General features: G+C 43.1%; 4 protein-coding genes across 17 annotated transcripts; 2 read left to right on the top strand and 2 right to left on the bottom strand.

Moving 5' to 3' along the window:
* The first annotated feature begins 35,809 nt into the window (after positions 1–35,809).
* Positions 35,810–48,806, top strand: LOC311106841 (5'-nucleotidase-like). Its single transcript, XM_084149213.1, has 9 exons — positions 35,810–36,167; positions 40,352–40,574; positions 41,090–41,278; positions 42,440–42,637; positions 46,154–46,308; positions 46,400–46,508; positions 46,710–46,859; positions 47,077–47,277; positions 47,759–48,806. Exons 1-9 carry the CDS (start codon positions 35,835–35,837, stop codon positions 47,923–47,925), a joined length of 1,725 nt encoding a protein of 574 aa, XP_084005339.1. The 5' UTR covers positions 35,810–35,834; the 3' UTR covers positions 47,926–48,806.
* Positions 48,807–51,249: 2,443 nt separating this feature from the next.
* Positions 51,250–85,115, bottom strand: LOC311107122 (sorting nexin-14-like). 6 transcript variants are annotated; one of them, XM_084149607.1, is made up of 30 exons: positions 85,033–85,081; positions 80,854–81,003; positions 80,499–80,619; positions 80,253–80,329; positions 78,249–78,327; positions 78,120–78,163; positions 77,910–77,997; positions 77,028–77,112; positions 76,736–76,892; positions 76,416–76,491; positions 70,776–70,820; positions 70,607–70,687; positions 70,243–70,357; positions 68,068–68,223; positions 67,773–67,897; positions 67,537–67,595; positions 67,088–67,114; positions 66,225–66,354; positions 65,743–65,917; positions 62,602–62,685; positions 60,785–60,885; positions 60,461–60,572; positions 60,126–60,166; positions 59,787–59,906; positions 57,942–58,065; positions 54,849–55,013; positions 52,775–52,870; positions 51,884–51,975; positions 51,719–51,775; positions 51,250–51,389 (listed from the first exon to the last, which is right to left on the bottom strand). In XM_084149607.1, exons 2-30 carry the CDS (start codon positions 80,988–80,990, stop codon positions 51,345–51,347), a joined length of 2,814 nt encoding a protein of 937 aa, XP_084005733.1. In that variant the 5' UTR covers positions 80,991–81,003; positions 85,033–85,081; the 3' UTR covers positions 51,250–51,344. The 6 variants fall into 6 exon arrangements, with proteins under 6 accessions (XP_084005733.1, XP_084005737.1, XP_084005734.1 ...); XM_084149611.1 differs by lacking the exon at positions 85,033–85,081 and adding an exon at positions 81,154–81,336; XM_084149608.1 differs by lacking the exon at positions 85,033–85,081 and adding an exon at positions 81,154–81,240 and having other exon boundaries at positions 51,250–51,386.
* Positions 84,414–100,364, bottom strand: LOC311107123 (heterogeneous nuclear ribonucleoprotein Q-like). 9 transcript variants are annotated; one of them, XM_084149614.1, is made up of 12 exons: positions 100,011–100,159; positions 98,231–98,396; positions 97,255–97,373; positions 97,067–97,174; positions 96,657–96,770; positions 96,185–96,361; positions 95,902–96,037; positions 95,560–95,765; positions 90,410–90,559; positions 87,942–88,063; positions 86,537–87,063; positions 84,444–85,122 (listed from the first exon to the last, which is right to left on the bottom strand). In XM_084149614.1, exons 1-12 carry the CDS (start codon positions 100,011–100,013, stop codon positions 85,097–85,099), a joined length of 1,854 nt encoding a protein of 617 aa, XP_084005740.1. In that variant the 5' UTR covers positions 100,014–100,159; the 3' UTR covers positions 84,444–85,096. The 9 variants fall into 9 exon arrangements, with proteins under 9 accessions (XP_084005745.1, XP_084005740.1, XP_084005741.1 ...); XM_084149615.1 differs by having other exon boundaries at positions 84,505–85,122; positions 86,552–87,063; XM_084149617.1 differs by having other exon boundaries at positions 84,505–85,125; positions 86,694–87,063.
* Positions 100,365–115,943: 15,579 nt separating this feature from the next.
* On the top strand, positions 115,944–124,564 carry bub1 (BUB1 mitotic checkpoint serine/threonine kinase). The gene is made up of 23 exons (XM_084149626.1): positions 115,944–116,021; positions 116,348–116,407; positions 116,600–116,938; positions 117,073–117,116; positions 117,219–117,298; positions 117,414–117,460; positions 117,565–117,749; positions 117,979–118,112; positions 118,219–118,787; positions 118,982–119,028; positions 119,128–119,247; positions 119,985–120,095; positions 120,324–120,408; positions 120,516–120,591; positions 120,721–120,898; positions 121,134–121,203; positions 121,372–122,297; positions 122,392–122,492; positions 122,696–122,857; positions 123,160–123,317; positions 123,442–123,619; positions 123,720–123,826; positions 124,032–124,564. Exons 1-23 carry the CDS (start codon positions 115,999–116,001, stop codon positions 124,225–124,227), a joined length of 3,996 nt encoding a protein of 1,331 aa, XP_084005752.1. The 5' UTR covers positions 115,944–115,998; the 3' UTR covers positions 124,228–124,564.
* The last annotated feature ends 19,615 nt before the right edge of the window (positions 124,565–144,179 follow it).

Raw genomic sequence — 144,179 nt, 5'->3', positions numbered from 1 at the left:
TTTTTTGTGAAGAAGAAGGATGGGGGTTTACGCCCGTGTATTGATTACCGTGGTCTCAATCAGATCACAATCAAATACAGCTATCCTCTCCCTCTGATTGCTAGTATGACAGAGTCATTACACGGGGCGTGATTCTTCACAAAATTGGATCTCAGGAGCGCGTATCTCAGAACTTGGTGCGCATTAGGGAGGGAGATGAGTGGAAGACAGCATTCAGTACCACCTCGGGTCACTATGAGTACCTCGTCATGCCATATGGTTTAATGAATGCTCCTTCAGTCTTCCAATCGTTTGTGGACAAGATTTTCCGGGACTTGCATGGACAGGGTGTAGTGGTATATATTGATGACATTCTAATATACTCCGCTACGCGAGCCGAGCATGTGTCCCTGGTTCGACGGGTGCTTGGTAGACTGTTGGAGCATGACCTGTATGTGAAGGCGGAGAAATGTCTGTTCTTCCAGGAGTCCATCTCCTTCCTGGGACACCGGTTGTCCGCGTCAGGGGTGGAGATGGAGATTGACCGCGTTTCTGCCGTGGGTAATTGGCAGACTCCCACCACGGTGAAGGAAGTACAGCGGTTCTTGGGTTTTGCCAATTACTACCGGAGGTTTATCCGGGGCTTTGGACAGGTAGCAGCTCCCATTACCTCCCTGCTAAGTTGAAGTGGATGCGTCCGAGGCTGGGATCGGTGCTGTACTGTCTCAGCGCTCGGGTACGCCACCAAAACTCCGCCCCTGTGCTTTCTTTTCTAAGAAGCTCAGTCCGGCGGAGCGCAATTATGATGTGGGGGACAGGGAGCTGTTAGCTGTGGTTCAAGCCCTGAAGGTGTGGAGGCATTGGCTTGAGGGGGCTAAACACCCTTTTCTCATTTTGACTGACCATCGTAACCTGGAGTACATCCGGGCGGCGAGGAGGCTAAACCCTCGCCAGGCAAGGTGGGCTATGTTTTTTACCCGATTTGTATTTAAGCTCACCTATAGACCAGGGTCACAGAACGCTAAGGCAGACACCCTGTCCCGACTATATGATACAGAGGAGAGGTCCATTGAGCCCACTCCCATACTTCCGGAGTCTTGTCTGGTGGCACCGGTGGTGTGGGAGGTTGATGCGGGCGTTACGTACCGATCCTACTCCCCCACAGTGTCCAGAGGGTCGGAAGTACGTGCCGCTCGAGGTTCGTGATCGATTGATATATTGGGCTCACATGTCACCCTCCTCTGGTCATCCTGGTATTGGTCGGACTGTGCACTGCCTTAGTGGGAAGTACTGGTGGCCCACTTTAGCTAAGGACGTGAGGGTTTATGTTTCCTCCTGCTCAGTGTGCGCCCAGTGTAAGGCTCCTAGACACCTGCCCAGAGGGAAGTTACAACCCCTACCCGTTCCACAACGGCCGTGGTCTCACCTATCGGTGGATTTTGTCACAGACCTTCCCCCCTCCCAGGGGAACACGACGATCTTGGTCATTGTGGATCGGTTTTCGAAGGCCTGCCTTCTCATTCCTATGCCAGGTCTCCCTACAGCCCTACAAACTGCTGACGCCCTGTTTACACACGTCTTCCGGCACTACGGGGTACCTGAGGATATAGTGTCTGATCGGGGTCCCCAGTTCACCTCTAGAGTCTGGAGGGCGTTTATGGAACGTCTGGGGGTCTCGATTAGCCTTACCTCAGGTTTTCACCCCGAGAGTAATGGGCAGGTGGAGAGAGTGAACCAAGATGTGGGTAGGTTTCTGAGGTCCTATTGCCAGGACCGGCAGGGGGAGTGGTCGGGATATATCCCCTGGGCAGAGATAGCCCAAAACTCATTCCGCCACTCCTCCACTAACCTTACGCCTTTTCAGTGTGTGCTAGGTTATCAGCCGGTCCTGGCACCATGGCATCAGAGCCAGATCGAAGCCCCTGTGGTGGACGAGCGCTCAGAAGAAACCTGGAACGCTGCGCATGTCCATCTGCAACGGGCTATCAGGCGGCAAAAGGCGAGCGCCGATCGCCACCGCAGTGAAGCTCCGGTGTATGCACCGGGAGATCGGGTCTGGCTCTCGACCCGAAACCTGCCCCTTCGCCTGCCCTGCCGGAAGCTGGGTCGGCGGTTTGTGGGGCCATTTAAAGTCCTGAGGAGATTGAACGAGGTATGTTATAGGTTACAACTGCCCATTAATTACCACATTAACCCCTCGTTCCATGTGTCTCTCCTCAGGCCGGTAGTAGCTGGTCCACTCCTGGAGAGTGAGGTACGAGAGGTTCCTCCGCCCCCACTAGACATCGAGGGGGCTCCGGCGTACTCAGTCCGTTCCATCTTGGATTCGAGGCGTCGGATGGGGGGCCTGCAGTATTTTGTGGAGTGGGAGGGGTACGGTCCGGAGGAACGGTGCTGGGTCCCTAGGAGGGACGTCCTATAACCCTCCATGTTGAGGGATTTCCACCGGAGTCATCCGACTCGCCCTGCTCCGCGTCCTCCTGGTCCAGCTGGAGCCGCGCGTCAAGGGGGGGGGTACTCAGCCGAGGCTGCTGCTCCTCCTCCTTGCTCGGGCAGGCTTCGGCATTCGTCGTCCCCGGAGTACTAGCTGCTACCGATCTATGTTTCTGTGTTTGTCTTGTTTGGTCTTTATTGTTTACACCTGTTTCCTATTATGTTGCATTGTATTCCCTTTAAATACCCCTGTCTCTCATAGTTTATTGTGTGTGATTGTTTTTCGTGAGGTCGGCAAGCTGTTGTGTGCTTGTATTGTTTCCTCCCTGTTAGGAGGTATTTTGGTTTTGTACTTTCTATACTGTGTTCAGTAAAGTACATCTGCCAGTAGCTCGGTGTCCTGCGCTTGACTTCGTTACCGCTTACACGTCAGCCTGACAGTCAAACTATTTATTTTGTTGCTGAACAATTTCTTTTTGAACGTTATTTTGACATACGCTCATCTTTCATCTTACAGTTAAGTCAACATAAGTTTACTACTTTACTATCCTATATGCATAATAAGAATGCAGGGTGTGTGAATGGTTGTCACTCATCCACTCTAGCCAACATCAAACAGAAGAAGAATGACATCCTTGATTAATCAGTGCAATTGCTGCCGTGGGGAGATCGATGTGTCTTGTGTCGAATTTACTTTGGCTATAGGAGCGCTTCAAAGATGCATGAGGGAGGAAGGGAGACGGGATCAGAGGGGCAATCAAGATGCTGGGGGCCGTCTCTATTGAAACAGACTCTTAGTATTCCAGCAACATACAGCCAGAGGAGAGGAGGCAGCGCCAGCGTCTGCACCCACCCATATGAGGGCAGCAAGCTCCTCAGATGAGCTCAGCCCTCGTCTGAACTCAAATCTGGGCTAAATGTCCTGGCCGCCACACAGGTCAGTCGATGACCAGGGGATTGGATGGCTGCGGTGACAACGAGTGTGAGGGAAATACTTTTTGAAGCCCACCGACCGTGTGCTCTGAAAGAGAAACAATTAGGATGCTGCTTTCAGCAGCTGAGAGGTCAAATGTGACGGTTTGAGACAGCTGGTCTTTGTGTTTCTCCAGAACTACAGTGCCTTCAGAAAGTATTCATACCCTTTGACTTATTCTACATTTTGTTGTGTTAAAGCCTAAATTCAAAATGGATTAAATAAAAAAAAATCTCACCCATCTGCACACAATACCCCATAGTGACAAAGTGAAAATATGTTTTTAGAAATGTTTGCAAATGTATTGAAAATAAAATACAGAAGTAACTCATTTATATAAGTATTCACACCCCTGAGTCAATACTTTGTAGAAGCACCTTTTGCAGTGATTACAGCTGTGAGTTTTTCTGGGTAAGTCTCTAAAAGCTTTCGACACCTGGATTGTGCAACATTTGGCCATTATTATTTTCAAAATTCTTCAAGCTCTGTAAAATTGGTTGTTGATCATTGATAGACAATCATTTTCAGGTCTTGCCATAGATTTTCAAGTAGATTTAAGTCTAACTGTAACTCGGCCACTCAGGAGCATTCACTGTCTTCTTGGTAAGCAACTCCAGTGTAGATGTGGCCTTGTGTTTTAGGTTATTGTCCTGCTGAAAGGTGAATTCATCTGCCAGTGTCTGGTGGAAAGCAGACTGAACCAGGTTTTCCTCTAGGATTTTGCCTGTGCTTAGCTCTATTCCATTAATTTTTTATCCTGAAAAACTCCCCAGTCCTTAATGATTACATGCATTCCCAGAACATGATGCAGCCATCACTATGCTTGACAATATGGAGAGTGGTACTCAGTAATATGTTGTATTGGATTTTTACCAAACATAACACTGTGTATTCAGGACAAAAAGTTAATTGCTTTGCCAGAGTTTTTGCAGTATTACTTTAGTGCCTTGTTGCAAACAGGATGCATGTTTTGGAATATTTTTATTATGTACAGGCTTCCTTCTTTTCACTCTGTCAATTAGGTTCTATCAATGTTGTTGATCCATCCTCAGTTTTCTCCTATCACAGCCATTAAACTCTGTAACTGTTTTAAAGTCACCATTGGCCTCATGGTGAAATCCCTGAGCGGTTTCCTTTCTCTCCGGCAACTGAGTTAGGAACGACGCCTGTATCTTTGTAGTGACTGGGTGTATTGATTCACCATCCATTGTGTAATTAATAACTTCACCATGCTCAAAGGGATATTCAATGTCTGCTTTTTTACCCATCTACCAATGGGTGTCTTTCTTTGTGAGGCATTGGAAAACCTCCCTGGTCTTTGTGGTTGAATCTGTGTTTGGAATTCACTGCTAGACTGAGGGACCTTACAGATAATTGAATGTGTGGGGTACAGAGATGAGGTAGTCATTCATAAATCATGTTAAACACTATTATTGCACACAGAGCATGGCTGGCTTGCTCATTAGGCAGGATTAGGTGGCCACCTATGGCGGCAGATTGATGAGGGCGGCATTTTCTGAGCTAAACTGACCAAGACGCACCTCCAACAACACATAAAACCTCACATAATTCTGCCCAAAAACAATGACAATTTCTCTCAACCAGTGGCACATGGGGCTTTTTAGGTGAGCGCTGATGCCGCCCTGTGATAACCAGTGCCCACTTTGTGAAAGGCAGGGATGCAAAATATTTATCTTGTCCATTCCCAGCACGTGTCTCCAGGGTGCTGCTGGAGAGACACATCGCTGCGGTGCTCCACCAACATTCCGTCGTAAAAATAATCTAACATGAAGCAGATATAGCATACGGTAGAAATAATATGTGGCCTTTTCTGTAGCCTACAGGCTGGAGATAAAATGTATGACAATGTAATAAGACAGAAACGTTTTACATCATGCAGGTTTCTCCAATCAAATAGCCTAACTGTCACGCCCTGGCTCTGGGGACTCTTAAAGGTTGAGCAAGGGTGTGGATTTTTCTATGTTTAGTTTTTCTATGTTTTTGTTCTAGATCGTTTGATCTATGTTGGCCAGGGTGGTTCCCAATCAGAGGCAGCTGTAGCTCGTTGTCTCTGATTGGGGACCATACTTAGGCAGCCTGTTTTGCACTAGTCTTTGTGGGATCTTGTTCCGTTTGGTTTGTTGTGTATAACCTAGGACTTCACGTATCGTTTGTTTGTTGTTTTGTTCGTGTAAGTACAATTAAAGTATGTACGCTTATCACGCTGCGCCTTGGTCCGTGTCTTCAGTCGACGATCATGACACTAACCTAAATGACACCCAATCAAAAAAAAATTTGCTGACCTTTTAACAAACAACATATCCTAAAAACAGGACAGGTCAAAGTAAAATGTACAATATGAAATGGGCAATCAGGCTACTCACAACTGCAGTCCAGGAGTTTCATCCCATAGGCTAAGTTGTCATGATGAGTGGTTTCAAGTTTGTATCCGTACATTTTTTAATAGCTGATCATAGCGAAAAATTAAATACTTCTGCACTTCCCGCTGTGTAAACACATTGCAAATAGACTCAGGATAACTCCTCCTGATAAAGTTGGGTAGCTGACATTCAGAGCTTAAATAGCCAAATTGATTAGTCACAGGAATCAGGACTAATAAAGCCAATGCAATGGCCTGTTTTACAAACGGTGGCCCTACAACATGGATGGGCATTCATAAAATTCCACTGCGGGCCGACATGGTAGACTACACCCCAGTAAGCACGGACCAACGCGGACGGACCAAATCTGAACCAATCATAGACGTCTATGTTTGGTTCAGATTTTGTTCGGTCTGGACCAGCCTTGATTTGGCCCAAACAGAGACGTCTATAAATGATGGCTTTTCAACTTTAATTCAGAACCTAAAATGAACCTGATTTCAACATCCTGAAAATACGTATTTTCAACGTCCGGAAAATACATATTTTCAACGTCCGGAAAATACATATTTTCAATGTTCGGAAAATAAGTCTGTTCAACTTTCATTCAGAACCAAAAATTAACCTGATTTCAACGTCCGGAAAATACATATTTTCACCTTTCATTCAGAATATAAATTGAACCTAACTTCAATGTCTGGAAAATATATTTTAGACGTCTTTTCAACGTCATTTTGCTTCCTGGGACTATTCTAGTAGTGGCGCAATCTTTGGGTCTCCCCTAGGGCGGCAGAATGGCCAGGACTAGCCCTGACACAGTGTCCATGCAACTTATTATGTGATTCTTTAAGCACATTTTTACTCCTGAATTTATTTAGGCTTGACATTGTTTTACATTTTAGTCATTTTAGCAGACGCTCTTATCCAGAGCGACTTACAGTTAGTGAGATAAACACAAAATAAATACAATAACAAGCAGTAAATGGGATTATAAGGAACAAAATTAGCCTATTACCACAGTCGGTGTTGAATACTTATTGACTCAAGACATTTCAGCTTATCATTTTTTATTAATTTGAAAAACATAATTCTACTTTGACATTATGGGATATTGTGTATAGGCCTGTGACAAAAAATCTAAATATAATTCATTTTAAATTCAGGCTGTAACACAACAAAATGTGGAAAAAGTCAAGAGCTGTGAATACTTTCTGAAGGCACTGTATGTCTTCCTTCTGACCTTGACTTTGAGGAGTTCTGTAATGTTCCACTTTTCTTAGGATCGTTCTTTTGTTATGCACAGTGTCATCCTGGAAATCTTTAAAGGGACATTATCATGTAGTTCCAACTGTGGTAATAGGCTAATTTTGTTCCTTATAATCCCATTTACTGTTTGTTATTGTATTTATTTTGTGTTTATCAGTTGCAATTATGTGCTCTTAATGCTTCCTGACAAATGAATAACTTATTATACCTCTGGAGGATGATTGAAGCAGCAGTGTTTGAGAAACATTAAGAAACATTTGCATAAAGACTCTTTGTTTGATGCAGTGTTGATGTACACCCACTTCTCCAGTGAGAAACAACATACAATCCTTCTGCTGTGCATCCCTGTTTATAATTGAATGGGCGACCCATAGCCAACATTAGAGCAAAGGGAAATCTAATAGGCAGTGCCTTGGTGAATTATGCAGTGGTGGTCTGAAAGGAACGGCTATCTGGACAGCTCAGGCCTGGCTGGAACAGAAGGGGAGTGTTTGATTGCCATGCTCTGTCCACAACTGTCCAGATGGACTCAGTCATCTTAATAATCAGCCGGTGAGCACGAGCAGCAGTCAGAGAAGAGGCTCTTCCATCACTCAGGACTGGAGGGAGGGAGGGAGGGGTGGGGGGGGGGGGGGGGGGGGGGGTGATAAGGACATCTTGTTTGTGTGGCTTGTACGGGGTCTGAATACATACCAGGCACCCAAGGAGTTACAATCAAGTGTTGGTGTTTTTCCTCATATTGAGAGTTTTTTAGTCACTGGTTCATGTTTTAAAGCTAAAATCCTTAGTTGCTAAATCTTACACTGTGTACTTACACTGTGTACGAAACATTAGGAACACCTTCCCAATATTGGGTTGCACCCCCTTTTGCCCTCAGAACAGCCTAAATTCCTTGGGGCATGGACTCTACAATGTGTCGAAAGTGTTCCACAGGGATGCTGGCCCATGTTGACTCCAATGCTTCCCACAGTTGTGTCAATTTGGCTGGATGTCCTTTGGGTGGTGGACCATTCTTGATACACACAGGAAACTGTTGAGCATGAAAATCCCAGCAGCGTTGCAGTTCTTGACACACTCAAACCAGTGCGCCTGGCACCTACTACCATACCCCGTTCAAAGGCACGTAAATATTTTGTCTTGCCCATGGCACACACACACACACACACACACACACACACACACACACACACACACACACACACACACACACACACACACACACACACACACACACACACACACACACTCACACACAATCCATGTCTCAATTGTCTCAAGGCTTAAAAATCCTTCTTTAACCTTTCTCCTCCCCTTCATCTACACTGATTGAAGTGGATTTAACAGGTGACATCAATAAGGGATCATAGCTTTCACCTGGATTCACCTGGTCATTCTATGTCATGGAAAGAGCAGATGTTCCTAATGTTTTGTACACTGAGTGTAGATTTGTGTTGACTGTGATTAGGGCACAGGAATATAAGATGATCTGCTAAGCTAAATTAACAAACTAGGCATGCATAGCTCACCGCATCATCCTCAAACCAAAGACTGGCCAAACTCGTGTTTCTAAAAGTAAATTCCCTAACCTAAATGACTGTATATAATCAGGTACATCATTGTTTTTTCAAAATCTTAAGCTAACAAGGGTTAGTCCTATGCTTTTAGCAATTTTTTCTTAACAAAAGCCACGATACCCTCACATACCCCCTCAATTCGAGCCCTGGTTTTAACTTAACACATGCACCAAACCCTTCACTGACACCAATATATTTAAGGAGTGCATGGAGACTGAAGGAATTGGCTGACAAAATCTATGGATAGTAGCCTAGACTATAATTTTGTCTGTCAAACCTCTTATTTCTTGAATAGGAAGAAATAGGCTCCAACATAAAGCCCTCTTGTTGTTAGTAGCCTAAAGCCAAATTAAAATAAAGACTGTTTAAATGAATTAGGTCTTCTCGAATTAGTCTACTTTCAGCACCCATACACTGTCCATCTCCGCGGCTGCCACTTCATAGTAATGTAAGTTATATCAATTACTCGAATATAGCTTATTGTGAGGTCAATAACTCTGATAAATACAGTGCCTTCAGAAAGTAGTCACACTTATTCTAAAATGGATTAACTTGTTTTTTTCCCTCATCAATTTACATACAATACCCCATAATGACAAAGCAAAAACAGGTTTTTAGAAATGTTTGCACACAAAAAATATATATATATATACTGAAATATTACATTTACATAAGTATTCAGACCCTTTACTCAGTACTTTGTTGAAGCACCTTTGGCAGCGATTACAGCCTCGGGTCTTCTTGGGTATGACGCTACAAGCTTGGCACACCTGTATTTGGGGAGTTTTTCCCATTCTTCGCTGCAGATCCTCTCAAGTTCTGTCAGGTTGGATGGGGAGCATCGCTGCACAGCTATTTTCAGGGCTCTCCAGAGATGTTCGATTAGGTTCAAGTCCGGGCTCTGGCTGGGCCACTCAGGGACATTCAGAGACTTGTCCCGAAGCCACTCCTGCGTTGTCTCGCTCAGGGTCATTGTCCTGTTGGAAGGTGAACCTTCGCCACAGTCTGAGGTCCTGAGCGTTCTGGAGCAAGTTTTCATGAAGGATCTCGCTGTACTTTGCACCGTTCATTTTTCCCTCGATCCTGACTAGTCTCCCAGTCCCTGCCGCTGAAAAACATCCCCCACAGCATGATGCTGCTACCACCATGCTTCACCGTAGGGATGGTGCCTGGTTTCCTTCAGACGTGACACTTGGCATTCAAGCCAAAGAGTTCAATCTTGGTTTCATCAGACCAGAGAATCTTGTTTCTCAAGGTCTGAAAGTCCTTTATGTGCCTTTTGGCAAACTCTAAGCGGACTGTTATATGCCTTTTACTGAGGAGTGGCTTCCGTCTGGCCACTCTACCATAAAGGCCTGATTGGTGGAGTGCTGTAGAGATGGTTGTCCTTCTGGAAGGTTCTCGCATCTCCACAGAGGAACTCTGGAGCTCTGTCAGGGTGACCATCGGGTTCTTGGTCACCTCCCTGACCAAGGCCTTTCTCCCCCGATTGCTCAGTTTGGTCAGGTGGCCAGCTCTAGAAAGAGTCTTGGTGGTTCCAAAATTCTTCCATTTAAGAATGATGGAGGCCAATGTGTTATTGGGGACCTTCAATGATGGCCAAAATGTTTGGTACCCTTCCCCAGATCTGTGCCTCGACACAATCCTGTCTCGGAGCTCTACGGACAATTCCTTCGACCTCATGGCTTGGTTTTTGCACTGAAATGCACTGTCGACGGTGGGATGTTATATAGACAGGTGTCTGCATTTACAAATCATGTCCAATCAATTGAATTTACCACAGGTGGACTCCAATCAAGTTGTAAAACAGGATGTACCTGAGCTCAATTTCGAGTCTCATAGCAAAGCGTCTGAATACTTATGTAAATAAGGTATTTCTGTTTTTTAGTTTGAGTACATTTGCAAACATTTCTAAAAACCTGTTTTTGCTTTGTTATTATGGGGTAATGTGTGTAGATTGATGAGGGAAAAAATACATTTAATACATTTTAGAATAAGGCTGTAAAGTAACAAAATTTGGAAAAAGTCAAGGCGTCTGAATACTTTCCGAATACACTGTATTGTTTTTATTAAAATCAATTATAGCAGTAGTAAGCTTACCTCCGGTCCTCCTTCTCATCTTCGCGCTCTCCCTCTCAAACCGAACAGAGCATCAGTAGGCCTAGTCAGTGCGCACAGATATTGCTTTTTTTTGTTACAAATATTTTTGTAAGAAGCCTTTGACTCGGCTCCTGAAGTGCCACCGTACACAGAACAGCCATTGGTTAGGCAGCACTAAAGGGTTTACATCAGCAAGAGTAGGGCAGGGCTCATGATTGGGATAGCCTATCCATTGCAGTGTGTAATGCTCTGTAGCCTAGTTTTATATACACCATCCCAGCAGCGGAAGGAATTACATTTTCTTAGAAATAGAACTTTGCCCTGTGCTTCTCCGAGCATGCTCTTCGTATAATATAGGCTATGGATCATTTGATTGAGACCACTTGATATTGCGCACCCAGTAGAGAATCAGGGATGAGGGGCAGTATCGAGCACACATCGGGATATAATAAGCAACTAATTCTCAAACACTGAGCAATGTGACATTTAATCGATTACAAATTACATGGCCCTCCCCTGGACTACATTAAAAAAGACTAAACCCTCCCCCCTAACTGAAATTGAAAAGCATGACCCACATTTTCCTCCATGTAACAATTGTTTACATTTCGACCTCTCCCTTACTGCTCCCAATTCAAATATATAAATATTTGGGCTTTCTGTAGTTTCATCGGCCACATCGTCTTCAGTGAAGAAGCACTGTCACAGTGCATTTCCACATAACACGATAATTTGGATATCCACGCTAATTTCGCCCTTATGTGGGTGCTAGCAAGTTAGCAAGCAGGCTAGGTAGTGCTGGGTATCAACAGCCAATCCAGTAGGTGCTGGACGCTATAGTGAGCTTTAGTGGTGCGCGGGTCAGCTGTTTGTTCACCCGCACCCGCCTGCAATTGCTAATAACCCATCCGCAACCGCCCGACTATATGCGATAAAGTGAAAATCTGAGGCACCCGCGCCCAACCCTAACCCGCAAATATAGAAAATGGCTATTGGCTACAGTCAAAGACTGCAGAACGATTTTTTGACAGGGGGTGCAGGATTTTTTGTTGTTGCCTGATTTAGATAGGTTTCTGCTTATAATTTCTGACATTTTGGTTGGCTATTTGTTTGTCAACTTGTCTATAATTAGATACATGCAACTTCTCTTTTGTCATTATATGTTGCCCTAGAAGACTAAATAAACACTTACTCAACAGAATAATGTAATAGATCGATTGAATGAATGCTTCAATCTAGTTGACATCGGTGAAGTTTTCTCTGTCATCTTCGTGGAGCAAAGACGTTTAGGGACTGGGGAGAAAATACAATAAAGCAACAAAAATCTGTTTTACCGTTTGTAAGGAAAAAGAAAGCTGTGAAAACGACCCAATGTGTTTCTGATAAGATTTCAGTTCGGCTTCGATGCGTATTTTATGTGGTTGAAATACTACTAGCTTTTATAATAATAATATATAATATAATATATATAATATATAATATAATATATATGACGCTTTTATGATGCTTTTATGATGAAGACAGCACCTAAACAGATGGTATCTAACTGAGCATTGCATTCTCTCAAGATGCAGAAATAAATCAATCATTTTTCTCGTGGTTCTTCAGTGTACAGATTGAATCGAGCCCTTAAGAGTGACATAGGGGTCAGGAGAAACATTTTTGAGTGACATCACCATGGTGAAATGGTGGATAGAAACACAGAACTGGAATGAATATAACATAGAACTCCCAACCCAGATAATGAGATGCATAGAGCAAGAGAGAAATGATCTTTCAGGAAATAAGGTAAGGCTATATATCTGATACTATTTCAGCCAGCATGAGATTAAATAATACCCTCCGACTTCAAATTAACTTTTGTGATTTGGTTCTAGAGGGTAAAAGATACCAATATCTTACTCTATTTATGGAGGTCAGAGGAGGTCAGAGACCTGGCAGTGTGGTGCCAGGACAACAACCTCTCCCTCAATGTGAGCAAGACAAAGGAGCTGATCGTCAACTACAGGAAAAGGAGGGCCGAACAGGCCCCCATTAACATCGACGGGGCTGTAGTGGAGCGGGTCGAGAGTTTCAAGTTCCTTGGTGTCCACATCACCAACAAACTATCATGGTCCAAACACACAAAGACAGTTGTGAAGAGGGCACAACAACACCTTTCCCCCTCAGGAGACTGAAAAGATTTGGCATGGGTCCCCAGATCCTCAAAAACGTATACAGCTGCACCATCGAGAGCATCCTGACCGGTTGCATCACCGCCTGGTATGGCAACTGCTCGGCATCCGACCGTAAGGCGCTACAGAGGGTAGTGCGTATGGCCCAGTACATCACTGGGGCCAAGCTTCCTGCCATCCAGGACCTATATACTAGGCGGTGTCAGAGGAAGGCCCAAAAAATTGTCAAAGACTCCAGTCACCCAAGTCATAGACTGTTCTCTCTGCTACCGCACAGCAAGCGGTACCGGACCGCCAAGTCTAGGTCCAAAAGGCTCCTTAACAGCTTCTACCCCCAATCCATAAAACTGCTGAACAATTAATCAAATGGCCACCCAGACTATTTACATTGACACCTCCCACATTGGTTGTGGGAACGAAGCCATACATTTCCTAACCGGTAACAGAATAAAGCATTTTGACTGTTCTGGGAACTTTTATTTTTAGGTTGCAGGGAGGTTCTGAGAACATTTTACTCTGGTTTATTTACATATTCCCTCTGAGTTTTGGTGCTGGTCCGGCCCAAAAGCAAGAGAGATTTTTCAATATGGCTGTTTTTGCACTGTATTCCATCTGAACAATCACTTCGTCTGATTTGACTGTGGTTTATATTTTCATAATCAACTGTCAGAGAACGTCCTGCACAGCACACTTTGCACCGGACTACATTGTAAATCAGGCTAGGTACACGTCAATTTCCCAGCAGCTCCATCAAGTATTGCATGGATATTGAAATCGGCAGCAGCAGCAACCATTCATGAATAGCAGTTGGCTTGGCTATACATAGGAGCTAGCTACAGTTGAAGTCTGAAGTTTACATACACCTTAGCCAAATACATTTCAACTCAGTTTTTCACAATTCCTGACATTTAATCCTAGTAAAAATTCCCTTTCTTAGGTCAGTTAGGATCAACACTTTATTTTAAGAATGTGAAATGTCAGAATACAGTGGGGGAAAAAAGTATTTAGTCAGCCACCAATTGTGCAAGTTCTCCCACTTAAAAAGATGAGAGAGGCCTGTAATTTTCATCATAGGTACACGTCAACTATGACAGACAAAATGAGAAAAAAAAATCCAGAAAATCACATTGTAGGATTTTTTATGAATTTATTTGCAAATTATGGTGGAAAATAAGTATTTGGTCAATAACAAAAGTTTTGTCAATACTTTGTTATATACCCTTTGTTGGCAATGACACGGGTCAAACGTTTTCTGTAAGTCTTCACAAGGTTTTCACACACTGTTGCTGGTATTTTGGCCCATTCCTCCATTCAGATCTCATCTAGAGCAGTGATGTTTTGGGGCTGTCGCTGGGCAACACGGACTTTCAACTCCCTCCAAAGATTTTCTATGGGGTTGAGATCTGGAGACTGGCTAGGCCACTCCAGGACCTTGAAATGCTTCTTACGAAGCCACTCCATCGTTGCCCGGGCGGTGTGTTTGGGATCATTGTCATGCTGAAAGACCCAGCCACGTTTCATCTTCAATGCCCTAGCTGATGGAAGGAGGTTTTCACTCAAAATCTCACGATACATGGCCCCATTCATTCTTTCCTTTACACGGATCAGTCGTCCTGGTCCCTTTGCAGAAAAACAGCCCCAAGGCATGATGTTTCCACCCCCATGCTTCACAGTAGGTATGGTGTTCTTTGGATGCAACTCAGCATTCTTTGTCCTCCAAACACGACGAGTTGAGTTTTTACCAAAAAGTTATATTTTGGTTTCATCTGACCATATGACATTCTCCCAATCCTCTTCTGGATCATCCAAATGCACTCTAGCAAACTTCAGACAGGCCTGGACATGTACTGGCTTAAGCAGGGGGACACGTCTGGCACTGCAGGATTTGAGTCCCTGGCGGCGTAGTGTGTAACTGAAGGTAGGCTTTGTTACTTTGGTCCCAGCTCTCTGCAGGTCATTCACTAGGTCCCCCCGTGTGGTTCTGGGATTTTTGCTCACCGTTCTTGTGATCATTTTGACCCCACGGGGTGAGATCTTGCGTGGAGCCCCAGATCGAGGGAGATTATCAGTGGTCTTGTATGTCTTCCATTTCCTAATAATTGCTCCCACAGTTGATTTCTTCAAACCAAGCTGCTTACCTACTGCAGATTCAGTCTTCCCAGCCTGGTGCAGATCTACAATTTTGTTTCTGGTGTCCTTTGACAGCTCTTTGGTCTTGGCCATAGTGGAGTTTGGAGTGTGACTGTTTGAGGTTGTGGACAGGTGTCTTTTATACTGATAACAAGTTCAAACTGGTGCCATTAATACAGGTAACGAGTGGAGGACAGAGGAGCCTCTTAAAGAAGAAGTTACAGGTCTGTGAGAGCCAGAAATCTTGCTTGTTTGTAGGTGACTAAATACTTATTTTCCACCATAATTTGCAATCAAATTCAATTAAAAATCCTACAATGTGATTTTCTGGATTTTTTTTTCTCAATTTGTCTGTCATAGTTGACGTGTACCTATGATGAAAATTACAGGCCTCTCTCATCTTTTTAAGTGGGAGAACTTGCACAATTGGTGGCTGACTAAATACTTTTTTTCCCCACTGTAATAGTAGAGAGAATGATTTATTTCAGCTTTTACTTTTTTCATCACATTCCCAGTGGGTCAGAAGTTTACATACACTCAATTAGTATTTGGTAGCATTGCCTTTCAATTGTTTCACTTGGATCAAACGTTTCGGGTAGCCTTCCACAAGCTTCCCACAATAAGTTGGGTGAATTTTGGCCCATTCCTCCAGACAGAGCTGGTGTAACTGAATCAGGTTGTAGGCCTCCTTGCTCGCACACGCTTTTTCAGTTCTGCCCACACATTTTCTATAGGATTGAGGTCAGGGCTTTGTTGTCCTTAAGCCATTTTGCCACAAAGTATGCTTGGGGTCATTGTCCATTTGGAAGACCCATTTGCGACCAAGCTTTAACTTCCTGACTGATGTCTTGAGATGTTGCTTCAATATATCCACATAATTTTCCTTCCTCATGATGCCGTCTATTTTGTGAAGTGCACCAGTCCCTCCTGCAGCAAAGCACCCTCACAGCATGATGCTGCCACCACCGTGCTTCACGGTTGGGATGGTGTTCTTTGGCTTGCAAGACCCCCTTTTTCCTCCAAACATAACAATGGTAATTATGGCCAAACAGTTCTATTTTTATTTCATCAGACCAGAGGATATTTCTCCAAAATGTACGATCTTTGTCCCCATGTGCAGTTGCAAACCATAGTCTGGCTTTGTTATGGCGGTTTTGGAGCAGTACCTTCTTCCTTGCTGAGCGGCCTTTCAGGTTATGTCGATATAGGACTCGTTTTACTGTGGATATAGATACTTTTGTACCTGTTTCGTCCAGCATCTTCACAAGGTCCTTTGCTGTTGTTCTGGGATTGATTTGCACTTTTCGCACCAAGGTACGTTCATCTCTAGGAGACAGAACGCGTCTCCTTCCTGAGCGGTATGATGGCTGCGTGGTCCCATGGTGTTTATACTTGCGTACTATTGTTTATACAGATGAACGTGGTACCTTCAGGCATTTTGGAAATTGCTCCCAAGGATGAACCAGACTTGTGGAGGTCTAAAAAAAAAAATTCTGAGGTCTTGGCTGATTTCTTTTGATTTTCCAATGATGTCAAGCAAAGAGGCACTGAGTTTGAAGGTAGGCCTTGAAATACATCCACAGGTACACCTCCGATTGACTCAAATGATGTAAATTAGCCATTCAGAGGCTTCTAAAGCCATGACATCATTTTCTGGAATTTTCCAAGCTGTTTAAAGGCCCAGTCAACTTACTGTACGTAAACTTCTGACCCACTGGAATTGTGATACCGTGAATTATAAGTGAAATAATCTGTCTGTAAACAATATTTGGAAAATTTACTTTTGTCATGCACAAAGTAGATTTTGTGGAGTGGTTGAAAAACGAGTTTTAATGACTCCAACTTAAGTGTATGTAAACTTCCGACTTCAACTGTATATAGCACAAGCAGATCGAAGACCAAACTAACATTTGGCTGATTGTCAGAACAGAAAGAGTGAAACTTCAATGTACTTGAGGACTACTCTAGAAATAGTTGGCTTTGTTACAGGAAAGATAGAAAGGAGAATATGACGTGATTTGCTTGTGTGGCGCCTGAATGCGAGGGCAAGCGGTTGTGTATGATGTTATGGTTATAATAGTGATGTAACTTGCACTTTGTTTCAGGTTTAATGAGACAATGTATTCCCCTAACCTTATTCTTTCAATAAAGTTATTGTTTTATTAATATTATATATTACTTTCTTGTGTATGTTTTTCCTTATCATATGTAATACTCAATGCTTTCTGTAATTTATTTTGGTGCTGATATGTGTTTAATTTACTATCCGGATAAGAAAGTGTCTGATCACGGAAAATCCCATAGAATTTAATAAAAGTACCATCAGTCACTAAAACAGGTGTTCCTTATTTTGTAAGGATTAGAATAGAAACACATTTTACTGTGAACTAGTTATACTGTACCTTCCAGAGCTTGAGCTGTAAAACAATAACTTGAAAAGATACTTACATGCCATCATTATAACCTTGTTTACGATCTGGGATAGATAGATATGTTTTATTTACACAAATACATGTGCCACAATGGAGGATATTGGCAGTTTACAATAAATAACTGAATTGCAGTGCATCTGTTTATTATGTTATGTAAATAACTGACAAGAGAATCTATAAAGTCTGGTTTGCAGTCTGGTTCCTTTATTTACTTTCAACAGAATTCAAGTGTTTACTCTTTAGAAAAAAAAAAAGTTTAAATCTCCAGTATCATCACAAAGTCTATTTCGCTAAATGATTAAATGCACTTTGTGATGATACTGAAGATTATACCATGTATACTTAGTATTGCTTACTGTGTTTGGCCTCAAACGCAGAGGTCTATAGTCTGCCCTGTAGATAATCATGGCATTCGGCTATGAATAGACGGCAGACAGGGTATAAGCCAGGTTGGTCCACCATGCAAACAGACTGTTCTGTTCCTGCATCTTCTGCATCTTCTGGTGACCTATTGAAAACAGTACAACAATGATATAGCAAATTAAGACGCATCATGTATGCCTTTTGTTTTGATGACAAAACAAAGTAGCCTACACATACAAAAAAAAAGTATTTAGTCAGCCACCAATTGTGCAAGTTCTCCCACTTAAAAAGATGAGAGAGGCCTGTAATTTTCATCATAGGTACACGTCAACTATGACAGACAAAATGAGGAAATAAAATCCTGAAAATCACATTGTAGGATTTTTTATGAATTTATTTGCAAATTATGGTGGAAAATAAGTATTTGGTCAATAACAAAAGTTTCTCAATACTTTGTTATATACCCTTTGTTGGCAATGACACAGGTCAAACGTTTTCTGTAAGTCTTCACAAGGTTTTCACACACTGTTGCTGGTATTTTGGCCCATTCCTCCATGCAGATCTCCTCTATAGCAGTGATGTTTTGGGGCTGTCGCTGGGCAACACGGACTTTCAACTCCCTCCAAAGATTTTCTATGGGGTTGAGATCTGGAGACTGGCTAGGCCACTCCAGGACCTTCAAATGCTTCTTACGAAGCCACTCCTTCGTTGCCCAGGCGGTGTGTTTGGGATCATTGTCATGCTGAAAGACCCAGCCACGTTTCATCTTCAATGCCCTTGCTGATGGAAGGAGGTTTTCACTCAAAATCTCACGATACATGGCCCCATTCATTCTTTCCTTTACACGGATCAGTCGTCCTGGTCCCTTTGCAGAAAAACAGCCCCAAAGCATGATGTTTCCACCCCCATGCTTCACAGTAGGTATGGTGTTCTTTGGATGCAACTCAATATTCTTTGTCCTCCAAACGCGACGTGTTGAGTTTTTACCAAAAAGTTATATTTTGGTTTCATCTGACCATATGACATTCTCCCAATCCTCTTCTGGATCATCCAAATGCACTCTAGCAAACTTCAGACGGGCCTGGACATGTACTGGCTTAAGCAGGGGGACACGTCTGGCACTGCAGGATTTGAGTCCCTGGCGGCGTAGTGTGTTACTGATGGTAGGCTTTGTTACTTTGGTCCCAGCTCTCTGCAGGTCATTCACTAGGTCCCCCCGTGTGGTTCTGGGATTTTTGCTCACCGTTCTTGTGATCATTTTGACCCCACGGGGTGAGATCTTGCGTGGAGCCCCAGATCGAGGGAGATTATCAGTGGTCTTGTATGTCTTCCATTTCCTAATAATTGCTCCCACAGTTGATTTCTTCAAACCAAGCTGCTTACCTATTGCAGATTCAGTCTTCCCAGCCTGGTGCAGGTCTACAATTTTGTTTCTGGTGTCCTTTGACAGCTCTTTGGTCTTGGCCATAGTGGAGTTTGGAGTGTGACTGTTTGAGGTTGTGGACAGGTGTCTTTTATACTGATAACAAGTTCAAACAGGTGCCATTAATACAGGTAAAGAGTGGAGGACAGAGGAGCCTCTTAAAGAATAAGTTACAGGTCTGTGAGAGCCAGAAATCTTGCTTGTTTGTACGTGACCAAATACTTATTTTCCACCATAATTTGCAAATAAATTCATTAAAAATCCTACAATGTGATTTTCTGGAAAAGAAATTCTCAATTTGTCTGTCATAGTTGACGTGTACCTATGATGAAAATTACAGGCCTCTCTCATCTTTTTAAGTGGGAGAACTTGCACAATTGGTGGCTGACTAAATCCTTTTTTCCCCACTGTATGTGGAAGTTCTTCGCTTTCAGGGTCCAACTCCAGCTCCAACTGACAGATTGAATACCATGTGTCGTTGTTGTTTTTTGAAGGGTGAAGGGGTGGGCTTTAGACCATTCTATCAGCCAATCAGGCTGTGTATGTAAATATCTAATTTCATATTCAATTTTGTTTCCTAATGCCCACACAATCAGACTGAGCATTTCAGTGGCCCAAGGAGGCTCAGGGAAATAAATTATTAAACATATGTTTTGGAGTTATATTTTAAAAGTAAACACACAGTTATTTATTAGACATAAAGTGATGATTTAAAAATCTAATTAAAAGACTGCATGGGGGCTTTAACGTTCTCTGAACTATTTGAGAACATTCGCAATGTCAAACCAGTTGGAGAACGTTCCTAGAACATTACCAAAATGTAAATGAAATGTAATGTTTTTAGGAAACATTCTGTTAAAGTATTGAAATACCAAGAAAATAACGTTTTTGGCAAGCTTCTTAAATGTGCTGACAATGTTCCAAAGCCAAGCAACTATCCTGCACCATTCCCAGAAAGTTGTGGGATGGTTGAATGCAAAATAACCATAGGACAACCACGCTCTCACCAAGCTCTAAGAAACATATCCCACTGGGCAAAAAATTGTTGAATCAGCGTTGTTTCCACATCATTTCAACCCCAAAAATAATTGTGATGACGTTGAATCAACGTGGAAAACTAATTGAATTACCAAAAATTCATCAATGTAAGGGCATCTCGTCTTTTATTTTTTACCCAACTTTTAACCTAAATCCAATGACATGGTGAAATTATTTGTTGATTTCACGTTGAATTCATATTAGTTGACCACACAAATGTAAATCAAACCTAGATGTTGAACTGACATCTGTGCCCAGTGGGATGGTTCTCATAAAATAATGTACTAGCTTGGATCTGTGTATCAGAGTCTCACTGATCCATGCTGCTACCCACAAGGGTGCATGTGGCTTAATACTTGGAAGGAGGATCGGGCAAGGCAAGAGGGCTAGTTTCCCACACCACCACCACCATCCCCACGTTCTGTTGTTGTGATGATGCCAAAGTCACTGCTTACTTTCTCAACCTTCAGTGAAACACTAAAAGTCTCAACTCAGTAATGATTTGAGAGGTCCAAAATCATGCAACGCTTATGGATTTGCTAATACTGTATACAATTATACGACCCATACTGTTGTGACCATTTCAAATTAGAACAGTAACTGTTATCACTTAACTTCTCCACATTGCAACAAAAAAAAGTCTACCTACTTGTTGTGTTCATTAAATCACAAGGAATCAAACAAAACATAAGTTATTCAAATGGAAAGCTGTGATGAAGTGTCATGAAGTAACAGCTGGCATGTTGAAAACACATTTTCAAATGCCTTCCTTGAAGAATAGGGAACTAAATTCACTCCATTTCAATCCATCTTGAGAAGAAAATCATAGTCTTTAGAAAAGGTTGCCATCTGGCATGTTTACACTTAATTGAGAGGTACTATTTTGACAAACATAATATTTTGATAAAGCTATTGTGTCAAAGGTTTGCATAAAGAATTTATGTCTTTATGCAAAAAAAAATACAAAAAGGAAACACAAATGACTTCTCTCTTGGAATTATGAGTGTGCCTCTCAGAACAAATTGTAAAATAATAGCTTTGTGTTTTCCCTTTGACGGCATCATGTTCCTTTTCAACTCCTGTCTCAATCTCACACCCCTGTCCCCTCCAGCTATCATTTCTGACAGTCTCAGAACCTCATAATTCTATCAATTCCTCCAACCCCCTTGACTTTTTAAAGTTTAATATTTCATCCTCCCTTTCTGCCCACCCTGGTCTGGATGGAGGACAAGAACACGCAGCACAGGCACAGCAGGTCATTTTATCACTCTATTTCGACCCACAGTTCCCTAGGAGCCCAGCAAAAATGTAATTTCCCACCCAGTGCTCCTCATCCTTTGGCCTCATCAATCCACATTCATTTCGAGCAGGTCCACTTCCTCACCTATGCAGAACAAGGTGTTCTTCAGATAGCATCTGTGATTGAGCCTCTTCATGTCAATGGGTCCATTGTCTGCAATCCAACTGGCACCCTATTCCCTATATAGTGCACTTCATCTCAACAGAGCCCTATGGGCCCTGGTCAAAAGTAGTACTCTATATTGGGAATAGGGTGCCATTTGGGATGTGCCCCATGTCAGCTACATGGGTCTCATCCGTGACTGAGGACATGCGACGGGCATGTGAGGATGAGAAGCCTGCTCTTGACTGATAAGCCCAGTCATGAGTGGCTACAGGGCCTTGTAGGAAAGGCCATGATCAGTCATGTCTGTCAGATTGGACCCTTCAGACCCTTATCACCCACACTATCATCATAGGTAGTCTTTTAAGCCTGGTGTATGAGAGGGTTGGCCAATGGCCATCAGATATGAAATAGAAGAGAGTTGCTTCTAATGGAAGGCCTCCCTCTCCACATGTAGTGCCGCCACTTCAGCCTAAAATGAAACTCACTCGTGCAGGTCTATGATATGTTGTGGACATTTGTCATTTGTGTTGAACGTGAAGTGGAAAGGTGAAAGAGATTGTCAGTGTGCTTTCCCCAGTTCAAGCCCACACACACAGAGCTCCTCATTCATTTAGTGAGCAGCTGTCATATAAAAACAGAGCACTTCTCTTGAGAAGCTCTCAGACGTTCTGTGAAGAAGTGTTTCATTTATTTCATTTTTCATCCAACATCAGGCCTGGCTTTTATTTCAAATATTCAGTGAAGTAGTAGTTTATATTATTTGAACTGTTACCATGTCTTATGGTTGGCGAGGTGCTGATGATACAACACACGTATTACTAGAACTGAGTATTATATTATTACACATCAAAATACTGCCACATACAGCTTGCCTACCTCCTCTCTGGGTATGGCTACATATCGCCAATATTTAATGTCTACTGCCATCTTGTGCACCTAAGGTGTCCCTGCAGCATGTCTAACTAATGAGAACTTATCACTCCAATTTTTTAAAGCATTAAAACATACCAAATAAAGGTTTAGTAAATGTGCAATGAACAGCCAAGGAAGAGGTAGAAATACATGTATCACTGCTCAGAGTTGATGGGAATTCAGTGGACATTGTGGAAGGATAATGGGACCAAAATAATCTTTAAACACAGGATTGTTATGGAAGCAATAATGTGCATTGACAGTTAATTCGTGGGAAATTCTCCTTCATATTAAATGATTATGAGTACAATGTTTAATTTGTTCAGCGTTTCATAACCACACACTTTAATGGGCCCTAGGGGCCAGATCCTCGGACAGAGATTAAGCTTAGTCCTAGACTAATCAGAATGTCCAATGGAGAATCTCCATTGAAAGTGTCATGGAAACTGGCCATAAATGTCTACCAGATGGGCCCTGAGGACAAATCTTGGTTGAAAAAATAGCCTTTCCACTGAAACTACTAAATGTATTGCTGTTCTCAGTTGTTCTGGAAAACTTGTACGGTACCTAGAAAATAATGGATGAAAGAATGGACAACACCCACTACATATAACTTTTAATGTGAAGCTACAAATACCCAAACATATACTGTATAAGCATACTGTAGCCAGCTATGCTGTTATCACCTCAAGCCCATTACTGGAAGTTCTGGTCTCTGTACAGTGTACACCCTAAACGCCTCTTCTCTGCCAGCAGACATAAGAGTTAAAATATGTTTGTGAGCCATAATTGTAGTCTTTATCTCTTACGTCGTGGAACAGGCTTACGGCAGAATATACAGTGCATTCGGAAAGTAATCAGACCTCTTCCCTTTTTCCACATTTTGTTATGTTACAGCCTTATTCTAAATTGGATTAAATAATTGTTTTCCTCATCAATCTACACACAATACCCCATAATGACAAAGCGAAAACAGGTTTTTAGAAATGTTTGCAAATGTATTAAAAATAAAAAATAAACTGAAATACATTATTTACATAAGTATTCAGACCCTTTGCTATGAGACTCGAAATTGAGCTCAGTTGCATCCTGTTTCCATTGATCATCCTTGAGATGTTTCTACAACTTGATTGGAGTCCACCTGTGGTAAATTCAATTGATTGGACATGATTTGGAAAGGCTCACACACCTGTCTATATAAGGTCTCATAGTTGACAGTGCTTGTCAGAGCAATAACCAAGCTATGAGGTCGAAGGGACTGTCCGTAGAGCTCCGAGACAAGATTGTGTCGAGGCACAGATCTGGGGAAGGGTACCAAAAAATGTCTGCAGCGTTGACGGTCCCCAAGAACACAGTGGCCTCCATTATTCTTAAATGCAAGATGTTTGGAACAACCAGGACTTTTCCTAGAGCTGGCCTCCCGGCCAAACTGAGCAATCGGGGGAGAAGGGCCTTGGTCAGGGAGGTGACCAAGGACCCGATGGTTACTCTGACAGAGCTCCAGAGTTCCTCTGTGGAGATGGGATAACCTTCCAGAAGGACAACCATCCCTGCAGCCCTCCACTAATCAGGCCTTTATGGTAGTGGCCAGACGGAAGCCACTCCTCAGTAAAAGGCACATGACAGCCCGCTTGGAGTTTGCCAAAAGGCACCTAAAGGACTCTCAGACTATGAGAAACAAGATTCTCTGGTCTGATGAAACCAAGATTGAACTCTTTGGCCTGAATGCCAAGCGTCATGTCTGGAGGAAACATGCTGTGGGGTTGTGTTTTAGCGGTAGGGACTGGGAGACTAGTCAGGATTGAGGGAAAGATGAGAGTACAGAGAGATCCTTGATGAAAACCTGCTCCAGAGCGCTCAGGACCCCAGACTGGGGCGAGGGTTCACCTTCTAACAGGACAATGACCCTAAGCACACAGCCAAGACAATGCAGGAGTGGCTTCTAGAAAAGTCTCTGAATGTCCTGGAGTGGCCCAGCCAGAGCCCGGAATTGAACCTGATCTAACATCTCTGGAAAGACCTGAAAATAGCTGTGCAGTGATGCTCCTCATCCAACCTGACAGAGCTTGAGAGGATTTGCAGAGAAGAATGGGAGAAACTTCCTAAATACCGGTGTGCCAAGCTTAAGGAACTTGACAAAAAATATATATTTTCTTAGTATTTCATTACTTTAACAAAACGTTTCCTAAAAGTTCAAACAATTTTGGTAACGTTTTAGGAACGTTCTCCAACTGGTTTGACATTGGGAATGTTCTCAAATAGTTCAGAGAACATTAAGAAACAACGTTTTTCTGTGGGAATTTCAGTACTTCAGCAAAACCTTTCCTACAGGTTTCGTCATGGTTCTATTTAAAGTCATGTTCTCAAAAAGTTCCAAGAATGTTAAGAAAACTTTCCCTAAAAAACACAAGAAAACTTTTGTAACGTTCAGAGAACATTCTAAGAATGTTATTTAAAAACATATACATTCCGTTCTCAGCATCAACAAAACTATCTCTATCCTCTATCTTGTTAAGTGTGTTCAGGTGTGTTGGCCGTGCACACTAATTGGCCACACCTGATCTTAATGAGTGCTTGTTTACTGTGAAATGGGGTCTGTTTGAATAGACTAAAATGAACAGCGTAAAAAAACATGGCATGCTAGCTCCATCCTGGTGGCGCAGTGGACTAATTCCATGGATAGAAAACGTGTTTGCATGATTAAAGTGTAACTTTCATAAAACATTTTTGTTTTGTTTTTTGAAAACCAGATGTTTTAAGCTTAGTTATAATGGAACACGTCAATTCTGGTCTTCATTATGACAGTTTGTTGCAAAAGTGAATAGTAAATCTAGCTCTTTTTGCCCGTAACGGTTCAACTCTACCATTGAAATCGTGATGTAGTCTCTACGTCATCTCAAGGGAATACACTCCCTTCTAGATGTGCTGGGTGGTACCACCTCAAGGCGTACTATAAAATCAGGTGACAGTGCACCTTATTTGGCAATGGTCTTGGTAAGTGGAGTGTGCCAATATATTTTGCATGATGCTTCCTTGACTAGACAACACAAAATTCAACGGTTCTGCTTATCATTTCATACACATCTACAGTGCATTCGGAAAGTATTCAGACCCCTTGACATTTTGTTACTGTTGTGGAAATTCTACACCATGTTGTAGAAATTACCACTAGGGACACTCAAAGTCAATCTTAAATGAATCATTGTTTATTGTCAGCGCGCTGAAGAGGTTCCAACAAACTTAATGCACCATAGTGAACGTCTGTCAGAAGCTCTGCTGGGGTAGTCCCAGCAGTTGTCTTATATACGGCTATACACAGACAAGTTATAATTTAGCATAATTAATTCATCATTACCGTTTTGTTTCATTCATGTGACCGACCAATACTGGTTCATAACATGTGACTGACCAATACCTCACGAGTCTTCTTCTCTCTAAGCCGAGACCATGAAACTGAGATATCTACCCCATAATGACAAAGTGAAAACAGGCTTATAGAAATGTTTGCTAATTTATTAAAACCTAACATAACAAGGTCTGGGCGTACTTGTCACGTCCTGACTCAGGGGACTCTTATTTGTTGAGTCAGGGTGTGATTTTCTATGTGGTGTATATCTATGTTTATGTTCTAGTATGTTTAGATCTAAGTTGGCCGCTGTGGTTCCCAATCAGAGGCAGCTGTCACTCGTTGTCTCTGATTGGGGATCATACTTAGGCAGCCTATTGGCACTCGTTAAGTTGTGGGATCTAGTTCCGTGTGAGGTTTGTTGTGTGTTACCTTTGGACGTCACGTTTCGTTGGTTTATTGTTTTGTCGTTGTTTATTAAGTTTAAAATAAACATGTATGCATATCACGCTGCGCCTTGGTCTGACCCGCCTATGAACGAACGTGACAGAAGATCCCACCAAACGAGAACCAAGCAGCGTGTCCAGGAGCAGACAGCCTGGACATGGGAGGAGATCCTGGAAGTAAAGGGATCCTGGACATGGGAGGAGATTCAGGCCGGGATGGATCGCCGTCCTTGGGAGGAGACAGTGGAGGCCCGGTATAGAGCGGAGCAGCGGCAACGCAGAAGGTGCCGGCCGAGGAAGAAGCCCGAGAGACAGCCCCAATAATTTTTTTTGGGGGGGCTAAAAGGGTGGTTGGCGGAGCCTAGTGTTAGAGCAGAGCCAACTCCCCGTACTCACGCAGGCTCCGTGTTATGCGGAGCTACGTACTGTGTCGCCAGTGTGCCGGCAGAGTCCTGTACGTCCTGTGCTAGCACCACGCACGTGCCGTGCGAAGATGGGCATCCAGCCAGGACGGGGTGTGCCGGCTCAACGCTCCTGGTCTCCAGTACGCCTCCTCGGTCCCGCATATCCTGCGCCGGTTCTACGTACTGTATCTCCAGTGCGCGTGCACAGCCCTGTGCGTCCTGTGCTAATGCCTCACACATACTGTGCGGAAGTAGGCATCCAGCCAGGACGGGTTGTGCCAGCTCTCCGCTTCAGACCTCCAGTCCGCCTCCACAGTCCGGTACGGCCCGTGCCTGCTCCCCGCACCAAACCAGTGGTGCGTGTTCCCAGCCCGGCCCGGCCTGTTCCTGCTCCCCGCACCAAACCAGTGGTGCGTGTTCCCAGCCCGGCCCGGCCTGTTCCTGCTCCTCGCACCAAGACAGTGGTGCGCGTCGCCAGCCCGGCCCGGCCTGTTCCTAATCCTCGCACCAAACCAGTGGTGCGTGTTCCCAGCCCGGCCCGGCCTGTTCCTGCTCCTCGCACCAAGCCAGTGGTGCGCGTCGCCAGTCCGGCCCGGCCTGTTCCTGCTCCTCGCATCAACCTAGTGGTGCGCGTCGCCAGTCCGGCCCGGCCTGTTCCTGCTCCTCGCACCAGACCAGTGGGGCATGTTCCTTGTCCGGTTCGGCCCGTGCCTGCTCCTCGCACCAGACCAGTGGGGCATGGCCCGTGCCCGTTCCACCGGTGCCTGGTCCGGCACCAGTCAGCAGCTCCAGTCCGGAGCCAGAGCAGTCCGCTCCACCGGTGCCTGATCCAGCTCCGGTCAGCTGCTCCACTCCGGAGCCAGAGCAGTCCACTCCACCGGGGTCCAGTCAAGCTCCGGTCAGCGGCTCCACTCCGGAGCCAGAGCAGTCCGCTCCACCGGTGCCTGATCCAGCTCCGGTCAGCTGCTCCACTCCGGAGCCAGAGCAGTCCACTCCACCGGGGTCCAGTCCAGCTCCGGTCAGCGGCTCCACTCCGGAGCCAGAGCAGTCCGCTCCACCGGTGCCTGATCCAGCTCCGGTCAGCGGCTCCATTCCGGAGCCAGAGCAGTCCGCTCCAACGGGGTCAAGTCCAGCTCCGGTCAGCGGCTCCACTCCGGAGCCAGAGCAGTCCGCTCCACCGGTGCCTGATCCAGCTCCGGTCAGCGGCTCCATTCCGGAGCCAGAGCAGTCCGCTCCACCGGGGTCCAGTCCAGACCCGGTCAGCTGCTCCACTCCGGAGCCAGAGTAGTCCGCTCCACCGGTGCCCAGTCCGGCTCTGGTCAGCGGCTCCACTCCGGAGCCAGAGCAGTCCGCTCCACCGGTGCCTAGTCCAGCTCCGGTCAGTGGCTCCAGTCTGGAGCCTGAGCAGTCCGCTCCACCGTTGCCCGGTCCAGCTCCGGTCAGCAGCTCCAGTCCGGAGCCAGAGCAGTCCGCTCCACCGGTGCCTGATCCAGCTCCGGTCAGCTGCTCCACTCCGGAGCCAGAGCAGTCCACTCCACCGGGGTCCAGTCCAGCTCCGGTCAGCGGCTCCACTCCGGAGCCAGAGCAGTCCGCTCCACCGGTGCCTGATCCAGCTCCGGTCAGCGGCTCCACTCCGGAGCCAGAGCAGTCCGCTCCACCGGGGTCCAGTCCAGACCCGGTCAGCTGCTCCACTCCGGAGCCAGAGCAGTCCGTTCCACCGGTGCCCAGTCCGGCTCTGGTCAGCGGCTCCACTCCGGAGCCAGAGCAGTCCGCTCCACCGGTGCCTAGTCCAGCTCCGGTCAGCGGCTCCAATCTGGAGCCTGAGCAATCCGCTCCACCGGTGCCCGGTCCAGCTCCGGTCAGCGGCTCCAGTCCAGAGCCAGAGCAATCTGCTCCACTGGTGCCTGATCCAGCTCCGGTCAGCGGCTCCAGTCCAGACCCAGACGTCAGCCCCTCTCCAGGTTCGGGGTCTCCCACACCAGGGTCCAGACAGGGCTTGGAGTGTAGTGGGAGGAAGGAGAGGGGAAGCAGCGCGCCGAGGTCCAGACCAGACCAGGGGCGCAACAGGGAGGCGGAGAATAGGTGGTTGTTACGCCCGGAGCCGGATCCGCCTCCGAGGCGGAATGACCACCCGGCCCCTACCCTGTTAAGTAAAGGTTGTGCGGTCGGAGTCCGCACCTTTGGGGGGAGGGGGGGGGGGGGGGGGGGGGGGGGTACTGTCATGCCCTGACTCAGGGGACTCTTATTTGTTGAGTCAGGGTGTGATTTTCTATGTGGTGTATATCTATGTTTATGTTCTAGTATGTGTAGTTCTATGTTGGCCGGTGTGGTTCCCAATCAGAGGCAGCTGTCACTCGTTGTCTCTGATTGGGGATCATACTTAGGCAGCCTATTGGCACTCGTTAAGTTGTGGGATCTTGTTCCGTGTGAGGTTTGTTGTGTGTTACCTTTGGACGTCACGTTTCGTTGGTTTATTGTTTTGTCGTTGTTTATTAAGTTTAAAATAAACATGTATGCATATCACGCTGCGCCTTGGTCTGACCCGTCTATGAACGAACGTGACAGTACTGCCAAATTGCAGATACTGATAGTGAGAATTCGATCAGTCAGTAACTTGCATGAACACAGAAATTGGTTTATAGAATAGCACGAACATAGAACATCAACATTTGTAAATAGAAAAGCACAAGTATAAAATGTCCATTAAGTAGAAAATACCCAATTAAGTTCTTGCCTAGCAACAGAGAATTCTAACTACAGTATCTCACAAAAGTGAGTACACCCCTCACATTTTTGTAAATATTTGAGTATATCTTTTCATGTGACAACACTGAAGAAATGACACTTTGCTACAATGTAAAGTAGTGTGTACAGCTTGTATAACAGTGTAAATTTGCTGTCCCCTCAAAATAACTCAACACACAGCCATTAATGTCTAAACCGCTGGCAACAAAAGTGAGTACACCCCTAAGTGAAAATGTCCAAATTGGGCCCAATTAGCCATTTTCCCTCCCCGGTGTCATGTGACTCGTTAGTGTTACAAGGTCTCAGGTGTGAATGGGGAGCAGGTGTTAAATTTGGGGGTCAGCCTGTCAGTGCTCAGACCATATGCCGCACACTGTATCAAATTGGTCTGCATGGCTGTCATCCCAGAAGGAAGCCTCTTCTAAAGATGATGCACAAGAAAGCCCGCAAACAGTTTGCTGAAGACAAGCAGACTAAGGACATGGATTACTGGAACCATGTCCTGTGGTCTGATGAGACCAATATAAACGTATTTGGTTCAGATGGTTTCAAGCGTGTGTGGCGGCAACCAGGTGAGGAGTACAAAGACAAGTGTGTCTTGCCTACAGTCAAGCATGGTGGTGGGAGTGTAATGGTCTGTGGCTGCATGAGTGCTGCCGGCACTGGGGAGCTACAGTTCATTGAGGGAACCATGAAAGCCACAGACCATGAAAGCCAACATGTACTGTGACATACTGAAGCAGAGCATGATCCCCTCTCTTCGGAGACTGGGCCGCAGGGCAGTATTCCAACATGATAACGACCCCAAACACACCTCCAAGACGACCACTGCCTTGCTAAAGAAGCTGAGGGTAAAGGTGATGGACTGGCCAAACATGTCTCCAGACCTAAACCCTATTGAGCATCTGTGGGGCATCCTCAAACAGAAGGTGGAGGAGTGCAAGGTCTCTAACATCCACCAGCTCTGTGATGTCGTCATGGACGAGTGGAAGAGGACTCCAGTGGCAACCCGTGAAGCTCTGGTGAACTCCATGCCCAAGAGGGTTAAGGCAGTGCTGGAAAATGATGGTGGCCACACATAATATTGACACTTTGGGCCCAATTTGGACATTTTCACTTAGGGGTGTACTCACTTTTGTTGCCAGCTGTTTAGACATTAATGGCTGTGTATTGTGTTATTTTGAGGGGACAGCAAATTTACACTGTTATACAAGCTGTACACTCACTACTTTACATTGTAGCAACGTGTCATTTCTTCAGTGTTGTCACATGAAAAGATAAACTCAAATATTTACAAAAATGTGAGGGGTGTACTCACTTTTGTGAGATACTGTATATGTTTGTGATTAACTCAGTTTTATCTCATAGTCCACTAAAACATCTCCCTCACTTGTCTAGCTTGCTAGCTAAGATTTTGAAAGTATGACTTTGACATGATTCGTCCAAACAAAGCTACGGTAGATACAGTGGCTTGCGAAAGTATTCACCCCACCCCCACCCCTTGGCATTTTTCCTATTTTGTTGCCTTACAACCTGGAATTAAATTAGATTTTTTGGGGGTTTGTATAATTTGATTTACACAACATGCACTTTGAAGATATGTTTTATTGTGAAACAAAAAAGAAATGACAAAAAAACAGAACTTGAGCGTGCATAACTATTCACTCAATTTTAGTCTCATCTGACCAGAGTACCTTCTTCCATATGTTTGGGGAGTGTCCCACATGCCTTTTTGCGAACACCAAACGTGTTTGCTTATTTTTTTCTTTAAGCAATGGCTTTTTTTCTGGCCACTCTTCCATAAAGCCCAGCTCTGTGGAGCGTACGGCTTATAATAATAATAATAATAATATGCCACTTAGCAGACGCTTTTATCCAAAGCGACTTACAGTCATGCGTGCATACATTTTTTGTGTATGGGTGGTCCCGGGGATCGAACCCACTACCCTGGCGTTACAAGCGCCGTGCTCTACCAGCTGAGCTACAGAGGCTTAAAGTGATCCTATGGACAGATACTCCAATCTCCGCTGTGGAGCTTTGCAGCTCCTTCAGGGTTATCTTTGGTCTCCTTGTTGCCTCTATGATTAATGCCCTCCTTGCCTGGGCCGTGAGTTTTGGTTGGCGGCCCTCTCTTGGCAGGTTTGTTGTGGTGCCATATTCTTTCCATTTTTTTTATAATGGATTTAATGGTGCTCCGTGGGATGTTCAAAGTTTCGGATATTTCTTTATAACCCAACCCTGATCTGTACTTCTCCACAACTTTGTCCCTGACCTGTTTGGAGAGCTCCTTGGTCTTCATGGTGCCGCTTGCTTGGTGGTGCCCCTTGCTTAGTGGTGTTGCAGACTCTGGGGCCTTTCAGAACAGGTGTATATATACTGTGATCATGTGACAGATCATGTGACAGTTAATTGCACACAGGTGGACTTATTTAACTAATTATGGTTGCACCAGATCTTTATTAGGGGCTTCATAGCAAAGGGGGTGAATACATATGCACGCACCACTTTTCCGTTATTTATTTTTTTCGAATTTGTTTAAACAAGTAATTTTTTTTATTTCACTTCACCAATTTGGACTATTTTATGTATGTCCATTACAGGTTGTAATGCAACAAAATAGAAAAAACGCCAAGGGGGATGAATACTTTTGCAAGGCACTGTATAACATGATTTGACTTTATTTTATCTGTGGCCAATGACCTTGAGCCTTCTTGGATGGGCTCTGCCCAACCTACCCTGAATGACGGGTTGCCACTGGCCACCATCAACAGGAAAAGGTTGTGTGAGGTATAAAGTAAATAACAATGTTGATATCATTAGTTCATTGATTTGTCAGGCCCATGCCATACCAATTACTCTGAACATTGAACCATCACATGTGATATTGTAACCCTGGGACCTGTGATAGAGACATTGTCTAAAGCTTACACAGTCATTCTTGTCCTAAGAAAATCACTGGTGTTCAAGAAACAGGTTATATATAATTTACATAAGTAATGTGCAACTAGGTTTCCTTGAATATGGTTTCCAAAATAAGATTGCCAGAACTTTACTGAAGAGCAAGTGCATTACTGTATTGTAATTATTTTTACAGAATACATTATTCACCTATGACTAGTGGCTGCAAACAAAGTAGCACTGTTATGACTGAACATTTGTAGCAGTATAGCAACAACTTCAGTACAGTTATCGTTGTTTAATTGGTTCAGGGTAGTACTGCCCCCATGGTGCATCGGTGAGAATGCAATGAAGTCAAAAGTATAGGGTTCCAGTATTGGATATTAATTACACAGATAAAACAGAAACACAGGGGCACATGAGGGGTTTGAATGGAGGGGTTGGAGTGGAGGCTTAGTAGTTGGAGTTTCAAGTGCTGTAGGATGGTTGTGGTAGGTAGGAAGGTTTGCGGTTTCTGGAAGGGACATAAAAGCGTATATTAGGATACATATAATATAAAAAGTACATGAATGATAAAGTAGTGTTGAATATAGTGACTAATATGTAGGGAGAGTGTCAGAACTGAGCAGAACTGTAAAATAGTGGACCCAAAGTGGTCAATGTGGGAATGAAGAGGATCCTAACTTGTAGGGGAAAAAAGCCCTCTGGACTACCAACGACATTGAGCCTAATGTTCAATGAAAAGAGCATTGTATTGTATTTGCAGAGAGTCTGAACTATTTCTATTCTAGGTTTGATAGTCTGGACTTTAGAACTGAGAAGGATGAGCTGCTGTCTGAACTCATCATTAGCACAATAGGAAAATTGATTTGATAATAGAGGAGATGTTGTTGCATTAGAGGGGCAATAAGCAGTTGCTACATCCATTTGACTTGTCCATTTATTCTTTTTTTATTTAACCTATATTTTAACAGGGAAGACACACTGAGACCTAGGTCTCTTTCCCAAATGCGCCCTGTATATACAACATAAATATACACACTATACCCAAATTATCTATCTATCTATCTACAGTGCATTCGGAAAGTATTCAGACCCCTTCACTTTTTCCACATTTGGTTACGTTACAGCCTTATTCTAAAATTGATTAAATAGTTTTTTTCCCCTCATGAATCTACACACAATACCCTGTAATGACAAAGCAACATTTTCTTTGAATGTTTTGCAAATGTATAAAAAATAAAGTACTGAAATATCACATTTACGTAAGTATTCAGACCCTTTACTCAGTACTTTGTTGAAGCACCTTTGGCAGCGATTACAGCCTCGGGTCTTCTTGGGTATGACGCTAAAAGCTTGGCACACCTGTATTTGGGGAGTTTCTCCCATTCTTCTCTGCAGATCCTCTCAAGCTCTGTCAGGTTGGATGGGGAGCGTCGCTGCACAGCTATTTTCAGGTCTCTCCAGAGATGTTCGATCGGGTTCAAGTCCGGGCACTAGCTGGGCCACTCCAGGACATTCAGAGACTTGTCCCGAAGCCACTCCTGCGTTGTCTTGGCTGTGTGCTTAGGGTCGTTGTCCTGTTGGAATGTGAACCTTCGCCCCAGCCTGAGGTCCTGAGCGATCTGGAGCAGATTTTCATCAAGGATCTCTCTGTACTTTGCTCCGTTCATCTTTCCCTCGATCCTGACTAGTCTCCCAGTCCCTGCCACTGAAAAACATCCCCACAGCATGATGCTGCCACCACCATGCTTACCCGTAGGGATGGTGCCAGGTTTCCTCCAGACGTGACACTTGGCAATCGGGCCAAACTGTTCAATCTTAGTTTCATCAGACCAGATAAACTTGTTTCTCATGGTCTGAGAGGTGCCTTTTGGCAAACTCCAAGCGGGCTGTCATGTGCCTTTTACTGAGGAGTGGCTTCTGTCTGGCCACTCTAGCATAAAGATCTGATTGGTGGAGTGCTGCAGGGATGGTTGTCCTTCTGGAAGGTTCTCCCATCTCCACAGAGGAAGTCTGGAGCTCTGTCAGAGTGACCATCCTCCCTGACCAAGGCCCTTCTCCCCTGATTGCTCAGTTTGGCTGGGCGGCCAGCTCTAGGAAGAGTTATAGTGGTTCCAAACTTCTTCCATTTAAGAATGATGGAGGCCACTGTGTTGTTAGAAATTGCGTAATTCAAATCTGGTATTGGAATAAGAATCAAGAGATCTTCAATCCAAGCTTAATTTATTATATGCAAAATGTATGTATGATAAGTATGAAGGTTCGTATATACGGGTCCGCTGAGATACCACGCAGGGCACTCAGAGAACTAAACCATTGTTTACAGGTTATTTCTCAAATACTCTGACAGAGAGTTCCCACCTCTTCTGTTGGCCAATCAGAGTAAAGGACTGAGTGTGGTTTAGACTTTACTCAGCCAATCCGTTGGCGCACGGGTTGGTCCCAACCCCTCGGCTCTCCACCCCTTGGCGCTCCACCGTTCCCAGGCATAAGTTGCTATCATAATAACCTGTAGAGTCAGCACCCAAAAGACTGTACATTCCTACATCCAGGGACGGTTTCACAGACAACAAAGAGACAGTGTTCGTATCTGTAAGAAATACAAGTCTTATCTGTCCTTCCCCTAATGTTCCACACATGAATCACAGCCTGTTATGTGAAACAATTTATATCAGTATAGTACAAACCTATGCTCCTCATTAATGCATTCCTTCTAAGCTATTCATCACTTCAATCCAATTATTAGAAAACAAATCCCAACAGTGTCCTTGGGGACCTTCAATGCTGCAGAAATTTTTTGGTACCCTTCCCCAGATCTGTGCCTTGACACAATCCTGTCTCTGAGCTCTACAGACAATTCCTTCAACCTCATGGCTTGGTTTTTGCTCTGACATGCACTGTCAACTGTGGGACCTTATATAGAAAGGTGTGTGCCTTTTCAAATCATGTCCAATCATTTGAATTTACCACAGGTTGACTCCAATCAAGTTGTAGAAACATCTCAAAGATGATCAATGGAAACAGGATGCACCTGAGCTAAATTGCTCATAGCAAAGGGTCTGAATACTTATGTAAATAAGACATTTCTGTTTTTAATTTATAATAGGTTTGCAAAATTTTCTAAAAACCTGTTTTTCACTTTGTCATTATGGGGTATTGTGTGTAGATTGATGAGGGGGAAAAAATATTTTATCAATTTTAGAATAAGGCTGTAAATTAACAAAATGTGGAAAGAGTCAAGGGGTCTGAATACTTTCCGAATGCACTGTACACACATAAACCAACCCAAACTATGTAAATTCAATGCTACGATTGAAGAAGAACACCCCTTCTTGTGTCCACGCCTTCTAGTGCAGTCAATGTACGGGTGAACTTCAGTGTTCTAATACAGTGCGCTGTCAACGAGAAGATGGGAGTGAGTGAGCCCATGAAGGGTCTTCTATTCTACCTCTGCATCTGTAGTCATGTTTCTACTGTGGACGCGTGGGAACTCACCCTGCTTCATACCAACGATGTCCACGCAAGGGTTGAGGAGACGAGCAACAGCTACGGCAAATGCACCAAGCCTCCGTGTTTTGCCGGGGTGGCAAGGAGGTTTACTAAAATACAGGAGATCCGGAACCGGGAGAAGAATGTGATGCTGCTGGATGCAGGCGACCAATTTCAGGGAACCGTTTGGTTTAATGTATATAAGGGAGCCGAGGCCGCCTATTTTATGAATAAACTTGGATACGATGCGATGGTAAGCAGTTTACATCATTCCAGTAAAATATGAATTAATATTAATGTGGGCTACTGGATCATTTCATAACGGAGGATGCTCTCAGGGTGACCCCATTTAAAATACCCAACAGGATGATTTGGCAGGACATTCTCGGGACAGTGTATCACTATTTCAAAATAGGCCATCATCACTGTCAATCGTGAATGATAATACTTCACGTTTTACGGTGAAACGTCCAAACTGCATCTGCATGCCAGTGATTTGATCTAAATCAGTTTCATGGGAAAATCTGCATTTAGAATTTTCGTGAGCAAATTAGAGCAGATGGTTTTAAACTATAGAGCCTTCCAGTATTTTGTTTCAATAAAAGCACATTCTGCTTAGTGGCGCGCGGAGTTGAGTTTTGGCCACATTATAATTATCTAGCTAACCATCCCAGCAGTAACGTTATACTATACTATTATGTTTCTGATATGTAGAATACTAATTAATCATTATGATATTCCAAGACATTGATTCAGCTTTGATTAAACTTTACTAAAGGACCACTATTGTGAGAAGTGGAGTGCTCTGCTGCACTGAACGAGCTATTTGAAGGGCACCAAGACTAGCCTACTCTTTTGCCTCGCGCAAAATTTGGTGTGGCTGTTTTATGTAAATCTGAGAATATGTGGCAAAGGAAACATTTTCTGGTAGGTGTGAGGGAATGTAAAACAGTTAGGAAAGGATACTTTTTAAAACGGGATTGAGTGAAGTAGTGGCAAATATTTTGAATGATCAACTAATTAGCAATCCTCACAAGTTTGAAGAAATTAATTTATACAGTATCTTTCGGTTTATGCTATTTACTTACTTTTGTAGCTCTTCGTCACAAAGCACGCTTTTTGTAAGTACTATAGTTAGACCTAACTGTCCTCTCCAAGTTTAGCTGGAATTTAGCCCGGAAGGATTTGAGAAATGTGATTGGTTGATGATAGACCTATGACATTGTCTGGCCTAGGTCTTGTCTTGCACTACTCAGAATATCAGGAATCAACAACGATTGGAAAAGTCTCTAACATTACCATTACCACATCTTTATGATATACAGTACCAGTCAAAAGTTTGGACACACCTACTCATTCCATTTGTCTTATTTTTACTGTTTCTACATTGTAGAATAATAGTGAAGATGTCAAAACTATGAAATAACACACATGGAATCATGTAGTAACCAAAAAAGTGTTAAACAAATCAAATTATATTTGAGATTTTTCAAAGTAGCCACCCTTTGCCTTGATGACAGATTTGCACACTCTTGGCATTCTCTCAACCAGCTTCATGAGGTAGTCACCTGGAATGCATTTCAATTAACAGGTGTGCCTTGTTAAAAGTTAATTTGTGGAATTTCTTTCCTTCTTAATGCGTTTGAGCCAATCAGTTGTGTTGTGACAAGGTAGGGGTGGTATACAGAAGATAGCCCTATTTGGTAAAATAGCAAGTTCATATTATGGCAAGAACAGCTCAAATAAGCAAAGAAAAACGACAGTCCATCATTACTTTAGACATGAAGGTCAGTCAATCCGGAAAATTTCAAGAACTTTTAAAGTTTCTTCAAATGCAGTCGCAAAAACCATCAAGCGCTATGATGAAACTGGCTCCTCAAAAGGAAGACCCAGAGTTACCTCTGCTGCAGAAGATAAGTTCATTAGAATTACCATCCTCAGAAAGTGGCAATTAACTGCACCTCAGATTGTAGCCCAAATAAATGCTTCACAGAGTTCAAGTAACAGACACATCTCAACATCAACTGTTCAGAGGAGACTGCATGAATCAGGCCTTCATGGTCGAATTGATACAAAGAAACCACTACTAAAGGACACCAATAATAAGAAGATACTTGCTTGGGCCAAGAAACACGAGCAATGGACAATAGACCGGTGGAAATCTGTCCTTTGGTCCAAATTTGAGATTTCTGGTTCCAACAGCCGTGTCTTTGTGAGACGCAGAGTAGGTGAATGGATGATCTCCACATGTGTGGTTCCCACCGTGAAGCATGGAGGAGGAGATGTGGTGGTGCTTTGCTGATGACACTGTGATTTATTTATTTGACCAAGAAGGAGAGTGATGGTGTGCTGCATTAGATGACCTGGCCTCCACAATCCTCCGACCTCAACCCAATTGAGATGGTTTGGGATGAGTTGGACCGCAGAGTGAAGGAAAAGCAGCCAACAAGTGCTCAGTATATGTGGGAACTCCTTCAAGACTGTTGGAAAAGCATTCCAGGTGACTACCTCATGAAGCTGGTTGAGAGAATGCCAAGAGTGTGCAAAGCTGTCATCAAGGCAAAGGGTGGCTACTTTGAAGAATCTAAAATATATTTTGATTTGTTTAACACTTCTTGGGTTACTACATGATTCCATATGTGTTATTTCATAGTTTTGATGTCTTCACTATTATTCTGCAATGTAGAAAATAGTAAAAATAAAGAAAAACCCTTGAATGTGTCCAAACTTTTGACTGGTACTGTATATGTTTTTATAAGTGCAATGTGAGTGCAAGAGACAGGTTGGAATATCTGAATGAAATATGGGACAAATTGACATTTTTTCTAAATTGGTTTTTCTTGCTGAACAAGCTTGAGTAATTGAAGGAAACACTTGTGTTTTGAACCAGTCTGTTGATTTTATCGTTCTTTTTGTGTGTACATTTCTCCGTAGCTAATTATACGGCCCTCTCTGTATTTATCGGCTGTTGGCCTACTCTGTCCAAGTTTCAAGACATGTTTGTACTGAGGCAAATACAATTTGACTGGACAGTGTTAAATGACGGCTGCCATTTTGGTCACAGAATACTGATGAATTGTTCAGGAATCACTTGGGAAATGATTCACGATTCACATGCTGTAATATGTTTTTATATTTTGTATTAAGTATTTTTTGTGGAATTGAATTTGTTGATAATATGTTTGGTTGTGGGACGTGGGACAAAGGGCCAAAATGCGGGAATGTCCTACATATGTCCAGGACGTGGTCACCCTATGTCAGTCAGTTTTCCTTGTTTTGCACTGGTCTTTGAGCTTTACACAGTTTTTATAATATTAGACCTTTAAAACATTGTAAACATATTTTCCACATACAATATTGCATGATGGTTAGTCTAGGATATATTTTCATGTTTTTTTCCAATCATATCTAAGAAAGTGAACTAGTAGAGATCAAATCACACTTTTAACCGACTAAACTCTTAGGCCCAGTGCAGTCAACTGCGATTTCCCTTTGTTTTATACATATTTCCACACTATAAGGTTGGAATAATATTGTGAAAATGATGATAATGCCCTTTTAGTGTAAGAGCTGTTTGAAAAGGCCGCCTGAAATTTCTGCCAGTTTTGGTGGGGATGGCGTTTTGGCCATCCGTGGTGACATCACCATGCGGTAAATTAGTTAATTTAGTTGTATTTCTTTTGAATGCTCTGTTGATGTGCTTCCCAAAGGGAACCCTATTCCCTATACCTCTCAAATGCAACTCTGGACCTCAAAGCCAGTTCCACTGCATTTTGTCATTGTTCCCCTCTAATCAGGGACATATTAATACCTGGGACACCAGGTGTGTGCAATTAATTATCAGGTAGAACAGAAAACCAGCAGGCTCCGGACCTCATAGGGTAAGAGTTGAGTACCCCTGCCCTATATAGTGCACTACATTTGACCAGGGCGCTTTGGTTAAAAGTAGTACACTATATAGAGAATAAGATGGTGCCATTTGGGATGCATCCTTGGTGTGTAGAGATATATTTTCCATAGTTACTTTAGGGACAGGGTACTCCATGGTGTATTCATCTGTGACGTACAAGGGACAGGTAGCTTGGAGCAAGGTGTCAATGTAGTGGAGAAGACTAGCCCAGACAAAGGTCTTCAATTCCCAGTGTGACACTGGCTGGGAATAATTGAAGCCATATTCATAATATGGTCAGGAAGCCTAACCCAGGAGGACACTAATTAGTCATGTATAAAACAAATAACAAGAGATGTGCAATCACAGATGTTAGTGGACATGCACTAACATAGCAATTAGATTAAGAAAAACATTCGTTTATCTAATCTTATCTAATCTAAAATGGACTTGGCAGCACAATAACACCAGAACAGTATGGTTGGTTGCACATGTTGTTAACAGTGAAATATTGTGGATGACCTTTGCCTTTGTTTGTAACTTTATAGGCTCTGGGGAATCATGAGTTTGACAATAAAGTGGAGGGACTTATCAAGCCGTTTCTCCAGGAGGTAAAGTTCACAGTCCTCAGTGCTAACATCAAAGCAGATGACACACTTGCCCCACACATCAGCGGTCTTTACTTCCCATATAAAATATTTGATGTTGGCGCTCAGAAAGTGGGCGTGGTTGGATACACTTCAAAGGAAACGCCTGCCCTGTCACAAACAGGTACAATTATGTTTTGACTTGATGAAGGTTTTGATTGAAGTTTTTGCTCCTCTACATCCTCTCTCTTAATGTATCTTCCTCGTCTCCTCAACCTTCTATTCAGCTTCATTTATTACATTGTTATTCATATTCATGCCTTTGCTCCTCCTACTCTAGTCCCTCTCTCCTCACAATAATCCATATTGATCGCTCTGTCCAGGTTGTTTCATATTTGCTTCCAATATTTATACTATGATTTTAAGAATGCCTTCCCTTAGATCAGGGTTTCTCAAACTCGGTCCTCGGGTCCCCAATGGGTGCACGTTTTGGTTTTTGCCCTAGCACTACACAGCTGATTCAAACAATCAACTAATCGTCAAGCTTTGATCATTTGAATCAGCTGTGTAGTGTTAGGGCAAAAACCATAACATGCACCCCTTGGGGTCCAGAGGACCGAGTTTGGGAAACTTTGCCCTAGATACATTTGAATAATTTCCCTGATGTAAAATGTATTTTTGTTCCTCATTCTGTTGCAGGACCTAACTTAGTGTTTGAGGATGAGATTGATGCCCTTCAGCCCCAGGTCGACAAACTCATCACCCTGGGGGTCAACAAGATCATCGCCCTCGGTCACTCTGGCTTCGTTACGGACAAAGAAATAGCCAGAAGGGTGAAGGGTGTGGATGTGGTCATCGGAGGACACAGCAACACATTTCTGTACACAGGTACGGTATGCATTATGTTTGCCACAGACTACTTCTGTTTAATATCTACAATCATAGTAATTTCAACCAGCCGGGTCTCTCTCTGAGCGTGGGGTCGAGGTTACAATCATAGTAGAGACTGTATTTCTTCAGAACACCTTCATTTGGTTAACTATCATACGTTTTTGTAAGGAATTGTGGAGCCTACAGTTGATTGATTCCCGAACTGAACATGCATGTGTCCCTGGCTGTCTTCACAGTTTCCCCTCCTTACAAGTGATCCAACAGTGAAATCAAGTAACAAAAACAGACTTGAAATATAATTGAAAGCGCCAGAGGTCTCACTCTAACCTCAGCACCATAGAGACTACAAAACAACAAAGCATGTTTTATGTCCAACCAAAGCACATAAATTCTGCCTACAGTCCTGTCAAAGAAGAAGGCTTACTAATATCTCAACCAACAACCACACCATACTATTTTTGCTACACAGGCAGTATATTACTTTATGCCTCAGCAGCTCTTGGTCCATGATTGAGACCATCCACATCCTTAGTTAGTGCAATTTCAAAAAGCTGGAACATTGAGTATCTGCCACCTGTCTTACCTGCTGTCCGGTGATGCCCATCATGGCCTTTCTCTTTGGGTGCGTCCTAAATGGCACTCTATTCCCTACAAAGGGATTAGGGTGCCATTTGGGATGTAGCCCTAGTTAGCTTGCGCTGTGCTGAGCTTTTTCCACAGCAACAGCCATGATTCATATTGGTTAGAATCAGTGTACTGGCTGGTTCCCAGTTCCCATGCCTGCAAGTTCAGTACCTACGCTATGCTGCTTTTTTAAAGAGGACTCAGTGATGGCTGTAAGGATTCCCTTTGAAGTGAGGCCTACACTTTAGAACAGTTCACTAAATCACAAACAGTAAGCCCTGTGTTCAGTAATTCAGGCTGTAAAGTCAGTGTATTTCAGGCTGATGTGGTGGGAAAGTAAGAATCCAAGAAGTCTATGGCCTGGATTAATTCCAAGACACATTATATAGCAGCTAATTGAACCCCAGTCTATATCTTTATGCATTCAGTCATTTAGGTGTTGTAAGGCTGTTTTCTTAAGCGTGATTACAATGCAACTGATGATTGATAGAAAACCTTCATTAATTCCATTGTTTACATTCACTGTTTCGATAGGAGAGAAACCTTCCTCCGAGGTCCCGGCGGGTCCCTACCCCCTCATGGTGAAATCAGAGGATGGGCGGGACGTCCCTGTGGTGCAGGCCTTTGCTTTTGGGAAATATCTGGGTTACCTCAAGGTGACATTTGACGAGGCTGGCAATGTGGTCCAGTCCACAGGCAACCCTATCCTGCTGGACAGCTCTGTACCAGAGGGTGAGTACAGTACTACTGAGTAACATCAGGTGAAGTTGACAGTAAGTGCATCCTAAATTTCACCTTATTCTCTACAGTATATAGTGCATTACTTTTTAACAGAGCCCTATAGGCCCTTATCAAAAGTAGTGTAGGAAATAGGGTGCCATTCTGGACCTACACAGTGAAATGGACTTCCGATTGCATCAGCAGTGTAAGGGTTGGTGTGAGGTGTGACCCAGGTGCGGTGCAGGATAGACATTAGGCAGAGATGGTGAAACAAGGATCTTTACTGGTGGTTCCAAAACCAGGATACAAAATAACGGACTGGTCACAAAAAAATTAAGGAGGAGCAAATTGGTCTCCAAAAACAGGCTGACAGCAAACATACGAAATACTAACTATGACTGAAAACAACAATGAAACAGGGAGAACACTTCTCAAGCACCTGTACATACATCTCGCGATCAGACACTGATTAGTACTGTTTGGCATCGAGAACTAGTAGAGAAAACAGAGCAAGGGAACACAGGGAAGTGAAGGCATAAATACACAGGTGAACAGGTAGACACAGGTGACACCGATAAGATAATGATTAGTCCAGACTGTGAGTGAGGAGGTGCCTAAGGTTGTCGGAGGATGACACCTAGTGGGTCGCTCCAGAACTGCGACCCCCTCCTGTAACACAGCATTGCTGTTATCTTATCCCTTATGAAATAAGTGTGCCAATAACAAGTTTGGTTTTCTTGACTCTCTGTATAGCATGGTGATACTGTCCTATGTTTTGTAATCATTTCAATGTCTGGTGGAGAACACTACTGAACACTACGGTGGACACATACCGTTGACCTTCTAATTCAGACTTTTATTTCATATTTACTACTAAGAACTAATTCAATGAGAATGCATTTCACTGTGTCTTAAGCATTAGTTCACTATGTTACCAATCTGCTATTTATTTGAATTTTTTTTACGTCAAGAATACATCAGTTTCAGTACCACTATCAATATCATTATTATATATAAAATTATTTGACTTTTTATATTGTATGGAGTATATAGTAGGGCCGTTCCATGAAATGAGGGCCTTTTGCGTCCCTTTGATATTAAGTAGAAATTGTGCACCAATATTTAATTTTAAAGCCTGTTATATTAAATGAAGTGCACTTTAATATAGACACATGGAGAATTCAATAAATATTATTTGTAATATAAATAAAGGCTTCCTAAAATGCCAAAATTCAGCATTTGACATGTCCCTCCGTCAAACCTGTCACTTTTAGGACGATTTTAATCCACTTAATCCCAAAACTTCTCAGTTTCACTATCATTGTAAAGCCCTAGTTATTTTTGTTTCTGAAGATAATTTTTTATTTCATGTGATTAGTGATTCATTTACGTCTGTCCCTCATTTTAAGGTGAACCCTGTTAGGTGAACTGAACTCTCGTTTTAAAATGGTGAAACTCCTTTCCTTTTTAAAACAAACATTGAACAGCTAATAGTCAAATCACAGTGTAAAAGCAGGTTCTACTCTTTTTGGCCATTTTCTGGCCAACTGAGTGGGTTGAGCATAACACGTCAACCTTGTTACCCATAGCTAGACAGACTAGACATTTTGTAAATACACTGCTCAAAAAAATAAAGGGAACACTTAAACAACACAATGTAACTCCAAGTCAATCACACTTCTGTGAAATCAAACTGTCCACTTAGGAAGCAACACTGATTGACAATAAATTTCACATGCTGTTGTGCAAATGGAATAGACAACAGGTGGAAATTATAGGCAATTAGCAAGACACCCCCAATAAAGGACTGGTTTTGCAGGTGGTGACCACAGACCACTTCTCAGTTCCTATGCTTCCTGGCTGATGTTTTGGTCACTTTTGAATGCTGACGGTGCTTTCACTCTAGTGGTAGCATGAGACGGAGTCTACAACCCACACAAGTGGCTCAGGTAGTGCAGCTCATCCAGGATGGCACATCAATGCGAGCTGTGGCAAGGTTTGCTGTGTCTGTCAGCGTAGTGTCCAGAGCATGGAGGCGCTACCAGGAGACAGGCCAGTACATCAGGAGACGTGGAGGAGGCCGTAGGAGGGCAACAACCCAGCAGCAGGACTGCTACCTCCGCCTTTGTGCAAGGAGGAGCAGGAGGAGCACTGCCAGAGCCCTGCAAAATGACCTCCAGCAGGCCAAAATGTGCATGTGTCTGCTCAAACGGTCAGAAACAGACTCCATTAGGGTGGTATGAGGGCCCGACGTCCACAGGTGGGGGTTGTGCTTACAGCCCAACACCGTGCAGGACGTTTGGCATTTGCCAGAGAACACCAAGATTGGCAAATTCGCCACTGGCGCCCTGTGCTCTTCACAGATGAAAGCAGGTTCACACTGAGCATGTGACAGACGTGACAGAGTCTGGAGACGCCGTGGAGAATGTTCTGCTGCCTGCAACATCCTCCAGCATGACCGGTTTGGCGGTGGGTCAGTCATGGTGTGGGGTGGCATTTCTTTGGGGGGCCGCACAGCCCTCCATGTGCTCGCCAGAGGTAGCCTGACTGCCATTAGGTACCGAGATGAGATCCTCAGACCCCTTGTGAGACCATATGCTGGTGCGGTTGGCCCTGGGTTCCTCCTAATGCAAGACCTCATGTGGCTGGAGTGTGTCAGCAGTTCCTGCAAGAGGAAGGCATTGATGCTATGGACTGGCCCGCCCGTTCCCCAGACCTGAATCCAATTGAGCACATCTGGGACATCATGTCTCGCTCCATCCACCAACGCCACGTTGCACCACAGACTGTCCAGGAGTTGGCGGATGCTTTAGTCCAGGTCTGGGAGGAGATCCCTCAGGAGACCATCCGCCACCTCATCAGGAGCATGCCCAGGCGTTGTAGGGAGGTCATACAGGCACGTGGAGGCCACACACACTACTGAGCCTCATTTTGACTTGTTTTAAGGACATTACATCAAAGTTGGATCAGCCTGTAGTGTGGCTTTAATTTTGAGGGTGACTCCAAATCCAGACCTCCATGGGTTGATAAATTTGATTTCCATTGATAATTTTTGTGTGATTTTGTCGTCAGCACATTCAACTATGTAAAGAAAAAAGTATTTAATAAGATTATTTCATTCATTCAGATCTAGGATGTGTTATTTTAGTGTTCCCTTTATTTTTTTGAGCAGTGTATATCGTTTTGTGAAGCTTGCATTCAATTGCCACTCCCTGTTGCACACAACAAGCTTCCATTCCCTGTGTCACGAGGTGCTTTATGGCTGATTTTAAGATTAAATCGTCAACACTGTTAAGGTCAACCCTGTTACAGTCAACCCTGTTACTTTATTTGTCACTTACTAGGCACTTACAATAGTAAAATTTTTATTTAACCTCTTGAGATGGGAAAACATGTTTTCTTATTAATTTTAACATGTTCTTTATGACCGAATGTTAAAATGAGGTGAAATCAAGTAATATTTAGCCAAGTTACACTTCTCAAAAGGCACCGAATCGACCCAGTAACTGCATATGATTTCCTCGTCAGACCCCAGTATTCTTGCTGAAGTAAACAAATGGAAAAAGGCCCTGGCAAATTACTCCTCCCAGTATGTGGGGGAGACCCTGGTGTATCTCAATGGAACGTTTGAAGAATGCAGGTTCCGAGAGTGCAACCTGGGAAACCTAATCTGCGACGCTATGGTGAGTTAGTAATACCCAGGTAAGCTACCCAAACTTGGTACCTTTCGGTCAGTCTGTAGCCTACTAATAACATCCAGTTTTTTTGCTGTAGGTACACCACAACATTAAATATGCAGATGAGCTTCAGTGGAACCATGTCAGCTCCTGCATCCTCCAAGGGGGATCAATACGGTCATCCATAGATGAACGCAGTCGAAATGGTGAGTGTGTGTGTGCCTTTATGGAGCCGTTTCCCAGACACAGATTAAGCCTAATCATGGACAACCCAAATAACTTCAATGGAGATTCTCCATTGAGCTTGGTTTTTTGTCCAGGAAACCGGCCTTGTGTGTTTGAGAGAATAAATCCCAGCATTGGCTGAGGCAATGTGGAAACGGAGTGAAATGTGACATTTTTTTTAGGTTCCATCACGATGGAAGACCTGATTGCTGTGTTGCCATTTGGAGGCACCTATGATCTGGTGCAGCTGAAGGGCTCCACTCTGAGGAAGGCTTTTGAGCACTCCGTCAGGAGATATGGAGGGAACACAGGGGAATTCCTTCAAGTATCAGGTATCAGACTGTTTAATTTTAATTGGTAAAAGGGTCACAATATGACATCAACCAGTTGACATCAGGCACTTGTCTCTAGTAGCTATCTATCTCCAAGAGCCTGTGCACCTACATTGAATTTACTCTAGTTTTTGTAACATTTGTTTGCTTTTCCCTTTTAGTGTTTGGTCTCCAACTGTTTTGGACTGACTTTATTTTCCTCATATGATCTCAATAGGATTCCATGTAGAGTATGATATGTCAAGGCCCCCTGGGGAGCGTGCCAGGAGTATCAGTGTGCTCTGTACGAACTGCCGGGTGCCTGTCTATGAGCCACTGGACGACAGCAGGCTATACAAGGTGGTCCTGCCCTCCTACCTGGTGGAAGGAGGAGACGGATTCTCCATGATCAAAGAGGAGAAGCTAAAACACGATAGTGGTGAGCGCATAGAATTGAATAGATTAGAACACTATGGTTGTCTCCAATGGCACCCTATTCCCTGTATAGTGCACCAGGATTGCGGTCAATTCCAGTCAAATCAGAAAGTAAACCACCAAATTCCAATTCCAAATTTTCCTCATAGAACAGCATTGGAAGAGAACTGGAATTAAAATTAGAACTTCAGTGTACTTCCTGAATTGTCCAGAATTGAAATGCAATTGACCCCAACCCTGTAGTCCACTACTTTTGACCAGAGCCCTGGTCAAAAGTACTGCACTAAATAAGGAATAGGCCAGGGTGCCATTTGGGATGCATACAATGTATCTCTAGGGATGAGCTCACAGACTCATAACTTCCTTATGAACAGGAACCCCTTGGGCATTTTCTGTTGCACTGTGGTTGCACAACCATTACTTATCAGATCAAAGTTGTTGGTTGACCAGTTCATGGGGTTGAAAAAAATAAGTTTCTCTTACAGGTGACATGGACATTTCGGTGGTGGCCAGCTACATTACTGAGAGGAAGAAGTTGCATCCAGCTGTAGAAGGACGTATCAAGATTTCCAACTCAAATTCAGGAGGACCTGGACACACAACTCTGTTAATCCTGCTGGGGCTGGTGATGGCTCTGTCTGGGAGCCTATGAGATTCCTGGCTGCAACACTAGCTCGCCATCGGATGTGTTCTTCTCACCAACTCAGCATCCAAGGGAAGTTCACAATTCTAGTTAGTCTAGTGAGAGGTCAAATTTAAAGGACATTGTTCATGGATATTTCTCCAATGCGCTTAGATATTTCTATATAAATACTGCAGCTTGATATGCACTGTAAATGATGCACTGTACTTCTCTAAACACAGGTTTTGTTTTGTCAAGTCTCATGTACAGTAACTGCTGTCAAGCTCTTGCTCAGAAATTCTGTTATATAATAATAGTCCCTCAGAGTACCAACATAAGCAAACTTCAACAGAGATGGAAACAGATGACCACTGCCTGTTTTTAATGTGTGCACTGGGCAGAGTATGCTTAACCAGCATTAGTTTATGGGAGAAGATATACAAACACCGAGCTCTATAATAGCTTTGTAAATGTTTTAAAGCTCTTTTGGACCAGAGAGGTATCTCGCAAGGAGATAAACAAGTTGGTGATCAACCTTTTGTAAACATTTAGAGACAATTCTTTACAAGGCAAGGTAGCGACTTTTCTATGGTCATGAATCCTATACCTGGTTTCACTCTATACTGTCGTTTTTGATAGGATGGTAGAAAATCTGATTTGGACTGTACTAGAGTTGGTTAGCTTGTTTCGTCAAATACCTGTTTATTCTAGAGAAATACATTGAGAACCAAAGAGGTCATGTAAATGGAGCTTTTCTCCGAGTTGTAATTTGTAAATAGCCTATGATAAATGTGAAATGTAATGTTTTATATTTGGCGTAGTTGTGATATTGAAATAAGCTTGGTAGTAGTACATTATACAGATGTGTACCAAAAGCGTCAACGTTAGAAAAATAAATGAACAAACGGTTATTTTCTTTTTTTTTGTCTAGTAGCTATTTCTGCATATAACTGATCAACTAACAATTCAACAGTGATTTAAAAGCCGACATTGAACTGACTCTCATGCAAAAAAAAAAGTACAAAGTCTCAAAACTATGGAATGCCTCCCATGATGTGTAATTCCATCTAATGTAGCGTTTCAAAAAGGAAACAATGAAATCCCTCAGTGACTCCAACTTGTGAGTGGTGTGTCATGGAGCTTTGCTGCTCTCACCATTGATCAGAACTGTGTCAAGGACACAGGGCAGAGTAGTATTCTGAGGACAAGGGCCATTCTGTCTCAACCTCCCACAGGCTTTATTCATTACAGGGGCCAACCATTCATCTCCACTGATGGCTGGCACCAGTGGACTGGGAATGCACATGGTGTTGCCGATTACCACATCCACAGAACGTTTCTCCTTTTCACAGTGGACTAAAACATGACGGCAGATACAAGACTCCAAGGGAGGACAGATGGAAATCGTATTAGGTCATATGCAGGATACAACCTCAATTTAGAAAACGGAGAAGTTGACTTTAAACTTGGATGTGAGAAACTAAACATGCCCCTAACCACAGGTCTAAACTCAGCTTATTGCGCCAGCCTGCATCTCTGCTGTAAAAATACACAAATTAAACCATAGTTACCATACAAAATACACAAAACGCATCAAAACAGAGACATTCATTTGGTCTGGATAACAGTCATCTCACTTAGAGAAGGGAAGACATCTTAAATTGACACATCAAGCTGAAGATTGACCAGTGTGCAGCCAGCAAGGAATTATTTAATCCAATAAACCAGAAAAGATGACATTGTACATTGGAATGTTGATATGCTCCCAGAATTTGCTAAGTGTATTGCACTTCCTTTGGCTCCAGGGAAGGAAAGCATGATGCTATCTACATCCACTGGCTACTACCGGCTCTCTCTGTCCCTGCTGAGTAGACAACATACTGTGATGGAAATTGTTATGTTGGTGCTTTTCTATTCTATACATTCCTATGTTCCATTCATGTGCTGTTCTAATAACCAATTTCTGTGTTCATGCAAGTGACTGATCAGACGAATCCTCACATATCAGTGTCTAAAATGTGAGGAGAGCTAACTAGATTGTAGCTTGGGCAAACCTTGCCCCAATCCCATTCTTATTAAGGTTGGTGTGAAACTGTTATAACGTGTTCTCTCTCTCTCTCTCTTCCCTGTGAAATGTTATTAACATGCTGCTCTGGCTGATAAGATCTCAGCAGCTATCATGTTTTCTGCTCCTCCAGAGGATGGTGAAACTAATGAGCTGCCAACTCTGGATGAGCTCCCATTTGCCCCTGTAGATACGGACGATGAGTAATGATTGAAGGTTGTTTTCATTTAACAAGTTGAGGAAAAGGTCATCTAAACCCTTAACCTGTTTACATTATGTGGAACACTGAGCTGATGAGCCAGCACCAACCTTTTGAAGGTCTTAGCAGAACTGTTAAACAACAGGGATTTATATTTTGACTAAGTTGATGTCCCAGGGACAGTTAGTGAAAAACATAGGCCAATCCGATTGTGATATGGAAACAATGGTTAACATTGAGAGATTTATTCACCTCTGAATCTACAGATCCCTTGTGCATGTGTGTCTATTTTTGATACTTACTCCCATTAATAGAAGTATAACCTCGATTATGATTATAGTATTACCATACTAATTGGATTGTACAACCCAGAATGAACGGTTTGAAATGACGTGTTTTTTTTCTGTGTTGATTTCCCTTACTTTAATAGGACTATAATATTGTGATAGAACCTCCTTTGAGGAAGCTAAAATCTGTTCGTGCAAGTGACTGATCGGTCGAATCCTCACTTATCAGTATCTGCAATTTGGCAGTACGCCCAGACCTTATTATGAGAACGAAAGATATCTCAGTTTCAAGGTCTCAGCTTAGAGAGAAGCCTCGTGAGGTATTGGTCTGTCACATGTTATGAACCAGTATTGGTCAGTCACATTAATGAAACAAAACAGTAATGATTAATTAATTATGCTAAATCATGCAAATATAACTTCTGTGACACTTGAAACCCTACCTCTTTAAGGAATACCTGGAATAGTCTAACAGTAATCCTTCTACACCCCACCTTCCCCAGTGGTGGTTGTCCCACTGGCTATCCTAAGTTGAATGCACCAATTTGTAAGTCGCTCTAGATAAGAGCGTCTGCTAAATGACTTAAATGTTAAATGTGTATAGTCGTATATAAGACAACTGCTGGGACTGCCCCGAGTAGAGCTCCTGATTGACATGTGTACTATGGTGCATTGAGTTGGTTGGAACCTCTCCAGCGCACTGACAATAGAGGATGATTCATTTAAGATTGACTGAGTGTCCCTGTGTAAGAATTTCCATGACATCCAATAAGCCAGATAAAATATGATCTTTGACCACCCAGTAAAATCAAGAAATATATTTTATTATTGTACATTGGAATGTTGATATGCTCCCAGAGACATTGGCATTTGTTAAGTGTATTGCATTTCCTGTTATCTACATCCACTGGCTACTGTCGGCCGATGACTCTCTCTGTCCCTGCTGAATAGACAACATATCATCACAGTATCCAACGGAAGGTACACAAACTACATCCTGGTACCTTTCTACTTTATAAATAAATGGGTCTTAAATGTCTAAATAGTTTGGAAAAGACATGCAGTTGATAACCACATTAACAAAACACAAAGTGAGCGTAAACTTTAAGGGGCCCTGTGTCAGAGCGATGCTTAAATTCAATAAGACATTATGTATCCAAAACTGTGTTATACAGCAGAGTAATTACATTCCAAGTCACAAGATGGCATACTTAATATGACAAACGGATTACAAATGGTTGCCCTGTGTATATATAATTCTTAGGAGTTTACCTTGCCGATCTCTGGAAACAGTTCTTCGACAGCAATATCCATCAGAACGTAAGTCATCTGAGGGGCAGAGGACAGAAACAAGAGGAGAGAAAACAGATAATCCACCATGAGACCTTAGCTGCAGACAAGCTGTTATTTGTCTCCTTGTTTGGCTGTTAGCTTTACCTGCTTGTTAAGAAGTGGCTGCTGAAAACCATCAAAGAGAAGCCTGATGCCCTCGTATTTGGCCTCCTGTCCGATGCACTTTTCCACAAAGTCTATGAGGTGAAAAAACAGAAAGACAAATCAATACAGTATAACTGAACTGAGGCCCACTTTGTCCATAAAAACCCTTGTCACCATAGAGATAACTATACCTTTGGCAAGTGATCCCATCAAATTATAATTTCTCTCATTCTATTTCCATGGATGATGACATTCGAGTTCCTGCCAGAACATGCTTTCAAAAGTAGGACCAGGCTTCCAGAGAATAGAATGAAACTGATAATAAATCAGGGAGTGTTCACCAGACACAGGTTGTGTCCCAAATGGCACCCAATTCCCTTTATAGTGCACTACTTTTGACCAGGGTCCATAGGGGCACATGCACAGGCAATGGGACGTATTTCTATGATGAAACTGGAGTGTTTCTGAAATGGAAAATATCTGGGCTTGGAGAAAACTCTTCTCTTTGTGTCTGGATGTCATTTGTCAACACAATGTGACTGAAAGCGGAACTTGCTCGGTTGCTAATGAGTTGTGGTTAAGACATGGAAGACACATCAATGAATCATGCTGTTGGCTAGACATCTTGTGTAGAGAGAGTGCATACTTGATCTGTTCAACAGTTGGAAGCAGATGAAAATATCAGTTGTCAGCCAATGCTTAGTAGTCTGAGTTTCAGTCTGTTTGCACAATAACAATTTGGTGTGTGCTTATTTTTCCCTATTTCACACGTGTGAATTGGAAATGTTTTTTGCATATCCCAACTCCCCCTGATACCCCCTCAGACTCCTTGTCACTCCTTGTCATGCAAAGTGTGTCATGTCATGACCAGGCTAAAAGCTTGGGTCTAACCTGGCAAATAATTCATCATCTCTTCAAATGCCTTCTTGGCTCTTCTCTGCTTGTCTACTGTGGCGCGTTCCTCACTGGTCTCACAGAACACAGCATCTAATATTGGGCAGAAAACATAAATCATGAGTCTGGGAGAAGTGGATCAAGTAAGGCAAGGCAATTCCAGAACTGAATGGACCGGAGTTCACAACACCACCATAGTGAGATTGCTAAACACTGAATGTGTGTGTTGCCCTCAAACCCTTTGGTGGAGCCTTAGGAAGGAAATAGGAGGGGAAGAAAGTCAATAAACAGTCAAAGGTTTATACAGTTGAAGTCTGAAGTTTACATACACCTTAGCCAAATACATTTAAACTCAGTTTTTCACAATTCCTGACATTTAATCCTAGTAAACATTCCCTGTCTTAAGTCAGTTAGGATCACCACTTTATTTTAAGAAGGTGAAATGTCAGAATAATAGTAGAGAGAATGATTTATTTAAGCTTTTATTTCTTTCATCACATTCCCAGTGGGTCAGAAGTTTACATACACTCAATTAGTATTTGGTGGCATTGCCTTTAAATTGCTTAACTTGGGTCAAACGTTTCGGGTAACCTTCCACAAGCTTCCCACAATAAGTTGGGTGAATTTTGGCCCATTCCTCCTGACAGAGCTGGTGTAACTGAGTCAGGTTTGTAGGCCTCCTTGCTCGCACACACTTTTTCCATTCTGCTCACAAATGTTCTATAGGGTTGAGGTCAGGGCTTTGTGAAGGCCACTCCAATACCTTGACTTTGTTGTCCTTAAGCCATTTTGCCACAACTTTGGAAGTATGCTTGGGGTCATTGTCCATTTGGAAGACCCATTTGTGACCAAGCTTTAACTTCCTGACTGATGTCTTGACATGTTGCTTCAATATATCCACAGAATTTTCCTTCCTCATGATGCCATCTATTTTGTGAAGTGCACCAGTCCCTCCTGCAGTAAAGCACCCCCACAGCATGATGCTGCCACCCCCGTGCTTCACGGTTGGGATGGTGTTCTTCGGCTTGCAAGCATCACCCTTTTTCCTCCAAACATAACGATGGTCATTATGGCCAAACAGTTCTATTTTTGTTTCATCAGACCAGAGGACATTTCTCCAAAAAGTACGATCTTTGTCCCCATGTGCAGTTGCAAAACGTAGTCTGGCATTTTCTATGGCGGTTTTGGAGCAGTGGCTTCTTCCTTGCTGAGCGGCTTTTCAGGTTATGTCGATATAGGACTCATTTTAATGTGGATATAGATACTTTTGTACCCGTTTCTTCCAGCATCTTCACAAGGTCCTTTGCTGTAGTTCTGGGATTGATTTGCACTTTTCGCACCAAAGTACGTTCATCTCTAGGAGACAGAACGCATCTCCTTCCTGAGCGGTATGACGGCTGTGTGGTCCCATGGTGTTTATACTTGCGTACTATTGTTTGTACAGATGAACGTGGTGCCTACTATTGTTTGTACAGATGAGCGTGGTACCTACAGGCGTTTGGAAATTGCTCCCAAGGATGAACCAGACTTGTGAAGGTCTACAATTTTTTTTCTGAGGTCTTGGCTGATTTCTTTTGATTTTCCCATGATGTCAAGCAAAGAGGCACTGAATTTGAAGGTAGGCCTTGAAATACATCCACAGGTACACCTCCAATTGACTCAAATTATGTCAATTAGCCTATCAGAAGCTTCTAAAGCCATGACATCATTTTCTGGAATTTTCAAGCTGTTTAAAGGCACAGTCAACTTAGTGTATGTAAACTTCTGACCCCCTGGAATTGTGATACTGTGAATTATAAGTGAAATACTCTGTCTGTAAACAATTGTTGGAAAAATTACTTGTGTCATGCACAAAGTAGTTGTCCTAACCGACTTGCCAAAACTATAGTTTGTTAACAAGAAATTTGTGGAGTGGTTGAAAAACGACTTTTAATGACTCCAACCTAAGTGTATGTAAACTTCCGACTTCAACTGTATTTATTTATTTTTATTTAACCTTTATTTAACTAAAGGGGGCAACATTACTGAAGCAACACACACACACCTGAGCACCCGCGCGCACACACCGTACCTCTGAGCATGGTGACGAGAGAGACGACACGGTGCTCCTGCAGGATCGTGTCCAGTTTGTGCTGGATGTAGTTATCCATGTAGGCCTCCAGCGTGTTCTTGAACAAGATCCGCCCCCCTGACAGGATGTGGTGCAACCAGTCTGGCATGTGGAACACCGCTCGACCTGCCGGTCAAACAATCTTTCAATCAAATGTATTTTGTTACATCAGCAGTTGTCACAAGCACAGTATGTCAACACAGTATGTCAACACAGCGCCAAACACAATGAGAAGAATTCTGACTGAGTAACAGATGTGGGTCTGACAGTCCTGACATGCAAACCTTGCTACAACTAGGGCTGTGACGGTCTTGGAATTTGGTCACAATTCAGTTTGTACACTTGCTTACATGGATATGCTTCTTAATAAAACCTATTTTAAACAAGCCATTACACTTTGTTATTATCATGGCATTTCATTATTATTATTATTATTCAGTTTATTACTTAGAAATATTAATCAACAAATTAAGAAATGCCAGGTTGGAGAGAATGTTGCATTTTCATATTGACAACATTAACGGAGTCAAAATGAAGATATATGCCTACTTTGTCCATGTGTTGGCTTTTCTGCATATTTTTTTATTATACAGATCCTATTTCGATGCACAAAACCATTCAAATAAAGTACGATGGGTTTTCTCCCACTTTTCACCAAATATTCACATAATGTCACAAACCCTGCTGCTGTCATTCGATGGCATATGTTCTTCAAAGAGAGGACGCCGTAATGAGAAAAATGATGTAGCCTAAGCTACGGAAAATAGCCTATTTACAAGATTAAATCAAGACAGAAGTGTTTGATTTTTATTCAAGAGAGTCCAGACGGGCTACTTTAGGAAACTTTCTGAATGGACATATAGGCCTATAGAGAGAATCAGCGAACTCACAGGCACACCCATGCAGAAGCACCTGCCAATCAAAGCCACCAGCTACTGTCAGACACAAGCAAATATTTATCCTTCCCTTAAAAACTTATTTTAAAAAAACTAGGCCTACCTTAGGCTTTCCGAAAGTAGGCTATAAGATAATGAATTGACAAGGAAAGTATCAAGAGGACAGCTATGCTATAGTATGAAGATGAAATTGACAATCATGAAACTAGAAACAAATACAGGCAACATATTGTGAATATTGCATGGGAGGAAGAATTTGGAGCTGGGATATCACCTGGCATTCTGCAAATGAAAGGATACACTCATCCTCTATCTGCATCAGGCATGAGTTACTACAGTTGAAAGTATTTCATTGCCTACACTTTTGCAGGAGTAGACTTGCCAGATTGTATCCAGATAGAGCCAACCTGATATAGATGCCATCAGGCACACACCACTCTGTATCACATGTACTGGTCATGCCCGACACTAGTTCCATTCTGGTCCTCCATCTTTGAGACTTTCTCATATATATGCAATAAGGAAACCCCCGAAGGGCTTCCTTTTTGTAACACCCAAGCAGAAGCCATAGCCTTCTCGTCCTTTCTGGCTCGCTGACTTATCCTTCTATTATTTATATTTACTATTTACATCCATGTACTTACATAGTATATTTTCTTATTTTCTTATTATTATTAACATTTTGTCCAACAGCTGTTGGATAGGATAGTACCAATGTAACTTGTTGCTGTGTTTATGTTTTGTTACTGTTGACTATGTTCTATCTTTATATCTTTTATAAACCAATAAATACAAATTGCAATAATAAACACACACAACATAGCCTATTTATCAGCAACGCTGATTATCGAGGAGGAGAGTTTTGGAAAGGAACTATCATAATGTTAAACAAAATGGACTTACTGTGTGAGGTGAAGAAAACATTACTGAGAAGCCCAGCTGGGCACTTTCCTACATTTGACATTTACGAGAAGCAGGCCAGGTACTTCTATGCGTGCTCAGGCGCCCACGCTCCGTCAACATTAACAGGACAGAGAAACCAGACACATGCTCATTGCTCACATGGCGCGCGTAAATGATGGTATGAAATAAACCTAAACATCTTTCTGTAGGAGGTTGTGAACTCTGCAAACAACGTTTCCACTCCGATAATTAAATTACTGTAATTAATACAGGCATTAACATAAATGAATGTAACCAAATGACAGGGATTAACAGTTAATTGCCAGTTTTACAAACGGTAGGCTACCAACATACATTCATAAAAGTGCATTGCTGGCCAGACTTTATAGCCTATGCTACTATTCTACTTTGCAGGGATAGGATGGCGGCATATTTCTTTGTCTCGCCTATGGCGGCATATCAGCCAGGACCGGGCCTGATCAGCATTGATGAATATATAAACGAAGAAAAGATTCTGTATCAAATTATATCATGCCAGGTTGGAGAAGATTGGCGCATTGTCCATTTTTTGCACAACATTAGCGCATTATAAGCCTCAGAGCCAGAATAACCTTGTAGACTGCTTTTGAATAATTAATGAAGTCAAACACATCCAACCTTTTTTCAAAGAAGAACCAATTGATTTATTTACTAGCAAGCAATGAAAATCTGCATTGTATAAAAAGAAAGTCAACACATCAAGCAATTTTTTTAACTGAAGCGCTCTACACCCCCGCGCATCTAGGGATTTGCTGCTCAAGCATCAAAGAACAATTGGAAATAGGAGATCTAGAACATTTAATAGACATACTAAGTTAGCGAAATTGCTTATAATCATTAGTAAACACTATAAGGTAAAGTTTATCTACATGAAAATAAAGTTAATAAAAATGTTTAAAAATCCTAAAATGAATATAGGCCTATTTGAACAGTTTTGATGGTATTTTGTTTTCATTTCAGACTTTATCCATAACCTTCAGTTACACGGTTATTCAATTACCGTCACAGGCCTACCTACAACCTTCATATCATTACATATACTGTACTGTAGTGGCCATCACTGGCAGTACTAGAACCTCCATATTCTCTCACTAGATTCACTTCTAATGACAGCCGTATTATGCTCAAGATGTTTGTGTTATTTGTGTGACTACCATATTTCAAATCATGGTTCAGTCACAGGGGACTACTTCTTCCCTAGTGCTTGGTCACTTACCCATGAACATCATGTAGTCATACATCCCTTCTACTGACATCATCTCCATAAAGCAGTTCCGGTTGCGTTTCTTCTCCGGGCCCTCGGACAGGTTAGCGTTGTTTTTGTACAGGTCAGTGAAGAGCTAGGGAGACAGGAAGATACACAGAGTATTTTATATTGACGAGAAATGAAAGACTACAAAACACACAACTCAGTCTTTCAAGGCAGTTCAGCGTGAGTCAAACCAGTCAATTAACAAGTCTGACACACTTACTTAATCATTTCAATCATAATTTACATGCATAATTTCCATGGAATATGTTCTTTCAAAAGTGCTAAACCCTGGTATAAACCCTGGAATTACCAGTTAGTGGAAGGAACATTATGGTTAGTGGAAGGAACATGCAAATATTTATCATTGTGACTTAAATAAGCACATCCTGTCAAAGAGCAGGGCTAAGGAGTATTTGACACCGTGACAAAATACTAAAATATTTGGTTCCAGCATTCACCGTGGGGTCATTCGGAAAACGGCTGACAGTTAAGAGGAATGGTTTTAATTTATTAGTTAGGGTCAAGGCCAATGTTCCCTCTAATTTTTTTCAGCACTGAGCAAATTTCAGGTCTGCTGAGCGCAAGCTTGAACGTTGTGAAAATGTTGTGCAACTTCCAGCACACGTTTACTGTGAACACTAAGGCTGTACCCGCATTAAGTTAGTTTCAGACAGAGGTCAAGTAGGCTACTGTGGCTATTTGATCATAATGTAGGCCTACCAGAGTGGCCTACCATCAAAAACAATGGAGAAAATGCATCCCATAACATTTTAACACGGAAATAGCTGTTCTATCATTCAGCCTACAGTAGCAGCCAATGTGTGGTGTTCAATGTAGGCCTACATTCCATGAGACTTTTTGGAGAAAAAAACATGCAGGGCTTGACATTAACCTGTTTATCCACTTGTCCTTCAGACAAGGTGGTGACGGAAAATGAAACCAATTATTAAAAAGTATTATTATTCTCATACCATTATTACAGAAAATAAGACAAATTATGCTATCCTTTGCCTATTGGCTACTTAGCTTATTCAAACCTGTCTCAAAATACAACACTGCCCCTTTAAGGCAAGAAAAAGCTCTCTACCCGACTCGCTTTTCAAAGATGCTTTTGTAGGAAGCAATCACTCCCCCATTACTGACTACAAATTATCTATAACTGGGGTAATAACTCACTAAGTAGCAAAGGATATGAACAAAAGTGCACACGTAGCTACATGCAGGTCTCGCTTTGATCTCAAAACAAGTGCATCTACTCACGACCGCTCATGCTGTAAACACAGTCCAGTCCAAAGTGAATGGCACAGATCTATATATGGTAATGGTCTAAGCTGCACTGGTTTGTGTAGAGTACGAGCTGAGTCGTTGCCTGCAATAAAATGTTGAATTGAAAGTGGCTAATATTGCATTGATTTGATCACAATTCCCACAGTAAAGGGAAACATTGATAGTATTAACTAAGGGGGAAAACTCTAGAAAGTTGAGTGAAGTTCAATCTCGTGCTTCTCTCTGTGCGGGCTGATATTTCTTCTGCACGGAAGTCCACCCGCGCACAGCTTAGAGGGAACATTGGTCAAGGCTGTCCACTGAAGCAGGATACATTCCTAGATATATCTGAGATTGATGGGAGGGATGTATACAGTCAGTGTTCACTGTGAAGTGTGTATGTGGTCCCAGGGCAAATGGGGAGTTTTGCACAGTTGGCACGCACAGTAACTGTAAAGATAAAGCCAGGGAATTTTGGGGAAATGTGACCTTATTTTATGATTTTTTTCAAAAATGTGGGGTATTTTGCAACCCTAGCCTCACCTTCTTGTTATTCTCAGCAGTAGGGCTGAGGATGGTCAGCTCTGGTCTGCTAGGTTTGGCTTTGGGAGATTCACAGGAGTTGAAGAAAGACTGGATGAAGGGCTCCAGGTGCTGTCCTTTCTGGCAGGCAGAGATGCAGAGGAAAACACAGACAGAACATCGTGATAAATATCAGTCGACTGAGCCGGAAGGCCAGCACCACTATTGTCTGATCATATCTACTTCCTTTACCAGTTAAATTAAGTCCCAGAGATTAACTATAACATTGATATATTGGTATTGGCTGGAATCCCAAGAGACATTCTACTATTAAAAGCTCATTGGATAAATGCCTCTTACCTCTTTTATAATTTTTCCAGGGACAGACCTGAATATTTTACCTGAGAAGGAATAAAATCAATTAATCAACACAGCTCCACATGGAGCTACATAGCTAATCAATGATGGATTTCTCATGTATTTCTCCATGGCATCTTCAGTCCTATAAATTCTGTATGAATGTATGGTCAAAAGTAGTGCACTATATAGAGGATAGGGTGGCATTTGGAACACAGCACATGTACTTCTCCAGGGCATCTTTAGCCCTCCTTGTGTTATAATGTATGTATGTGCTATTAAATGCTGCATAAATGTTAATGATGTACTGTATGAATGTGTTATAAAACGCTCCATACCGAGGTTGACATCAGGCAACATCTTGTCCATGAACTGAGATTCCATGCTGTGAGGTGATAGGAAGTCTGCCAACAACTGACTGTTACTTAGCTCTGGGTGCTGCACCAGTCTCTGTTCCCAACACATGGATGCAGGCATGGATGCAGGCACGGATGCACGCACCACACACACAATATAAATACGCATATGCACACACGCACAGGACTCACCAAAAGTGAGAGAGATGAAGATAGAGTAATTTGATTTAAAAATAATAATAATATGCCATGAATACACTACAGTTACTATACACTATGCAGAGCAACAGGCCTATGAATCAATACCTGCAAATACTCTTCAAATTCTTCCCTTTTGGATGATAAGAACTCATAGTTCTTTGGTCCAATAATTCTTTTGGAGGGAAGCTGTGCATCTGCAAATGAGCCTGTGCAAAAGAGAACAAGGTCAAATGACCATCCACAGGACGGAAATAAAGCCAAAAAGGTACACTTTGTCTGTCGAAATGTGTGAGAAAGTATACAGTGGGGAAAAAAAGTATTTAGTCAGCCACCAATTGTGCAAGTTCTCCCACTTAAAAAGATGAGAGAGGCCTGTAATTTTCATCATAGGTAAACGTCAACTATGACAGACAAAATGAGAAAAAAAATTCCAGAAAATCACATTGTAGGATTTTTAATGAATTTATTTGCAAATTATGGTGGAAAATAAGTATTTGGTCACCTACAAACAAGCAAGATTTCTGGCTCTCACAGACCTGTAACTTCTTCTTTAAGAGGCTCCTCTGTCCTCCACTCGTTACCTGTATTAATGGCACCTGTTTGAACTTGTTATCAGTATAAAAGACACCTGTCCACAACCTCAAACAGTCACACTCCAAACTCCACTATGGCCAAGACCAAAGAGCTGTCAAAGGACACCAGAAACAGAATTGTAGACCTGCACCAGGCTGGGAAGACTGAATCTGCAATAGGTAAGCAGCTTGGTTTGAATAAATCAACTGTGGGAGCAATTATTAGGAAATGGAAGACATACAAGACCACTGATAATCTCCCTCGATCTGGGGCTCCACGCAAGATCTCACCCCTTGGGGTCAAAATGATCACAAGAACGGTGAGCAAAAATCCCAGAACCACACGGGGGGACCTAGTGAATGACCGGCAGAGAGCTGGGACCAAAGTAACAAAGCCTACCATCAGTAACACACTACGCCGCCAGGGACTCAAATCCTGTAGTGGGAGACGTGTCCCCCTGCTTAAGCCAGTACATGTCCAGGCCCGTCTGAAGTTTGCTAGAGTGCATTTGGATGATCCAGAAGAGGATTGGGAGAATTTCATATGGTCAGATGAAACCAAAATAGAACTTTTTGGTTAAAAAAACTCAACTCGTCGTGTTTGGAGGACAAAGAATGCTGAGTTCCATCCAAAGAACACCATACCTACTGTGAAGCATGGGGGTGGAAACATCATGCTTTGGGGCTGTTTTTCTGCAAAGGGACCAGGACGACTGATCCGTGTAAAGGAAAGAATGAATGGGGCCATGTTTTGTGAGATTTTGAGTGAAAACCTCCTTCCATCAGCAAGGGCATTGAAGATGAAACGTGGCTGGGTCTTTCAGCATGACAATGATCCCAAATACACCGCCCGGGCAACGAAGGAGTGGCTTCGTAAGAAGCATTTCAAGGTCCTGGAGTGGCCTAGCCAGTCTCCAGATCTCAACCCCATAGAAAATCTTTGGAGGGAGTTGAAAGTCCGTGTTGCCCAGCGACAGCCCCAAAACATCACTGCTCTAGAGGAGATCTGCATGAAAGAATGGGCCAAAATACCAGCAACAGTGTGTGAAAACCTTGTGAAGAGTTACAGAAAACGTTTGACCTGTGTCATTGCCAACAAAGGGTATATAACAAAGTTTTGAGAAACTTTTGTTATTGACCAAATACTTATTTTCCACCATAATTTGCAAATAAATTCATAAAAAATCCTACAATGTGATTTTCTGGAATTTTTTTTCTCATTTTGTCTGTCATAGTTGACGTGTACCTATGATGAAAATTACAGGCCTCTCTCATCTTTTTAAGTGGGAGAACTTGCACAATTGGTGGCTGACTAAATACTTTTTTTCCCCACTGTAAGCGTCATCTTACCATGAAACTCAGTGAGTTTATTTTCTAGAACATAGAATTCCATGTATCTTCTGAAGATGGACCAGTTCTCTGTTTCTTGCCCCACTAAGAGAGAAAACCGCTCAAGAATCAACAGAATTGAAAACCAACATCAATATGGCAGTTTTATATTTCCCAATCCCCACACTGTCATAATTCATCAAATCTATGGCTGCGTCCCAAATGGCTCCCTATTCCCTACATAGTAGGTAGGGCGACATATCAAATTCATTCGATTCATTTGAATGTATGTTTTAGCTCCATGTTCCAAATGCCAATGTATCGCAAGAATCAAGGTTCATTCTATCCCCGTTTTTATTAGCGTTAATGTATTTTTGGTCTCGTCTCCTTCGCTCCTTCTGTGTTGTGTGCACCTTCCCACCCGCACACAGACACCATGCCCCACCCACTGCCACTCACAACAAAGACTAAATAAACTGCTTGTTGTCAGAGAGGAAGAAGTTAAACTTGCTATTTGCATTTTAAGTTTGGTCCAACAGAATTGGTCATATGGACACCGAAACGCTTAAAGATATTATTTTACTGTAATAGAGAACGATAGTATTTTATATGTCTCAACTCCCAACTTTTATAACAGAGCAGACCCTACTAAATCGGGAGAATCAATAAACATGACTGTGGAAAATTAATGCTCCGTTTCTGTCGCGCTACCACTAGCAGCATTTTAGCCACAGACTTATGTGCTAGCTGTCTAGTCTGTTTTTTATCAACGTGCAATGAGCATAAAAATACTCATTTATATGAGGAATTGGCAACTCATTCTCATTCTGAGAAATAAGCATGTTCTTATCCAGGTAGGCCACTAAACAAAGTGAACTGGCTATGTTGTTCAAACAGTTGAGACGGACAGGAGGGTGTCTCCATAACAGTTCAACTGTTCTACCTTGTTAGCAAGCAAATAGAAGGCTTATGGTTGAAGGCTTATGTTTTAGCCTAGGTATAATTTTACAAGCTCTGAATTCATTAGATTTTTGCTAACTGTTTGAAATGCAGCGTATTTTACCTTTAAATTGTGCAACAATGCTTATTTAGAGAAAGAGTAAAAAATAATTGAGATATACACTACCAGTAAAAGCTTGGACACCTATTCATTCAAGGGTTTTTCTTTATTTTTACTATTTTCTACATTGTAGAATAATAGTGAAGACATCAAAACAATGAAATAACACATGGAATCATGTAGTAACCAAAAAGGTATTTTATATTTGAGATTCTTCAAATAGCTACCCTTTGCCTTGATGACAGCTTTGCACACTCTTGGCATTCTCTCAACCACCTTCATGAGGTAGTCACCTAGAATACATTACAATTAACAGGTGTGCCTTGTTAAAAGTTAATTTGTGGAATCAGTTGTGTTGTGACAAGGTAGGGGTGGTATACAGAATATAGCCCTATTGTCACGATCGTTTACGAACGAGACGGACCAAGGCGCAGCGTGATATGCATTCATATTTATTAACGACTAAACATACGACAAAACAACAAACGAAACGTGAAGTCCAAGGTAGCATACAAACAACATACCTTACACGGAACAAGATCCCACCACTAACAGGTACCAAAAGGCTGCCTAAGTATGGTCCCCAATCAGAGACAACGAGCAACAGCTGCCTCTGATTGGGAACCACACAGGCCAACATAGATCTATACATTGTAGAATCTACACCATAGAAACAACATAACACGGAATATACACACCCTGACTCAACAAATAAACGTCCCGAGTCAGGGCGTGACACCTATTTGGTAAAAGACCAAGTCCATATTATGGCAAGAACAGCTCAAATAAGCAAAGAGAAACGACAGTCCATCATTACTTTAAGACATGAAGGTCAGTCAATCCGGAAAATTTCAAGAACTTTGAAAGTTTCTTGAAGTGCAGTCGCAAAAACCATCAAGCGCTATGATGAAACTGGCTCTCATGAGGACCGCCACAGGAAAGGAAGACCCAGAGTTACCTCTGCTGCAGAGGATAAGTTCATTAGAGTTACCAGCCTCAGAAATTGCAACCCAAATAAAATGCTTCCCAGAGTTCAAGTAACAGACACAGCAACTATTCAGAGGAGACTGCGTGAATCAGGCCTTCATGGTTGAATTGCTGCAAAGAAACCACTACTAAAGGACACCAATAAGAAGAAGAGACTTGCTTGAGCCAAGAAACACGAGCAATGGACATTAGACCGGTGGAAATCTGTCCTCTGGTCTGATGAGTCCAAATATTAGATTTTTGGTTCCAACCGCTGTGTCTTTGTGAGATGCAGAGTAGGTGAACGGATGATTTCCACATGTGTGGTTCCCACTGTGAAGGATGGAGGAGGTGGTGTGATGGTGTGGGGGTGCTTTGCTGGTGACACTGTCAGTGATTTATTTAGAATTCAAGGCACACTTAACCAGCATGGCTACCACAGCATTCTGCAGCGATACACCATCCCATCTGGTTTGGGCTTCGTGGGACTATCACTTGTTTTTCAACAGGACAATGACCCAACACACCTCCAGGCTGTGTAAGGGCTATTTGACCAAGAAAGAGAGTGATGGAGTGCTGCATCAGATTACCTGGCCTCCACAATCACCCAACCTCAACCCAATTGAGATGGTTTGGGATGAGTCGGACCGCAGAGTGAAGGAAAAGCAGCCAACAAGTGCTCAGCATATGTGGGAACTCCTTCAAGACTGTTGGAAAAGCATTCCAGGTGAAGCTGGTTGAGAGAATGCCAAGGGTGTGCAAAGCTGTCATCAAGGCAAAGGGTGACTACTTTGAAGAATCTCAAATATAAAATATATTTTGATTTGTTTAAGACTTTTTTTGGTTACTACATGATTCCATATGTGTTATTTCATAGTTTTGATGTCTTCACTATTATTCTACAATGTAGAAAATAGTAAAAATAAAGAAAAACCCTTGAATGAGTAGACGTGTCCAAACCTTTGACTGGTACTGTATATCGTGAATCGCCCATAACAATTTTTAGGCCATATCGCCCAGCCCTATAACATAGTGCACTACTTTTTAACCATGACCCTCTGATCTAACGTAGTGCATTATGTAGGTAATAGGGTGCCATTTGGGACTAACTCAAACACCTCTGGTCGTGCCCTCACCTTCCTTCCTGTCGTTGCGCTCCACGTCGATACAGAACACGGGGACCCTCTCCCTATTGACCTCGTCAACATAGGGGATGGTGATGCTCCAGGCTGACAGGTTCCTCAGGACTCCTGGAGTACTGCAAGCCTCCACTGGGGTGTTATCCTCCACCACCATAGTGGCCTCCTCAATCTGCAACACATGGGATGTGTGGGACGACAGTTGAACTAAGCTCATGAGGCACTTAAAAGTTATATTCTTCTAGAATCATATATATAATTTATATAAATGTCAAAAAATTGATGTACCAATCGCAAAATGCCCCATTAATTGTACTTAACTAAAAAATAAACCCTTTGGTAGTGATAAGCATGAATACCACCTATTCATATACAGATAGTGGAGGATGAGGTGGTGATCTTGGTTTCTCTTTGGGTTTCAGTTTTAAAGTATTGCACTATATCGGGAATAGGGTGCCATTTGGAGGGGAAGTCCTCACCGCTTCATCTTCAGCGTTGACCATGGCGTACGGCAGCATCGCCCCCTCCATGGTGGTGCTTTTGAAGACACCTTTGATTTTGCTGCCGATCCTGCTTATCCCGAAGGTCTCCCCTCGCTTTGAGATGTTCCTTCACAGGCACACACAAAAACATATGCGCGAACAACACACAAGTGAACACACCAACTAGGAAATGGAGAGACAGAAAGGGATTTGTGTGCGACTGCATGTGTTCCTGTCAACAGTTGTTGAGGCCACTTATGCAAACGTCCGATGTTAATGCAGCGTTACCTCAAGTCAAAATGCCATGCTGATGTCCAAATCCGAACATCAACACACAAAGACAGCACACATTATGAAACGTTGCACATTCAACTAATGCCATTAGGGACAACCAATGAGGGTTGAAGAGAGATGGCGTGAAATTGAGGCCCTTACACTGTCCCAACAAGGGGGACTTGGTCGGGCAGCTGTTACGCACAAGAAAACTATGGACGCTCACACAAGACAAGGCTAGATAGACCAAGAGAGAAACGGCATGAGAAGAGACTAGTAATAGGGCTATGGGCAATGCAATCTTTCTCCTCTTCCTCCATTCAACACTCGCGACTTTGTATATTCAAAGGTCCAACTAAAATAGGACCAATTCAACACGGTAAAGAGTAAGTCAATACAAAAACACATACAAACACTAGCTTGCAAAAGCCTACTGAAGACAAGAGCCCCACAATGCTTTTTTTCTACGGCAAATGTTGGTTCCATTCACTGCATTCTGGGCATATTAAGTCACATATCTTGCATGCAGCTAAATCAACAGCAGACAGCCGCGGGACATTAGCATCATTCAAAAAAAACATACTCACCTCATATCATCCAAACTCAGACTATTCCTGGAATAGTAGGCACAATGTATTACCGGTTGCCAGGATAAACAGGACCAGCCCACAAATAGTACAAATTAGCCTCAGTGCCCTTTGTGGGGATGTGGTGGGCGTCAACAAGTCTGTTACTGGGGCCAATAATAATAATACACCACCCTAATGTTAGACGTAATGTCTTGTAACAGTCTTGATGTGAACTTGATTTAGACTTTGTGTATTACATGAATGAAAATAAGATAAATGAAACTACTCTTAACCTTTCTGTTTAGAAGAATATGAAAGCTCTCCAATGAAGTCTCTATTTAGGATGTAAAGACAAAATGTGTGTATTATATTATATGACTATAAAAAACTAACTACACTAAACACTTTAGCTTTGAATAATATTAGACATCTTTCCAATGTTAGTCATTACCATCAGGAGCACAAACCTGTTCATTCTGGAATCCATTTTTGGAGACTCCACCCCCCTCAGCAGGTGTCTGAAATACTGCAGAGAGAAAGAGTTCTAAACGGGGGGAAACGTTATCCATTTGTCAACTTGCTTTTGTATAGCGAAACTTGCTTTTGCATATCGTTTGACTTTGTCATATTATGTATGCCCTATGTGCAATTTAGAACACAGATGGATAGTATAGTACAGTGTAAGTGCTATACTTGGGCTCACCTCGTCGCTGTGGCAGAACATGGGGGTGAAGACGCTCTCCAGCAGGGACAGCACATGCTCATAGGCCTCAAACAGGCAGTGCATGGTCTGCAGCTTCACCACTCCCTCGTAAGGCCCCTGTGCAACTAGTGGCAATTATTGAGTGCAGTAAAACACATTAAAACAATTTAAAAGAGCCATGTCATATATAAGGTTTGTGGACTTTGAGAAAAGAGCACATATCTGATTGAAAAAGGCTGCTCACATCACACTACGTTGAACGATGATTGTGTCCTGAGAATCTAGCAGAGCTTACTGTTTCGTATTTCCTCGATGATGAAGGGGTCAAAGCTGATCTTGTCGACGCTCTCCTCCAGGCAGTAGGTCTCATAGAGGTGCTGCACCTCTCTGTGTAGGCGCAGCAGCTCAGAGTCACTCAGCTCCGGACACAGGATCTTATCATTGAACTCCTCTGGAATGACATGAAGGAGAAGTAGATGAATGCTGTTACAGTGTCACTTGATTTATCAACGTTATATAAAACTTTCAAATTCACAGTAGCGGTGTGTGGGTAAAATCACTGGGGAAGCCAAGCAAAGGGAAAAAAAGCCATATTACGACCTACGTGTTGTGATAATTGCGTTGTTTGTCCGATAACCTGTTAGTTCATATGCCTTGCGACCTTGATATATAGGCCTAAAGGCCGAGACAACCACTAAATTCAACCACTTTGTTTCATCACAAAACCGGAGAGCAACATCTGTCCGGTGGAGTCCACAAACCATATTGCATGTAACAAACAGTTACATGACCTACAGCATGGTCAATCAAGTTCATGTTTCCGACATTTTCGGACTACTAAACAATTATTGATTTAGAACACCGTAGGGTTAACACAAGTCGCAAAGAAAACAGGAGCTGCCTCCACTATTCCAGCACCATTTCAACATCATCAAATCACCTATGCTTAGTCTAATATAGTGACAACTAAAAGATTGCATAAACTATTTAGTCCAATCAACGTAAGCTATATATGATGTGGCTGTCCATGGCACTGATTTATGTGTGTGTGTGCGTAAGTAAGTAAAAAAAAACATGTTGACTCACTTGTAGAAAAACGCCATTGCCATCCTCCTCTCTTTCATGTTGCCGAAACGGTCTATGACTGTCACACAGTACACGCTTTTAGTTTTTGTTGTCCTAGGCTACCTGGCTAAAATGCTTGCTGACTAGCCTGACTTCATGGGCAACGATTAGCCATCTAGTTAACATTAGCCTACCACATCTAGCAACATATTGAACTTCCATCCTGTCAGGCCTGAGGCACAATGTATACATTTATGGTTGGATCAGAATCGCCGTTATAATCATTGGTCAGTACGGAGAATTAAGTAAAACCACAAGTCCAAATTCCTATCTCCGTCTATGGCTAATTTAGGAAAGGGTCAATTTCAGCTAGCTAGCTAGCCACCGGAGGAAAACAACACAACGAGATGCAACAATTCAAGTTTTTTTCTGTAAATGACGTTTGGCTTGATGTGATGTGATTGGCGTGAAGCCAAATCCAAACTTGCTTCCCTTGAGAGGACCATTCACAGTTGAGCTCACTCAGTTTAGCTCAAAGCTGATTGACTATTATTGTATAATTGTTTTATCAAGGGAGGCCAAATGCTAGCTGGCATCCCTTGCATTCAATGCTACGGCAGCAACAATATCATACTATTTTTGATCAGACAGCATCAGATAGATGGGCTACACATACAGAAGGGTGCATTTTGAATAGCTACCTCTGTATTCATATGGGTCTCATTCAAACCCATGTTAATTTATGCAAATCTTAAATGGTTATAGTTCAAAAAGTATATATAGTATCAACAGGTTTTTGACAAGCGATCTAAGTAGGGTCAGTCTGAACATCTCAATGTTGGTTTGGAGTTGATAGCTGAAACAGTAAAAGGGTTAATAGGTCTAGATTTTATTTATTTTCAAGTCTATGGCCCATTTTTTTGCCATTTAAATTAAATTGGGAGCTCATTTAAATATTGCTGTAGTAAAAAAAGTTCAAATGCTATCAAAAATATTTTCTCAAGCAATCTAAGTTGGGGCAGTCTGCACATTTGAAAGTTGATTTCGTGTTAATAGCTTAAATCATTTAAGCTCTAGAGCGGGCCGGAAGAAGTCAAATAATAAGACATCTAGAGTGTCTTGCCTTCAGCAAGCACACTAATAAAGAAAGAGAAGTGGGGTTGAGTATGGTTACTCTAGACATCACTGGCTATGGTTACTCTGTGTCATCACAGATTCATGGTCTTCAATATAAATGCCTCAATATGGGAGTAGCATGCAGGTAAGATGGCAATACAAATGTATTTTTGTCATGACAAAAAATATTTTTTCAATTGAATTGTAAGGGTGAGAATGTGGTAGGAGGGGCAAACAAAGGCCTTATATAGCCTTGTTTGAGGATCTCTGAAAGTAGTGCTGTCCTTACCCACAGTGAGGCAGAACTGGAGAACCTGCACGGCCCCCTCCTGCTTCAGGAAGTTCATAAAGCGGAAGAACAGGCCCTGTTGCTCCCGGATCTCCTTCAGCTCCAGCTTCAGCACCTGGGAAACCACAGGCAGGAGGACAGCCACAGAGTTCAGAAATGTGTTTGTCCATGCAAAACCCTAAACCAATACTTCATCTATTGGCTTTTTTTTTGTTGTCATGTCTGTTTTAGTTTACTGACTTCCTTTCTAATTGTGCTTGTTAGAACTAAGAAGGTACAGTAGTACAGCTATTAGTTGTCAGTGGAATGGATACATAACTAAAAGGGCTTTCCGTTCCAAATGCCGATGGGACTAAGTACTTACAGATGTCTTCTTGGTACGAGGGTCAGCGTATTTCTGCAGGAATGGAACCAGGGCAGATGGTGGCTCCATGGCCAGCTCAGGCTGGGGAAAACATTTCAGGAATAAATCACAAATGCATGACAGCATGATGCTTCCACGTCAGGATTGGTAAAATGCCCAATTTACTTACTGGAGAGTCATCAACAAATACTAGCACCATGTGGTTCACAGTATCCTGAAAGGCAACAGGAGGAATGCATCAATAAGACGGAATTTGTCAACCACCACTCAGTTAAATTGCTACCATTCCAGAAGTACATGTTCTGCTCATTTACAGTGGCTTGCCAAAGTATTCACCCCCCCTTGGCATTTTTCCTATTTTGTTGCCTTACAACCTATAATTAAAATAGATTTTTGGGGGGTTTGTATCATTTGATTTACACAACATGCCTACCACTTTGAAGATGCAAAATAAACAGAAAACTTGAGCGTGCATAACTATTAACCCCCCTTAGTCAATACTTTGTAGAGCCACCTTTTGCACCAATTACAGCTGCAAGTATCTTGGGGTATGTCTCTATAAGCTTGGATTGAGGTCTGGGCTTTGACTAGGCCATTCCAAGACATTTAAATGTTTCCCCTTAAACTGTACTCATATCCTTCCATATCCTTGTCTGTACATAATGCCCTGAATCTATTCTACAACGCCCGAAAATCTGCCCCTTTTTTTCTCTGTACCCAACGCACTAGAAGACCAGTTCTTAAAGCCTTTAGCCGTATCCTTATTCTACTCCTCCTCTGTTCCTCTGGCGATGTAGAGGTTAACCCAGGCCCTGTAGCCCCCAGTATCACTCCTACTCCCCAGGCGTTATCATTTGTTGACTTCTGTAACCGTAAAAGCCTTGGTTTCTTGCATGTTAACATCCGAAGCCTCCTCCCTAAATTTGAGTTATTCACTGCGTTAGCACACTCCGCCAACCCTGATGTTCTAGCAGTGTCTGAATCCTGGCTTAGGAAGGCCACCAAAAATTCTGAAATGTCCATCCCCAACTACAACATTTTCCGTCTCGATAGAACTGCCAAAGGGGGTGAGGTTGCAATCTACTGTAGAGATAGCCTGCAGAGCTCTATCATACTATCCAGGTCTGTGCCCAGACAGTTTGAGCTTCTACTTCTAAAAATCCACCTTTCCAGAAATAAGTCTCTCACTGTTGCCGCTTGCTACAGACCCCCCTCAGCCCCGAGCTGTGCCCTGGACACCATATGTGAACTAATCGCCCCCCATCTATCCTCAGAGTTCGTACTGCTTGGTGACCTAAACTGGGATATGCTTAACACCCCGGCCAACCTACAATCTAAACTAGATGCCCTCAATTTCACACAAATTATCAACAAACCTACCAGGTACAACCCAAAATCTGTAAACATGGGCACCCTCATAGATATCATCCTGACAAATTTACCCTCTAAATACACCTCCGCTGTCTTCAACCAGGATCTCAGCGATCACTGCCTTATTGCCTGCGTCCGTAATGGGTCCGCGGTCAAACGACCAACCCTCATCACTGTCAAACCCTCCCTAAAACACTTAAGCGAGCAGGCCTTTCTAATTGACCTGGCCTGGGTATCCTGGATGGATATTGACCTCATTCCATCAGTAGAGGATGCCTGGTTGTTCTTTAAAAGTGCTTTCCTCTCATTCTTAAATAAGCATGCCCCATTAAAAAAAATCTGAACTAAGAACAGATATAGCCCCTGGTTCTCCTCAGACTTGACTGCCCTTGACCAGCACAAAAACATCCTGTGGCGTACTGCATTAGCATCGAACAGCCCCCGCGATATGCAACTTTTCAGGGAAGTCAGGAACCAATATACACAATCAGTTACGAAAGCAAAGGCTAGCTTTTTCAAACAGAAATTTGCATCCTGTAGCACTAACTCCAAAAAGTTTTGGGACACTAAAGTCCATGGAGAATAAGAGCACCTCCTCCCAACTGCACTGAGGCTAGGAGACACTGTCACCACCGATAAATCTACAATAATCGAGAATTTCAACAAGCATTTTGCTACGGCTGGCCATGCTTTCCACCTGGCTACCATTACCCCGGCCACCAGCTCTGCACCCTCCGCTGCAACTTGCCCATGCCCGCCCCCGCTGCAACTTGCCCATGCCCCCCCCCCCCCCCCCCCCCCCCCCCCCGCTTCTCCTTTACACAAATTCAGACAGCTGATGTTCTAGAAGAGCTGAAAAATCTGGACCCCTACAAATCAGCTGGGCTAGACAATCTGAACACTTTCTTTCTAAAATTAGCCGCCGAAATTGTCGCAACCCCTATTACTAGCCTGTTCAACTTCTCTTTCGTAACGTCTGAGATCCCCAGAGATTGGAAAGCTGCCGCGGTCACCCTCTACTGATGCCATTAAGGCAAAATGGGAGGAAGAACTAGGGACTGATATTTCGGTGGCAGACTGGGAGGATAGCTTGGAGTATATCCACACCTGCTCCATTAACTCCAGACATCGTCTCATACAATTTAAGGTATTACACAGATTACACTATTCCAAAACTAAACTGCATAGGATATTTCCTGATACATCCCCTATGTGTGATAAATGTCAGACTGAGCAGGGTACACTACTCCACTGCTTTGCCCTATGCTCTAGCCTGTATGGTTATTGGTGTGGAATTTTTGGGGTCCTCGCTGAAGTTCTGGAGACTTCAATAGACCCAGACCCGCTTCTGATAATCCTGGGAGTGTCCGATTCCCTAAACGGATTAACCAACTCCCCAAAACAACTAATCTCTTACAGTCTCATTTCGGCAAAAAAATTAATCTTGTTGTTTTGGAAAAGGAGGGAAGCGCCCTCTACCAAATTATGGCTCAGCGAATTGGCAAACACTGTACACTTAGAAAGAATTAGATATATTCTGAACAATAAATTATCAACATTTGATCAAATCTGGCAGCCTTTCCTCTCTTACTTGGACCAGTCGGCGCTATGAATTTGTACTTTTTAACGCACTCAATTGTCATATTGTAATCTACCTTTGGGCAGCGTGTGCTGGCCCCGACACTCGAGCAGTCGGGAGGGGAATAGGGTGGAATAAGGGGGGCGGGATAAAGGGGGGTATAAGTGGGGAAGTTACATCTACCCTTTTTCTTTCTACCTGTCCCTGTTCTGTATGTCGTGTTTTGTAATATTTGTTTTGTGTCCAGAACTCTGGGTCTTGTTGTTCATGTCTGTTCTCTTATGTTTAGATAAGAACTGTACACATGTCTTTCATACCTATACACCATTATTTGTGTGTGTTCAAAAAAAAATATTTGAACAAGGAAAGCTGCCGCGGTCATCCCCCTCTTCAAAGGGGGCGACACTCTAGATCCAAACTGTTACAGACCTATATCCATCCTGCCCTGCCTTTCGAACGTTTTTGAAAGCCAAGTTAACAAACAGATCACCAACCATTTCGAATCCCACCGTACCTTCTCCACTATGCAATCCGGTTTCCGAGCTGGTCATGGGTGCACCTCAGCCATGCTCAAGGTCCTAAACGATATTATAACCGCGATCGATAAAAGACAGTACTGTGCAGCCGTCTTCATCGACCTGGCCAAGGCTTTCGACTCTGTCAACCACCGCATTCTTATTGGCAGACTAAATAGCCTTGGTTTCTCAAATGACTGCCTCGCCAGGTTCACCAACTACTTCTCAGATAGAGTTCAATGTGTCAAATCGGAGGGCCTCCAAACAAGCTTCAACGCCATACAACACTCCTTCTGTAGCCTCCAACTGCTCTTAAACACTAGTAAAACTAAATGCATGCTCTTCAAACGAACGCTGCTTGCACCCGCCCACCCGACTAGAATCACTACTCTCTGCGGGTCTGACCTAGAGTATGTGGACAACTACAAATACCTAGGTGTCTGGTTAGACTGTAAACTCTCCTTCCAGACTCACGTTAAGCATCTCCAATCAAAAGTTAGATCTAGAATCGGCTTCCTATTTCGCAACAAAGCCTCCTTCATTCATGCTGCCAAACATCGTAAAACTGACTATCCTACCGAACCTTGACTTCGGCGATGTCATTTACAAAATAGCTTCCAACACTACTCAGCAAATTGGATGTAGTCTATCACAGTAACATCCATTTTGTCACCAAAGCCCCATATACTACCCACCATTGTGACCTGTACGCTCTTGTTGGCTGGCCCTCTCTACATATTCGTCGCCAAACCCACTGGCTCCAGGTCATCTATAAATCACTGCTAGGCAAATCCCTGTCTTATCTTAGCTCACTGGTCACCATAGCAACACCCACCCGTAGTCTGCGCTCCAGCAGGTATATCTCACTGGTCATCCCCAAAGCCAACACCTCCTTTGGCCGCCATTCCTTCCAGTTCTCTGCTGCCAATGACTGGAACGAACTGCAAAAATCTCTGAAGCTGGAGACTCTTATCTCCCTCACTAACTTTAAGCATCAGTTGTCAGAGCAGCTTACCGATCACTGCACCTGTACACAGCCCATCTGTAATTAGCCCATCCAACTTTTGTTTACCCCATATGTAACACTGTGTTGTTGTTTTTATCGCACTGCTTTGCTTTATCTTGGCCAGGTCGCAGTTGTAAATGAGAACTTGTTTTTAACTGGCTTACCTGGTTAAATAAAGGTGAAATAAATAGCAGTATGCTTAGGGTCATTGTCCTGCTGGAAGGTGAACCTCCGTCCCAGTCTCAAATCTCTCAATTCTGACCAGTTTCCCAGTCCCTGCCGATGAAAAACATTCCCACAGCATGATGCTGCCTCCACCATGCGTCACTGTGGATGGTGTTCTCGGGGTGATGAGAGGTGATGAGAGGTGTTGGGTTTGCGCCAGACATAGTGTTTTCCCTGATGGCCAAAAAGCTCAATTTTTGTCTCATCTGACCAGAGTACCTTCTTCTATGTTTGGGGAGTCTCCCACATGCCTTTTGGCGAACACCAAACGTGTATGCTTATTTTTTTCTTTAAGCAATGGCTTTTTTCTGGCCACTCTTCCATAAAGCCCAGCTCTGTGGAGTGTACGGCTTAAAGTGGTCCTATGGACAGATACTCCAATCTCCGCTGTGGAGCTTTGCAGCTCCTTCAGGGTTATCTTTGGTCTCTTTGTTGCCTCTCTGATTAATGCCCTCCTTGCCTGGTCTGTGAGTTTTGGTGGGCGGCCCTCTCTTGGCAGGTTTGTTGTGGTGCCATATTCTTTCCATTTTTTTTATAATGGATTTAAATGGTGCTCCGTGGGATGTTCAAAGTTTTGGATATTTTTTATAACCCAACCCTGATGTGTACTTCTCCACAACTTTGTCCCTGACCTGTTTGGAGAGCTCCTTGGTCTTCATGATGCCGCTTGCTTGGTGGTGCCTCTTGCTTAGTGGTGTTGCAGACTCTGGGGCCTTTCAGAACAGGTGTATATATACTGAGATCATGTGACACTTAGATGGCACACAGGTGGACTTTATTTAACACATTATGTGACTTCTGAAGGTAATTGGTTGCACCAGATGTTATTTAGGGGCTTCATAGCAAAGGGGGTGAATACATATGCACGCACCACTTTTCCATTATCTATTTCTTAGAATTTTTGATACAAGTTATTCTTTTCATTTCACTTCACCAATTTAGACTATTTTGTGTATGTGCATTACATGAAATCCAAATAAAAATCCATTTAAATTACAGGTTGTAATGCAACTAAATAGAAAAATCGCCAAGGGGGAAGAATACTTTTGCAAGGCACTGTATATCTGTTTATTCTCGTATCCTATATCACTAAGCACACAACATTCTACTTACAGGATCAGCCATGAAGTCCAAGATGGGGAGGAACACAGACCCTACCATGACCTCTCGCATCAGCAGAGCTAGAGATCTGACAATCAGGAAGACATAGGATTCAGATAAAGTGCCTTATTTCAAATGTATTTAACTGTAGAGTTCTCTGTTTTTCCCCTGAGGAAGATCTGACAGGAAAATGTTCACTCAATATATTTAGTGGTTGAGATCAATAAAACATTTAAATGTCAATCATTTTGATAACAAGATAGTGATAGAATAATACAATTTAGGATTCTGACTGACAGAGGTGCATGGACTGCCTGGTTGGTTGGGCCTACCTGCAGTCAGTGGCTTTGGGAGGCATGAGATAGGCAAAGAGCATCTCCGTCACCTTCCTGAGATAAAGCAGCTCATCTCTGCGACTGCACAGGGCAACATGCAGGTCAGGGCCATACTCATCCAGAGCAGCCTGCTGCAAACCTTCAGTGTTCTTCACTAGAACACACAGAGTATTAAACCTTGCACAGCCAGTACACATTTTGTTTTCTTTATTGACCAACATCTTGCAGTGCAGAATACTACTGTGAGGATGAAAATGTGCAAAACAAATCTACAAAACAAATTGTAAACCTTTTTGTTTGGCCTTTGCAATGATTTCAACGTGCTTCATGGCAGCTTTCATCATTTTGCCGGTAATAAGTGAGGGGACATCAACCTGTGTGAAACAATTACACAGTCTGAAAAATTGCCACAGTACATTAACACTGTAGTAATCATTAGCAATATGTGGATACAAATAACATACGAAACTCTTATATACGCTAATGTTTCTGACAAAGGTTACTATTCTCCCTCTCTCCCTCCCATCCCGGAGGACCTGAGCCCTAGGACCATGCCTCAGGACTACCTGGCCTGAGGACTCCTTGCTGTCCCCAGTCCACCTGGTCGTGCTGATGCTCCAGTTTCCAGTTTTCTGCCAGCGGCTATGAAACCCTGACCTGTTCACCGGACGTGCTACCTTGTCCCAGTCCTGCTGTTTTCAACTCTCTCTACCGCACCTGCTATTTCAACATCTAAATGCTCGGCTATGAAAAGCCAAGTGACATTTAACTCCTGATGTACTGACCTGTTGCAACCTCTACAACCACTGTGATTATTATTTGACCCTGCTGGTCATCTATGAACGTTTGAACATCTTGGGAGAAAAATCTGGCCTTAATGACCATGTACTGTTATAATCTCCACCCAGCACAGCCAGAAGGGGACTGGCCACCCCTCAGAGCCTAGTTCCTCTCTAGGTTTCTGCCTTTCTAGGGAGTTTTTCCTAGCCACCGTGCTTCTACATCTGCATTGATTGCTGTTTGGGGTTTTAGGCTGGGTTTCTGTATAGCACTTTGTGACATCTGCTGATGTAAAAAGGGCTTTATAAATCAAATTTCATTGATTGTTTGAATGATATTCGGAGAACAGAATGTGGGCTGAAAGAGATGAATAGACAGAACTATATATCACCTTCTGAGCGCGTCGAACTAACACAGATGCAAAGAAACGAAAGGTCATTCTCAGTTCATCTACGCATGCCTCATCATCGGTGATGTCCCTATAAAGTAAAGTAATAAAAAGCATAATGAAATACGCATACCAAAATCCCTTTCTTCTCCAGACAGAAAACATAAGTCAAATCATGTCAAATCATTCAAAACTGTGGTAGAATCTACTCACCTGTACCAGGGATATACAAAATTCTCCAGAACCAACTCGAGCACCTAACGGCCAAATATCAATAATTACTAACTGCATTTGTGATTTTCAAAATCAAAATGATATCATTGAAATGATCCATTACTGTACCTCTGACATAGAAGCATCCACTTTTGAGTAGACTTTCAAGTCCAACCATGGCTGATAGTTTTCTAGGAGTAAAGTTGGTCTGTGAAGGACAACATTTCACGTTTTTTGTAATTATATATTTTTATTTCAATGACAATTCAGTCATATATTTATCACACAATCATTTGCAAGCAATTAATGGCATAGTGATGTGTGAATGTGTCAGTCCGTCCTGTGCAGCACATACTCAGAGTAAATGTACATGCACAGTAATAATTCAATATTAAACTGATTATGGCAGTTGGCAGATTATGCAATAGTCATGTAAACACCTTACTCTGCTTATCTTAAAATCGGCGTAAGGTCAAAATCAAAGTAAGCATATGACAATTAAAACACCTGGTTTTCTGAGCAATCTTTCAAATGATTAGGACATGTAAACACCTTTTTAATCGGTGTTCCAGCAGTGTATTTGATCTGCGCATGTGCTAGCATAGGCCGAGCGAGCCTCCCTCTTTAGCGCGAGGTTAGTGAGTTCTGCCCAAATTCCCAAAAGCATTTGGCAATTGGAGTGTATTTGGCGTGAAGTAGTTTTCACATACAAACTTTATATGTATCCGAAATCAGAATCAAATATGCTTCCCAAAAAGAACATGGTCGCTGTGGTAGAACTTTCATTTTGATTGCTGATTGTCTGCCATCAGGTAGCCTGATTTCAGATGTATCCATGTAAACAGGATTATTAGGGAAATCGTTCTTCTTGCAAAGCATGTAAACGTTTTAATCGAACTATTAGGCTATATTAATCTGACTATCCACAATAATCGCATTATTGTGTTAATGTAACCGTATTATAGTGTCCACTAGATGGCAGATTAACTCCAGATGCACCTCTAACCAATGGGGTCAAATCCTTCTTAGCATTTTACTCAATGCCACTTCTGTTCATTGTTCAACACAATATTTATTCTTAAGCATTCACTATGTAAACGTGACATCTGGTCTGTTGACTCTATTTGTGCAATATTGAGTGGCGTGTCAGCTGTTTGTTCACCCGCACCTGCCCGCAATTGCTAATAACCCATCCGCAACTTCCCGATTATGTGATTGTGAAAATTAGGCCTGCATCCGACCCTAACCAACAAATATAGAATTTGCGCTGTACGGTCAGGGATATCGGAACAACTTTTTGACATGGGGTGCGGGATTATCTTTTTTTAAGACTAATTTAGATAGGCCTATGTTCCTGCTTATAATTTCCGACATTTTGGTAGGCTATTTGTTAGTCAACTTGTCTATAATTGGATACATGCAGCTTCTCGTCATTACTTGTTGCCCTAGAAGACTAAATAACATTTCAGCTCGGATTGGATGCATATTTTATGTGATTGAAATACTAAATCAGCTTTTATGATGCTGATAAAGACCGCACCTTTTCAGCCAATACCTAACAGCGCCTTTATTCTCTCAAAATGCTGAAAGAAAGAAATCATATTTCTCCACTCGTGTTCCAGAGTAAAAATGTACATTTGGTGTATGATTTTACTCTTAATATTATATTAGGCTATGTGAGGTTATAGACCTACAGTCAGTTCCATTCATGTGCCATATTCCAAGACATTAGGCTACTGCTCTGACCCTCTCTTCTCTTCATTTTCAATTCTCCATTTCGCAGCTTTTCTTATTGAATTAAACTCTGACATTCTCCTCTTTGCCTAAGTGGATCGACATTAACTTTTTCTGCCCAAGTTCCCAAAAGCATTTGGAGTGTATATGGCGTGCGTATAAGCCTAAACTTTAGGGCCTAACACCAAATAAAAATAAATTAAGAAAAACCTAAATGTAGCCTATAGAAACGAATTGTACAAGATTGATACATTATGGATTTTTAATGCCTTGTTTTCTCTTTAATCAACCTGGCCGCGACCCACCCTTTATTCACACAATATTTCATGATCCTTAACGCGCCCGCGCGGGGACAGCGGGTTATGAGTCAACCCTAGCATCACTAGTGTGCTGACATACCTGTGACGTTTGCACTTTACTTTCCCACACACTGCACAGCTGTGTCCCAATTGAAACAGCTCCTGTTGCTCCTGGTGCTGGACAAATAGAGGGAGATCCTAAAGCTACAAAACGTACTTTTGGATATCCCACTTACAAATGGGAACAGACCCATTAGAAAGTTAAGCAGCTGAGTCACTTCACCACTGGTATGACACTGCATTACCCTCCGACTACTGGTATTTGTGTTTTTAACATTCAACTTACTTTGTTCTTGGGCTTCATGGTGAAGAGGATGTTGGGCAGGAGGGATTCCGTGCCGAGGGAGCAACATAATGTAATCACTCCAGCCAGGAAGGACCAAAACACCATCAGAATGTGGAGATACCTGGAAGAAAAACCTGGTCAGACACACATAGCTAGATATCTAGTTAATGCCTGAACTAAAAAAAAAGAAACATTCTGAAATAATGAGTTTAGACAGGATGCTGAACTGACTTTTCCTGACACTCCAGAATGACCAAGATAACTTTTACTATATGTACTTCAAATTACATTATGACTGAGGCATAACATGTCATTCCACATTAACAAATATCCACTGTATGTCCACAAAATCTACCTATTAAGAAGTATAGTTGATGAAAGCATGAAAACCAGAAGAACGCAAAAGACAGGGTATTGACGTCCAACTTCCCTCATGACATCAATTTGCAGTCCTTGCTTCAGATTCTCCAGATAAACTCGAATACGTTCCATTTTACAATGGGGTCTGTTGAAGTAAACATTACAAAGCTAGATGGATACCCTAAACATGTGACCCATAACACCAGCTAAAATGTACTCGCTAGCTCTAATGTTATATAACATTTTATGTTTTTGCTAAAGTTAACAAGGGAGGCTCGCGACTTTAGCTACTTACTAATACACAATATAATCCAGTCAACTAGTACTTCAAACAGCGAACCATTTTATACATTTGTGCATGTTTCACATTATCTAATTTCTTCTACGATAAGTATTCCTTTTAATTATGGTTAGCATTTTATTTCCCATTTCAGAAAAAGTATTGATTTCCTTGAACGATCGACTATTTCCTTAATCCGACGGTCGTCACTTCCGGTTCTAATCCTCACCACAGAAAATGCCAGCAGACCAGAGAGGGAGGGGTAGGAGAAGCTACTGGAAGATCTTTAGTACAGTAGTCTCTGCTGGTAATTGTTTGGCATTCATAATCATAAACCATTTCGTTTCCTAAACGAAATAGCCTGTTTGAAATATTGACACGAACTTCAGTGAATAAATTAAATTCATATTTAACTATTGCTGTAAATTCCATACCAAAAGGTGTGGTGCACTAAGCAGCATGTTGAATTGTCAGCCTTATTCCATAACATCTACATTTAAATATATACAACAAGGATGAATACAGTCATATGGATAATACAAGAGCACTGCAATAAGTTAAGACAGTGATGAAAATCAAGACCTTTATTTTTTTAAATAAGTTACACACGCCTCAACAGTATAAAACAATTTATTTGCAAGAATGCAAAAACAATTGTTAGCCACCAACAATTGTTTAAAACTGGTAACAGTTTTTCAAATAATTGTTTGAGATGATAGAGGGAGTCAACTGTGTACAAAACCTGATCAAGTTGTTCAGTCTCCTTTATGCAATCCATGGGAAATAAATACATTTTTAAAAAGCTGCAGTATCCCATTTGAACTGGATGAACCCAGTCATATCCAGCTAACTCTGTGATTACATGCTCAACATGATGCAGAGTCAAGACAATTGTCACATACTTAAAATGTGACAAAAAGGCAGCTCATGGATGTCTGATCGACATTCATGTTGTACATCATGATTAGGCAAATATCTGTACACAAAGTAGACTGATGGCTTTCAAACTTAAGTGTGTATGCAACCTTCCAAAAGTATTGTCTGAAAACCCAACGTTGAATTGCATAGAATTCTACGTCGGGCAGAAATTAGCATTTGAATCAAGGAAGTTTCCTCTCACAACCGCTACAAGCCAGAATGTTGAATAAAATGATATTTTAACATACTTTACCAGTTGTCCGTGCGGTCCTTTTGGCGGTGGGAATGCGAGACAATATATCTACAGGAAAGTATAATTAAATCAACTTTTCAAAGCGCTGGTAGTGCATTCAGATTTCTATCACCTGAAGCATGCGCACAAGATGAAAATACATGCTGAGCTCCTGCAACGTGTTTACATGGTTCTGCGCATGGTTCAGGTGATAGAAATCAGAATGCAATACCAGCACTCTGAAAAGTTGATGTAATTATACTTTCCTGTGGATATGTTGTCTCACATTCCTACCGCCAAAAGGACCAACTTCACAGACAACCAGTAAAGTATGTTAAAATATCATTTATTAAACATTCTGGCTTGTAGAAGTCGTGAGAGGAAACGTTCCTAATTCAAAACACTAATTTCTGCCCCACGTAGAATTAGATGCAATTCAACGTCAGGTTTCCAGGCAACCAAAAGGAATAGATCACATACAAAATACTTACTATCCTATCCCGGAAAGAAAAAGGGACACTGCAATGCTTCTGAAAAAAAGTAGATGTCTTTCTGGTGTTCAAGCTTTTACAAAAAGTAAAATGTTCCTAAACTATTATACAACCAGTAACTACATTATCTGAATAAGCACATAGCCAATTCAGTTCAAACCATATGAAAGCAGGGCTTGTTCATTCATTCGCTCATTACATGAGATTATTTAACATGCCCAGTTTGACTGTTGGCAGTGTTAGAATAACAGCATGCAGCACCTATAATAAACAAACTACATGTGCTCTGCTGTTGCCCTTGTGCTATTTAGTGGGTGGAACAAGCCCTGCTTTCATCAATTAAGTTTCCCTACTTACAGTAGACAGGGCAGTTGTATCCTCTGTACTGAGGTAGTTAACCAACCCTTTAAAAGACAAGTTCTGAAAATAACCACTTTCCTGGAATGCCTGACCATTTATGCCAGGTGGTTAACCTAACAACCTGCTAAACATTATCTTAAAACCAATCCAAACAGAATTAAACATGTATTTTCCATCGTAAAGCTGCATTAAGCACACAAATATACATTAGCGTCAAGCTCCTCTGAGCCACTTCAAATTTAGACAAAGTGCAAAAGTCATAACCACATTTCAGGATGAACAGTCCACTGGGAACGCAACATCTTCAATAGTCATTTTAAATGGCATATTCTTTGGGGACATGGGGGAGGTGGCAAGCTTATAAAAACAGAGTGGCTGTGGTTTTGGATTTTCTGGAACCCCACTTGCCGTGGCTAATGATAGAGATTTCTGCACGTACATTATTATTATTTGTTTTACGTAGCTGCTGGCCACTCCGCTGCATACAGTAGATTCTGCTCAGTGGTCCGCTGCTGCTTCACCCTCCTTGACATGGAGGGCAAACTTCATGTTGTAGCCTATACTAAAACGTTTTGTTGTTGTTTTTGTTTACAGTCTATGCTAAAGGCATGCTTTCCATGCCTCAAGCGTGACTTAATGTTATTATTTTTTTCAGGAGGGGAGTTAGGCTACATGCAGCCATCATGTTGTACACAAACGACATGATCGATGCTCGTACAAACTTTGTCGGTTGTAACAGTTGTCTGTTGCAAACATAAGCACGACACAAAAGCAGTCTAGCGATTTAATGTCCTTAGCTGCTGCGTTAACATGCAGCCACTTAGGCAAGCATATCAAACACAAGCATGACACACAGGCAATCAAAATCGTGATTTAATTTAATTTTCTCATTATCGCAAACATTGGCTAGTTCTTTTTTCAGCAACTCTCGCTACGATATGGCAGCATACAATGAAAATTATGACAAATAGTAGGCTGTCTAAAGCAGTAGTTGACAAAACGCCGTAAAGAATAATAGCCCGCCGGGCGATGCAAAACGAACTCTCCCATTGTCAGACTCTGGTTACCTGTCCAGATACATGCTCGCCTGCCTAGAACGTTCAGCTGCCCGGAGTTGGAAATGCTAGGCCGCTTACTCGTGCGGTACTTGCATGATTATTGAAAAGCGAAATAGCAGTTCGTAGGGCCTGAGTGTGGTTACAACGCAAAACTCAAGTGCGGAGTTACATGCAGCTATTTAGGCAGCATATCAAAACACAAGCAAGACAGAGACGCAGTCTAATTAGAGATTTATTTAAATTTTTCCATAATTACAAGCATTAGCTAAGCAGGAGGCAGTCAAAGTAGTATTGTTTTTTTTTTTTTCAGGAACTTTGGCTAGTGTCTACGATAGGACTATAAAAGATGAGCCTACCTCACACAAAAACCTGATTGTTTTTTCTCGAATGGAATTAATGTGTAAGGACTGCGTCCTGCTTGTGCAACTGCAATATCCGTTAAAACAGACAGATGGTTGTATAGCCTTCATAATATATTTTTTGGAATGTTAGATCAAATCACTTCGGGGTTATTTCAGCTCTTCAGAAATATGAGGCAGAGACATAGGCTACCCATGGTTCGGAAGAGGGTGAGTAAAAAGAGAAACGTGAAGCGAGGGGGGAGTGTGAGCAGCAGCTACGTAGTGTGCGTAAAATAACATGCGCAGAACGTGATCTGGATCCTTAGCTTTAAGAGGTTTCCAGAGGGGTGAAAACTCTACTCGCAGCCATGGCCTAAAAAGTCCAAGCAACAAGTGTCTTCGAGTTTGCCCTTTTGATTATCTTCTAATCTGGCAGTCTGGGAGATATGCTCCTGTAAGGCTGGAATATCATTGGACCACTGAGTTGACCTTACCATCACTTCCATTGGCAGCTTCCGGTATAACCCCACATAGCAGGTCAGTCTTCATAGTGACAGGTCAGGACCGGCCTCGACCCCTTTTCCCTGCTAGTCAGGTAACAAAAGGATGCAATTAGAAGATAGATCACAACAGAAGACCACATAACATCTAGCTAGCTACCCACATGTAACTACAGTAAACACAGTCTAATGGACATTAAAGGCAAACAAATTAACTTGAGTAAGGAAAAAGCAAACGTGTTTCTAAGCATTCACCAAGACTTCCACACCCTTCAACTTCACATGCAGCAAGGTTATGCCTTCAGGAAAAGGTCGAGCAGAACAGTGGCCTTGCTGTGTTATTTAAAAGGTGACCAGTCAAGTGGTTGGGATGTAGAAAGATTGGGGGGTATGGCCAAACTACAAGCACTACCTATAGACAGTTCATGCATGCCAATTATTCCCACCTTTGCTCAATTTGAGAAACACGCAAGATCCGTGTTAAGGCTACCAATGACTATGTAGATCCTTCTGGGTTAAGAAAATCGCCAGACTGATTTCTTAATAGCCAAAGGGATAGATTTGAAGTGGCCATCAATGAAAGACCACTTATTTTCATGGCATTTCTTTAACGAGAATCCATTTAATTTGGGCTACGAAATTGTGAAATCTAAATTGAGAATGTTTGAGATACGGTCTTGAAATAAAAAAACGAAACTCAAATGATGGAGTACGTCTCTACACATACGTAACACTTGAATTGTGGAAGATGCCGACTGCTGAGCTAAGTGATATTTTTTTTATGTCATGCAAAAGTGACATTGCAGCATATGGCTAACAAAAGCAAACCTTTAGTCCATTTCTTCCACAAGGAGCCTTAAATTTGAAGAGCGATTTTGCCGAAACATGAATTTGAAACAATTTGAGGTTTTGTACACGTGTGTGTGTATGTTTATTAAAGCAGACAAACAGTAAAAAATACAAGCCAAAATTTAAAGCCCAATAAATAGGACTAGTCTTTTTTCTTTTTACAAGACACGCCATTTCCTAGCATTATCTTCTGTAACATACAAATTGTAGTTTCATTTGTTTTAAATAGGTACATGTTTAGGAGACATAAGTTTAGTTGCTGTTAGCTACTTAAAACATGGAATCGCTAAAAACATACATAAAACTACAGCCAAATAAGACAGCTGGATCACATGATTGCAAATGTTTAATGTTTAAACCTGATTATGGAAATCGCATTAATCAACTTAAAAAATATAAAAACCAGTTCGCCAGAAGCAGGTGGAAGTGTGACTACTGTTCAAGTCCAAGCGGATTTGTAAAATATATACAAGATAAATCTTGCCAGTCACCAAATTGGAAAAAAGGGAGGCAACCATATGGATTTAGGGCAAATCAGATCAAGTCTCTAAAAAAGGATTTGGAATCAATGCCCTAATGTTCTACTTCCACTGTTGCCCAAAATAATCCTGATAAAACTCCTGGTTGTCAGATTTGTAACCATAGTTACCAGAACGATCACCACCTTGGAGCGGTTGCTGAGCAATTGGTTGAGAGCCCCAGTTCTGATTATTGGTCTGGCGCCGCTTGGAATCTGGCTGGTTGTACCCATCAGCTTTGCGCTTTCCTCCTACATTTCCACCGCGGCCACCCCTCGCACCACGTACCCCGCCGCGTCCTCTCTGTTGCACATCTCCTCTGGCACCTCTGCTTGATCCTGGACCACGACACGGGGAAAAGCCACCTCTGCCCCTGGGAGTGCCTGGCCCGCCTCGGCCTCTGGCTGGGGATTCCGCCCGTGCACCTCTGCCCCCTCTTCCTCTAGCGGGAGCCTGAAAGTCATCATAGCCGTAGTAGGGGTCCTCGTATCCCCCGCAGTAGTTGTTGTAATCATAACCATAATAATCGTAGGAATCCTCGTAGCCATAATAGTCGGGTGGGTAAGAATACCCTCCCCTACCACCACCTCTACCCCGGCCGCCTCTTGTGGGAGGGGGCAACTGAGGGGGGCCGTAGTTGTAATAATAATCATCATACCTATGGGAGAAACAAGCAGAACCATGCAAAAATGTTCAAGGCCCTGAACACACATTGACTCATTGTTCTGATTTGATGACTAAAGCCTTGTTCACACTGGCAGTTTAAGGTGACTCAAATCCTATTTTCTTGCATATCCGATTAGAATCTGTTGTTATTTTTCCGGCAGTCTGAACAGCCAAAAATCACATGGAATCAGATAATTCAACACACATTTCAAACCACCTTCGTAGATACAAATCTGATTCCTGGCCATGCAACTTGTCTGAATGGTCAAATCTGATTTATTTGCCCCCAAGTGGTTTTTAGACTGTTATTTTGCATATCTTGTTGCTTGTTAGCTGCTGTTTTGACAGTTTGACAAGAACACACTGTAGCTACCTAGCTTGTTAATTGTTTACAAACAAATGAGTGAATGTGCTAGAAAGATAAACAGCTACCTAGCTAGATAGTTGACTGCTGTGGCTAGCCAAAAAGGACTTGTTTTAAAAGGCTTTACGTGTTATTACACTACTTGAACATTCAAAGCAACTGGGAAACGTCCATGGCAGGCATTGTTGTTACCTTAGCTTGCTACATAACTTGAGTGATAGGAAGCACGAGCACCACCGATCAGCCTACACCACTGCACACACATCCATCTTTACTATGACAACTAGTGTAGCCATGTCAGCAAATGACTGCCGTCTGAACACACACAAATCTGATTTGGTCACTTGTACCTTGCTGTCAGTACTCCAAAACGGATTTGAAAAACAAAACTGATTTGAGCATTGGGGCCTGCAGTGTAAACAAGGCTTTAGAATAAGTCATGCACCAATTTCAAATTGGGCCTTAAAGTGGAGCGCAAAAAAACATTTTGTAAAGACATCTCTTACATGTTTGTTTTGGCTGCTTGTCTCTGAGCTTTGCGTTCCTTCCTCTTCTGATCGGGGGGCTTTGCAAAGACTATGTCAATGTGCTCTCCTTCCAGAACTTTGCCATTCATTTCAGCCAACGCCTGTGGAGATGGTGGCAAACTACAGTCATCATACAATTACACACCCTCAATGCACTGTCATTCATGCACACCCTCAATGCACTGGCTTCATCAATAAGTGCATCGATGATGTCGTCCCCACAGTGACCGTACGTACATACCCCAACCAGAAGCCATGGATTACAGGAAACATCCGCACTGAGCTAAAGGGTAGAGCTGCCGCTTTCAAGGAACGGGACTCTAACCCGGACGCTTATAAGAAATCCCGCTATGACCTCCGACGAACCATCAAACAGGCAAAGAGTCAATACAGGTCTAAGATTGAATCATACTACACTGGCTCTGACGCTCGCCGGATGTGGCAGGGCTTGAAAACTATTACAGACTACAAAGGGAAGCACAGCCGCGAGCTGCCCAGTGACACAAGCCTACCAGACGAGCTAAACCACTTCTATGCTCGCTTCGAGGCAAGCAACACTGAAGCATGCATGAGAGCACCAGCTGTTCCGGACGACTATGTGATCACGCTCTCCGTAGCCGATGTGAGTAAGACTTTTAAGCAGGTCAACATTCACAAGGCCGCAGGGCCAGACGGATTACCAGGACGTGTACTCCGAGCATGTGCTGACCAACTGGCAAGTGTCTTCACTGACATTTTCAACATGTCCCTGACTGAGTCTGTAATACCAACATGTTTCAAGCAGACCACCATAGTCCCCGTGCCCAAGAACTCTAAGATAACCTGCCTAAATGACTACCGACCCGTGGCACTGACGTCTGTAGCCATGAAGTGCTTTGAAAGACTGGTCATGGCTCACATCAACAGCATAATCCCAGAAACCCTAGACCCACTCCAATTTGCATACCGCCCCAACAGATCCACAGATGATGCAATCTCTATCGCACTCCACACTGCCCTTTCCCACCTGGACAAGAGGAACACCTACGTGAGAATGCTATTCATTGACTACAGCTCAGCATTCAACACCATAGTGCCCTCAAAGCTCATCACTAAGCTAAGGATCCTGGGACTAAACACCTCCCTCTGCAACTGGATCCTGGACTTCCTGACGGGCCGCCCCCAGGTGGTAAGGGTAGGTAACAACACATCTGCCACACTGATCCTCAACACGGGGGCCCCTCAGGGGTGCGTGCTCAGTCCCCTCCTGTACTCTCTGTTCACCCATGACTGCATGGCCAGGCACGACTCCAACACCATCATTAAGTTTGCCGACGACACAACAGTGGTAGGCCTGATCACCGACAACGATGAGACAGCCTATAGGGAGGAGGTCAGAGATCTGGCCGTGTGGTGCCAGGACAACAACCTCTCCCTCAACGTGACCAAGACAAAGGAGATGATTGTGGACTACAGGAAAAAAAAGAGGACTGAGCACGCCCCCATTCTCATCGACGGGGCTGTAGTGGAACAGGTTGAGAGCTTCAAGTTCCTTGGTGTCCACATCACCAACGAACTATCATGGTCCAAACACACCAAGACAGTCGTGAAGAGGGCACGACAAAGCCTATTCCCTCTCAGGAGACTAAAAAGATTTGGCATGGGTCCTCAGATCCTCAAAAAATTCTACAGCTGCACCATCGAGAGCATCCTGACTGGTTGCATCACCGCCTGGTATGGCAACTGCTTGGCCTCTGACCGCAAGGCACTACAGAGGGTAGTGCGTACGGCCCAGTACATCACTGGGGCAAAGCTCCCTGCCATCCAGGACCTCTATACCAGGCGGTGTCAGAGGAAGGCCCTCAAAATTGTCAAAGACTCCAGTCACCCTAGTCATAGACTGTTCTCTCTGCTACCGCACGGCAAGCGGTACCGGAGTGCCAAGTCTAGGTCCAAAAGACTTCTCAACAGCTTCTACCCCCAAGCCATAAGACTCCTGAACAGCTAATCATGGCTACCCGGACTATTTGCACTGCCCCCCCACCCCATCCTTTTTACGCTGCTGCTACTCTGTTAAGTATTTATGCATAGTCACTTTAACTCTACCCACATGTACATATTACCTCAACTAGCCGGTGCCCCCGCACATTGACTATGCAACGGTACCCCCCTGTATATATAGCCTCCCTACTGTCACTTTATTCTATTGTATATATAGCCTCCCTACTGTCACTTTATTTTTTACTTCTGCTCTTTTTTTTCTCAACACTTTTTTGTTGTTGTTTTATTCTTACTTTTTTGTTTAAAATAAATGCACTGTTGGTTAAGGGCTGTAAGTAAGCATTTCACTGTAATGTCTGCACCTGTTGTATTCGGCGCATGTGACCAATAAAATTTGATTTGATTTGATTTGATTTGATTTACTTACAGCAGTGTATTGTCATTATATTATCACTCAATATAAGTACCTTGACTGCACCGTCCCGCTCATCAAAGTGAACGAAGGCGTAATCTTTCAGTTTTTTCACTCGCTCCAGTTTACCAAACTTGCCGAAGGATTTTTCAAGTATTTCTTCCGTAACACTATTTGCAAGGTTTCGGACAAACAAAACTTTGACCTGTGGGTTGAAATGCACAACGGGAAACGTGTTAAGAACTTCAACTACATGGGTTACACACAGGCATCAGTGTGATCTCCACCCAGTTGAAGACTAGCGGTTGTATTTTGTTAAATGAAAGACATCCAAGGTTGATCAATCAACTGCAAGCCTATGAAGCGAGACTTCAGGTTGGAAATATATCAATGAAAATCTCCAGTGTCCTTCCACAGATTAAATAAATTGGAACCGTTCAGAAACTCATGCTATCCAGAAACCCTGGTATCGTCCCAAATGGCACCCTATCCCTCTACAGTGCCTTCAGAAAGTATACACACCCCTAGACTTTCCACATTTTGTTATGTTAGACTGAATTTTAAAATGGCTTACATTGAGATTTTGTGTCACTGGCCTGCAATACCCCATAACGTCAAAGTGGAATTATGTTTTTAGAAATGTTTACAAAGTAATACAATTTGAAAAGCTGAAATGTCTTGAGTCAATAGGAATTCAACCCCTTGTTTATGGCAAGCCCAAAAGATGTTCAGGAGTAAAAATGTGCTTAACAAGTCACATAATAAGTTGTATGGACTCACTGTGTGCAATAGTGTTTAACATGATTTTTTAAATGCCTACCTCATCTCTGTACTCCACACATACAGATAATTGTAAGGCCCTGCAGTCGAGCAGTGAATTTCAAACACAGATTCAACCACAAAGACCAGGGAGGTTTTACAACCCCTTGCAAAGAAGGGCACTTATTGTTTGATGGGTAAAAATACAAAAAGCAGACATTGAATATCCCTTTGAGCATAGTGAAGTTATTAAATACACTTTGGATGGTGTATCAATACACCCAGTCACTACACAGATACAGGCGTCCTTTCTAACTCAGTTGCCGGAGAGGAAGGAAACTGTTCTGGGATTTCAACATGAGGCAAATGGTGACTTTCAAACAGTTATAGAGTTTAATATCTGTGATAGGAGAAAACTGAGGATGGATCAACAACAAATTTGTTACTCCACAATACTAACCTAAAATGACAGAGTGAAAAGAAGGAAGCCTGTACAGAATATGCATCCTGTTTGCAATAAGGCACCAAAGTAAAACTGCAAAAAATGTCCCCCCGAAAATGTTCTTTATGTCCTGAATACATAGTGTTATGTTTGGGGCAATCATAAAATAATAAATAATATGCCATTTAGCAGACACTTTTATCCAAAGCGACTTACAGTCATGTGTGCATACATTTTTACGTATGGGTGGTCCCGGGGATCGAACCCACTACCTTGGCGTTACAAGCGCCGTGCTCTACCAGCTGAGCTAGAGGACCACATCTCTGAGTACCACTTTTTTCAAGCACGGAGGTGGCTGCTTCATGTCATAGGTATGCTTGTCATCGGCAAGGACTAGGGAGTTTTTTTTAGGATAAAAAGAAACAGAATAAAGCTCAGCAAAAGCAAAATCCTCAGCAGGCCAATAATCTTAAACACAAGGCCAAATATACACTGGAGTTGCTTACCAAGACGACATTGAACGTTCCTGAGTGGCCTAGTTACAGTTCTGACTTAAATCGTCATGAAAATCTAAGGCAAAACTTGAAAATGGCTGTCTAGCAATGATCAACAACCAACTTGACAGAGCTTGAAGAATATTAACAATAATAATGTGCAAATATTGTACAATCCAGGTGTGCAACGCTCTTAGACTTACCCAGAAAGACTCACGGCTGTAAATCGCTGCCAAAGGTGATTCTAACATGTCCTGACTCAGAGGTGCGAATACTCATGTAAATGTGATATCGGTTTTCATTTTCAATAAATGTGCAAACATTTCTACAAACATGTTTTCACTGTCATTATGGGGTATTGCCAAATCATATAAAATTTTAGTCACATGCGCCGAATACAACAGGTGTAGACCTTACAGTGAAATGGGGGGGGGGGGGCAATGCAAATAGTCTGGGTAGCCATAAGATTAGATGTTCAGGAGTCTTATGGTTTGGGGGTAGAAGCTGTTTAGAAGCCTCTTGGACCTAGACTTGGTGCTCCGGTACCGCTTGCCGTGCGGTAGCAAAGACAACAGTCTATGACTAGGGTGGCTGGAGTTTTTGACAATTTCCTTCCTCTGACACCGCCTGGTATAGAGGTCCTGGATGGCAGGAAGCTTGGCCCCAGTGATGTACTGGGCCGTACGCACTACCCTCTGTAGTGCCTTGCGGTCAGAGGCCGAGCAGTTGCCATACCAGGCAGTGATGCAACCAGTCAGGATGCTCTCGATGGTGCAGCTGTAGAACCTTTTGAGGATCTGAGGACCCATGCCAAATCTTTTCAGTCTCTTTAGGTGGAATAGGTTTTGTCGTGCCCTCTTCACGACTGTCTTGGTGTGCTTGGACCATGTTTGTTTGTTGGTGATGTGGACACCAAGGAACTTGAAGCTCTCAACCTGCTCCACTACAGCCCCGATGATGAGAATGGGGGCGTGCTCAGTCCTCTTCTTTTTCCTGTAGTCCACAATCATCTCCTTTGTCTTCATCACGTTGAGGGAGAGGTGGTTGTCCTGGCACCACACGGCCAGGTCTCTGACCTCCTCCCTATAGGCTGTCTCGTCGTTGTCGGTGATCAGGCCTACCACTGTTGTGTCATCGGCAAACTTAATGGTGGTGTTGGAGTCGTGCCTTGCCATGCAGTCATGAGTGAACAGGGAGTACAGGAGGGGACTGAGCACGCACCCCTGAGGGGCCCCCGTGTTGAGGATCAGCTTGGCGGATGTGTTGTTACCTACCTTAACCACCTGGGGCGGCCCGTCAGGAAGTCCAGGATCCAGTTGCAGAGGGAGGTTTTTAGTGATGAGCTTTGAGGGCACTATGGTGTTGAACGCTGAGCTGTAGTCAATTAATAGCATTCTCACATACAGTGTGGGAAAAAAGTATTTAGTCAGCCACCAATTGTGCAAGTTCTCCCACTTAAAAAGATGAGAGAGCCCTGTAATTTTCATCATAGGTACACGTCAACTATGACAGACAAATTGAGATTTTTTTTCCAGAAAATCACATTGTAGGATTTTTTATGATTTTATTTGCAAATTATGGTGGAAAATAAGTATTTGGTCACCTACAAACAAGCAAGATTTCTGGCTCTCACAGACCTGTAACAACTTCTTTAAGAGGCTCCTCTGTCCTCCACTCGTTACCTGTATTAATGGCACCTGTTTGAACTTGTTATCAGTATAAAAGACACCTGTCCACAACCTCAAACAGTCACACTCCAAACTCCACTATGGCCAAGACCAAAGAGCTGTCAAAGGACACCAGAAACACAATTGTAGACCTGCACCAGGCTGGGAAGACTGAATCTGCAATAAGTAAGCAGCTTGGTTTGAAGAAATCAACTGTGGGAGCAATTATTAGGAAATGGAAGACATACAAGACCACTGATAATCTCCCTCGATCTGGGGCTCCACGCAAGATCTCACCCCGTGGGGTCAAAATGATCACAAGAACGGTGAGCAAAAATCCCAGAACCACACGGGGGGACCTAGTGAATGACCTGCAGAGAGCTGGGACCAAAGTAACAAAGCCTACCATCAGTAACACACTACGCCGCCAGGGACTCAAATCCTGCAGTGCCAGACGTATCCCCCTGCTTAAGCCAGTACATGTCCAGGCCCATCTGAAGTTTGCTAGAGTGCATGTGGATGATCCAGAAGAGGATTGGGAGAATGTCATATGGTCAGATGAAACCAAAATATAACTTTTTGGTAAAAACTCAACTCGTCGTGTTTGGAGGACAAAGAATGCTGAGTTGCATCCAAAGAACACCATACCTACTGTGAAGCATGGGGGTGGAAACATCATGCTTTGGGGCTGTTTTTCTGCAAAGGGACCAGGACGACTGATCCGTGTAAAGGAAAGAATGAATGGGGCCATGTATCGTGAGATTTTGAGTGAAAACCTCCTTCCATCAGCAAGGGCATTGAAGATGAAACGTGGCTGGGTCTTTCAGCATGACAATGATCCCAAACACACCGCCCGGGCAACGAAGGAGTGGCTTCGTAAGAAGCATTTCAAGGTCCTGGAGTGGCCTAGCCAGTCTCCAGATCTCAACATAGAAAATCTTTGGAGGGAGTTGAAAGTCTGTGTTGCCCAGCGACAGCCCCAAAACATCACTGCTCTAGAGGAGATCTGCATGGAAGAATGGGCCAAAATACCAGCAACAGTGTGTGAAAACCTTGTGAAGACTTACAGAAAGCGTTTGACCTGTGTCATTGCCAACAAAGGGTATATAACAAAGTATTGAGAAACTTTTGTTATTGACCAAATACTTATTTTCCACCATAATTTGCAAATAAATTGATTAAAAATCCTACAATGCGATTTTCTGGATTTTTTTCCCTCATTTTGTCTGTCATAGTTGACGTGTACCTATGATGAAAATTACAGGGCTCTCATCTTTTTAAGTGGGAGAACTTGCACAATTGGTGGCTGACTAAATACATTTTTTCCCCACTGTAGGTGTTCCTTTTGTCCAGGTGTGAAAAGGCAGTGTGGAGCACAATAGAGATTGCATCTGTGGATCTGTTGGGGCGGTATCCACATTGGAGTGGGTCTAGGGCAGGGTTCTTCAATTCCGGTCCTGGAGGGCCGAAACACCTCTGTTTTTCATCCTCTCCTTCTAATCAGGGGCTAATTCAGACCCGGGACACCAGGTGAGTGCAATTAACTACCAGGTAGAAATAAAAAACAGAAGTGTGTCGGCCCTCCAGGACCGGAATTGAAGAACCCTGGTCTAGGGTTTCTGGGATAATGGTGTGCAGATGGGTGAAAAAATCTATTTAATCAATTTTGAATTCAGGCTGTAACAAATGTAGAATAAGTCAAGGGGTATTAATACTTTCTGAAAGCACTGTATATAGTGCACTACTTTTGAGAAGGTCCAATGGGCCCTGGTCAAAAGCAGTGCACTATATAGGAAATAGGGTGCCCCTTATTTCATCACTTTGTAATCAGCAGATCACTTACCTTGGCCATAACCTCTGGATCAGGGTCCTCGATGGGGTCTGCCCATTCCACAGTAACCGCCGTCCCCCACACTTTCACCTTGCCACTCATTAGCCTGCGTCTGGCCTGAGCAGCAGTTTTATGGTCCTCGTATTCCAAAAAGCAAAAACCTCTGTTCTTCGTTTTGTCATCCGGCTGATGGTACAGTATGACATCGTTAAGACCCTCTGTTGGAAATAGAAAAAGTTAGGTGAGGTTTGAGCAAAATGTGATCTTGAAGTATTTAGTCACAACCACAGACATGTCGTTGACTTAATAAAATGAAAAGTGCCGATCTCACCCATCAACAAAGACCTTTCTTACCTGTGACTTTAGCAAACTCCTCCACAATCTGTTCTTTCGTTTTACTCTTGGGGATGGAGCCGACGAACAGGCGGTTATTGGCAACAGATATACACACTCCAATGTGTTTGCCGGGGCGTATTTCATGATTATTACACTGGGGAAAGAGGAACTCATCAACCAGTGTGACAACAAGGATAAATATAAAACAGCCATGGCACAGACAATGCCAAAGTGCATACTTCCAAACGGACTGATAGGCTGAAGAGACAGGCCATAACTGGAGGCACGGGGAGACACTGACCAGGTTTACTGCCGCCAAGGCAGCCTCTTTAGTGCAGAAAGTGACAAAGGCGTAGCCCCTGTTCAAGCAACTAAGGGGGTCCATCATTAGACGTAGATCCCAGATAGGTCCCGCCTTCTCAAAGAGGGGCACCAGCTCATCCTCAAACAAGTCTCGAGGAATTTTCCCAACAAATATCTGCAAAGGGAGGTCATGAAACATGTAATGAAGAAACATTTGTGAGCAGCTAAGAAATTGCTCAGTTCTGGAAACGTAAACACCTAAAATATTTATGGGAATCAAGGAGATGAGAGCAGAAAAAAACCATTTAATTTCAGCGTTTTACGTTTCGGCCCAGTCAGATCTTAGCGGTAAGCTCTCAGTGTAACAAGAGTCACTCCAGAATTACAAATGTCATCATAAGGCCAAACAGAGATTTGTAGACATTTGATGGTCTCATTCAAAAGTGTTCACTGAAAGATAAAGACCTTACCTCTGTTCCAATAGTGGGTTGAGCACCTGAATACACAGACTCTGGAGGGGGGCCTCCATACTTCCGCTGACCCGTTGTCACATCAAGTGTATAGATGGTTCTATCAAGCAGAGCCTGCCATTATCAAAATAAAAAATATTTAATGTTGCTGTAACCACACACAAACACAGCTTGATTTTCACACATAACCACAATAACTCAGCTATGCAAAAATATGCGATCACTTAGTCTAAATTGACAGACCTTTGTAACATTGGTATAATATTCCGACAAGCTAAGTCAAGATCAAGTCTGCCAACAAACGAGCAAGACTCTTACAATAGACGATGCCAAGGTGGTGGGAAGAGATTGGAACAGAGGCATGCTTTCATCTCTAGAAAGAGTAAACTTTCTTCCTGGTGTTGACATACTTTTATTTTCGCCTCATCTGGTCCTTTCGAAGAATCTGAAACTCTCGTCCCTTGCTTCTCCCTCTGTCTGTAAGTCTTCATTACTCCACAGAGGAAGGCACTTTTGTTCTGAAAAGGAAAGTTGGAACTTTTAGTACTCCCTGTGTTTCATTAAATCTTCAACCAAGTGTAACACAGCAGCCACTTACTTGCACATGCGACAGGTCACTTTCCTTAAACTGAAGCAGGACTTGCAGAGCACCTTCTTCGTTAAATTCTTTCAATGCTTCAATAGCTCTTTCATCTAGGTCACTGTGCGCTACCAGGCCTGTAGAAGAGCAACATTTCAAGTATAACCATTGTTTGCCAAATGACAGCACAAAGAACTCACGGGAATATGTCCAATCAGATCTTAGCGGTAAACCATCACAGCAATGTTGAGTTGCTCCAGTATTTGAGTATAGAGATCATCATGTGGACAACAAAAATAGAAGAAAAAAAGTGTAGCCACTGCTTGAAATAGTCCCAGCTAGGCTAGTTGTACATTATAAAACATGAAGAATTATGATTTATGCTTACAGAAACCAAGGAAATGCACATAGACAAGCTCATCAAGAGGGAAAACTATCTCGCTATCTGCACCCACAACCAAAAGTATGAATCCTACTGCATGAACCAGGTCAGCTGTACATGCACAAATAAATTCAGACATCTGAACCGCCCCACTACGCTTTTCTTTTGCAACCCAGTTATAATTAGCATGTCCATAATGTGCCTTCAGGGGACATCACCTGTCCCAGCCTAGGCAGCTGCTGCCATTGTTCCTGCATATGTCCAGCTGGCCCCAGAGACCATATCAAGACATCCTTATTAAAGACATGCTCCGAAACTTTGGCGACAACTAAGTATTTTTTAAACCTCCCGCTTTGGGCTGGATGTGTCAATGTGTAGTTCATACATGCATAACCTATTAGCAGAATTAGGGTTAGCCATAGCCTAGCTCCTCAACTCCATCCAGACACAATGCATTCAAATTCACAGTTCTTTGGTATGGTGAGAATAGCTTTGTTGTTACTATTATTATTTTGTAAATAAATTACAAAGTTGCTAAGCTTCTAATATAAATACAAACTAAAAAGGATGAACATGACTCAAACTGTTAGGTTATGCATAACATGCACTTACCTGCTATGTAAATTGCATCTAGTTTTTCTGCAACTTTCTGTGGTAAACCAGCATCTAATAAAGGCTGGTAATTTTCTGAATGGGTAACTTCAGCTGTAGTTGTGTCCACTTCAGTTGTGTCTATTGGTTCCTCTGTACTATTCCCATTTACATGATCGGTCGCCATCTGTTTAATGCAATGATGAGTAACATTTATTGAATAACCGGGTAAGTTCATGTTCCAATAACACATAAGTACATACTGCACTTTGCCAATTCAAATAAGCAAAACATACAAACTTCCAGGCATATCATCATTGGTTGCCTGGCATTAAATACTATGTCGGGCAGAAATGAGTGTTTGAATCAGGAAAGTTTCCTCTCACGACCTCAACAAGCCAGAGTTAAATAAAATGATATTTTAACGTACTTTACCGGTTGTCCTGTTAGTTGGTCAATTTGGAACAGGAATGTGAGACAATATATCCACAGGAAAGTACAATTACATCACGTTTTTAATGTGCTAGTCGTGTTCAGATTTCTATCACCTGAAGCATGCACAGAACCATGTAAACAAGTGCACGAACTCGACAAGTATGCATGCATCTCCTGCATATTTTTTTCTTCTTGTGCACATGTTTCGAGTGAATCTGATAGCACTACCAGCGCTCTGAAAAATTGATGTAATTATACTTTCCTGTGGACATACTGTCTCACATTCCTACATCCAAAAGGACCAACAGGTAAAGTATGTTAAAATATTTTATTCAACATTCTGGATGTAGAGGTCGTGGGGAAACTTTCCTGATTCAAAAGTTATTTTCTGCCCAACTTAGAATTCAATGTAATTCAACGTCGGGTTTCCAGGCAACATCATTGCATACCAAGAAGCATTTAATTAATTGTCCTAGCCAGTTTGGTGCATATAATACAAAATCAACCCTCTTATGCTAATCACGAAACTACTGCATTGAAGAAAAATTGTTATGACAAAAGCCATCATCAGTTATGTTACGTCGATGGTCTTGTTTTAACAAGTTAGCTAGATACTAGGGTGACAGGGCAATTTTTTTTGTCAGGACACGTCCATAGACACCAGGCTTTATACTGAACATATTACTAGCTACCTGCAATGGGAGTCATTGGCTAACATTTGCATTCGAGCAGAACCAGCTAACTACTTACTGTAGTTACCTAACGTTACACGTGCTTTGTGTACACCCATATTGTTTTCTGAAACTCTTGCTGCAGGCTTGTTTAGCAATGCATTGGAAGCTAACTAAGTAGCTTAACTACGTTAGCTAACGTTACTATAACGTAACTGAAAACAACTTTAACGTAAGTTAGATAGCCAAGAAGAGATGTTTGAGAATGTCAGTTCAACGTTTCAACGACTTAGCGAATGTATTAGTTTGCTAACTAGCAAGCAATGTTTCAAGACTTCAGTCTTTGCAATCCCATTGACCAGTCCACGAGACATCCACGCCGCGTAGCCAATGTTAGCCATAGCAACCTGCTTACCAGTAGTTGCTAGCTAAAGCGAATAACATGTAGCTAGCTAACGATAATTAACCTTTGTCATGCGTTTCTCGTCTGAAATGTCACACCGCTTCGGCCTGGTCTCCAGCCGCAAAATAACTAGCTAGCTAACGTTATCTAGCTCTGACGAATTCATTTTCAAAATGTCGGGTAGGACTCGAGTTAGCTAACCACTTTCCACATTGTTTGAGAACACTGCCAGAACAAAACACGTCACTTATCCGCGTAGCTTCACCAGTTAACACATCATGTAAATACTTACCATTCGATAGTTCAGCAAGGTACAAGGTGATGATTTTGTCTGATTTCAGGGTGTGTGTAAAAAAATAAAATAAACTACGATTCCCGGCTTAAGGTTTAGGTCAGGTTCCCGTCCCGATGATGTGAAATGGCGGCTAGTTGACTGACGCTGAGAGTGTTGTCACTAGTTACCACAGCCACAAAGTCAAACTTGACTAATTCATATAAACAGAAATGAGTTTTGGGGTCTTAATTTAAGATCAGGGTTAGGCATATGGTTAGCAGTGTGGTTAGATTTAAAAAAATAGATATTGTAGAAATATGCGGGGTGTGTGACTTTGTGGCTGCGGTAACGAATGACGACCCTGCAAGTGCTTCTACATCTATGGGGTTTCTGCAACTGCTAACCACGGGCTGGTGCATTTTCGCGGGGCTACTGGGAGCTTTTGGCACAGAACAGAAGCAATGGCATAGTAACATTATTTGTCCAGAACAAACAGGGAGACAAAGGTGTTAAATATTTCAGGCATCATAACTATCTTCTTCACTCTTCATGTCCCATGAATTAGTTATTCTCACAAGAAAAGGTATCAGGGCATATGGACCCAAATGAAAGTGTACAGTGCCTTCAGAAAGTATTCACACCCCTTGACTTTTTCCCAAATGTTGTTGTTTTACAGCCTGAATTTGAAATAGATTAAAATGAGATTTTTTGTCACTGGCCTACACACAATACCCCATAATTTCAAAGTGGAATACTTAAAAATGAAAACCTGAAATGTCTCCAGTCAATATTCAACCCCTTTGTTATGGCAAGCCTAAATAAGTTTAGGTGTATATGTTCCTGAGTGGGCAAGTTACAGTTTTGACTTAAATCTGCTATAAAATCTAGGCAAGACCTGAAAATGGTTGTCTAGCAATGATCAACAACCAATTTGACAGAGCTTGATTAAAGAATAATGGCCAAATGTTGTACAATCCAGGTGTGGAAAGCTCTTAGAGACTTACCCAGAAAGACTCACAGCTGTAAACGCTGCCAAAGGCGATAAAAATTAATAATAATAATAATAATTTCACCTTTATTTAACCAGGTAGGCCAGTTGAGAACAAGTTCTCATTTACAACTGTGACCTGGCCAAGATAAAGCAAAGCAGTGCAATAAAAACAACAACAACACAGAGTTACACATGGGATAAACAAAACATACAGTCAATAACACAATAGAAAATATATATACAGTGTGTGCAAATGTAATAAATTATGGAGGTAAGGCAATAAATAGGCCATAGTGCAAAATAATTACAATTTAGTATTAACACTGGAGTGATAGATGTGCAGAAGATGATGTGCAAATAGAGATACTGGGGTGCAAATGAGCAAAATAAATAAAAATATGGGGATGAGGTAGTTGGGTGGGCTAATTACAGATGGGCTGTGTACAGGTGCAGTGATCGGTAAGCTGCTCTGACAACTGATGCTTAAAGTTAGTGAGGGAGATAAGAGTCTCCAGCTTCAGAGATTTTTGCAGTTCGTTCCAGTCATTAGCAGCAGAGAACTGGAAGGAATGGCGGCCAAAGGAGGTGTTGGCTTTGGGGATGACCAGTGAGATATACCTGCTGGAGCGCATACTATGGGTGGGTGTTGCTATGGTGATCAATGAGCTAAGATAAGGCAGGGATTTGCCTAGCAGAGATTTATAGATGACCTGGAGCCAGTGGGATTGGTGACGAATATGTAGTGAGGGCCAACCAACGAGAGCGTACAGGTCAGAATGGTTGGTAGTATATGGGGCTTTGGTGACAAAACGGATGGCACTGTAAAATACTACATTTACATTACATTTTAGTCATTTAGCAGACGCTCTTATCCAGAGCGACTTACAGTTAGTGAGTGCATACATTTTCATACTGGCCCCCCGTGGGAAACGAACCCACAACCCTGGCGTTGCAAGCGCCATGCTCTACCAACTGAACTACAGTTGGAGGCTATTTTGTAAATGACATCGCCGAAGTCAAGGATCGGTAGGATAGTCAGTTTTACGAGGGCATGTTTGGCAGCATGAGTGAAGGAGGCTTTGTTGCGAAATAGGAAGCCGATTCTAGATTTAACTTTGGATTGGAGATGCTTAATGTGAGTCTGGAAAGAGAGTTTACGGTCTAACCAGACACCTAGGTACTTGTAGTTGTCCACATATTCTAAGTCAGACCCGCCGAGTGTAGTGATTATAGTCGGGCGGGCGGGTGCAAGCAGCGTTCAATTGAAGAGCATGCATTTAGTTTGACTTAGCATTTAGACAGGTCCAGACAACAGGCCCTCCGATTTGAACCAGGCGAGGCAGTCATTTGAGAAACCAAGGCTATTTAGTCTGCCAATAAGAATGCGGTGATTGACAGAGTCGAAAGCCTTGGCCAGGTCGATGAAGACGGCTGCACAGTACTGTTTTTTATCGATTGCGGTTATAATATCGTTTAGGACCTTGAGCGTGGCTGAGGTGCACCCATGACCAGCTCGGAAACCAGATTGTATAGCGGAGAAGGTACGGTGGGATTCGAAATGGTTGGTGATCTGTTTGTTAACTTGGCTTTCAAATACTTTCGAAAGGCAGGGCAGGATGGATATAGGTCTGTAACAGTTTGGATCTAGAGTGTCACCCCCTTTGAAGAGGGGGATGACCGCGGCATCTTTCCAATCTCTGGGGTTCTCAGATGACACAAAAGAGAGGTTGAACAGGCTAGTAACAGGGTTTGCTACAATTTCGGCTGCTAAGTTTAGAAGGGTCCAGATTGTCTAGCCCAGCTGATTTGTAGGGGTCCAGATTTTGCAGCTCTTTCAGAACATCAGCTATCTAAATTTGTGTGAAGGAGAAGCGGGGGGGGCATGGGCAAGTTGCAGTGGAGGGTGCAGAGCTGGTGGCCGGGGTAGGGGTAGCCAGGTGGACAGCATGGCCAGCCGTAGCAAAATGCTTATTGAAATTCTCGATTATCGTAGATTTATGGGTGGTGACAGTGCAGTGGGCAGCTGGGAAGAGGTGCTCTTATTCTCCATGGACTTTACAGTGTCCCAAAACTTTTTGGAGTTAGTGCTACAGGATGCAAATTTCTGTTTAAAAAAGCTAGCCTTTGCTTTCCTAACTGATTGTGTATATTTGTTCCTGACTTCCCTGAAAAGTTGCATATCGCGCGGGTTGTTCGATGCTAATGCAGAACGCCACAGGATGTTTTTGTGCTGGTCAAGGGCAGTCAAGTCTGGGGTGAACCAGGGGCTATATCTGTTCTTAGTTCTGAATTTTTTGAACGGGGCATGCTTATTTAAGATGGAGAGGAAAGCACTTTTAAAGAACAACCAGGCATCCTCTACTGATGGAATGAGGTCAATATCCATCCAGGATACCCGGGCCAGGTCAATTAGAAAGGCCTGCTCGCTGAAGTGTTTTAGGGAGCGTTTGACAGTGATGAGGGGTGGTCGTTTGACCGCGGACCGATTACAGATGCAGGCAATGAGGCAGTGACCGCTGAGATCCTGATTGAAGAAAGCGGAGGTGTATTTAGAGGGTAAATTAGTCAGGATGATATCTATGAGGGTGCCCATGTTTACGGATTTAGGGTTGTACCTGGTAGGTTCCTTGATAATTTGAGTGTGAGATTGAGGGCATCTAGTTTAGATTGTAGGACGGCCGGGGTGTTAAGCATACCCTGTTTAGGTCACCAAGTAGTAGGAACTCTGAGGATAGATGGGGGGGCAATCAATTAACATATGGTATCCAGGGCACAGCTGGGGGCTGAGGGGGGTCTGTAACAAGCGGCAACAGTGAGATACTTATTTCTGGAAAGGTGGATTTTTAGAAGTAGAAGCTCAAACTGTTTGGGCACAGACCTGGATAGTATGATAGAGCTCTGCAGGCTATCTCTACAGTAGATTGCAACCCCGCCCCCTTTGGCAGTTCTATCTAGACGGAAAATGTTGTAGTTGGGGATGGAAATTTCCTAAACCAGGATTCAGACACTGCTAGAACATCAGGGTTGGCGGAGTGTGCTAACGCAGTGAATAACTCAAACTTAGGGAGGAGGCTTCTGATGTTAACATGCAAGAAACCAAGGCTTTTACTGTTACAGAAGTCAACAAATGATAGCGCCTGGGGAGTAGGAGTGATACTGGGGGCTACAGGGCCTTGGTTAACCTCTGCATCACCAGAGGAACAGAGGAGGAGTAGAATAAGGATACGGCTAAAGGCTTTAAGAACTGGTCTTCTAGTGCGTTGGGTACAGAGACTAAAAGGGGCAGATTTCCGGGCGTTGTAGAATAGATTCAGGGCATCATGTACAGACAAGGATATGGAAGGATATGAGTTTAGTGGAGGTAAACCTAAGCGTTGGGTAATGATGAAAGCGATAGCATCACTGGAGGCACCGATTTGAGCCGGTCTCCGCGTGTGTGGGGGGTGGGACAGAGGAGCTATCTGAGGCAGGTTGAGCGGGACTGGGGGCTCTACAGTGAAATTGTATAATAAGACCTAACCGAAACAGCAATAGGCAAGGCATATTGACATGGGAGAGAGGTGTCACGATCGTCGAAGGAGGAGGACCAAGGCGCAGCGTTGAATGCAAACATACTCTTTTATTCAATGATTACACGAACAAAACAACAAACGATAACGTGACGTCCACAGTCTAACACAAACCACACTGGAACAAGATCCCACAACCACTGTGGGAAAACAGTCTGTCTAAATATGGTTCCCAATCAGAGACAACCAGCAACAGCTGACACTCGTTGCCTCTGATTGGGAACCACTCTGTGGCCAACATAGAAATACAACTACTAGACAAACAAATGGAAACTCACACCCCGGCTCAACATACAAGTGTCCCCAGAGCCAGGGCGTGACAAGAGGCATAAAGCAATCACAGGTGTTATTCGAGAGAGCTAAGACAACAACTGTTAATGGCGACGAAAGTTTGGACTGAGGCTAAACAGATAAACAGGATGGGGTACCGTGTAAAGGAACAGTCCAGCAGGCATCAGCTGTGTAGCTGAGTGATCATAAGGTCCAGTGAACAGCAATAGGTGAGTCCGGGAGTAGGTTCGATGGCTGCTACGGCACAGGCGAGCAGGAGGCACGGCTGTTGATTGCGTGTGCTAGCAGGCCGGGGTTAGCAGATGGATCTTCGTGGTCATCTTAACGGGAAGCCTGTTGAAACCACCTCAGGCGATTACGTCGGCAGACCAGTCGTGATGGATCAGCGGGGCTCCGTGTTGACACTAGGAGGTCCCGTCCGGTTGACAGAGAGGTAGATAGCCGGGAGATGGGCCTGGCTCGAGGCTAGCTCAAGGCTAACTGGTGCTAGCTTCGGGACAGTGGTGATTAGCCAACAACAACACCCATTCGGTTTCAGCTAGCTAGTTGCGATGATCCGGTGTTAAAGGTCCAGTGATTCCGGCAGAAAATCCGATATGTTCTGGGTCGATAGTGCGCTGTGCAGACTTGCCGATAATTGTCCAGGCTAGAGCTGGCAGGTAGTGCAGGCCACGGACAATGGTGAAAACCGCTAACAGTGGCTAATAGCAAGTAGCTAGTTAGCTGGCTAGCTGGCTAGTTTCAGCCGGTTCTAGATAAAAAGGTATAAGAAATAATATAATCTGTTCCACATTGGGTGAGGCGGGTTGCAGGAAAGTATATTTAGTTGAAGGATGAAAAGTGAGATTGAGAAATATATACAAAAAAGAGATGGCAGAATACAATATGTTGTGAACAACAGGCACAACTCCGCTATAAAATAGTTGCCAGAATGTCATGTGCGTTACACACTGAGTATACCAAACATTAGGAACACCTTCCTAATATTGCGTGCACGATATCTAAGGAAGTCTCAAGGTTTTGCTCGCCTGAGGTAGAGTATCTCATGATAAGCTGTAGACCACACTATCTACCAAGAGAGTTTTCATCTATATTCTTCGTAGCTGTCTATTTACCACAACAAACCGATGCTGGCACTAGGACCGCACTCAATGAACTGTATACGACCATAAGCAAACAGGAAAACGCTCATCCAGAGGCGGCGCTCCTAGTGGCCGGGGACTTTAATGCAGGGAAACTTAAATCCGTTTTACCTCATTTCTACCAGCATGTTAAATGTGCAACCAGAGGGGGAATAAAACTCTAGACCACCTTTACTCCACACACAGAGACGCGTTTCAAAGCTCTCCCTCGCCCTCCATTTGGCATATCCTCCTGATTCCTGTTTACAAGCAAAAACTAAAGCAGGAAGCACCAGTGACTTGGTCAATAAAAGGGGTCAGATGAAGCAGATGCTAAGCTACAGGACTGTTTTGCACAGACTGGAAAATGTTCCGGGATTCTTCCGATGGCATTGAGGAGTACACCACATCAGTCACTGGCTTCATCAATAAGTGCATCGATGACGTCCTCCCCACAGTGACTGTACGTACATACCCCAACCAGAAGCCATGGATTACAGGCAATATCCGCACTGAACTAAAGGGTGGAGCTGCCGATTTCAAGGAGCGGGACTCTAACCCGGAAGCTTATAAGAAATCCTGCTATGCCCTCCGACGAACCATCAAACAGGCAACGTGTCAATACAAGACTAAGATCGAATCGTACTACACCGGCTCTGACGCTCATCGGATGTGGCAGGGCTTGCAAACTATTACAGACTACAAAGGAAAGCACAGCCACGAGCTGCCAAGTGACACGAGCTCTTCTTTGCTCGCTTCGAGGCTAGTAACACTTAAATATGCATGAGAGCATCAGCTGTTCCGGACGACTGTGTGATCACTCTCTCCGTAACCGATGTGAAAAAGACCTTAAAACAGGTCAACATTCAGACGGATTACCATGACGTTTACTCCGAGCATGCGCTGACCACCTGGCAAGTGTCTTCACTGACATTTTCAACCTCTCCCTGTCTGAGTCTGTAATACCAACACGTTTCAAGCAGACCACCATAGTCCCTGTGCCGAAGAACACTAAGGTAACCTGCCTAAATGACTACCGACCCGTAGCACTCACATCTGTAGCCATGAAGTGCTTTGAAAGGCTGGTCATGGCTCACATCAACACCATTATCCCAGAAACCCTAGACCCACTCCAATTTGCATACCGCCCCAACAGATCCACAGATGATGCAATCTCTATCACTCTCCATACTGCCCTTTCACACCTGGACAAAAGGAACACCTATGTGAGAATGATATTCATTGACTACAGCTCAGCGTTCAACACCATAGTGCCCTCAAAGCTCATCACTAAGCTAAGGACCCTGGGACTAAACACCTCCCTCTGCAACTGGATCCTGGACTCCCTGACGAGCCTCCCCCAGGTGGTAACGGTAGGTAACAACACATCCGCCATGCTGATCCTAAACACGGGGGCCCCTCAGGGGTGCGTGCTCAGTTCCCTCCTGTACTCCCTGTTCACTCATGACTACATGGCCAGGCACGACTCCAACACCATCATTAAGTTTGCAGATGACACAACAGTGGTAGGCCTGATCACCGACAATGACGAGACAGCCTATAGGGAGGAGGTCAGAGACCTGGCCGTGTGGTGCCAGGACAACAACCTCTTCTCAACGTGATCAAGACAAAGGAGATGATTGTGGACTACAGGAAAAAGAAGAGGACTGAGCATGCCCCCATTCTCATCGATGGGGCTGTAGTGGAGCAGGTTGAGAGCTTCAAGTTCCTTGGTGTCCACATCACCAACAAACTAACATGGTCCAAGCACACCAAGACAGTCGTGAAGAGGGCACGACAAAACCTATTCCCCCCAAGGAGACTGAAAATATTTGGCATGGGTCCTCAGATCCTCAAAAGGTTCTACAGCTGCACCATCAAGAGCATCCTGACTGGTTGCATCACTGCCTGGTATGGCAACTGCTCGGCCTCCGACCGCAAGGCACTACGGAGGGTAGTGCATACGGCCCAGTACATCACTGGGGCCAAGCTTCCTGCCATCCAGGACCTCTATAACAGGCGGTGTCAGAGGAAGGCCCTAAAAATTGTCAAAGATTCCAGCCACCCTAGTCATAGACTGTTCTCTCTGCTACCACACGGCAAGCAGTACCGGAGCGCCAAGTCTAGGTCCAAGAGGCTTCTAGACAGGTTCTACCCCCAAGCCATAGGACTCTTGAACATCTAATCAAATGGCTACCCAGACTATTTGCATCCCCCCCCCCCCCTCCTCTTTTACGCTGCTGCTACTCCCTGTTTATTATCTATGCATGGTCACTTTAATAACTCTACCTACATGTACATATTACCTCAATTACCTCGACTAACCTGTGCCCCCGCAAATTGACTCGGTACCGGTACCCCCTGTATATAGCCTCGCTATTGTTATTTTACTGCTGCTCTTTCATTATTTGTTACTTTTATTTTGTATTATTTTATATTGTATTTTCTGTGTGTTTTTTTGTGGTTATTCTTTCTTAAAACTGCATTGTTGGTTAAGGGCTTGTAAGTAAGCATTTCACTGTAAGGTCTACTACACCTGTTGTATTCGGCGCATGTGACAAATACAATTGTATTTTATTTTATTTATATACAAAAAAATGTCAATTGAAAAAAGTTTAAACGCAACGCAGCTAATTTTCAGTCTTTCCAGCTTCAGTTTGAAGTGATTATGTTACTGTAGCTGTGTTGTTGGCTAGCTCCTCTGAACAACAGTGTCCTGACGAGTGAGCACATTTTCGATGCCAGGCGAAATCGCGCCTCTGTCACGACTTCCTCCGAAACTGCCTCCTCTCCTTGTTCGGGCAGGCTTCGGCGTTCGTCGTCACCGGCCTAATAGCCACTGTCACTCGTCATCTCATCATTCCATTTGTTTTGTCTTGTTTTTACACACACCTGGTTCTTATCCCCTCATCAATACCTGTATAAGTATTCCCTCTGCCCCCCATGTCTTTGTGTGTGATTGTTTATTGTGGAGCTTTATATATTTGTATCGCCGGGATATTCACCCCGTGTGCTTTGTTTTCTCCAGTGTGCCATTATACCGCACTGTAGTGTTTTACACATTGCTGCGTACCGCTGTATTTGCAGAATAAACCATTTATTCTGTGATTTACCCTCCTGCGCCTGACTCCGTCCAAATCACCCACTCAGCCTCATTAGCTCATTGTTATGGATGTATCTAAATAAATGTCACTAGAAAACAGCTTAAGCAAATGCAGCTACAGTGAGGGAAAAAAGTATTTGATCCCCTGCTGATTTTGTATGTTTGCCCACTGACAAAGAAATGATCAGTCTATAATTTTAATGTTAGGTTTATTTGAACAGAGAGAGACAGAATAACTACAAAAAAATCCAGAAAAACGCATGTCAAAAATGTTATAAATTGATTTGCATTTTAATGAGGGAAATAAGTATTTGACCCCCTCTCAATCAGAAAGATTTCTGGCTCCCAGGTGTCTTTTATACAGGTAATGAGCTGAGATTAGGAGCACACTCTTAAAGGGAGTGCTCCTAATCTCAGTTTGTTACCTGTATAAAAGACACCTGTCCACAGAAGCAATCAATCAATCAGATTCCAAACTCTCCACCACTGCAAAGACCAAAGAGCTCTCCAAGGATGTCAGGGACAAGATTGTAGACCTACACAAGGCTGGAATGGGCTACAAGACCATCGCCAAGCAGCTTGGGTGAGAAGGTGACAACAGTTGGTGCGATTATTCGCAAATGGAAGAAACACAAAATAACTGTCAATCTCCCTCGGCCTGGGGCTCCATGCAAGATCTCACCTCGTGGAGTTGCAATGATCATGAGAACGGTGAGGAATCAGCCCAGAATTACACGGGAGGATCTTGTCAATGATCTCAAGGCAGCTGGGACCATAGTCACCAAGAAAACAATTGGTAACACACTACGCCGTGAAGGACTGAAATCCTGCAGCACCCGCAAGGTCCCCCTGCTCAAGAAAGCACATATACAGGGCCGTCTGAAGTTTGCCAATGAACATCTGAATGATTCAGAGGAGAACTGGGTGAAAGTGTTGTGGTCAGATGAGACCAAAATCGAGCTCTTTGGCATCAACTCAACTCGCCGTGTTTGGAGGAGGAGGAATGCTGCCTATGACCCCAAGAACACCATCCCCACCGTCAAACATGGAGGTGGAAACACTATGCTTTGGGGGTGTTTTTCTGCTAAGGGGACAGGACAACTTCACCGCATCAAAGGGACGATGGACGGGGCCATGTACCGTCAAATCTTGGGTGAGAACCTCCTTCCCTCAGCCAGGGCATTGAAAATGGGTTGTGGATGGGTATTCCAGCATGACAATGACCCAAAACACACGGCCAAGGCAACAAAGGAGTGGCTCAAGAAGAAGCACATTAAGGTCCTGGAGTGGCCTAGCCAGTCTCCAGACCTTAATCCCATAGAAAATCTGTGGAGGGAGCTGAAGGTTTGAGTTGCCAAACGTCAGCCTCGAAACCTTAATGACTTGGAGAAGATCTGCAAAGAGGAGTGGAACAAAAGCCCTCCTGAGATATGTGCAAACCTGGTGGCCAACTACAAGAAACGTCTGACCTCTGTGATTGCCAACAAGGGTTTTGCCACCAAGTACTAAGTCATGTTTTGCAGAGGGGTCAAATACTTATTTCCCTCATTAAAATGCAAATCAATTTATAACATTTTTGACATGCGTTTTTCTGGATGTTTTTGTTGTTATTCTGTCTCGCACTGTTCAAATAAACCTACCATTAAAATTATAGACTGATCATGTCTTTGTCAGTGGGCAAATGTACAAAGTCAGCAGGGGATCAAATACTTTTTTCCCTCACTGTACATGTAGTTCACTACTACAAACACTGACCACACTGTTAATCAATCAATCAATCAATCAAATGTATTTATAAAGCCCTTTTTACATCAACACTTGTCACAAAGTGCTATACAGAAACCCAGCCTAAAACCCCAAATAGCAAGCAATGCAAATGTAGAAGCACTGTGGCAAGGAAAAACTCCCTAGAAAGGCTAGAACCTAGGAAGAAACCTACAGAGGAAGCAGTCTCTGAGGGATGGCCAGTCCTATTCTGGCTGTGCCGGGTGGAGATTATAAGAGTACAAGGCCATTAAGGCCAGATTGTTGTTCAAGATGTTCAAACGTTCATAGATGACCAGCAGGGTCAAATAATAATTACAGTGGTTGTAGAGGGTGCAACAGGTCAGTACCTCAGGAGTAAATGTCAGTTGGCTTTTCATAGCCGAGCATTCAGAGGTCGAGACAGCAGGTGCGGTAGAGCGAGAGAGTCGAAAACAGCTGGTCCGGGACAAGGTAGCACTTCCGGTAAAACAGGTCAGGGTTCCATAGTCGCAGGCAGAACAGTTGAAACTGGAGCAGCAGCATGACCATGTGGAATGGGGGCAGCCAGGAGTCATCAGGCCAGGTAGTCCTGAGGCATGATCCTAGGGCTCAGGTCCTCCGGGAGGGAGAGAGGGAGAATTAGAGGGAGCATACTTAAATTCACACAGGACACCAGATAAGACAGGAGAATTACACCAGATATAACAGACTGACCCTAGCCCCCCGGCACATAGACTATTGCAGCATAGATACTGGAGGCTGAGACGGGTGGGTCGGGGGACACTGTGGCCCAGTCCGACGATACCCCCAGACAGGGCCAACCAGGCAGGATATAACACCACCCACTTTGCCAAAGCACAGCCCCCACACCACTAGAGTGATATCAACAGACCACCAACTTACTACCCTGAGTATAGCCCACGAAGATCTCCTCCACCGCACAAGCCAGAGGGGGCACAAAACCGGACAGGAAGATCATGTCTGTGACTCAACCCACTCAAGTGAGGCACCCCTCCTAGGGACGGCATGGAAGAGCACTAGTAAGCCAGTGACTCAGCCCCCGTAATAGGGTCAGAGGCAGAGAATCCCAGTGGAGAGAGGGGAGCCGGCCAGGCAGAGACAGCTAGGGTGGTTCGTTGCTCCAGTGCTTTGCCATTCACCTTTGCACCCCTGGGAAAGACTACACACAATCATAGGACCTAATGAAGAGATGAGTCTTCAGTAAAGACTTTAAGGTCGAGACCGAGTCTGTGTCTCTCACATGGATAGGCAGACCATTCCATAAAAATGTAGCTCTATAGGAGAAAGCCCTGCCTTCAGCTGTTTGCTTAGAATTCTAGGGACAATTACAATTTAGTAGACGTTAGTGAGTGCATACATTATTTTTATTTTTTCATACTGGCCCCCTGTGGGAATCGAACCCACAACCCTGGCATTGCAAACACCATGCTCTACCAACTGAGCTACATCCCTGCCGGCCATTCCCTCCCCTACCTTGGACCAATTGTGCGCCGCCCCATGGGTCTCCCGGTCGCGGCCGGCTACGACAGAGCCTGGATTTGAATCAGGATCTCTAGTGGCACAGCTAGCACTGCGATGCAGTGCCTTAGACCACTGCGCCACTCGGGAGGACAATAAGGAGGCCTGCATCTTGTGACCATAACGTACGTGTAGGTATGTACGGCAGGACCAAATCGGAGAGATAGGTAGGAACAAGCCCATGTAATGCTTTGTAGGTTAGCAGTAAAACCTTGAAATCAGCCCTAGCCTTAACAGGAAGTCAAAGGCTAGCACTGGAGTAATATGATCAAATATTTTGGTTCTAGTCAAGATTCTAGCAGCCGTGTTTAGCACTAACTGAAGTTTATTTAGTGCTTTATCCGTGTAGTCGGAGAGTAGAGCATTGCAGTAGTCTAATCTAGAAGTGACAAAAGCATGGATTAGCATTTTTGGACAAAAAGTTTCAGATTTTTGCAATGTTACGAAGATGGAAAAAAGCTGTCCTTGAAATATTCTTGATATGTTCATCAAAAGAGAGATCAGGGTCCAGAGTAATGCCGAGGTCCTAAACAGTTTTATTTCAGACGACTGTACAACCATCAAGATTAATTGTCAGATCCAACAGCAGATCTCTTTGTTTCTTGGGACCTAGAACTAGCATCTCTATTTTGTCCGAGTTTAAAAGTAAAACATTTGCCGCCATCCACTTCCTTATGTCTGAAACACAGGTTTCCAGGGTAGGCAATTTTGGGGCTTCACCATGTTTCATCGAAATGTACAGCTGTGTGTCGTCCGCATAGCAGTGAAAGTTGACATTGTGAATGACATCACCAAGAGATTAATTGATATCTTTCTGACAGATAAGATCTAAACCAGGCAAGAACTTGTCCGTGTAGACCAATTTGGGTTTCTAATCTCTCCAAAAGAATGTGGTGATCAATGGTGTCAAAAGCAGCACTAAGGTCTAAGAGCACGAGGACAGATGCAGAGCCTTGGTCTGACGCCATTAAAAGGTAATTTACCACCTTCACGAGTGCAGTCTCAGTGCTGTGATGGGATCTGAAACCAGACAGAACCATTTTGTATACAATATTTGTCTTCAGGAAGGCAGTGAGCTGCTGCGCAACAGCTTTTTCTAAAATGTTTGAGGGGAATGGGAGATTCGATATAGGCCGATAGTTTTTTTTACATTTTTCGGGTCAAGGTTTGGCTTTTTCAAGAGAGGCTTTATTACTGCACTTTTAGTGAGTTATCCAGTGGATAGGGAGCCATGTATTATATTCAACATAGGAGGGCCAAGCACAGGAAGTAGCTCTTTCAGTAGTTTAGTTGGAATAGGGTCCAGTATGCAGCTTGAGGGTTTAAAGGCCATGACTATTTTCATGAATGTGTCAAGAGATACAGGATTAAAAAACTTGAGTGTCTCCATTGATCCTGGGTCCTGGCAGTTCTGTGCAGACTCAGGACAACTGAGCTTTGGAGAAATACGCAGGTTCGAAGAGGAGTCCGTAATTTTCTTTCTAATGATCATGATCTTTTCATCGAAGAAGTTCATGAATTCATCACTGCTGAAGTGAAAGCCATCCTCTCTTGTTGAATGCTGCTCTTTAGTTAGCTTTGCGACAGTATCAAAAATAAATGTTGGATTGTTCTTATTCTCCTCAATTAGGTTGGAAAAATTGGTTGATCGAGCAGCAGTGAAGGCTCTTCGGTATTGCACGGTACTGTCTTTCCAAGCTAGTCGGAAGACTTCCAGTTTGGTGGAGCGCCATTTCCGTTCCAATTTTCTGGAAGCTTGCTTCAGGGCTCTGGTATTTTCTGTATACCAGGGAGCAAATTTCTAGTGACAAATGCTTTTTGTTTTTAGGTGTGTGACTGCATCTAGGGTATTCTGCAAGGTTACATGTAGATCCTCAGTTAGGTGGTTAACCGATTTTTGTACTCCAATGTCCTTGGGTAGGTGGAGGGAGTCTGGAAGGGCATCTAGGAATCTTTGGGTTGTCCGAGAATTTATAGCATGGCTTTTGATAATCCTTGGTTGGGGTCTGAGCAGATTATGTGTTGCGATTGCAAACGTAATAAGATGGTGGTCCGATGATAGTCCAGGATTATGAGGAAAAACATTTAGATCCACAATATTTATTCCACGGGACAAAGAGTAGGTCCGGAGACATGTTGGACAAAACCCACTGAGTCAATGATGGCTCCGAAAGCCTTTTGGAGTGGGTCTGTGGACTTTTCCATGTGAATATTAAAGTCATGTTCCGATAGGAATTCAGAGAACTCAGTGAAGAACGCTATATACGGCCCAGGAGGCCTGTAAACAGTAGCTATAAAAAGTGATTGAGTAGGTTGCATAGATTTCATGACTAGAAGCTCAAAACACGAAAATGCAGTCTTCCTTATGTCTGAAACACAGGCTTCCAGGGTAGGCAATGTTGGGGATTCAACATGTTTCATTGAAATGTACAGCTGTCGTAAATGTTAGCAACACCTCCGCCTTTACGGATGCGCAGGGGATATGGTCACTAGCATAACCAGGAGGAGAGGCCTCATTTAACACAGTAAATTCATCAGACTTGAGCAATGTTTCAGTCAGGCCAATCACATCAATATTATGATCAGTGATTAGTTCATTGACTATGACTGCCTTGGAAGTGAGGGATCTAACATTAAGTTGCCCTATTTTAAGATGTGAGATATCACAATCTCTTTCAATAATGACAGGAATGGAGGAGGTCTTTATTCCAGTGAGATTGCTAAAGCGAACACCGCCATGTTTAGTTTTGCTCAACCTAGATCGAGGCACAGACACGGTCTCAATGGAGATAGCTGAGCTGACTACACTGACTGTGCTAGTGGCAGACTCCACTAAGCTGGCAGGCTGGCTAACAGCCTGCTGCCTGGCCTGCACCCTATCTCATTGTGGAGCTAGAGGAGTTAGAGCCCTGTCTATGTTGATAGGTAAAATGAGAGCACCCCTCCAGCTAGGCTTGGTCCTGTTTGTGGGTGAGTCCCAGAAAGAGGGAGAATTATCAACAAATTCCATCTTTTGGGAGGGGCAGAAAACAGTTTTCAACCAGGGATTGAGTCGGGAGACTGCTGTAGAGCTCATCACTCCCCCTATCTGGGAGGGGGCCAGAGACAATTACTAGATGCTGAAACATCTTTCTAGCTACTGTTAACCTTATGCCTAACCTTAAATTAAGACCAAAAAGCTTATTTTTGTTGTCATGAATTTCTAAGATATAGCAAATTTTGACTTGATGCAAGAGTTTAGGGAAGTATTTATAGTCAAATTCATCAAACGATTCAAATTTGCAGATTCAGGCATTAGCGAAAGTATGACTAGGTAAATGATTATATATTTTTTCATCCAGCCAATGAAATCGCGTTTACTCGCTCCAAAGGCGCTGATTGGATGCATTCGTTTTTTACGCTGATTTTTGAAGTGTATCAGCTAAGCGCGGAATTTGAAATACCCTACCAGCAAAGACCGTTCTTATTATAGCTCAATGGCAAGCCAAGCTAGCGACACAGATAGAATAAGCCACCAGTGTCTTTGCTAGCGACGTGAATGTAATACTTAACATTTAGTTAGTGAATTAATATAACTTATATTTGCTCATATTTGTATTGTTGGATATTGGAGTGGGAACCGCCAGTCGGCTGTTCAGTCCACACCATGAATGTTGGTTCGCATTTACAGTAAGTTCCGTAGCTAGCTAGCTAACGTTAGTTAGCTAACTCTGCTTTTATTTTTCCCCACCCAGCTAATCCTGATTCCTTGCTAGCTAACTAACAGTAGCCAACTAATGTTAAGTAACTATTTCCTATTTTCCTGCTTGCTGAATAATACAACATTTGATATTAGAGTTTCTTCGCTGATACAACTTACAGTAATACTTGGTTTTGATTGACATAAACATATTGTCATCCATGCTAGAAGTTAGCTAGCTAACAGTTAAGCAGAACAGAAGAGAAAGCGGTTCAAACCTGCGGTTGAGTTTTAATCAAATTCATTTGTTTTACAGGAGCTTTGAGGAAAGTTTGAGCAACTATACTGGAGACGACCCCCTAGATCCATGGGACAGGTACCGTAACTTGTGCATGCGTTATATTCCATTATTATCTTCATAGAGGGGGCACCCACCAAAAGTAAACAATTAAGGGTTATAGATTTTTACATGCAAATCTCACTTGGTTTGGGAGCAACATAACTTGATTTTTTGTGTGAATATTTGTTGGTGTGTAACTATCTTTACCATACATTTGCATTATTTCAGGTTTATTGAATATCTAGAGAAGAGATTACCTGCTGAAGACTCCAAGGGGATGTCTCTTGTGCTAGATCGTCTAGTACAAAGATTTCTCCAAGAGGAGCGCTACTCCAATGACATTCGATACGTAAACTACTGCATCAAATGTGCAAGCTATTACAATGAGCCCATCAAACTGTACAGCCACATATACAGTAAGGGTATTGGCACCAGAGCTGCAGTCCTCTATGTGGCGTGGGCTCAACAGTTTGAGCAGCAGGGCCTGCTTCAACAGGCTGACGCCGTCTACCAGAGAGCCATGGAGAACCAAGCTGAGCCAGCTGACACGGTCCTTCAGCAATACAGGTAACCTCCAACACTTAGTTAGAACGCAAATTATTACATGTCAAAATTAAGGACTCTATTGAATGAAACTGATATGAAAAGTTTTAGCCTTTCAATGTTGTGTTTATTGTTGATACATCTAAATGTATTCACAGGAGGTTCCAAACCAGGACTTCTATAGGTGGGACAGGGGCATCAGGTGAGACTGTTTTCTTCCTTGTGGACCGGTTCTTTGACTGTGGAATTCATAAAAGGAAACTAACGTATCCACTATCTAAACTGAATTTATTTATGAAAACAGAAGGTGTACGGAATCCTCTTCAGACTTCTCACTTGGTAAATCAGCAGCAATTCCACAGAGAGCCTAGCCCACAGTACAAGGTCAGTTACCACATTTTTCTGTCTTCAACATGTTTATAAATAGCTTCAGATTCATTTCTCATGTGTTTGTTCATAAAAAGTGATCAACAGAGAAATATATATTTTTCTGACACAGGACCCTGAAGGTCTATCCCAATTCCCTGCAGACAGAACAGTTCGCATGTAAGTCTTTAGACATAATACCAAAACATTTTCTTGTCCCTACATTTTATATATTTTTTGAGAAGTTACATTGTATTCCCTCTAATGAAACAACTCTCCCGCAGAATCTCCCGGTCTGAAAATGTGGTGGTAAATAAACCCAATCAAGGCCCGGCTGTAAACTTGCAAACAGTGTCGATGTACCGTACTGAAGACCTCGTCTGTGAAGGGTCTGAACTTTGCTTCGAGGAGGTCAGAGCCAGACGATACTTTGTGAGACGCAAGCAAGTGGAGAAGCAGAGAGAGTTTGGTAGGGTCATATGACTTCCTAGCCAGCACTGTTGCATCGCACTCCTCTAACAGAGTAGAAATGCAAGGCTGTATTTTATTGTGTAGTCAGACATCAATATGAACTGGCCACATGACATCCTTTACAGACACCCTTTATCTAAATCAAATGCACCAATGGGTGAGTGTGTACCTCACCAGTACAGTGCCAACTGTGATTTTTGACCTATGTTTGTTTGTTATATTACCAGGGGAACGTCAGAGGTTGGCTAGAGAGCAGGAGGAGGAGGTGATGAGGATGAACCAACTGCTGGAGGAGCTGGAGAGTAACCTCGGTGTGAGCTCTACAGGCCAGGGAAGCTCAGCCATTGCTCCACCAGTGCAGGTAGGAGAATCCACATGGCTCCTTAACTTCAGTTGTTTCGATTGTTGTGGTTCCCCTAGAATTTGTAGGACCCTTTTTTAAATGTGGTATGCACTTCTGTTTTCAGGCATCCTGCACACCTGCAACAGGACTGAATCCTGAGTTCCTCCAACAGTCCTTTAGGCACCCTCCACTCTCAAACAACCTCGGCATTAAACCCACTCCAGGCTTGAGACTGAACAGTGGACAGGTCCCCAGAAAAGGCACGGTGAGGGAACCTGAGGCCCACTTTCAGCACGACCGTCTCAGGGTTCCCATCACAGACACCCTGCTCTCACAGAGGTCCTCTCCCCCATCTGGACAGGTGGAAGAGGAAAACACCTCCCATAGTCGCTCCCTTCACCTGCCAGAAGCACCAATGGGTCACTTGCGTGAATGTACAGAAGCGCCAAAACCATCTTCAGTCGCTCCCCAGCCATATACTCTACAGGCCTCTCTGGTTCAACCCCAACCAGGACAAATCCCTAAGCCTATTGGATTGTCATTTGGATCGTCCCCACAGAAGCCAGCAGCCTATGGATCTGAGTTGCAGCACGGGGGAGTTCCTCGCCAGGATGTTCGCTCCCAGTCCCACCTCGGTGGCTTAGGGAACTACCTCAGCAGCAGCTTCCAGCAGCACAATGGCAGAGATCATCAGTAAGTAATAATGAGTCATCATGTCTCTAGATTAGTCCTGGTTTCAGATGTGTAATTATTTGCAACCAGAATGTATTATGTGTCTCTAGCCTCTTTAGCTCTGTCAGGGACGAGACGCCTCAGAGATTTAGATAATGAATTTGTTTTTAATTAATTGTATCATCTAAGCTAATCGTTTCTCTTTGTTTTTCCAGTGAGGTGTCTGTCAGTGAAGCTACTGAGTCAGAGGTGAAATTAGATGGTAAGTAAAATATCATAATCTGGGCCCTTTCTTCCCCTCATTGGTTTCCGTATGTGAATTAAAAGGTTTAATTACACCGTCCCTCACTCTCTCTGTCAGTGTCACAGGGAGGGACTGGGAACCTGTCCCATATCACTCCTAACACTTCTCTAGGACTGGTTCAAGCCACCCCGTCCAGGGTTCTCCCATCCCCCACAGTCAACACACGGGAGGCACTTGGTGAGTTGGGAACTCAACTCTTATTCATTTGCTCAAATGAAGGCATTTCTTCATACATTTATTGGTCACTCAGTCATAAAGTGTGTTGTGTTCAGATATTGGTGATTTTAAATTCAAAGGCAGAAAAAAACATTGGTGCTAAAAACAATCACTTCCGTGGTGCTATCTGCTACACCGAATCCCTTTTTTGGTGGAGATATTCCAATGTATTACCATACATCTGTGTGGTAAAGGCAGTACAACCAATGGAGATTTAGCATAGAGATCCTATTAAATTACTAGAGGGGCTATGTCATAACCTGAATAAAAGTTCCAGAATGGGGTGAAAATGGCAGCCAAATTGGTCAGGGAGGAATGAATGGCAGTAGTGTCATAATCCTGATTTTTACTTATGCAGGAAAATAAAAGTAAGGAATGTGATATATGTAAATGTAAATATATAATGGCTGTGGATTGACTATATTGTTTGAATGGAATATTGGCATATTGGCAGTTAATTTGAAAAATGAAACTAGCTGGCTAGCTACAGTAGCTAACAAACATACAGTGCAGATACATTCTTAAAATTCATTATTTTACACTCTTATCACAGCACTGGCAAACCATGGTTGACCAACTCCCTGACCAAAATGGCTGACCTTTTATCATCCCATCATAAGAAGGTTCATGTCCATTCTAGTATTCTAATTCCTAATTATATGGTCCTTAGTATCTCACCTCTTTACCTTCCCCTCCAGATGCTATCATGGACATGTTCCAGGCTCCAACCCTCATGCAGGAGGACCAGTTCCCCAGCATGCCAATGCATCAGGCGGAGAAGCGCTTTGATGCTGTCTACCAGAGAATGGGTAATTCAATTCCCCCTTTGATTGGAACTTCTCAAAACCTTTGTTTCAGTCTGTATGTCAAATCAAAAGTGCATTTAAAATTGCAAAACACTTTACAGTAAAACAATAAAATGAGAGGTAAAAGAAAACAACAATCAATCAAAGGGATGCATAATGGCAGGTCGCCCTTTTTTTATTTTACATACAGTGGTTAAATGTCTGGTTTATTTTTCTCATTTTTATTTAAAGGAGGCGCCTCTTTGTTCAGCAAGCCCCCCAGTGCAGTGCCTTTTGCCATTTTTCAGGATGAGAACGACAACAAGGAGAACTGCAGGTGAAGCATGCGGTTCTTCTCCGGCATCCCGTTTTCTTTGCTATCTCTTTAATTCTCAAAGTAAATTTATGAACACTGTTTTATTGTGCGTTTCCTGCTCCATTTAGTGCTGCTATGGTGGACAAGGCTAAGCCACCAAGGGCCCTAGCAGAAATCCCTTTATCTAAACCAGAGAAACAAAATGTAAGTGCACAATTACATGGTGACATACCCATTTCATTCAGCAAGGACTCAAAGAATAATGATGGTTGGGTTATTTTAAGTTGTGTACACAATGCAAACCTTTATCGTTTCGTGTGTGTGTTTGCTCAGGAATCTCCGTCGGAATTGATACCAGATGAGAGCACTATGTGGGGAGCACGCTACAACTCCCTCAACTCCCTGGCCAACTGCCCCAACAGCACCAGAGACTTTTCCCTGTCGGCCCACCTGGTCTCCACGCCCTTCCAAAATAAAGCTCCTTCCTCCTGGAACTTTGAGCAGGACCAAGGTAGCCCTCTATCTGAGCTCATTCATAGGATGCATGCATCCCAATTACCACCATAGGGCACTGGGCAAAAGGAGTGCACTACATAGGGAATGGGGTGCCATTTGGGATGCAACCATAGGCTGTTCAGAAATCAAATGCCCTCACCTGACATAAGGTGTCTGTAGTTCAGAACAACAATGTGGTCTAAAGCAAGTACTTGACCTTTTTTGGCTCTGTTTCTTTCTCCTCCCACTAGAAAATGATCACCCCAGAGGCTTTAGTGGTCCGGAAGAGGGGCCTTTCCTGCGACAGCCCACAAAACTCAGGTACTTACCGGAAACCTGATATTGTAGACTACCAGTAACTGCATTGTACTGTATGTTTTCACTCTGAATGCTTGTTGGTCAACGTTTTTGAGGTGTAGTCAAGTGTTTAGGGCAAACACATGTAGTTGCATCCATGGCGAAGATAATGAGTTTGTTTCCCTCCCTCAGCCCTATTATAGAGCAGAGCCCACCTGATGGGCTATCTGAGACCGGCGCTGAGTGCTCTATGAGGGCACAGGGCTTTGCTGAGCAGGGCACCATCGTGGGGGAAGGGCTGGCCCAGGCCCAGCGAAGCCTGGCTACCTGCTCCATGACTGAGGTGCAGCATCATGCCCCGGCCACACTGTCCTTCAGAGACCAGACTGCCCCACTGTCTCATACTGAGGGGGCAGGGGCCAAAAGCCCTCCTCCCAAGGCCTCTAAACCAGACTGGGATGTCTATGTGAGCCCAGAGCAGTCTTTAAAGCCAGCCTGTCCTCTCTCACAGCATGCATCTGTGGCAGAGGCATCCCTTTCAAAGAGCCAGATCTATGCCCTCAAATCCAACTTTGATGTCTCAACTAGTCCAGAGAAAGCCCCAACGCCTGCCTTCGATATCCCCATGAGCCCGGAGTGTGCACCCAAGCCAGACTGGTTAGTGGTCAAAAGCCCAGAGGTTGGCGTTGAACCCGACCTGGACTTGGATGCCTTCATGAATCCCCGTCAGGGTCAGAGAACAGATGTCTTCCCTCTGAAGACCATGGACATCCCAATGAGTCCAGAACCATCTAAGTTTAGCTTGGATGGTACCATGAGTCCAGTCCATCCGTCATTAAGGTTCAGAATGGATATTCCTATGAGTCCAGCTCCAGAGGTGAGGTACGGCATGGATATTCCTATGAGCCCAGACCAAGGGTCAAAGGTGAACATGGATGTGCCCATGAGTCCAGCAGTTCAAGAGGCAGTGGCTGTAGCGCAGTTCTCCGACCCCTGGGATGAGGAGCTGATCTCCTCCCTGCTCTCCAAACTGCCCATGCCACTCCCCTCCCAGCCAAACTTCATCACCTGGCAGTGCAAAGTCCCTAGCATCGCACCCAAGATGACCATCAAAATGGGTAAGAAAGTCTTGGTGTGTTTACAGGCAGTGACTTTAAAAACAATTTCACCCCATTTTTAAAATCTGAAAATCGCTGTGATGGTCATCCACAGGTGAAGGCTCCTTACGGGTTGACTGCGTCCTCGGACAGGGTGCCTTTGCCACGGTCTACCAGGCAACTGACCTGACAACCTCAGAGAAGATGATTTTAAAGGTAGGATGGATCTTGACTTTATATTAATTTTAACTTGGTGACTCCACTGACCTTTCATGAAATGAGTAGTGACTGTTTTGGTGCTGCCATTAGTAAGGCCTGATAACATGACGGCTTTATAGTGACCTTATCCTCACAATTCATGCATTCCTATTGAATGCTTGATTGTCAATTCTTGTATGTGTCTTGATCTGTACACGTAGGTGCAGAAACCAGCCAATCCGTGGGAGTTTTACATCAACACTCAGCTGAATGCCAGACTGCAGCCCAGCGTGCGCCACCTCTTCAACAACTTCCACTCTGCCCACCTCTTCCAGAACGGTAGCGTGCTATTGGGCGAGCTCCACAACTGTGGCACCCTATTGGTGGGTAGTAACCCCTCTTCATCACCCACCAGACTTTATCAATCAATTGAACATCAGGGCTACATCTCAAAGTGTGCACTTGTTCACTTCCCTTCACTGATTTGAAAGGAAATGACTGGTATTAAAAATATGATGGAAACTCTCTGTAGCCCATGCCTCTACCAATCCAATGCTTTTAGATTTGTGGGAAGTAATGAACAAGTTTACACTTCAGGAGAAATAAAATATAATTGGGATGCACCCAAAAAGAGGCCACACCGGAGCACTAAAAGGAGTTAAACACGTTTATTATTCCCCTCCAGAACGCTGTGAACCTGTACAAGAACCTGAGTGACAAGGTGATGCCCCAGCCTCTGGTGATTTACTTCACTGTCTGCATCCTGCACATGGTGGAACAGCTGCACAGCATCCGCATCGTTCACGCTGACATCAAACCAGACAACTTCCTGCTGGGAGATAGGTAGGGATGGCTCCTTACTGGTGGTCATGTCTCTGGGAATCTTTAGTAATGGATGGATGCAGTACTCTACCAGGGATTACCAGTGGCTCTTCACTGTGCTAATTGTTTGCCTGTTGTGTGTTAGGTTCCTGGAGAACAAGTCTTTTGACCCAGATAATCTGGATCATGGCCTTGCCCTGATTGACCTGGGTCAGAGCATTGACATGACTCTGTTCCCAGAGGGCACTTCGTTCACCGCCAAGTGTATGACTTCAGGCTTCCAGTGTACAGAGATGCAGAGTGGGAGACCATGGAACTACCAGGTAAAGTGTGTCTGTCGTGTCAAGTGCGTGTCCTCTAGTGATATGGTGGATGTCCGATACGACCTGTTGAGAATATTAACTACGTTTCTTTGTGTTTTAGACGGACTACTTTGGAATAGCTGGAACGGTGTACTGCATGATTTTTGGAACATACATGCAAGTAACACAGGAGGGTGGTGTGTGGAAGACAAACTCAGTGTTTAGAAGGTAACTCTTAAGGAGGAGTGCTAATGGCTTTTTATGGTTTCACTGGTTGTTGTTGTGGTTGTGTAAAAAACATATTTTTTCTCTCTCTGTAATCACTTGAATATTTTTGTTTGCATTTTGAAAACATCTCCGCCTTTTGACCCAAAATATTTCCAGCATAGTTCAAATTCACACTACTTTCCCCTTCCCTCCATCTCCTCTCCAGAAATCCCCACAGTGATCTGTGGACAGAGTTCTTCCACACTCTGCTGAATGTGCCTGACTGCAGTTCCCTGCCCTGCCTGCGGAGCCTGCGCAGTAGACTGAGCACCGTGCTCCAACAGAACTACAGCAACAAGCTGCCATCGTTGAAGACCCGCCTGGTCATCCAGCTGTTAGAAAGTAGGTCGGCACGGAGATAGAACTCCCTGGGTGCTGTTCAGGAGGTATAAAATGAATGAAAGCGGTCTGAAACTGAGTGGAACAAGGAGATGCTGTGTGAACTTGTCCACTAAGAAACACTTGTTTTTGTTTTCGGTAACAAAACGTTGTAAACACGACCCTGGATTGGTATTACTGCCATGTCTCATCTCTACACCATTTGTAAATACAAAAGATTTACTTTGAATTGGGTACCTTGAATAACCTTTCAGTATTTTTTGTGATAACTTTTTGTCCATTTGTAAATTACATAAATAGGGAGATTGATGTTATGGTGTATTTTCATTTGTAAATAATTAAAAACCTTTTCAGTCTGACAAGTGTAGTCATGGCCTCTGTTTGGCTTTCAGTTGGGTCCTGACAGAGATCATTGCGGTCCTCTGTAGCTCAGCTGGTAGAGCACGGCGCTTGTAACGCCAAGGTTGTGGGTTCGATCCCCGGGACCACCCATACACAAAAAAATGTATGCACGCATGTAGATTATTTGGATATGGTCGTCTTTCTGCTTTGTATGCGTTAGCCTAGGCCTACCTATTGTATTAAAAGCACATCTTTGTCGCAATATTCGCACACTTTCAGAATTGGCTGCTTCAACTTTAGTAGACTACCTCTCCTCCATTGGGAGTGCGAGATCAAGTAAGTGCCTAGTTTGTGTGGTCTCATTGAAATAGAGTAGGCTGCCTATGCATGTGGGAGAATCACGTGGCAGTTATATTTCCAAGGAAATTAATTTTAAAGTGATTACACCACAGGAGGTTGGTGGCACCTTTAATTGGGGAGAACAGGCTTGTGGTAATGACTAGAGCAGAATCAGTGGAATGGCATCAAATCTTGCTTCTTCAAGTTCAGTAGCCATACGTGCAAGATCAGGTGCGCCTGTGGTCTCAATTACAGAGTAGGCTAGGCTATATCCTAAGCATGGGCGGAGAACAACGGGACGGTTAAATGTCCAAGGAAATGTACTTCCTAAATATGATTAGGCTGTAGTTTACTACATTGCCTTGAAATAAATATTGACCACCCATATTTCTCCATCTTAAAAGTATCCAACTCTGCTCTCTTCAAACTACATCTAGCATATTGGCTGATACAGCCCAGTAATACAGATAGCCTAATATAATGGGCCACGTGGGAATCTGGTAATTTAACCTATTTCATAGTTATTGTTGCGCATTTTAATATTGCCTATAGGGCGCACAATTGCTGGGACCATGGCTAGCAAGTGAACTGCGTCACAAATGCTTAAAATAACATTGCGGGACAGTGGTTGGCTTTGGGACCCGTTTTTGCGATAGCGGATGCGGTATGAAGAAACGAGTACTGCGCAGACCTCTAGTTCCAACTTAATGCAGGATGATGTCACTAGGTGTCGCCCTTGTTCATGAAGCTAAGCAACGTGCTATAGATTTAGTGTGTAATTTTAAATCCACTATTTGATATCTAGCTAGATACTAACACAGTATGTGTGTACAGTAAACCGAGTATTTCCCAGGCCATTTACCAGTCATTCTCCTGAGTCTACAGTACAAGATAAATGAAGGCAAGGCAATTATTAGTGATGTTTCCATACATGAACCCTATCTAGATCCAGCTGTTTCATGATTATAGAGTATACAGCAATCAGATCATGGTTTTCATCCTGAACACAGAACTAGAATGCGTTCTAATGAGTTCATTCTATTTACATTATCTAGACTGAGAGAATAGATCAAACAAATGAAGCAGGTTAATGAAGCTTGGATTCTGTTATTTAGGCTATCAAAACAAACTCCAGGTGAAGATTTCCACTAGATGTTATCCACACTGTATACCTGAATCTGGACCTGTATTATAGTGCATTACATAATTGAATGGAAGAAGTGATATATGAAATAACCACAAAGTTACTAGCCTGGATCCAAACAGAATATTTCCATTTGAGCAATTCAGTTTCGAGTCATACTAAATATTTAAAAAATTTGACAGATGCCTCTCTGTTTGGCACTTAACCCTCCCGTTGTCCTAGGGTCAAAATGACCCGCCACTGTGTTGAACCAACTTTATTTAATTTTTATATTTTTTGGATCATTTGTGAGGAGGCGGCAGTGATACTTCCTTTAAAGACTCACAGTGGCGGGTCATTTTGACCCTAGGACAACGGGAGGGTTAAGGATATTGATTGGGTGATAAGCCCCTTTGGCAGACTAGCATCCTGTCCAGGGGGTGTACTGGTACATCAAGCTGCCTTGTGCTACAAAAACAGGAGATGGGCCATTCTATGAAGGCTTTCTTACCATTTAGTTTGGATCCAGGCCACATACGTAGTTACCACAATCTGTGCCCCTACCGTATAGTTCCCTCAGAAGTGCCTCTAGCTTTGCCACTGACTGTCCCCTTGCCAGCCACACTGTTTGTCTCCCACTTACAGCTCTGGTCTTCCTCTGATGCCCTCGGCTCTCTGCATGATTAATGAGATTCTTTGTTGTGTTTGGTCACAGCGCCTGCGTCCCAAATATCAACCCATTTCCCTGTTGGCCCTGGTCAAAAGTAGTGCACTATAGAGTAAATGGGGTGCCATTTGGGACGTATACAGCATTGTCAATTATGTCACAATCTGAAGGCTGGGAGATGAAAAGAGAGATGGGCGCAGCAGAGACGTGCTGCTCTTGGTATTGATGCTAATTAAATCTCCAGGCAGCTGGAACGGTGACGCTGAAACAGACCATCCTTTTAGGGTGGACGCTAGAGTAAACCTCTCAAGGGGGTTGATGATAAAAACGTGCCTCAATCGGTTTTTCATTTTCCATCCCCTCAGGCGAGAGTGATATCAGTGAACATCAAAATAGGTGGTCCTCAATAAACTCCTGAGAAAGCGCACTTTGAAAGTAATCCTCTTTATGAATATTTGATTTTCCAGGTCTTTAATGCTGTGGCTCACAGTGAGGTGTTTTACATACATTATCATTTTCTGCTTTGCATAATATTGTCCATCCAGCGGAACAAAGAGGAGAGGAACAGAAAGGCAAAAGTGATTTGTTTGTTGAATATATATACTGTAGGCGCTCAAGGACAAGGGTCGGGTGTGACTGATAATTCATCCAAAAACTTGAGAGAGAAGAGAATTAATCAGTATATTCATGCCACTGTGCTGACACTTTGTAATGAGAACCTAGCCACCCTAACGAATGGGGGGCATTTACACATAGCAAAAACCTCATAACATTGAATATTCATCTAGGGCAATTACTTTTTAATTTGGTGTATTCCATTGTGTGGGATATTAAATGTCACACTGAATATGTAATTTGTAATTGTGTGGTGGCTTTAATATCCAGCTTTAATATGAAGCCACAGGTAGCAGAAGAGGGAGGTGTCACGTCTTGCTGCTGCTGGCTGCCCTTAGTGGAATATTACTTCCTATTTAAGGTCATTAAGACGACCTGCAACAGTGTTGATTAATGAGAGGTTTCCGAGGGCCTAAGATGACAAATGAGGTCTGCGTCCCAAATGCCACCCTATTCTCTACGAAGTGCACTACTTTTGACCAGGGTTCAATCGGGTAAAATTTGAGACTCCAACAAGTTTTCTTCCAATGCACCATAGCATGTGCCTTGGTTCTGAGGGCCAGTTGCCAGCTGAAGTACCTCCCATGGTCTACTGTGGTCCTTACACACATGGTCACCTCAGAGCAGAGTAGTGAATGATAGTGACACTCCTGAGAGGTCATTTGATGTTATGTGACTCTCTACCTTGGCAACAGCCAGTACACATGAAAATAGCCACTGACATGAGAGATGTGGCTGAGCCATGAAAACCTCACCAAGGTAACCAATTATCAAGAAGTCTCCTTGCTTTTGTTCCCCCAAGGTCTCTGTTCAATGTCGTAGGATCACAGAGAATGGTGCTGTTCACAGGAGAATGAAAGCAACTGTATTCTAGACAGTTTCCTCTGTGCTGATGATGTGCTCATGATATTATCTTTCTGAACACAGAGCTGTACCCCTGGGTGCAGAGGGTATCAATATTACATATCTCATTAACTTCGGAAAAGAGAGGAACATCAGAATCTATCCTGTCAACGCTGGGTCTATCATTTTGACACTAGGAGGTTTTCTACATAGAATTCTACTCATAGACACTCAGATTGTACAACTGATGATTTGACACAATGGTTTTGATACAACTGATATTTTTGTGATATAACAGATTTTTACACAACCATTGTGCGTTATAATTTATTTTTGTGCAGAATAACTCTCCATTGTATCACAAGTGACTATTGTGCCAAATGTGTGGTACATCAGTTATGTGTACGGGCCACAGAGAGAGGTGTGATCACCTTCCTGTACCTCAGGCTCAGCATGTCATCAAAATCAGATTAGGGGGCACTGCATAATACATTGAAGCACGGTATGTGTCACATCTGTGTTGAAATGCGTATCTGAGAAGAATGATCTTCTGGAATACCCTGGCATAAGATGACTAAGTGTGCGCCCCCAAGTGGCACCCCTATTCCCTATGTAGTGCACTACTTTTGACCAAGAGCCCTGGGCTCTTGTCAACGGTTTTGCACTATGTAGGGAATAGGGTGCCATTTGGGACGCAGGTGAGTTTCCATGCATGGCATAGGTGGCTCAGAATTGCAGGTTGTGCTCCTTTCTCTATTTATTGCGACCTTTTTACCGTTGGTGACATCTGGGTTTTGGGATTCTCATTAGCATAAATATATGAACAGCAAGAGAACACAGTGGGGATGTAAATGTTAGCTGTCAAAAGATGATGCAGCACACAGTTAGTGAGACAAACACCCTCTGCCCCCCTTCCCCCTCCTGACTCTCCTCTCAATCCCAGTCTGCTGGAGCGTGTGACAGGACTCCAGGGATCCTGTGGTCCTCTGTAGCTCAGCTGGTAGAGCACGGCGCTTGTAACGCCAAGGTAGTGGGTTCGATCCCCGGGACCACCCATACACAAAAAAAAAAAATGTATGCACGCATGACTGTAAGTCGCTTTGGATAAAAGCGTCTGCTAAATGGCATATTATATTATTATTATTATGAGAGAGCCACAGCACTGATCCTGCATCAGCCTCATCAAGGCACTGTATTCGAAATCTGCTCTGTTGTCTTTGTTGGAAGCTGAGTAACAAGGTCCTACTCCTTGAGGTGACTCAGGCCCATCCTAAATAGCACCCTATTCCCTACACAGTGCACTACTTTTGACTGGTCAATCCTGTCTGTTTATAGTAACACTCCAGCTAAAGTGGTCAGGTATAATTTAGCACGCGTCCTCTTAGTTCTGGTATCGTTCCATGTGCACGACATGTAAATACTTGTATGTGGGGGGTGTGCGAAAGTGAGTGGGAGTATCGCTCTGTCTGTCTGCTCTCACTGGCCTCAAGGTAGTGTTGCTTTGTGCTGTCATCTGGAGGAATCTACAAGCATAGACTGAAAAATAACACCGGGGAATGAACTGGTCTGTTTACGTCCATAAAGATAGACCTACAACTGTCATTCCAATAGGCTAACTGGCCAAACAGGTCACTGGGAAAAGAGCTCACTGGGCTAACAGCTCTGAGATGGAAATGGAAAGCGGCAGTAGACCTTCAAGAGGCAACATGTCAGTTTGATACTGTAAAGTGTATTCTAGCATCAATATCGCTGCTATTTCACCTCCAGTCAGCTGTGTTTGCTTGTATCTATGTGGCTGTATAAAATACTCTGTTTTGACATAGTGTATTTTAAACAGTGCACCATGATATAACCCATTTTTTCTGTATCCTAAACTATGCCTGTTGTATTTAAAACAAACCAAAATGAATAAGCCCAAAATCAATATTCATCAGGAACAGACACATACTCTACTCATAGAACTGTGGTCCTCTGTAGCTCAGCTGGTAGAGCACGGCGCTTGTAACGCCAGGGTAGTGGGTTCGATCCCCGGGACCACCCATACACAAAAATGTATGCACGCATGACTGTAAGTCGCTTTGGATAAAAGCGTCTGCTAAGTGGCATATTATTATTATAGAACAAACAGTCAAATCATGTGAAATGCAAAACAATGTATTTGGTAGAAAGAATACATACTATTCACTTCTGGATACATCTTTAGCTACCATATGCAGGAAATGAGAGGAGGCCTAATCAAAGGAGGCAGCAGGAGCCCTCTGGACCTCAGTGCTGGATGATGCTGCAGCGTCTTCCCACCTTGACTGTGGCTGAGCTAGGCTTCACATTGTACCGCTGTGGAGCCTGCGGTGTCTTGCTCTCCCCAGCACCAGCACTTGCTCTCCCCAGCACCAGCTGTTTAATGAGGGCAGGGTGGGGATGTGAGACAGTGGCGGTGCCGGTCGAGGTCTTTAGAGCCAGGCTGTGAGAGCTTTGCAAGGGGGCCGAGGCGGTTGTCACTCCCTGGGTGTGGGCCAAGGGGGCCGAGGCGGTTGTCACTCCCTGGGTGTGGGCCAAGGGGGTCGAAGGGGTTGTCACTCCCTGCCTCTGAAGATGCTCCATGTGTTTCATGATCAGGTTGTCCGCAAGGTGCCTTATCTCCCCCTGGTCCATGAATGATACCTTATCCCTCTGTCTGAGTGGGGCTGGGCGTTTCCGAACAACAGTGGAGGCTTCTGCCACCTGGGTGGGCTTCCTGGTGGGCTGGCTGGTTGCCCAGGCAAGGGTGGAGTGGTGTGACTGGGCCACCATGCCAGGGAAGTGTTTGAGCTTTACCGCCATACACTTACTCCTCACCTTCTTCTCCAGCCATTGTCCCTCCGGGGTCAAGGTCATCACAGCGGAGGGCTGGTTCAGAGAGGGTCTGGTCTGGGGTGGTTTAGTAGCATGGGTCTCGGCTGGCTGGAGCATGGTGCTGGTGGTGGTAGTCTTCTCCACAGGTCTGATGGCTGGTGAGATGTCCTTTGCTGCAGCTACAGCTGCAGTAGCCTTCGGCTCCCCCGCTGGCTTGGTAGTCTTGTTCTTCAACCTGAACTCTGTGTTGAGAACTCGTCCAGAGAACACCGCCTGGCAGTCAGTCATGTTGCCCATGATTTTCCTGTCTTCTTTGCTGCAGGAGGTGGGGGGCTGCAGGGGCGTGAGGTCGCCCACGTACCTGGTGACCAACTTGGGGAAGCCCCAGAGGCGCTGGCTCTGCTTGCGGCAGATGTGAGACTCCAGCTTCTCCCGGACCTCCTGGGAAATTAAGGGGACCCTGGCGCCCTGAGCGTACATTATAATGAGTTTACGCTCCGACCCTGGAGACTGACATGGAGCCTGGGAGTGAAATGGAGGGTTTACACCCTGTGGACAGAAGGCTGGCATGTTGACAGTTTTCCTGATGATCTCGGATCCTTTCTTAGCCTGAGAGGTGGTTGAGGTGTTGGAGTGGGTGGTAGTGGTGTTGGTTGGGGGGGAGGTTGAGCTGGTGGTGCCTCCTCCCTTCAGCCTCTCGGCGAGCAGCCACCTAACGATGGAGATCATCAGCACGGCAATCCTCCAGCGATTGCGGGCGACCTTAGATTATAGATTCGATTAGATTCTATTTATTGTCTTCCGAGAATACGTTACTTTTCACAAACGTGTACATTTAGACAAACACCAAACCAACAACTCATCACCCAGACATTTTAAAAAACAGTAGTGGTTGTATCTCAAATGGCACCCTATTTCCTTTATTGTTCACTATGTAGGAAATAGGGTCCCATTGGGGACGCAGTTTAACAGTAAATTTTTACAGAACCTTCTGCGTCACGTTGAGTTCCAGGCGTCTGCAGTGCCAGCAGTGCAGGAGGGGTGGGTCTGCTTTCCTCGGCACTACCTCAAACAGCTGTCTCACCGTCAGAATCTGTCTCACAGTCGGAGTCTTGGAGCGGTCTGGAGTTGTCTTGGAATGGTCTGCACGGTCTGGAGTGGTCTTGGAGCAGTCTGTATGGTCTGTGAGGTCAGCAGCTCTGTCTTTGCCGTCAGGGGACGTGACAGTAGAAGGAGCTGCCACAGGAATAGCCACAGAGTCCACTTTGGTCTCCATCAGAGTCCAGTTTCGCCTCCAACCAGTAGCAGCAGGCTGACGAGGGCTGGGCTGGTATTCCAGGGGCAGAGGGGAGTCAGAAGGAGACACGTACCTAGAGGAGCTGCAGGAGGAGCTATGGGAGGAGCACGTGGAGCCATGATAACTGTCCTCATCATCACGACCTCCTGGTAGCTGGAGGCAGGGTGTGGCCTGTGAGCTAGGACTACCCACTGGGCTAGGACTAACCGGAGGGCAGGGTCTATCTTGACTATCTGGACTACAGCCTTTCAGGTATTTAAACCTGTCAGGTGGAGGCCGTTTCTTACAGGTTTGGCATGTGCTGCAGTCACTAGATCTGGAGGGTATAGAAGATCTAGAATGTGATCTAGAAGATGATCTGGAAGATGATCTTGGGTAGCATGAGTCAGAGCACGACTCAGAGGCAGAGCAGCAGTCCAGGTCCACCTGAGAGGTGAGGTCGTCTATCTGTAACTTCTTCATGTCCAGCAGTTCCTCCAGGTGTTGGAGGTATCTGTAGTTGAGCTGCACTCCCTCTGTGAACATATTGACCAGCTCTCTGCAAGAGAAAATATCAGACTGGGTTTAAATTGAGTTCAGAGCTATGAAAGATCCCTTTGAATTCACAATGAATTATGAAGGATGAAACTTACTGGTGAATCTCGCCGAAGACATCATCCTGTTGAAAAATAAAAATACATGGGTGTATAAGATAAGGATTTTGAAATATACATTCTATAAATTCTGCATGGCAAACAATGGCGAAATTAGAAAGTAGATCTACAAATGAAGATCTAGCGCATGCATTTATATGGAGAGCTGAGGTCGCTGGACAGCGCTCGTCTAACAGGTAGGCTAGACAGTTTAGTGGTAGTCACTCCGCGGTGCTAAAAGGACAGCGCCACTGCAGCTATAGTTCTCATGTTTGTGGGCAGTAGGACAGTTTGTTAGTAGTTTGTCACAGCCTGGCTGACAGTCCCGCGTCAAAAACCATTACATAAAGAAGTAAAGTCTACTGGCGGCGCGCACTTACATCGTTTTTACGCAGATGGATAGCCCCGAACAGGAGCAAGAGGAGAATCAGGAAAAGGTTGAGCCCGATGACACCATGTGAGCCGAACTCCTCCTTATATGTTTGCAGGAGCTGGGGCACACGGAGGCCCAGGTATTCTACTGAAGTGGCAAACATGTTAACTTCTTAAGTCAGACATGGTCATGATCACTCGGATATGAAGGATACGCTACCGCTTAGATCCAGTGATGGCGTGCTCTTTTACCAATGGCAAACGTGGGGTTGAAGCAACGTGGCAATATTACAGCTCTGTTCGATAGATAACCTACAGTGTATCTGACCGTTACAGGTTGTTGTGGGCCACATAAGTAGCAGGTGCGCGAAACGCTATTATGACGCAAACTTGATGTGTAGCATAGAATTAGGATTTGGAATACAATAGAATATACCGAATTTAATAGGATCTCTATGATGTGTAGTGCGTTACGCAATCAAAGTAAACAGTAGCTGGGTATCCCAACGCATCCTAAATTGAGGTCTCTATGGCCCAATATGCCTCAAAGAGAAACTCCCGTGGTGTCCCTCTATACGCCACTCAAATTTACCCTATGGACAATGTATTTCATAGGTCTACCATAAGAACAAACAGCAATATCCTATCTGTTGTTGGGTTTGAGAATTCCACAAATGAAAGCAAAACATCACCAACCTAGAATGTTTTTTTTCCACCGTAGGGGTTTGCTAGGCTACCCAGTTGGAGCCAGTGGGGTCGGTTGGGCTCACTTGGGTTAATGATGTATCATAGTGATTTTCCTGAAGGTCTATGTCCCTAGAGTTGGAAAGTGTGTGATAGCATTGTAACAATGGTAGCTTTCTCTGTGTTAGCACTCTTTCTCATCCCTCCATTCCATTCATTTTTCCCACAGGAATTTGACTCTATGACAAACAATGTCAGTATACAACAAGTTATTGCTCACGTATAGCCTACCCTTGACTTTAATCGTATATCATTGGAAAGCTTAGATCAGCTATCCATCAGAAACATTTTTGTAATGTAAAATTCTAATAAAATCCAATTGTATTCAGCACAGTTTACAGCAGGTATAAAAGGTGCAGTAAAATGCTTACTTGTGAGCTCCCTCAACAGCACAGTACAATGTCAATATCAAATAATAATCAAAAGTCAAATAAAAGTAAGTAAGAAGGTAGTATGCATAGTAATATAACGGTACACAATAAGATATACAGTATAAATGATGAGTGCAATTTTAAGTATGACTGTATGACTATATATTTATATATATATAAAGTGGATAGTGTCTTGGTTGCGTAGTTGTATAAATAGTATATAAACAGAGCAGCAGCATTGAATAGAGCAGCAGTGTTGACTGTGTGTGTGTGCTTGTGTGTAAGGTATAGATGTGTGGAGAGTCAGTGGAAATAGTCTCTATAAGGTGCAGGTCTGTGCCGGTAGACAGCTAGGGTTACAGCTTGAGAGCTTCAAGTTCCTTGGTGTCCACATCACCAATGAACTATCATGGTCCAAACACACCAAGACAGTCGTGAAGAGGGCACGACAAAGCCTATTCCCCCTCAGGAGACTAAAAAGATTTGGCATGGGTCCTCAGATCCTCAAAAAATTATACAGCTGCACCATCGAGAGCATCCTGACTGGTTGCATCACCGCCTGGTATGGCAACTGCTTGGCCTCCGACCGCAAGGCACTACAGAGGGTAGTGCGTACGGCCCAGTACATCACTGGGGCAAAGCTTCCTGCCATCCAGGACCTCTATACCAGGCGGTGTCAGAGGAAGGCCCTCAAAATTGTCAAAGACTCCAGCCACCCTAGTCATAGACTGTTCTCTCTGCTACCGCACGGCAAGCGGTACCGGAGTGCCAAGTCTAGGTCCAAAAGACTTCTCAACAGCTTCTACCCCCAAGCCATAAGACTCCTGAACAGCTAATCATGGCTACCCGGACTATTTGCACTGCCCCCCCACCCCATCCTTTTTACGCTGCTGCTACTCTGTTAAGTATTTATGCATAGTCACTTTAACTCTACCCACATGTACATATTACCTCAACTACCTCAACTAGCCGGTGCCCCCGCACATTGACTCTGCAACGGTACCCCCCTGTATATATAGCCTCCCTACTGTCACTTTATTTTACTTCTGCTATTTTTTTCTCAACACTTTTTTTGTTGTTGTTTTATTCTTACTTTTTTTGTTAAAAATAAATGCACTGTTGGTTAAGGGCTGTAAGTAAGCATTTCACTGTAATGTCTGCACCTGTTGTATTCGGCGCATGTGACCAATAAAATTTGATTTGATTTATCTGTTGAACGGTCTGATGGCCGGATGGTAGAAGCTGTCTCAGACCCTGTTGGCTCAATCAGGGGCGTCATGCACAAAGTACGTGAGGATGGCTTGGGGGTGGTCCGAAGGGGGGCTAGGAACCCCGACCTTAAATTGGATAATTTGCATTTTTCAAACACCTGAAACAGCTTTCTCCTGCAATCTAGGGACATAATCATTATGCTTAATTAAAAAATATGTATATTTTTCTGCATATCTAAGCATACCTCTTCAGGTAGAAGATAGAAACTAAATATGCTTCTCTCCAAAAAAATACAGAAAAAATAAATCTGGGTAAAAGATTGAAATGAATGTGAGTCTTATTCAGTACATTTAGTTACTGCTTGCTTTTCTAAAGGCTACCAACCTTGCCAGCAGGCATGCCAGATAAGATACAGATGCTGTATCTTAATTTGATCATCCTGTTGTTGCAGGAAAAAAAACTTGTAGAGTATTCAAGGTTTAAAAAGGCATCTAAAGTTTGTAATTTCCACTTTAATATTTCACACTTGATTTGCCCTAATGAAAAATGTATCAACCCTAATTATAATCCACATAATAATCAAAATGTCCTGTTGCTGCAGGATTATTTCCCTGCTATAGCAAACTGGCTCAAATGAAGATCCTATATCTGTAGTTAGACAAGCCACCTACTCTAACTTGATAGCTAATTATGAGGTTGGGTGATAGGTTCCCAATCTGGGCCATCTAAAGCCAACTTCATAAAATTGCTAGGTGTATAGTAGTATTAGAGAGAACCAAACAAAACCAACAACAACAAAAAATGATAAAAACTGTCAAGATTATTAATATTGCAGACAGATTGTGGCTTTCCAATCCTCCATATATATATTTTTGTAAATATATAATATATATATTTGGATATATTTTCCTTTATTATTTTTTCACCTAACCCGACCACCCCTCCCCTAATTCGAGTAAACTAATGGACAACAACTACTTTTTTGAGACAATACTTTGTAGAAGCACCTTTGGCAGCGATTACAGTTGCGAGTCTTTCTGGGTAAGTCTCTAAGAGCTTTCCACACCTGGATTGTGCAAAATGTGCCATTATTCTTAAAAAAATTATTCAAGCTCTGTCAAATTGGCTGTTGATCATTGCCAGTGGCGATTTTAGCATGTAAATCTTGGTGGGGCAAGATTTACATGCCAACAAATCCACTACACTACACAACACAACACTAAACAGGACATTAATTGCACTATAACGGCGTCAAATGGTGCACACTAACTGTTAGGGCCTACATAAAGCTGTCCCGACAGCGGAGCTTTCTTTTCAGCACCATGGAGTGAATCTTTACCACGGCTACACCTGGCTATTAGCAGCGCCTCATCTGGAAGCGAAAAAGTCCTCATTTACTGCTTTTTAAAAACCATAGCTGATGTGGCTGACTTGCTTAAATACTGTACATATGGTTTCTACTGACTCCATGTGTATTTGTGTAACTTGATAAAAACAACAACATTATCCTTCAATAATAACGAATGCCGACATGAGTTTTGACTTTTGAACCATACACAAACATGATTACATTTATGTTCAGTAGCTTAATAATGTTTGTTCTTATATAATTAACACGGAGCTCTAAGTATAAGCAAGTTCAAGCAAACGAGCTGCGACGAGGTAGGCCTTCGTTCAGCACTTTCAAAATGGACATGGACAGAAATTCAGATAGGTGTTATTTCAGATAAATTCAGCAAGATGTTGAGGTATTAACTTGACTCTTTAAGTCACAACAGAGAGAGAGAGAGAGAGAGAGAGAGAGAGAGAGACGCGGTTAGCCTACCATTTGAAGTATGTGGTCTAAAAAGGAAGGAAAATACAATCACGAGGATCCTCTTTTATAGACAATAGGCCTATAATGACGCAAAGACAGCGCATTGCGCAAACAAAACTAAAATCGCAATGTCAACTGGAATTAAATACTGAACTTTCACTGGCAAACATCGTTACGGACCCAACAACATTATAGTATCTCCTCCTCGTGGAGAAAAGCACGAGCTAATTATAATACACAAAGTAAGCAAAACAAAGAAATGCATCATTCCAACATTGCCTAAAATAATGAATAAGATACTTAAGTGATAATGCCCAAGAAGCCAGTGTTTGGAGGATATATTGGCACAGGTTCGTCGAGGGCCAGCAAACCGTCCCAATATATCCTCCAAACATCTGCTTCGAGGGCATTATCACTTTTATACAACGGGTTACCAACATGTTCAAATAATGATTGACATATTTTCATAACAAATGTTATTTTGATTAATTTATTCATACTATTTAATCCTTCCACAAGATATAGTCCCGACACAAGTCTAGGGTTGCTATCCAAGACAGCTGGTCGTTCTTTCCCTGGCATATTACATCATTTAGGCTATGCAGCAGCATACAAGACATAGGCCTATTTTTGGACCATTGTTGTGCTGTGCTCATTTGAACAGGAAGGTGGCGCAGCGGTCCTTCTTGTGGGCAATCTTTGTCATCAAACTTTGACATCAAAGTCTGGCATTCTCTGGATTTATGGTGCTTTGAAAACAACTAGGAACTCAGGAAAAACTAGGTTGAATCATGACTTCAGTGATCTTCAGCTCTAGAAAGAGACCCGAGTTCCCGACTTGGAATTCCGAGTTGGGTGACCGCTCAAAACATATTTTCCCAGTTGGAGTTCGTTTTTTTCTGAGTTCCCAGTTGTCTTGAACTCACCGAAGTCTGAGATTTCCCAGTTCTAAGTTCCCAGTTGTTTTGAACCTGGCAGAAGTCATGCTGGATTGACAGCATGGCCAATGTATTAAACCTTTTCTGGCCCATGGTGTTGCATGTGAATGTTTATCCTTTTAAGCTTGGAAAAGAGACCCTTTCAGACAGATGTTTTAAATCCTTAAACCCAGACTTGGACCACACACCCTCTCCACTGAATAGCAGACAGGGGAAGCAAAATAGTGATTGCTTTGCATAGCAGTTAGCCACTGATTCCTTCCAAACCACTCATTGTTGAATTTGCGATTTCCGACTTGTTGTGTTTATGGCCAATGGCCGATGAGCACTGATACGTTATATCTATAATTTCTCTTCAAGGATGGAAAAGGATTTGCCAGTAGATTGTCAACGTGATTCATAATGATGACTGCTTGTCTAGCTAGCTAGCTTGCTAGCTAATATTTTGAAAGCCCACTGATATTGCCAACTACTTTAAAGATTTTTTCATTTGCAAGATTAGCAAATTTAGGCATGACATGCCAGCAAAAAACCTTGACACTACACATCCAAGTATATCTGTCCAAATTATGAAAGACAAGCATTGTAATTTAGAATTCCGTAAAGTGAGTGTGGAAGAGGTGAAAAAATGACTGTTGTCTATCAGCAATTACAAGCCACCGGGGTCTGACAACTTGGATGGAAAATTATTGAGGATAATAGCGGACAATATTGCCACTCCTATTTGCCATATTTTCAATATAAGCCTACTAGAAAGTATGTGCCCCCAGGCTTGGAGGGAAGCAAAAGTCATTCCCCTACCTAAGAATAGTAAAGCCCTCTTTACTGGCTCAAATAGCCGACCAATCAGACTGTTACCAACCCTTAGTAAACTTTTGGAAAAAATTGTGTTTGATCAGATACAATGCTATTTTACAGTAAACAAATTGACAACAGACGTTCAGCACGTTTATAAGGAAGGATATTCAACAACCACAGCACTTACACGATTTACTGATGATTGGCTGAGAGAAATTGATGACAAAAAGATTGTGGTGGCTGTTTTGTTAGACTTCAGCATAAGAGGAGTGAAAGAGACCAGATGTTTGTGGATTTCTCCTTCATTTGTTGGAACATCATTCATATATTCCCTAAACCTGGTTATTGGTGAGCAGACCTGTTGTACTCTGTAACATACTGTAGGCTACCATTTGTTAGTCTGCTTTGCTAACAGTTATCGAACATGTTGTTGAAATGTTAAAAATGGGACTCGATGATGATGAGGCGTTTGCAGAGCAGGAAAATCTATTCCAGGGGTTGATTATTGGGTTAAGTCCCCCACTGGTCCAGTCAGATGAATCATAATCACTCAGAGAAAATCCATTATGCTTTCCAGAAATAAAGATGGGGAAAGTAGGAATGATTGTGATGACATGACATTGACCATTGATTGAACCTGGAGTGGAGAATGGAGTGCGTTGGGTCCAGTCTTTGGAAATGTCCTGTGAGCCCTCAGCAATTTACTCTCTAAAGGGATTTTTTAATGCAAAATAAACATTTAATAATGTAATGTTAGCTGAAATTATATGTCATAGCTCAAGGATTCAGTCCTTTTCTGAATCTGAATCCCCTTATGGCTCAATTAAAATAACAATCTGACAAATTATTGGATCAAGGATCATGACCAAATGTCCTGTGAACCCTTAGCAGTTCACTCTCTAAAGGGATTTGTTTGAATGTCAAATTAATTTTAAAATTATTGGATCATGGATCATGACCCCTTGAAGGAGTGGTTTTGAAACAAATCTCTATTTTTGCGTCCAGACACTTTTTTGGCCACTTTTTTTCATTTGGTTTTGAGAAACACCACAGCATAAGAGTAGTGAAAGAGACCAGATGTTTGTGGATTTCTCCTTCATTTGTTGGAACATCATTCATATATTCCCTAAACCTGGTTATTGGTGAGCAGACCTGTTGTACTCTGTAACATACTGTAGGCTACCATTTGTTAGTCTGCTTTGCTAACAGTTATCGAACATGTTGTTGAAATTTTAAAAATGGGACTCGATGATGATGAGGCGTTTGCAGAGCAGGAAAATCTATTCCAGGGGTTGATTATTGGGTTAAGTCCCCCACTGGTCCAGTCAGATGAATCATAATCACAGAGAAAATCCATTATGCTTTCCAGAAATAAAGATGGGGAAAGTAGGAATGATTGTGATGACATGACATTGACCATTGATTGAACCTGGAGTGGAGAATGGAGTGCGTTGGGTCCAGTCTTTGGAAATGTCCTGTGAGCCCTCAGCAATTTACTCTCTAAAGGGATTTTTAAATGCAAAATAAATGTTTAATAAATTAATGTTAGCTGAAATTATTATATTTTCTGAATCTGAATCCCCTTATGGCTCAATTAAAATAACAATCTGACAAATTATTGGATCAAGGATCATGACCAAATGTCCTGTGAACCCTTAGCAGTTCACTCTCGAAAGGGATTTGTTTGAATGTCAAATTAATTTTAAAATTATTGGATCATGGATCATGACCCCTTGAAGGAGTGGTTTTGAAACAAATCTCTATTTTTGCGTCCAGACACTTTTTTGGCAACTTTTTTTCATTTGGTTTTGAGAAACACCACACCAGCAATATACTTTCTTATTGCTCGTTCTGCAGTGGATAAACATGAACAAAGGCTCCAAAAACACCCAAATATGCTCAGTGTAGTGATGCAGGTCTTTAGATGTTGTACACATTAAATTGTGTAATTCAGAACTTTATCCGCAACGTTATATTCCATTTTCTTGGACTCGAGCGATACATTTCTGTGTGCGAGCATGCGCATGCTTTCTCATTCCCATTGTGGTGATACGAGAAACGAGAAAGCATGTGCATGCTCGCACACGGAAATGTATCGCTTGAGTCCAACAAAATGGAATATAACGTTGCGAATGAGAAAGTCTGTTTCTGGTGCGGTAAGTTTCTCAAAACCATGTGAAATCGCAAAAAAAGTGTCTGGTCACTTCTATAACAAAACATTTACATACATTTTTTAAATATTTGGTTTCAAAAAAGTGAACTACTCCTTTAAGCTGTGAACACTCGTGCTCATTAACCCCAACCCAAGGCATGATATCAGTCACCACAATGGACTGGAGCACCAATGGGAAACCTAACCAACATCCAGACACTTTTAAGATGTACACTAAAGGGTTCAAACACTATCCCTTTGAGATTTAAAAAACAAATATGACAGTTGGGACCTAATTTACATTTACATTTTAGTCATTTAGCAGACGCTCTTATCCAGAGCGACTTACAGTTAGTGAGTGCATACATTTTTCATACTGATTATAAATAATGATGAGCTCAATCATGTTCCTATGTCAGATGAATGATCCTCTGGTTTGGTTTGATCCTTTAATACATCTCTGGGGTTTCTAGAGTCCCTCATAATCTCTGGAATGAGCTGCAACATGCTCTAAAATGCTCGAACACATTTTTAAGACAGGCAACAAAAAATGTGTTGTGCTAGCTGGAATTTTGTTGTTAATTTTGTTCACTTTACTTGACACTATTGTGTGTGACTCCTTTACGTAGGCCTGTCAAATCATTGAATTTCCAATGGAAAGCAACAAGTGCCATGATCCCACGGGAAAGTTTGGACAAAGTTCTCCGGAATTGAGAATATTAGCGTCCTGTATAAACAACACATCTTTTCAGGGGGGAAGGGTTTGTTTATTGAGTTGAAGATTCTGTGGAAGTTACTTCACTGTCTGTTCTCAAAGATGAAATTGCATTGAATCAAATGAATAATTTCCAATTAAATTTACCACACATAAGGGTTGTTGCTAGGAGTAATTTAGAGCCACAACATTACATTACATTACATTACATGGTGATGGTCATACTGTTATTGTCTGTTTGGGGATATTGTTCTTTGCTCTTGGAAGAGAACTGCAAGACAGAATTGGAAGACAACACATGGAAGGGCCTCTACGAGGTTGTTAATGTCATCGATCCATAACAAAAACACTTTTTGCTACTGCCATCTTCTGAATGGATGATTTAACACAGGCTAATTCCATTTAGGACAAAACCCAATATCAAATCCAGCATTGCGAATTACAGGGGGCCCGCAGGGGGCTAAACCCCCCTGAATGAGAGATGAACCCCCTTAAATGCAACAAGTCCAACTTTGGGTTATCTCTAAATAATGCTAATTTAACCATTCTCCTTTTTGTTTAAAATGCAATTTGTACTGCTGCAGTGGTGAATATGAAAATAAAAGCTTATTCCAAATAAAACAAACACCCCCACCTCTGTGTCATGTTTTTTCTTTTTTATCCTCGTGTCTGCACTTGTCATCCTGGGAAAGTCCCGTATTTAAGCCACATTTCAGGTGTGTGAAAAGGTCATTTTGTCAGCAAGATGCATCAATCGCCGAATGTCATTACACTTTTTGGTGTTTTGTAACAGATGTCTCTTTCTTTTCATCAAATGGCACAAGGGCACAGTGCACTGTTTGGATGCTGGAAATATTTTGGAGTGGATGAACATGCGCAGGTAGCCTACTTTTTGAAGTGATTTGTTTGACAATAAGATGAAACCATCATGACTGGTTGTGTTCATGCCAAATTAAAAGGTAATAAATGTTTTTACTGTTAATGACATGTCTTTAATATTAGGCCCATAAAGAAATTGTGCACCAGAGGTCCCGTGGAAATAATGTGGGAGGTGGCAGCAAGTGTGCGGTGGAAAAGGAGATATTGATTAGCAGGCACTATCACAATTGTTCTGAATACAGCATTGTTTTATTTAGTTGTCATTCAGTCCCTTCTTGGAACGTGACGTGTTCTTCAGAGATCTGTCTTTAATTCTGCGATAGGAGCCCTTGAAATGTACTTTTTGACTTGTGGATGGATTGTTTGGTGTGTTTTAGGGTTCGGACTGAAAAATAAAATGCAAGAATATTTAGTGAGAGTTAGAATGTTCTTTTAAATAAATATCTGCATATAAATAGGTTTGAGAGAGAGACTTGAACACTGCACCTTCTAAAACGATTATCTCTAAGCACTTGTTACTCCTATTATCACAGCCATTACCACACTGACACCCCTTTAGTTTGTACAGTGGGGGAAAAAGTATTTATTCAGCCACCAATTGTGCAAGTTCTCCCACTTAAAAAGATGAGAGAGGCCTGTAATTTTCATCATAGGTACACGTCAACTATGACAGACAAATTGAGGGAAAAAAATCCAGAAAATCACATTGTAGGATTTTTAATGAATTTATTTGCAAATTATGGTCGAAAATAAGTATTTGGTCACTTACAAACAAGCAAGATTTCTGGCTCTCACAGACCTGTAACTTCTTCTTTAAGAGGCTCCTCTGTCCTCCACTCGTTACCTGTATTAACGGCACCTGTTTGAACTTGTTATCAGTATAAAAGACACCTGTCCACAACCTCAAACAGTCACACTCCAAACGACACTATGGCCAAGACCAAAGAGCTGTCAAAGGACCCCAGAAACAAAATTGTAGACCTGCACCAGGCTGGGAAGACTGAATCTGCAATAGGTAAGCAGCTTGGTTTGAAGAAATCAACTGTGGGAGCAATTATTAGGAAATGGAAGACATACAAGACCACTGATAATCTCCCTCGATCTGGGGCTCCACGCAAGATCTCACCCCGTGGGGTCAAAATGATCACAAGAACGGTGAGCAAAAATCCCAGAACCACACGGGGGGACCTAGTGAATGACCTGCAGAGAGCTGGGACCAAAGTAACAAAGCCTACCATCAGTAACACACTACGCCGCCAGGGACTCAAATCCTGCAGTGCCAGACGTG

This window comes from Coregonus lavaretus (assembly GCF_964263955.1).
Source record: "Coregonus lavaretus genome assembly, chromosome: 31".
Lineage (NCBI taxonomy): Eukaryota > Metazoa > Chordata > Actinopteri > Salmoniformes > Salmonidae > Coregonus > Coregonus lavaretus.
The sequence above is the reverse complement of the archived record's forward strand: the minus strand, read 5'-3'. Positions and strand labels throughout refer to the sequence as shown.

Excerpts from the sequence above, each read along its gene's own strand:
- LOC311106841 (XM_084149213.1), top strand. The coding sequence starts at position 35,835 with ATGGGAGTGAGTGAGCCCATGAAGGGTCTTCTATTCTACCTCTGCATC. Across the intron at positions 46,309-46,399 it reads ACCTAATCTGCGACGCTATG|GTACACCACAACATTAAATA; the intron begins GTGAGTTAGTAA and ends TTTTTGCTGTAG. Across the intron at positions 47,278-47,758 it reads GAAGCTAAAACACGATAGTG|GTGACATGGACATTTCGGTG; the intron begins GTGAGCGCATAG and ends TTTCTCTTACAG.
- LOC311107122 (XM_084149607.1), bottom strand. The coding sequence starts at position 80,990 with ATGGAACGTATTCGAGTTTATCTGGAGAATCTGAAGCAAGGACTGCAA. Across the intron at positions 78,164-78,248 it reads TGGATGCTTCTATGTCAGAG|GTGCTCGAGTTGGTTCTGGA; the intron begins GTACAGTAATGG and ends TTTGGCCGTTAG. Across the intron at positions 60,167-60,460 it reads GTTGCCTGATGTCAACCTCG|GTAAAATATTCAGGTCTGTC; the intron begins GTATGGAGCGTT and ends ATTCCTTCTCAG.
- LOC311107123 (XM_084149613.1), bottom strand. Across the intron at positions 88,064-90,409 it reads AGCGGGACGGTGCAGTCAAG|GCGTTGGCTGAAATGAATGG; the intron begins GTACTTATATTG and ends CCATCTCCACAG. Across the intron at positions 87,064-87,941 it reads CAAGCAGCCAAAACAAACAT|GTATGATGATTATTATTACA; the intron begins GTAAGAGATGTC and ends TTTCTCCCATAG.
- bub1 (XM_084149626.1), top strand. The coding sequence starts at position 115,999 with ATGAATGTTGGTTCGCATTTACA. Across the intron at positions 117,750-117,978 it reads GGAGAAGCAGAGAGAGTTTG|GGGAACGTCAGAGGTTGGCT; the intron begins GTAGGGTCATAT and ends TTATATTACCAG. Across the intron at positions 118,788-118,981 it reads CACAATGGCAGAGATCATCA|TGAGGTGTCTGTCAGTGAAG; the intron begins GTAAGTAATAAT and ends TTGTTTTTCCAG.